Source organism: Aplidium turbinatum, chromosome 3 (assembly GCF_918807975.1).
Source record: "Aplidium turbinatum chromosome 3, kaAplTurb1.1, whole genome shotgun sequence".
In the NCBI taxonomy this organism is placed as follows: Eukaryota; Metazoa; Chordata; class Ascidiacea; order Aplousobranchia; family Polyclinidae; genus Aplidium; species Aplidium turbinatum.
Window position 1 is genome coordinate 5,652,174 of NC_137474.1, and position 144,179 is coordinate 5,796,352.

General features: G+C 36.9%; 5 protein-coding genes, 1 long non-coding RNA gene, 1 other non-coding gene and 1 pseudogene across 7 annotated transcripts; 7 read left to right on the forward strand and 1 right to left on the reverse strand.

Moving 5' to 3' along the window:
- The first annotated feature begins 22,784 nt into the window (after nucleotides 1-22,784).
- On the forward strand, nucleotides 22,785-22,896 carry LOC145767757 (U6 spliceosomal RNA). Its single transcript, XR_014288900.1, has one exon. It is a non-coding gene; the product is annotated as a U6 spliceosomal RNA (small nuclear RNA).
- Nucleotides 22,897-28,190: 5,294 nt separating this feature from the next.
- Nucleotides 28,191-62,424, forward strand: LOC145766928 (uncharacterized). The gene is made up of 2 exons (XR_014288729.1): nucleotides 28,191-28,492; nucleotides 58,945-62,424. It is a non-coding gene; the product is annotated as an uncharacterized LOC145766928 (long non-coding RNA).
- Nucleotides 62,425-63,464: 1,040 nt separating this feature from the next.
- LOC145766114 (interleukin-17 receptor A-like) lies at nucleotides 63,465-64,589 on the forward strand. Its single transcript, XM_082577772.1, has one exon. The coding sequence runs from the start codon at nucleotides 63,465-63,467 to the stop codon at nucleotides 64,587-64,589; it is 1,125 nt and encodes a 374-aa protein (XP_082433898.1).
- Nucleotides 64,590-79,595: 15,006 nt separating this feature from the next.
- Nucleotides 79,596-81,920, forward strand: LOC145766115 (interleukin-17 receptor A-like). Its single transcript, XM_082577773.1, has one exon. The coding sequence runs from the start codon at nucleotides 79,596-79,598 to the stop codon at nucleotides 81,918-81,920; it is 2,325 nt and encodes a 774-aa protein (XP_082433899.1).
- Nucleotides 81,921-88,571: 6,651 nt separating this feature from the next.
- On the forward strand, nucleotides 88,572-90,230 carry LOC145766117 (uncharacterized). Its single transcript, XM_082577775.1, has one exon. It carries the CDS (start codon nucleotides 88,572-88,574, stop codon nucleotides 90,228-90,230), a length of 1,659 nt encoding a protein of 552 aa, XP_082433901.1.
- An 11,572-nt stretch (nucleotides 90,231-101,802) lies between these two features.
- LOC145766118 (uncharacterized) lies at nucleotides 101,803-103,611 on the forward strand. Its single transcript, XM_082577776.1, has one exon. The coding sequence runs from the start codon at nucleotides 101,803-101,805 to the stop codon at nucleotides 103,609-103,611; it is 1,809 nt and encodes a 602-aa protein (XP_082433902.1).
- A 7,436-nt stretch (nucleotides 103,612-111,047) lies between these two features.
- LOC145766119 (interleukin-17 receptor A-like) lies at nucleotides 111,048-112,316 on the forward strand. The gene has a single exon (XM_082577777.1). It carries the CDS (start codon nucleotides 111,048-111,050, stop codon nucleotides 112,233-112,235), a length of 1,188 nt encoding a protein of 395 aa, XP_082433903.1. The 3' UTR covers nucleotides 112,236-112,316.
- Nucleotides 112,317-126,183: 13,867 nt separating this feature from the next.
- LOC145767737 (U6 spliceosomal RNA) lies at nucleotides 126,184-126,281 on the reverse strand (annotated as a pseudogene).
- Nucleotides 126,282-144,179: the final 17,898 nt, after the last annotated feature.

The following is a 144,179-nucleotide window of genomic DNA, read 5'->3' on the forward strand; positions in this document are numbered from 1 at the left end:
TAGCAAATATGTTGAAATTGAGCAAGAAATAAATAAATGGGAGACAATTAATTGTCGTGATCACGCAGGGCGTCAACTGGAAGACGATCGATTCGCCATTGAAATGCATTGGGCAAAAGCTTCGTTGGGGGGCTGTCTTCGAACAACGATTGCTCATATATTAAATAAGGTATAAAAATGAAAGTTAGCACTTCAATAAACAGTAACATGTTCTTTTAATTGGTTGTCGTTTAATGTGTTTATCACTGCAAATAAACTTTTGATAATGGTTTGAATTTGGTCAAGTTTAAGTGGCCACCAGATGGAGGTAGTAGTATTTTGCGACTTGGTAATAACTTTGTTGGTTAGATCTATGCTTGTGCTTTTTAACGATAGCAAATCTGTTGAAATTGAGCAAGAAATGAATAAATGGGAGACAATTAATTATCGTGATCTCAAACGCAAGAAGAAGAATCGTGATCAGGCAGGGCGTGAACTGGAAGACGATCGATTCGCCATTGAAATGCATTGGGCAAAAGCTTCGTTGGGGGCTGTCTTCGAACAACGATTGCGCGCATATTGAATAAGATATAAAAATGAAAGTTAGCACTTCAATAAACAGTAACATGTTCTTTTAATTGGTTGTCGTTTAATGTGTTTATCACTGCAAGTAAACTTTTGATAATGGTTTGAATTTGGTCAAGTTTAAGTGGCCACCAGATGGAGCTAGTAGTATTTTGGGACTTGGTATTAACTTAGTTAGTTAGATCTATGCTTGTGCTTTTCAACGATTGCAAATTTCTTTAAATTGAACCACAAATCAATAAATGGGAGACAATTTCCTTCTGGTGTGTTTCATTGCATTTCCACCCCGCACTTCCTTCTTCATATTAGTCCATTCCAATGTGTATGACGTCATCATTTTGTCTGGTTGACCAACAGGGCGTCTTGTGAAAGAGCACCCAGAAATGTTATTGTTATGTTATTTTACTTACTTTTTACCTTTACACTTTGAAAGAGAAACAAGATAAGTAACATAGTGCTTGTGGGTAATTTGTGGGATCGATACTGTCGCTTAACTAACCTACTGTTTTATTTTATGTGAAATTTGAAGACCACTAGTTAATGAGCAACAATTCACTTTTTTGGACTCTTCTCTTCAAATCAGTGATATAAATGGGTGCAACCTAATTTGTACCATGAACAATTCGTACCGTCAGTTCGTACCTTGAAAAGATCGAGAGAAAAAATTAAAAAAAGATGAAGTCGTTGATCGCAGTTTCCGCAGACATTTTAAAAGGGTTAGGGTATCGGAGTATCGGTTAGCGCCTAGCGGTATCCGCAAACAAACCTACTAAAAAGATCGAGAAAAAAAATAGAACATTGTTGATCGCAGTTTTCGTTTTTCAGCAGTTTCCGCAAACATTTTTAATTTTCGGTACCGGTAATGATCCTAGAGTTTGCCAAAGTCGCTGATCGCAGTTTCCGCAAACATTTTAAAAGGGTTAGGGTAGATCGGAGTTTCCGCAAACATTTTAAAAGGGTTAGGGTTTTTCCGCGAATAAACAAGCTAAAAAGATCGAGAGAAAAAATAGAACAAAGCCGAAGTCGCTGATCGCAGTTTCCGTTTTTCCGCAGTTTCCGCAAACATTTTAAAAGAGTTAGGAGTTAGGGTTGATCGGAGTTTTCGCAAACATTTAAAAAGGAGGGTTGATTGGAGTTTCCGCAAACATTTTTAAATTTCTGGTAATGATCTAAGAGTTTTTGTTTGTTTGCGGAAACTGCAATCAGCGACTTCGGCTTTTTAAAAAAAATGTTCTCAATCTTTTCAAGGTACGAACTGACGGTACGAATTGTTCATGGTACGAATTAGGTTGCATCCGATATAAACGAGCAAATGATAACATTACCCTTGCAATTGTCCCATTCAGCAAATCAGTTTTATTTTTCATTGATTCAATGCATCCAGACGGGGAATCAACATACCAGCAACAAAGTTAATAGGCTAACTGGTTGATTCATAATTTGTTAGATCAATGTAATAATGAACTGATTGGGTACCGTACCGGTATATATTAATTACCGTAGTATATAGGCCTACTTGATTTTGCTTATAGATTACAACTCTCAATTAGTCTTTCATTTGCTTACTAGTCTATGGCATCAAAGGTAAACCAGAGATTTCAATTAAGAAATATTTTATTGATTTTTTAAGTAACAGAATTTTTTTGTGAAGAATGTAGTTTTGATGTAAAAGCAAATATTTTGAATAGCCTGAGAAGTGAGAATTGTATATACAAATTTACTACCGTTACTTCAGCTTGAAGGATTCATTTGACATTTTGACATATCAATAAAATCAACAAGCAGCTTGAATGACATTTGTAGTTTTTGATCCTTATTTGACTTGTTATCACTTAGAATAATTTCAAGTTATATACAATTGCCTTTAATTTTTTATATGAATTGTAGTTTCAAGCAAAAATGTAGATACCCAACTCATGTTCAACAAAAAAAAAATGTAGCACCATTCATGAAAGCAGCTGACTTTTCAGGGCACCACTAAAAGGAGGAAATGCAGAAATTTTTCTAGATTAAATTAGTATATATAATACATTGTCCGGCGTCCGCAGAACTAATGCTAATATAGAAAAGGCAGAAATCTGATTTTGGCATCTAAGCTGTATTATACAACATATCACAATGAAACCAGGTTAAGTAACAACAGACAATTCAAGATAATTTATCAAGGCAAGAAAAATTCCCAACTATAGAAAAGTATATAGCCTAATTCTAAGTGAATCTATAAAGCCATAAAACAATGTTTAATTTTTTGCAACATGATTTCATTGACTGTGAATACATCTGTGCAATATAGACGCCAAGACCCAGTTTTCGCCTTTTCTACATCGGCGTCAATTCTTCACTTCTGCAGATAATGCGCCATTTTGCGCCTGGAAATTTTTCGTGTTTTTGCCTTTTAGTGGTGTCCCACTTTTCGAAGCGTTTGCTAAACATAAGTTATTTATATTTTGGCAGTTTATTTACTATTTTCTATTAAATTATAGGTTTCTTTGAAATATTCATGTCATCTTAAGTGTCCTGTACAATGTACACAGGCCACCTTGGTTTTTTTTTTCAATCATTTATCGGTCATTGACCGATTTTTTAGCAAAATGTCTAAAAAAAAATATACGGCAGTCAATTTGGTCAAAATGTCCGAAAAAATATACAGTAGAACTCGGTTAATCCGGATTCGATTAATCCGGATCTTCGCCTAATCCGGATGAAACTGGAAGTAAAAATGATTTGTAATCTTTTTCTTGAGAAACGGCTTCGGATTATCCGGATTATTTAATCCGGATCTTCGCCTATTCCGGACAAAAGTTGCGCTTTCTCTATCGCTTTATCCGGATTTTCCCGACAGTTTTGCCATTTTATGCTAAAACGTAACGTGGCTTATTGCGAGAGATTTCTTATCTATTGTTCCGTTAATGTGACGCAATAAATTATTGCGGATTTCTTCTTTTCATGAACAGTAATCCCTCCTAACGCAAAATTCGTGCGCAAATGCTCAAACTCGTTCTGTAACTTGAAAAGATGTCGGTGGAATTTTCGGCGGTATGTCGGTGATGTTTTTCCAATAGAAGACTTTGTTTGATTTTTATTTTTGTAAGTTTTCCAAAGAAACTCGTCTTCTGTAACTGTTTTCAAAAGTTTTGAGTTACTACAGATTATTCCGACACGCATGTCTGAAGATATTTTTGCCAGTGTGTTCTTGCGTTAGACGCAGAGTCTACAAATACATTCGTTTTACATGCATACTGCATTTCAAAAGAATTCTATCGCTAATATGGTGATCGCGCATCTCGGAATTGGCAGATGACCACACTAATGCGTTCAATTTCGGTGATTTTTACCGATACCCTTCTATCTAGGTAACGTCAGGCTTGATAGAACCGTCATCAATTAATCCGGATCTTCGCCTAATCCGGATGGAATCGCCGGTCAAATCGAATCCGGATTAACCGAGTTCTACTGTATAGTCAATTCAGTCAAAATGTCCGAAAAAAACAACGTTTCTCAGCGAAATTTAATGTTGTAGCTATTCAGGAAGTGCAAATTTTGGTTTGTATCAGCTACTTCAAAGGAAATATTTTCATCAGAAAAAATGACCAAAATAAATAAAAAAGGACCGAATTTTTTCAAGTCATTTCGCACAAATGACCGAAAAGTCTCAGCGAAAAAAAACCCAGCAGGCCACCAGATGTAATGCATGGTTTGCCTTGCATTGCCAAGTAATCCTAGTATCAACAGACTTTTCCTGAAATAAAAATAACAATAATGTTTGTTTTTATATATATAGTGAATAGTGATGTATCCGTTGCAGAATGCGTTGTTCCTCAGCACTTTACAAAGCAGACAGTGTCAATTAGAGCTCGACCGATATATCGGTCAGCCGATATGTATCGGCCGATATCAGGTGTAGGCGATATATTGTATCGGCTATTTTTCACCGATAAACATCGGCCAGCAAAAGTACACTCAAAACCAGCCATACATGTCTTTAGAAGAACACAAGTTGCTCAAACATGCTTGCATAGCACGAACAATTGTTGCGAGAATATAATTTCCCGCCCATTCTAGTGCGCGCATCTAGAAAATGTTAATACTGTATCCCTTAGCTTCCATTCAAGCAGGAAAACTTTCGAGTTTTACGTTGCTTCAACGATTGATGACATTGAATCAACGTAACAAAGGTGAATTCTTTGCTAAGAATCGATGGGAGCACGCGCTACTTAGTTCAAGTCTTACGTCACAATGTCTGGCTTTGATCTCGGAGTAATATTGATAAGGCAAGGTTGATTACAAAATTAGATTATACGAGTAGGCTATTACAGCAATTAAGATGAAGCAAAATTTGTTAAGTTTTGGTATTACAGTAAGAAAGAAAAGGCACATGGAAAATTTACTTTCGCTCACATAACACGCAAAAATATACCTAAAGAAAAAAGCCCAGTGAAACTTTGCACAGCAGAAAAGTGTAGAAGTTTTCCGACTCGTGCCCAGAGCATTGTGACGCAAAAATCCACTTGACCTCGTTCGGTGCTTTGACTCTCCAAGCGCACCTCGTTGGTCTGATGAAAGCCTTTGCTGAAATTTTAACAAGCCTTCCAAACCGTAGCCATAACTCTTAAATGGCGAAGAATTCAGACCAGACACGTTTGTCCGCCGTCAGCAAAAACAAATTTCGAGGCCTGGGTTGTTTCTTTTTTGTTTGGTGTTTTTTGTGATTAGTGTTAAGAATGATTTTTCCATTACAGCAACTAATGCATAAACTGTCTTGGACTGGTTTATTGCTTAATAACTTTGTTGGTAACAAATTTTTCGTAGCTGGTATAAATCGGCCGATATATATCGGTATCGGCCTAAAATTTTTATAAATATCGGTATCGGCCTGAAAATGTGATGTCGGTCGAGCTCTAGTGTCAATGCATCATTGTACCTGTATAGAGGCGCAACTGACTGAACTGAGTACATTATTACCCGAGTCCATTAATCAGTGCCAAGCAAGAATTAGATTCAGTACCATTTTTAAAAAGACTTTGGTCTGACACGATAGGGTATCAAACCAATGCCTACTGATTCAAAGGCGGACACACTAAGCCACCGAGCTGCTAAAAAATCGATAAAAAGATATCTATAGTACAAAAAATACATCTCATCTGAAATATAATCATTTGAAGCATTTTTTATCTTTCACTACTTAGATATCTCTAGTAGTATAATCCATTTTAAAATGATCTTATCACTGTTTTGGTTTCATGCTATATATTTTGCTTTGGTTGTTGCCTTTCATCTGCCACAAGATAACTTAAGCAAAAGAAATGTAAAAGATCGAGAGGATAATTCTTATGGTATTCATATTGAGAGAACATCATTTTGTAATGGATCTATAGAATTTTCATATTCTTATGACAAAGATTTGGCCAAAAATGTTGATGCTTGCATCGGGGATGCTAACAAAGTTTTCGGAAATTGTGAACGTCTTTCCGTGGACAATAATATCACTGTCATGTACATTGATGAATTACCTCCTCCAAAGGATAACTTAGATGTTTACTTTTTATTTGACAATTTTGAAAATAGAGACTATATTACCACATTTAAATTTTCTGTTACCAATTGTAGTAATGCTGAAGACCCTACCACAACAGACCACACCTACATTGAACACAATCCACAACTTGTGTCTGTTATTGCAAGCTTATCTGTGTTAGCAGTCATCATCAGCATTTCTGCACTGATTTGTGTTCATAAGAAATACAACATGATGCAAAGTTGCTGCAAGGATAAATTGTATACAGTGGCATTTGATGATCAGATTGGACAAAGCAGATTATCTAATAAAATTGCAAAAATGTCTGCTCTTGCATCAGATACAAAGAGGCAACTAGTTTATGTGGTATACGTTGATGAACATCCAAAGCATAAAGACATAGTAGTAAAGTTTGTCAATTTTCTTCACACTGACTTGGACTTTAATGTAATGATTGATGTCTTTGACAGTGAGACAGTTTCATATGATCCTGCTGGTTGGATGCATGAATGCTTGCAAAAAGCAGATAAGGTAATTGTGATTTGGTCTCCTGGGGCTTCTAAACGGTGGAATCAGTATAACAGCGAAGATTGTGTTTCCCTTGATTTGTTTACACCTATTTTAAAAGTAATTAGAAGAGATATTCATTTTGACAGAAATGTCAAAAAATATTTCTTCGCTTATTTTGAATATTGCACAAAAGATGTCATTCCTGAAGACTTTGTTGATTCTTCTATTCATCATTTCAAACTGATGCAACAGTTCAAAGAAATGTATTTTACTTTAAAAGGCATAGAAATGTTAATGCCCGGAGCTGAGATCAAGCAGGAGAAGGTTGATCATTATTTTGATCCTAGCATCAGTGTATATGGCTCGGCATTAAAAAGTTCCATATGCCAAATGAGTGCCTATGTTAAAGAAAATCCTAACTGGTATATGAAAAGTAATAGTAGACACGAAAGTAGTTTGCACAAATCCAACCTTTCTTCTCCCTTGAACTTGGAAAATACTATACTTACAAACCATATCAGCATTGTACCCCCTCCATCGTTGCTTCAAGAACCACCTGCAAGTTGTGAAATAGAAGGTGATGAATGTAAATGTAGTGCAACAATAAACAGTCACAAAGTAGATTCCTCACTTGCAACAAATAGTCAAAGCAGCATGGAGATTTCACAAATACAAAGTGCCATAAGTAATGCATGCGATTTTTCATCATACAATAACAATGAGTGCAGAGTTGCTGTTATTGCAAAGCTATCAGCTATTACTGAAGACAGTGGTTACTTTACTTTTTCCACTTAACATGGAGAGTTGAAACTATGATGTTGCCTTTAAAAGTTTAGTTGTATTGTAGGCTCTGTGCAGTATGTTTCACAAATATGTATGAAGTCTCACTTTTTAAGTCTATTAAGATTAGTCACTGGTTGTTGAGAAAGACCGTTCACCTCTACCCAGTGTGTAATAAATTGGGTTGAGTTGCTGAAAGAAAGGCGACCCAAAGAAAGGAACTGGCTATCCTGCTCTTGTTAGTGCCAAAGGCCTAGTATGATGTGAACCTTATCTTTTCATTTCCCAAAGCTCAGTAACTAATAAACCTTTACCTTACCTAGATTAGTCACAAGACATTAGCTCTGTAAATTATTATGCACATTTACCAAATAGTTGCATTGTACAAAAACTGATATAGAATCGAAACAGTAGCTCATGTCAATTTCAAGATATGTAAGTGTATGTGCAATGGTTGACTTGACCCATTGTATTTAGTTTGCAGTATTCTGTTCAATAGTTTTTTGAGTCTGATTGCATCCGTAGTAAAGTTTGTTTTGAGCGATGTTATTGCCTTTTTTAGTCTTTTTTATGTTGTGTGAACCATTTAAGTGTTTCTAGCCATGTTCTTTTAACCAAATCTGTAGTTACTAGTTGTCTATTATAACATGCACAGTAACAGTTTTGAGTTGCATAAGAATTTCACTGAATGTTAGCAATCATCAAAAAATAATTTATGATTTATTTTTGTGTTCATTATCGTTGTTCTTGGTACTGTCACATTCCTCCTGCAGTTTTGCATCATCAAAATTTAGCGCATTAGATATTTTTGCACGAAATGAATGAATAATTACGTCTAGTTTTCTCTTGCCATATATTACTTTACTAGCTGAAGGAATACTGTGTAATTTGATTGGTGATTCTCCAATTTGTTGCAAAGTTTCATTGATATTGTTAAATGATTCATTAGAATTTACGCTGCATTTGATTTCATCGATTTTGCTATCAGTGGAACTGGAAACTTCATTGAATGTGTTCTCGGAAGTTTGCTCTATGGCTTCTAGAATCTTTGCTTTGCAATTGATGCATATTTTATTTCCTTGAGCAACACTCAAATGGCTGAGTCGAGATTTGATGGCATGATAAAATTCCAAGGATATAGGACGCAAACTTTTATTCTTGATAGGTTTTCTGTGAATGTGAAATGGATCACAACATTTTGTTCTTAGAGCTGAATAACGGTCAAGATAGCTGTACTTGTGGAAAATACAAATACAACATAGAAAACATTCCGATCCTGTTTCTGCCGCAACACGAATATTCAGTAGCTCTCTCTCATCGATAGGCAAATCGTCCATAGCTAATACACCCTGCTTTTGTGTAGGGATGGGCAAAATAGAATAATTAGCTATTCTAGAATATTCTAGAATACTGAAACCGAATATAGAATACAGATATGTATTCTAGAATAATTGACAGTTTTTACCATCACACATTTTAATGATTTTTATGACTTTACAAAAACAATGAACATCAAAAAATTGCTTATCGCAGTGTAACTTTCACCAGTCAAACGAGATCTCAACTTGGTGGCAGTTAAACCTGCACTTGAAAAACATCTCTCTGAAGAAGCAGATGTAGCAGGTACACAAAAATATTTTGAAACTAACTGACAGAAACAAGAAAATTGGTTTTTGTTTTGCTTTCCATCAAACAAGGGCGTTTTGAAGAGATGTAGTGAATGCTTTCAACAACGTGAGATATGTATCTATTTCTGAAGCAGGGGAAGCCAAATTTGCTGATTCATCTTCACTACTGCAAGCAGCATCTTCAATCCCACAGCTCAACAAGTCGTCCATGTCACTGTACTAGCATGTACGGTATTACAGGCCCGTAGCCAGCCGGGGGGCCTCGCCCCCCACCTAAAAATTGTTGCCCCCCTGGCAAAATCCCAACATTCTCGAGCAACAGCTACAATTATAATGATTTTGTCCATTTAAATTTTTTCGGCCCCCCCCTAAAAAAAATTGCCCCCCCCCCTTTCTCTGCGGCAGTACAGTAAAAGCTAAGACAAAGCCCCCGTACGTACTTCAGCAGGGAGGGTCGCTAATTCGGACACCCTGTGGTCGACGTTGCCCTGCATACGAGAGTGGGAGGAATAAATGATGTTAGCGAAGGCAAGTCGACTGTTGTATTCTACCAGAAACAACTTAGGTTTGTGGTACCGAAATAGAGAAAAATCCTGAAAGCGGATTAAGCTGTTTCGTACCACACTACCGCAAGACTGTGAGGACTACAAAGCGCTTGACAAGAAAGATCTCTTTAATGCGAACAATGAAACTCGTGCGTTTTTCCGACGCCGCATCGCACTGATTCTGAATCGATAAACAATTCTACTTTCGCTGCAGCGAATTCGTTGCGATCAAACGGACTATTACGAAGTAGATCGTTAAAGCGGTTTCAATTATCCGATTTCATATGCATTTTGAAACCGGTTAGACTCTACAACCGGTTATTCTATATTCGGTATTCTATTTTGCCCATCCCTACTTTTGTGTAGCATATGACTTCTTGTGACATTCTGTGTTTATTAGGGCACCAACACTACAAGTCTCCATCTTCAGTGTGTAGTTTAAGTTATTGTACAGCTAGAGTACTCTTACAATCAATAGGTTACATACACTTTTTAAGAAAAATCTGCAAAAATAATTTTTTATTTCAATTCATCATAGCTTGAAAACAAAGAAATAAGTCATGGCAACATTTAAAACAAAGCAACTCCTCAACAAGACCTTTCATTTGAGCCATTACTCAACTTTCTAGCTGCTATGCACTGGATGCTATATGCTTTCGAAGTTTTTGTTACGCATGAATGCACACACCCTCACCCCTGGACTGAGACCCCCGTAATTAACCCATTTGAAGATTAAAAGTGTCAAAAAGGCTGAAAACCTCTTAAACATAACTTGGAGCATTATTATGCCAAGTTTCATGACAACACCACTTAATACAAGAAAGATATTCCATATTTTGCATTAATGTTCATAAAAAATAATGTACGTTCCGCTTCAGTAATTACAAAACCACTAAATTTTGAAAGGCTGTAACTTCGTCATTTATTGACTAATTTCAAAAAAAACATTGTGTTGGAATCAGCGTTGTTCACTCTACAAGCACACAAAATTTCAGGAACATCTGAGAGATTGGGTTAAATGGCCTGGATCACTTGACAGGGAATGACCCATTATAAAAAAACAAACTAGGAAACGTTTTCGACTATGCATAATATGTTAAATGTTGTGTTGTTACTCAGTTATGTGTGTTTGTTTATGGTTAAACAAAATAACCTCTCTACTCAATTATAGTTTGGTTCCATATGTATTTTCAGTAGTACGGTAATTGATAAACTTTCCAGTTTTACTACTCTTAAACCATACTACTGTATCCGACATGTCTGTACCATAATTTTCATGTTATAATTTCACGAAATACCGGTGATACGTAATTGTTTTTAAGTGATTAGGATTTTTAGTGTATATATATATATATAACTGCAATGTATCTGTATCTATGACTGCTATTACTTGACTGCTCGTTTACTACTGATAAGCTTTCTCATATGACATGACATGAATAAGTAGCAACTTGTTAAATTTTATTTCATGTTTGTATTGGCTTGCATAAATACTGTACAACATTTGTTCTCAGGTGGATTCATAAGTTTAAGATGTATGTAGCTTGAAAATGATGTTCAAAGCATATTTTATAGTTGTAGTTCTTTTTATGAAGACGTATGTCACTCACAGCCAAACTCACTGTATTCAAGATTGCTCCACAAGCAGTTTGCATGTTGAAGATTACTCAGTTACTCACCACGGTTTGCTTCGTGCTCTATAACACTGGAGACTGGAGAGGGTTGGTATTTGTATCCAGATAACACTCGATATAAAAAGATTGCTTTAAACTTTTCATGGGGTCTACAACATGATGGAACAGTTAAATCTTTACATGGCTATCAAATCACCATGATTAGAAGTGGTGAGATCCCACTGTCAGTATTTTTCTGTATCAATGACGGGTCCACATCTTTTAGGTGCAGACAGTTAAGCGCCAGTCAAATAGGCGCGCATACTCTGGGTGTGGCATCAGGATATTTAGGTGCGGAGCACTGTGGTGCCCTGCCTTTTAGGTGCTATTGCTAGTAAAGTCTGCAGATTATATCAGCTTAGCAGGTAGGGCAATGCTTTTCACACAAAAAGTTATATTGAACAAAAAAATTTGTTGTTTGGTTGATGACTCAGTGATGTTCGGAAACTTGAATATTTTATTGATAAAGCTTTCGCTGACCCAAACCTGGACTAACAACAAACAAATGCCAAACATGCGCATTAAAACAAAAAATAATATTTTTCTGTTTAGTGTAATATTTTGTGTGAAAAGCATTGCCGGTTTAAGCAGCTTCACCCACTGAAACCATGACATGTTTTTCTGCTCAATGTAATATTTTGTGTGAAAAGCATTGCCAGATAAAGCAGCTTCACTCACTGAAGCCATGACTAACAACAAATAAATGCATGCACATTAACAAAATAATATATTTTTCTCTTCAATATAACATTTTATGCGAAAAGCATTGCCCTACCTGCCAAGCTGATATAATCTGCAGACTTTACTAGGAATAGCATCTAAATGACTGGGCACCACAGTGCTCCACACCTAAATATTCTGAAGCCACAGTGTGTGCGCTAGGGTGTTTCATGATTGTATGCAAAAAAATAATTTTAGATTTGGATGATGCAAACCTCCTCATTTTGTGAGGTTGAGGAAGAAAATAAGAATTTTAAAGGTTTTAACTTGATTGGAGGTCGTTTACTGACCTCTCAAGGACTTGATAATTTTAGCATTATGGGGAAAGTGACGATTTATGTGAGGATGTGGGTAACTGCACCGGTGACCACATTAGCCCCAAGCAATGACCTATTGGTGTTGCAGCTGGCAATTTGAACACGTGGATTGTCAGGGTCTGCTACTATTTGGTGAGTCCGATTTGGTGAGTTCCTACTTCCTAACCTCTAACCTCTAACCCTAAAATGGCAATGATAATTAGGCTACGGTACCCGATAGTTTAAAAAAAATTGAAAAAATCCCCCGTTAAGGGATCGGACTCACCGAATCGGACCCACCGAAACCGGCCATTCCGGGATTGTCAGGTGGCAAAACAAGCCATGCACAAGATGCGTGGCCAACTGGCCATCTGTGGTATTTGAGTGAGGACCTCATCTGTCTTGCTCTATTTGATGATGCCCTGCCCACCGATCAGAAACGTGAGCTGGTAGCAGCACTATCAAAACAGCAAAATCTAAGGATGTTTGTTGAGTGTGTCCTGATGACGTGGCATTGTTACGCCGACTTCGCTACGCTGCATTCATTTCGTTTATTTGAAGCACTCCACCTGCCACAGCTGATCCAGAAACGTGGGAAAGTCGAGATGACTACAAACAGGGCAAGGAGCTTGTATGTGCACTCCGCGTAGTCAATGATTATGCCGAACGAGCTGTCAAGTTAGCCACAAATTTCAATCTTGCGCTCATTACCAACGAAGAACAACGACAATTGATGTGCCAGATTATTGAGTATGGTACTATCGTCAATTATTAGCAACAACGCCAGGAAAGAAAGACATTCTTGCCATGCTATGCAAAGGAATTTATTCTCACACGAGTCAGTTCAATCATAAATAGCCAAAAATCGATTTTGATCAGTTGACCAACTGATCGAAAACCCAATGCATAACCATAGGGTTATTCCATGCAATGTGGGTTAGGCCCTATTTCATGAAGTAATAAACAAACAAAACATACACACATACCGTACAGGGTTAGTTTGGATACCGTATCAATAAATGTGTACCCGGATAACAGATATATCCAGATATTTATACTTAAATTAACCGGGAAATATATGGTAATCGTCAGACAAACGCTCTTCCAAAATTTACGCAAACAATTGTTAACCGACACACAGTTTATTATGAATGTCCACACATGTCATAGAAATAAAAAAGTCACAGATTTTCAACATTTATTGTACGGTAACAGCTATGGATTTTTTATGAAGCGCAACACATCGATTGTTAAATCGTGTAAACAGGAGAGAAGTTTGTTCCTGTGGATCCAACTTTGCAAGAAGTTTTATTTTCTCATTTTCTCCTACTGCCATTTCTTGATCATAGAAAGTAGCCCAAAGATGCAGAGTTTTCATGTCTAAAATCCTTGAAATCCGTTTCAATATGTCTTAGCTTTAGTCAATTCAAAGTGTACATTCGAATTCAAAACTTATGCTTTTACTACAGTACTTTCCCTTCACTATTTTGTAACCCTAGCCTTCAGGGTTAGGTGAGGTTTTTGGTTGGAGTTAGATAAAGGTGAAGCCACAGGTAATCAGAAAAGACTTAAATTAGCTACTTCACCCTATAGTTTTGGTCGATTCCAATCTATGACTTCATGGCATTTTTGACCACAGAGGAGACTAGACTTGTACGCCAGCTCTGTTTTTTCATTGTTTTACTAGTTTATGTTATCAAAGATAAACCAGAGATTTCAAATACGAGGTATTCCATTGATTACACAAGCCAACACACTTTTTGTGTCAGCATAGTAAATGTCATTCTAGGGTATATTTTGGGTGCTGAATTCAAAAATCACATCAGATTTTTTGTATCACATCAGGATTTTATGATATCTGAATGCTGTTTTGGTAAAAATGGGTAAAATCGACTCCTGATCTGTATTGGTAGACTATGGCGTTTCATGGAATTTGAACTCTTTTTTGTCAACAAGGTCTGTGATAAAGTCTAAATTCATCATGGTAAAGTCTAAAGTCTACACAAGAGATACAAACATAATATTAATGAAAACATTGAGGTATTTCAAGACCTGTTTTATTTTTTTTAATTTTTAGTTTTATTGAAGTGTGGTAACTTGAACCCAATTCTTCAAAGTTTATCTGCTAACACTAAACGTTCAACGTCATTTTTTTTACAAGAGTAGGCTACATTGTTATATACTTTTTTCGTGTTAAGAAGTAGGTTTGATGGCTGTGCAAATCCCCAATCCATATTTTAAACCTTTTGGTTTTGCCATCTTTTCCTTTTGTTGGTGCTACAGTTGTGTGTTGGTAATGTCATTTGTTATTATGTTTGCGCCAGCAAAGAAAAATAAAATGAAAGAAATTGAATAGAATAGACACTTAAAAATAGGTTCAATTCTACAGAAAAAAGAAAATTCACATGCACATTTGGGAAACGTTACTCTGGACAAACTTTCGCTTGCATGATTTTTGTGAATGGTGTGTGTGGATTTAAGATTTCCATTGATCTATCATCTTAGGTTTTCCACACAAGCTTTACATGCAGCATGTGTGAAGCCCATGACTTGTCCTGATCACTCAGGCAAATTTTAAAGTATGTAAGATATGCTTGTTTCACAAAACTTGTTATGGTTTGCCTTTGATTAGGAACAGTAGCCTATAACTGCTACATATGTAACAAAGAACATCAGGGTCATTTTCACACTTTTTTGAAGATGTCATTCTGCTACTTATTCGCACCACAAACAGAATTAACACCTTGCTAATATGAAAAAATCTGAATACATGAAAATTCAAATAAGAATGAGTCATAGACAAGTTTCACATACGCTTAAATCTCCACGTTCAGCGAAAAAGATAAAACCGATGTTATATATCAAAAAGTAAAATTGTACTAAGCATTCAGGCGAAAGTGAATGTAACCCTGCCTGTAAGGGGTGGTTTATGGACAGTTCTCAAAAGGTATATATGTTGGATGGTCTACCATAGACAGATGGTCCACTAGCCAGATGGTCTAGGTGACTCGTTTGACCAGTGGATCATCTAGTTAGGGGGGCTTCTGACTAGTGTACCTTCTGAAGGTAGGTCGGTCACTCCAATGGTCATGGTGTCATCACACATCTCCAAATGTTACAAAATAAAATCATTTCCATAAATATGACAAATTTTCAAACACTATTGACTCATAAGGTCTTTATAAAACGATAACAGTACAAGAAAATTTGGCCAAAAAGCCAATATTATGAGAAAAAGTATCATGCAAAAATCTCAAAAACCTGATGTGATGGATAAAATCTGATGTGATTTTTGAAATCATCAGCCTCTAGTCAATATATCCCAAATCACATCTTACATTGCAGACACAAAATTTTTTATCTTTTTTGTTGGCCTGTGTTATTTCAGTTACAGATTTTTGTGTAAAGAATTTTATTTTGTTGTCACAACAATCATTTTGAATAGCCTGAGATTTGTATATAAAAAATAACTAACTGTAGGCTGAACGCACTTAAAAGGAAACATTGGGTCGGATTTATTTGACATAATCAATAGAATAGCTTAGCTTGCATAAAAATCAGAGCAGCTAGGCTTACATTTGCAGTTTTTGATCCTAATTTGACTAGTTATCACATAAAATAATTTCAAGTTATATAATTGCCTTTGGTTTTTTATATGGACAAACCTTTAATATGGACAACCTTTTTTCTGACACAAATAAATCATAAAGCTTTGGTAGAAAGTTTGCTTTGTTGAACCATAGAGAAATAAAACAAAGTAACTTCAGCGGGTTTAACATGATGTATTACATACACAAATATAACATACTTAAAAATAAACTCTAACGTTTTTGATACGTATGTGTGTCCTCATCAGGAATTACATATCTGTAATATATCGGTACATACAGGGCTGCAATTTTGTGTTTCTTGTCGAACGACCAAAAATTCTGTGTTTGTTTGTCGAATAGTAATATGACGTCACAAGAGTCAGATAAGCATTTGGCCGCGAATTACCGCACAAGTTGTGTGGATGTATGTCAGAGTCACTTAAGTTTTTAATCGCATGCTGATTGAGTGATTGCAAAGAAGTATCAAGCGCTAAGTTGTCTACCTACCAGACGTGTATATTATTTGTTTTGCTCCGAGAAGAGAATTGTTTTAAACCCGAAACTGAGGATTGCAAAAGAAAAAAGCCTTTAGACTTTACCGCTAGCGTAACCCACTGCGTGATAGAGATTTTTTCTTGGCATCTTTTTAGTCTCGCAGTCTCACTTAGTACGTTAATAGTTATGTACGTACCCGGTCCCGCACGCAAACATAGTTAGGAGCAAAATATGCAAGTTACCAAGAAACACAGCAAAGTTAAGCGAAAAATGAACTACAGATAAAAGAAAACAGAACAATACTACGATAATAAGAAACAACGGCGTAATGTTACAGCGTTTAAGGTGTGCCGAGATGGCAAACAAGCCTCTTCGTACAACATTGCAACAAACTAAATGCAATCATGTACGAATCATGAAACTAAATGCACACAAGAACGAATTAATTAATAGCAGTGAACCTAGGCGCTGACTTTTCAAAAAACCTTGGGGGGCGAGAAAGGTGATGACGTCATAACCATAACGCTATTTTACTCAATTAAAATAGTCTTTGATTAAGCTTACTGTTGACACCTAGGTTGCAAACCGAATTTATTACTATTTAGAACCGCTGCTTAAAACGATTAGTTTTACGCATGCAGTACGCCTAGTCGTAAATTTTTAATATTGCAAGCTCATAATTGGAACAGTTGGAAAACAAGCCGATTCGTTTCCTTTTCCTGGGAGTGAATAACAACAATCAAGACAGTGAAGTTATCGAAATAAAATGCAAAAAAATTATGATCTCAAGCAGAGTGGAAACCCGCTATCAGTTTTATTCACCTCGTTTTGCTAATTACGTTCAAAGCGTTAACAGCGGCGAAGTGTTTTCTCTTCTGCTTTTTATCGAAAGTCTTTATAGTCTTTTATCGAATATAATACCGTTATACTCGAGTATAGGAGGTGACGGTATAGGTTGAGATGTTCGCAAGTGATTTTTACCTCAAAAAGACAGGTTCAACTTATACACGGAACAAGCTGTTGTCTCCAGCTCAGCAGTTTTCAAAATGAACGCATTTTTGCTGCGGCAAAATCATTGCAGACGTAGATTACGGAGTATGAAATAGTGTGGTCCGAAGTAAACGTTTTAAATACGTTTTATGCAGTGATTCAAACTTAATTTTCAACATTAACGATTTCTTGCCAATTCTAAACTTGATGCACATGTTGAGCAATATGCAAAGCTCACGAGACAAACAGCAGAAAGAGCTGTTTTAAGATATCACTTTTTTTTATTTTTGCATGCAGGATATAATCGTTCTTATTACGTAACATTCCATGATCGTTGAAGTCGATGTCAAACCTTAGCGGCCGCATAAAACAATGATGTCTGGTTGGCTAGGTGATAATAGCAGTAAGAGACGTCGTTAATGCATGCAATATCTGCGACCTAGACCATTTAAACACCTTTTCTTTTATCGGTTTTCGATTTAATTCTCACACATTGCGAACAAAACAATGCGTTCTGTTGAATCATAATTGATGCAGGCTTCGAAATTCACCGTGGACACGGTGGACATGTCCGCCGTCACAGCATGTGATGTCTGCGGGAAGTACCGTCTAAATCGGTCATATTTGTCCGCCGAAAAATAACACAGGAACTAGCGATACAAATCGTCATTGCATAGCACCAACGTCGAACAATTGCTGCAAGAATATAATTTCCCGTGCATTCTAGCGAGCATCTAGAAAATGTGAATACTGTATCCCTTAGCTTCCATTCAAGCAGGAAAACTTTCGATTTTTACATTGCTTCAACGATTGATGACATTGAATCAGCGTAACAAAAGTAAATTCTTTGCTAAGAATCGATGGGAGAACAGGTACTTCTACACTAATCACACGCAATTTAGTTCAAGTTTTACCTCACAATGTCTGGCTTTGATCTCCGAGTAATATTGATAAGGCAAGGTTGGTTAAAATATTAGATTATACGAGTAGGGTATTACATCAAGATGCAGCAAAATTTGTTAAGTTTTGGTATTACGACAGTAAGAAAGAAAAGGCCCAAGGAAAATTCGCTTTCGCTCACAGGACACGCAAAAATAAACTTGAAGAAAAGTCTGTGAAACTTTGCACAGCAGAAAATAGTACTGTAGCGTTAGTGTAGAAGTTATCTGACTCGTGCCCTGAGCATTGTGATGCAATATGCCACACGACCTAGTTCTGTGGAAGTTAATCAGTTATGCGGCGTATTAATCAGCTACACGGCACTTTGACTTTTCAAGCTCACGTCGTTGGTCTGATGAAAGCTTTCAGAGTGATTTCACTGAAATTTTAAAAATCCTTTTAAAACCGTAGCTATAGTTCTTAAATGGCGAAGAATTATCAAGATAATGTGATTAAGCATGACGAATGACGGTCGACGCTAAAACTGGTGTGTCCGTCGTGAGACTTAATTTGTCCGCTGAGAAAGCTGCTCAGACCAGACACGTTTGTTCGCCAGCAACAAAAGCGAATTTCGAGGCCTGTTGATGTCACAGATGGTAAGACCTTCTTGAAAATAGCTTGTCTAATTTAGCTGATTTACTTAATATTGATCTCGCGTGAAGCGTGGCTTTTAGCAGGGGGGTATGTTAAAATTAAAAAAATCTCAGTACCCCCAAAATTGTGCCACTGGGTGTAAAAAAATATATTATAAAAACATTTTTGGGTTGTCTCTCCGGGAACTCCCCGCCACCGCGGAATGGCTCGTTTCAGTGAGTCCGATTCGATGAGTCCGATCCCTATTCGGTGATTTTTTCAATTTTTTTTTAATTATTGGGTACTGTAGCCTAATTAGCATTGCCATTTTAAGGTTAGAGGATAGGGTTAGAGGTTAGGAACTCACCGAATAGTAGCAGATCCCCGCTACCGGGGGGTCTAACGAGCGATTTCCAAAATGCATGAGATTTGACACCTAACTTTTGAACCGGTGGTCATAGAAATCTCAGACTAGTCTCAAAAGTTTTGTTGGGCGATATATCGAATTAAAATTTTCGATACGATATCTTTTCAATATTTATTTCAATTTTGTTCGATATTTTAACTATCACAGCCCTAACTCGTAACTGCAAACCCTTACAAAAACGTTGCCGAGACCAAATGGCAAAAGTTGAAATTGCCTCGGCAATTGCTTTGAATGTTTATTACGAAAAAAATTGTACCAAAACATGTAAAACGAAAAGCGAAAAATACACTAAAGTAGTCCATCACGACCGCACTGTTTGATTTGTTGTGATGTAATGTTGCCAAAAGTAGCGATAAAGCGAGCAACGCGATACGCACGCTGTTACGGTAATTCACGTTAAATAACTCACGGGTAGGAAAAGTAAGTTAATTTTGCGTTAATTCAACGTTCGAATCAGCACAAATCGATTTAATTTTCCCGGTGGGTTATATTGCGTAACATTCCGTAGCAACAATGCCCAAAAGGAAATTTACGTTTTACGTTAATTTGACATCTAGCGACGTTGAATTATCATAAAATAACATTAATTGCTCAACCAGGTACCGGTAACAAATTAATAGCTTCCTGCGAGAAGATTGCCTCGATTTACATATGCACTAACATAGTTTCGGCACAATTGGGATACTGCGAGCAACACAAAGTCTATTTGATAAAGAACTAGCTGTCAGAATCGGAATCATCAGATGCTGTATCAGAGGATGAGGTTGTCGCGTCATCACTGGAATCCGACACATCAAGAGGCTCATCGCTTGGCTGTAAATCTACACTGTCTTCGCCGTTCGCAATGAATCGTCCACGTTTTGCCGCTTTCGTGCTTTGATACCCATCCACACGCCTCTTTCGCAGAGCTCCATCAGGGTATTGACTAAGGAACAAATCTATGGCTGTGGCATAACGACTGGCTGGAATGTCTAACCCTAACCTTACAAGCGCTCGTGTGGCCTCGGCATTTTTATTGCCGATGCTAGTTTCAAAGACTGAGAAACACTTTTCTTAATTAGAACAAAAATATCGAAATATCAAGTATTTTTTCAAATATTGTATCGTTTTGTTTTTTTCAATATCGCCCAACACTAGTGGCAATTTAACCTGCACTTGAAAAACATCTCTCTGAAGAAGCAAATGTGGCAGTTACACAAAAATATTGCGCTTGACAAGAAAGATTTCTTTAATGTGAACACGTACGTTTTTCCTATGCCGGATTGCACTAAATCGATAAACAATTCTACTTTCGCTGCAGCGAATTCGTTCCGACCAGACGGAGCGGTACGGAGTCAATCGTTAAAGCGGTTTCGATTATCCACTACTTTTCCGGTAAACCATGCATCAATGGGGAATGGCCTCTTCCTCCTCCTGTGAATGTGGTGCCTAGGAACAGACCGCAGACCACTTCATCAATGACTGCTCCATCTTCAAGCCACCTAACGGAGTGGAAGGTCTGCGTGTCATGGATGATGAAACCAAAGACTGGCTGCTCTTTAGTAGCCTTTCAGTGTAGTCCGGGAACATCGTGAATCTGGGGTGGTAAAAGGATAGACCCTCGGCCCCAGACGCTCACACGACGGCGACAACGAATTATCCGATTTCATATGCATTTTGAAACTGGTTAGGCTTCACAACCGGTTATTCTATGTTCGGTATTTTATTTTGCCCATCCCTAAGTGTCAGGTGTATAGTTTGGCCCGTACAAGCCCATTTTGTCCCAAAATGACCCATTGAGCCTACCACGATGGTACAAAATCGAAAATTTGGCAATAAGTGGCCTTAATGAGTTGAAAATGGGCCTAAAATTTTTGATCAATAAGCTATGATAGGGTTGCAATATTTTTGCATGAATCAAATATGCCTGACTTGACTATGCTTCAAGCACACCATTTCCTGCAAACATCAGAGTGTGTTACTTCTTTTTCATCAATTGATATGTTCAAATTAACATTACCTAAACCAACAATGAAAGCCCTTGCATTTGCAATAATTGGCAGCAAAAAGTACCAAGGCCGAACCGGACGTCACCATACCAATTTATTACAACTGCTGAGATCTGACATCAGAAAAGCTGGCCTGGGATCCCTGCTCAGCACACCACATCTCCATCGATTGCAAAACATCGCAAAGGACAAAACAGAATGGAGATCCTATCAACCTTGTTGAAAGACTGATCGAAGCCAGCGGATGCCAAACGATTTGGCTACACTGGCGGCGGAGACAGTTACAATAATAATAAACCAACAATTCTCAACTCGATCGATGTTTGCATGCAAAAACACTGTAACAAAGTTAAGAGCTTGCTTGAATGCTTGCTCTATTCCTTCAATCTTTTGCAAAAGGCTTGGCAACTCAAAAAGGGTCTCTGTTTGGTTTCGGTCCTGCTGCAAATGAGGACACAGGATCGCTGTTGAAAATTGTATCGGCAAGTGATGAATGATGATGTCCTACAGAAACTGGATAATCTGCCAGTTCACAACCTGGGTGAAGAACGTAGTGTCGGATTAGTGAACTACAAGATAAATATTTATGGTAAAAGAAATCTTGATACAGTCTCCAGAAGTGTAGTTCTCAATAAAAGCACGGATTTACTTGAAAATATTCTGAAGATTGACAAAAAAAAATGGGAAAAACCAGTACAAGGCAGCAACGAAATTAGACTGCAATGGAATGAAAAGATGAAAGCTTATGAATAAAAAGGTTACTCTGAAAAAGAAGCTCTTAATAGCAGAGCAAAGTAAACTTGCTGATTTAGATTTCCTGAAAGCGCAACATCCACCAGGGCCTTTTACCACTTTTGAGGAAGTGAGTGCTTACCTTCAAAGTGATGCTGTAACACAGGGGTCACTAACCTTTTTTGCATGCGGGCCACTTTGACATTAAGGAGAGCTGTGGCGGGCCGCACTAATAAAATGTTAAGTAGGTTGACTCTTATGCTAGAAAAGAACGCATTTTGTACCCAGTATCCAGCGTTACATGTTGTTCATATTTATGTTAGAATAGCCTACCGCAGCAACAAAATTAATCGAACAACGCTACTGCCAGGCCAAGCTCCTTTTACAACACTTTTGACTTTTTTAACAATGCCTAATAAACGAGGCCACTTGTTTTGTGCACTTATAGCGAGGCGATCGGTTTCATCAGAATATTCATCGCCAAGCAAGAGTGGTGTTGTTACTTCGCTTCGCAAAAGATATCTTGCAATTAACAGTTTCAGTAAACAAGGAAATGTTTGACACATCGCAATACAGGCAACAATAGTGACCTGTAAACATATCAGATAAAAATAGGCTCCAATAACAGGGAAAAAGAAACCAGGTTGTAATCGTAATTCTATCGTAATTCATGAACAGTCTTCCCTCTAAAAAAGCAATGAGTTGGTTTTTCATCCTTTTTGTGAGAGTCTATAAAACCGTCTTTCTTATATTATAGACAACTGTCACTTGCGGTGCTTATCAGCGTGGCAAGAATTTGTTAATTAACAACGCTTTGCAGTACTTGCTTCGGCAGTACATATACTACTGTATAATTGGAACGATACGGAGAAGATTAGCATGGCTCCTGCGCAAGGATGACACGCAAAATCGTGAAACGTTCCATTTTTCTTAAAAAAAAAACGTTTTGCAGTACTAAGCTAAATTTTTTCATAATACAATCAGAAAAAGTCTCTAAATTTATATATAATATTTTGCCAATTTATTATAAATTGAGTTGGCACACCGACCTATTTTGCCCACAAAAACTTGCATAAAGAGAACACTGCTCGTGAAACACAATAACGGTGAAACTCGCACTAGTGTTTGCATGACATTTGCAAACTTAAAATAAGCAACTCTAATCTCACAGACAATTTCGAAATTGGAAGACAGACGTTTTAATCAACCACTGGGACAGTGACAGTGTGGCTGTACATCGCATTGGAATAACTTTAAGCAACCCCCACCTAGAACAACAATCTGATTGGTCGGTCGGTGGAATCGTATGCAATGCAAAAATATGCTTTCCGGAAGGTATTTTTTGCCTTCGTGCTCTTTAACTCCTCAAGAAAAGTATTTTTGGTTATACTTGTACGCTGATACATTCCGCGGACCGCAGCGATACAGCGTGGCGGGCCGCCATTTGTTGACCCCTGCTGTAACAGATCACATAAAGAACAAAAGACTTTGCACTGAAGTTCGCTATGCAAAGAAGACATGCCTCTCACTAAAATCAAGTGCTTCAATATTCCGACTGAAATGAGACTATAAAAATTCCAGATTTGAAGACTATGCCAACAACCTTATCAGCTAGTTAGATAATTCACGTTCATGTGCATTGTGCAACTATAACAATGTCAGACCTCCAAAGTGTGCTTTCTGCTATGCATTTGCTTACAGAGGCAAATTAAAGCTCCACATCAAATGACCAGGAATCTGATTCTGCAGCACCAGCCTATCAAGTTGGTGAGTTCGTAGCTGCCATCTGGATTGAAGGAAGCGAATAACACTAATGTATCTTGCTAACGTTGTTGAAGTTGTGAATGATGATGCCTTACTACTTACAATTACATGCTTCAAGAAGGTTGGCAACAGTAGAGATGGAGAAACATAGATTTTCCCTGAAAATCCTGAACTTCTTGTTACTGATACTTATCAGATCATTCATAATAGCTTGGATGTGTCGACTTGTGTCGTATGTCAGGTCTGGCCGAATCAAATGCCGTGTTTCAAATGAAACAGTTCAACTATTGAATGAAGCTCTTAATAAAAAGATAAAAAAACACTAACTAATTTGATATCTGGAACTACACAATACTTCCATAACATTGGACCTTTGAAACATAACTACTATTATTATTTATTTGCGTCAGACAAAGCTGTCCATATCCAAAACAACGAAATAATACACAAACTGCAAATGCATAAACAAACAAACTACCGGTATCATTTAATATTACATAGCATCCTGTTCTTATTATTTTATCAGTATATATATTGAATATATATATAATACGTCGCATTGGTAACTGACACATACATATATATTTATATTTCAAAAGAGCAAACATGGGCAAGAAAATTGAAAATGCTTTATAATGACTGGCTGTATGCCTATATTTCAATTTTTACAACATTACCCAAAACTTCTCTGATTTTAAACGTAATGACGTCATATAATCAATAAATTTTCTACAACTAGACATGCATATTATGTTTCATTTGAAAGTACTAATTCGAATCATAACGTTTTAAACAAAAAATTATCCCGATTTCAAACTTATTAAGGTAAAATTTTGAATTTCATACAATCACGATAGGCCAAATAGACGGTTTTGGGCCAAAATGGGCCTGTCCATACACCTGACACCTCTGAAACTGCTACATTCCTATCTTAACTTTTCAAAACGAAACTTTTGAGACTGGTCCCAGCCTTCTATGACAACCGGTTCAAATTTTAGCTATCAAATCTCATGTATTTTGACAATCGCTCATAAAAACCCCCGGTAGCGAGGAGTTCCCGGAGGGGAAATCTAAATTTTTTTTTATAATATGTTTTTTCACTCCCAGTGGCATAATTTTGGAGGGTACTCAGAGTTTGTACTCAAAATTCGTATTTTAACATACCCCCCTACTTTTAGGCTTTGCCTTGAAGTACCTGGCACAAGAAAGTTTACGTAAGTCGGCACTCTTATGATTGCATCACATGATGCTCCCCCGATTGTTCCTTGACCTAACGACATTTAGTCCTCTCTCAGTTTTTTTTCCATAAGGCACGGCGTTTGTCAAATAGTGACGGCGTAAGTCGAGCGTTGTTGTTGCCAAAAAAGGCAAAAATTGCAGCCCTGGGTACATAAAATAAAAATTGTAAGGTAAATTTGCCTTTGCACTGTAACTGTATACTAACGACACTCCAGACTGAAAAGCACAAACTGAACGAATGACACAGGAATGATTACAAGTAAATTATATGGTGGAAAACAGATCACATGAGGTGTAAACTACAGGCATTTGACAAACAATTACAACACACAAGAGGAACGATGAGTCACAGGTGAATAACTGCTGGTTGAGAGACGGATTATTACGCTTGATTCTTAAGGCTTCCATGATCTTAGTTTGAAAATCTGGAGTGTTGTTAGTATACAGTTACAGTGGAAAGGCAAATTTACCATACAATTTTCATTTTATGTATATATATTGCAGATATGTAACTCCTAATGAGGACACTTGTACGTGTCGAAAACGTTAGAGTTTATTTTTAATTATGTTATATTTGTGTATGTAATAAATCATATTAAACCCGCTGAAGTTACTTTGTTTTATTTCTTTATGGTTTAACAAATAAATAAATAAAAAATATGAATAGTTGTTTCAATATAAATTGTAGATACAACCTAACTAATGTCCAGCAAAGGAAAAGTATAACATTATCATTAGCACTGATGATAAAAACATCTCGCTTTTTGAAGTGTTTGCTAAACATGTTATCTACATTTTGGAAGTTTTTTACAAGTTTTTATTGTGGTTTTCTTTCAAATGTTCAATTGTCCATGTCATCCTTGAATGCTATATTCACAGGCCACCAAACATACTGCATAGTTTTGTCTTGCAGTGTCAGGTAATACTACTCTCAGAAAAATTTCTCATGATAATCAAAAATCCATCTCTTCTGAAATAAAGTCATTTGAAGTATTTCTTATCTTTCACCACTTAGATATCGTTAGTAGTATAATCCAGTTTAAAATGATATTATCACTGTTTTGGTTTCATGCTATACATTTTGCTTTGGTTGTTGCCTTTCATCTGCCACAAGATAACTTAAACAAAAGAAATGTAAAAGATCAAGAGGATAATTCTTATGGTATTCATATTGAGAGAACATCATTTTGCAATGGATCTGTAGAATTTTCATATTTTTATGACAAAGATTTGGCCAAAGATTTTGATGCTTGCATCGCCGGGAAGAATACTGGTAATGTTTACGGAAATTGTAAACGTCTTTCTGTAGAAAATGATACTATTGTCATGTACATTAATGTATCACCTCCTCCAAACGAAAACTTGGATGTTTACTTTTTACTTGACAATAGATATGAAGCTTATAACACCCCATTTAACTTTCCTGTTACCAATTGTAGTAATGCTAAAGATCCTACCACAACAGACCGTACCTACATTGAACCCAATCCACAAATTGAGTTTGTTATTGCAAGCTTATCTGTGTTAGCAATCATCATCAGCATTTCTGCACTGATTTGTGTTCATAAGAAATACAACATGATGCAAAGTTGCTGCAAAGATAAATTGTACACAGTTGGATTTGATGATCAGATTGGACAAAGCAGATTATCTGATAAAATTGCAAAAATGTCTGCTCTTGCATCAGATACAAAGAGGCAACTAGTTTATGTGGTATACATTGATGAACATCCAACGCATAAAGACATAGTAGTAAAGTTTGTCAATTTTCTTCGCACTGACTTGGACTTTAATGTAATGATTGATGTCTTTGACAGTGAGACAGTTTCATATGATCCTGCTGGTTGGATGCATGAATGCTTGCAAAAAGCAGATAAGGTAATTGTGATTTGGTCTCCTGGGGCTTCTAAACGGTGGAATCAGTATAACAGCGAAGATTGTGTTTCCCTTGATTTGTTTACACCTATTTTAAAAGTAATTAGAAGAGATATTCATTTTGACAGAAATGTCAAAAAATATTTCTTTGCTTATTTTGAATATTGCACAAAAGATGTCATTCCTGAAGACTTTGTTGATTCTTCTATTCATCATTTCAAACTGATGCAACAGTTCAAAGAAATGTATTTTACTTTAAAAGGCATAGAAATGTTAATGCCCGGAGCTGAGATCAAGCAGGAGAAGGTTGATCATTATTTTGATTCTAGCATCAGTGTATATGGCTCGGCATTAAAAAGTTCCATATGCCAAATGAGTGCCTATGTTAAAGAAAATCCTAACTGGTATATGAAAAGTAATAGTAGACACGAAAGTAGTTTGCACAAATCGAACCTTTCTTCTCCCCTGAACTTGGAAAATACTATACTTACAAACCATATCAGCATTGTACCCCCTCCATCGTTGCTTCAAGAACCACCTGCAAGTTGTGAAATGGAAGGTGATGAATGTAAATGTAGTGCAACAATAAACAGTCACAAAGTAGATTCCTCACTTGCAACAAATAGTCAAAGCAGCATGGAGATTTCACAAATAGAAAGTGCCATAAGTAATGCATGCGATCTTTCATCATACAATAACAATGAGTGCAGAGTTGATGTCATTGCAAAGCTATCAGCTATTACTGAAGACAGTGGTTACTTTACTTTTTCCACTTAACATGGAGAGTTGAAACTATGATGTTGCCTTTAAAAGTTAAGTTGTATTGTAGGCTCTGTGCAGTATGTTTCACAAATATGTATGAAGTCTCACTTTTTAAGTCTACTAAGATTAGTCACTGGTTGTTGAGAAAGACTGTTCACCTCTACCCAGTGTGTAATAAATTGGGTTGAGTTGCTGAAAGAAAGGCGACCCAAAGAAAGGAACTGGCTATCCTGCTCTTGTTAGTGCCAAAGGTCTAGTATGATGAGAACCTTATCTTTTCATTTCCCAAAGCTCAGTAACTAATAAACCTTTACCTTACCTAGATTAGTCACAAGACATTAGCTCTGTAAATTATTATACACATTTACCAAATAGTTGCATTGTACAAAAACTGATATTGAATCGAAACAGTAGCTCATGTCAATTTCAAGATATGTAAGTGTATGTGCAATGGTTGACTTGACCCATTGTATTTAGTTTGCAGTATTCTGCTCAATAGTTTTTTGAGTCTGATTGCATCCGTAGTAAAGTTTGTTTTGAGTGATGTTATTGCCTTTTTTAGTCTTTTTTATGTTGTGTGAACCATTTAAGTGTTTCTAGCCATGTTCTTTTAACCAAATCTGTAGTTACTAGTTGTCTATTATAACATGCACAGTAACAGTTTTGAGTTGCATAAGAATTGCACTGAATGTTAGCAATCATCAAAAACATGTTTTTATCAGTATTTTGCACTGCTTGAATACAGAGCATGTGGTTCTGGCGCAGTTTGAGTGACTTTCACCTGAATGATATGATCTGTATGCCACCGGTCAGAGATATTGTTGCAATGCTACAGGTAGTATAAAAAAAATTAAATCTTCAACTCTTAATAAGGTAAAATTGAATAGGTGATAGTAATGTTTTTTCTCTGATATACTGCAAACGAAGAAGGCGGCAAAGTCGGTCGACTGAGCACGTGACTACTTTTTTCTCGCATTTTTGCTAGACACGACGCGTGGTAGTAGTCAGCACAGAGTTGCCAATTTAGCTTTTTTGAAGCCAGATTTTGAGAATCTGGCTGTTTTTCAACTAGCTTGGCTTATTTTTTTTAAATAAAAAAAGCCAGAAAAATTAGGCTTTTTCTGGCTTTTTTTCATGTTTCATCGATTTTTTGTCAAATTAATAAAAAGCCAACATAATTTTGGCTTTTTTTGGCTTAATTTTATTTTTCGCGATTTTTTTTGGAAAAAATTCGGTCTGCGACAATTTGAGCAGTAATTTCTACCTTATATTTGGTTGTAGTGTTTGACCGAATTTCGTTTTGAGGCCGAAACTAGAAATTTTTCTAGTTGCTTGTCTTTTCATTAACTATGTTTCTGCGTTGTCGCTGAAGTCAAAGTTCGGTGGGACACTATTTGGTTGTGCACTTTTTATATGTGTATGTTTAATGAATACTAATTGGCTTTTTCAGCTGTTTTTTTTGCTGGCTTTTTTTGTGACTAGGTCTGGCTTTTTTTGGTGAAGACAGGTTGGCAACCCTGGTCAGCACGGAGAAGTCAGCATCCCAGCAAGCAGCAGTTAGCGAAATTAACGTTTTTTTGTTGATATATCGTGATCAAATGCTGATTCAACGTTTCTACAAAGTGTCTAACGCTTAGTGTTAGCTGGGTAGTTATCGCTATTGAGGCTTCTTTGGATTGCTACCTTGTCGTAGTTGAAGAGCTCGTGTGCCTCCGTGACCTAGAAGGTGTTTTTGCGCGTATTGTTGCTCTCACTGAAATCTGAAAGCCTTTAGTTAGTTTCAGTCTAAGCCAAAACACTTATCTTAATACGTCATCAGACAAGTGAAAAGTCAGTAAACTGGTCGGACTAGTGAAAAATCGTGCGAGCTAGTGAAAACGGGGAGCAACTAGTCCGGTGGGCTAGTGAAAAAAAAGTTAAGATCGACCCCTGTAGTTACTTTGCGGCATCACGGTTTATCGTGAAGCTTAAGAGAAACCCCTCAGAAAAGAGACGAATGAATGGCCAAAGAGTGGTTGAAGTTATCGAAGCTTGTCTATGAAGCATTGGAAGCAACATTTTCATTATATTTTGTAGTCTAGTGATAGCGCTTGCTGTTTAATGTTAATTTGCGTTGTGACATCATCTTGACACATTATTTTGCAACACACAATCCAGTCTCTGAATATTATAAACACTTGCGGTAGGTCATCATATTTCGTACCGAAGTATTTTTCTGACTTGTTTGTTAGAGTACCGGTAGCTGAGTATCGTTTGAAACTCGAAAGACGCTTTCGATTGTGATGACAACTACGACTTGCCTTGCATGTTTTGTACCAAGTATTTTTCAGGTCATTTCAATTTGTGAGCACGCTTCTCCAGAATGTCATGACCTACATATATACAGGGTCATCAGTATTTATCGTTACAACTTAAATTGGTTATATTTATGAAATGAAAGAAAATTTAGAATTTTTGGAAATGTATTATTGTGGAAAAAGCAATAGAGAGTTAATACACAAAATATTGTTCAATATGTCCTCCATCTGCGTCAATAACTAGTTGAAGACGTTTAGGAAAAGTCTTGCATGTGTCACGAATTACTTTGTGATGGACTTTGGCCCACTCCTTCTGCAGTTTCATCTTTAGAGCTTACAAACTTTGATGGTGAGTGGCTGAGACCTTGCTCTCAAGGTATGATCAAGGAGATTCAGATCGGGGGAAGATGGGGGCCATTCCTCTTTGGGAATGAAGTGCGGGACATTCTCGGAAAGCCACTCCCGAGTCTTTTTAGCCCCATGTGATGGTGTAGAGTCCTGCTGAAAAGACCAGGGACGTTTTTTGAAGTGCTTCTGGGCCCAGTGCAACAATGCGCCAATGAGGATGTCATCTCGATAGTTTTGCTGGTTCAATTTCACCCCCTGGTCAACAAAAAAGAGGGGTCTTTTACCGGACTCTGTCACGGCTGCCCAGACCATCACTGAGGCGGCACATTGTTTTCTTGTCACCACTCGAGATGCTTCATCCCCATCCCTCGACCAAACCCGATCGTTTTGGGTGTTAAAGTGATCTTCAACATCAAATTTCTTATCACTGAAAACGAGATTGGTAGCATGCCATCCTGAATGCAGGAAAGAAGAATCTAGGATCTTTGGAGTTGTTTATCAACAGCTTGAGCAGAAAGTTGTTGTTTCTTGGCATGCTTGAATGGAGACATCTTCAGGTCCTTTCGGAGTAAAGTTGACATGGTCCCATACGACACTCTCGACTCTTTGGCCAGAACCTCGATGGATGAAATAGATTGTAACGCTAAATATTGATGACCCTGTATAGGTCACCAATCGAATGAATGTCCGCAATGGGGAAATGAAGTAAAGTTGGGACAGACGCATGCGACCAAAGCAGAGACAAGTGTCTGTAATCCCAGACCATAATCTTATGTGCTAAACGTTGTACGGTATTGCAAACAAAGACGTTGAATCTATGTAAAATATTGCAATGATAAATCTAACAAAACTTTTGAAAAATCATTTGGTGATCTGCTTTGTTAAGTCACGATAAACCGTGTTGCCGCAAATTGCAAAATAATGTGTCAAGATGATGTCACAATGCAAATTAACATCAAACAGCAAGCGCTACTAGACTACAAAAAATAATGAAAATGTTGCTTCCAATCTCTCTCACACAAATTCCTCCCTTCCACAAATCTCATTGCCTCCCTTCCACAAATCAATCATTGTATTTTAAAGTAAAAATTAAAAGTAATATTTTATGATCTAAAACAGAAAATATGACTTTATAACGACTGACAAGCTTTGATGACTTCAACCACTCTTTGACCATTTGTTTGTCTCTTTTCTGAGGGGTTTCTCTGAAGTTTCACGATATACCATGACGCTGCAAAGCAACTAGATAAATTATATATGTTACCACCGTTCCGAACGGCTAAACTTTTGCTACCGTCGCCCACTTTGGCCGTCACTCACTTGGTCTGTCACCCACTTGACTCGTCGCCCACCTGGTCTCGCTCAAGTGGGTATCGCCCAGTTTGTCTTGCCTACTTGTCGTGTACCGAAAACTGCATGGGTATATTACTATATTTATAAGGGTATCATCCATAATTATACTGTATTAGCATTATAGTCAAGTGGGGCAAAAAATTGCAAAATTGACAAACTTTTGATTTTCTCGCTGAAAAATGGGCCAAAAAGTCCAATTTTACCCTCTATTGATCAATTTGATACTCCATTGATGTATCCAAAAAATTGGAGCACTATGTTTATTCTTTTTATTTTTATCGAATATTTTGTGTTGTTTTTTTTTTCCCCAGTGTTTGGGGCAATAAAAACCATGCACGGGGTAAAAAAAAAAACAATCAATTTTCACAGCAAATTTTGTTTGTTAAAAGCAACACAAAGCAGAAGAAATAGGTAGGCTATATAATATATATAATATACAGATGAAGATGAAATTGTAACATCTTGTTTAAACAAAGAAGTTTATGCATTATGAAGTTCATATTTACTTAGGAACACAAGTTTTTCTTTTACTTCCTCTTCTTTGGCAAAACCAAAATTTGATTTTGCACGTCTGGCAGCAGTTAACATTGCAGTTGAAAGGCCCCAAAGACAATTTTCAACGTTGAGGATATCTGTCCTCCTTTTTCGGCTAGTCCCAATGCACTGCATCTTCTGAAATTGATTTCTTGTGCAAAAACTAAAATTCAGCTTGCTCAACTTTTCCATCAACCCCGTCTCTAAAGACCTTCAGAAGTTTTCCCCAATAATATGTTCTTGGCTTCTCCCAAAACACTGCAAAGTACTTTCCAACATGCTTTTTGTTTATTTTCAATTTGTTCTCTTTTCTTTCCTCTGTTCATTTACACTTTCTTCAGTTACATCTTTTCTCTCTTCCTCTAAATCTTCCATTCCAACAACTATGTCTTCTCTTGTTTCGTCATTTATTTCTTCTGATTCATTGTCAGACTCTTCTACCATCCTTTGTATCTACTCTCCTCATGTCTTCATCCATTTGTCTGTAAATTTCTCGCTCTGTCCTTTTTTCTATTTCTTTCTCCTCCTCCAGGTTCAGTAAATTTATTTCTTATCTTCGTCTGCGTTCCTTTTCCTAGCTTTTCTCTTTTTTTGCGCTTGATCCATATGCTTCAAAGTTTTCAACTTGCTTTTTATATTCTTCATTTGTTAAAATGCCTCCATTCATCCTCACTTTTCTTTTTTTTCTTGTCATTAGTATGTCGTCCCCTTGATTTTAACACACTTTCTATCGAAATCGATTCATCTTTTGGCACGTCATGCGAGTACTTTAGGATCAATATCTAATCAGAAATTATCCTGAAACGACGCTACAGTGCTCAATGAGACGACCTCAAAGCTAATCATGTTGATGATGATGATTGAAGGACAAGTCAAGTTAAAGCATTTTATTTGCCTCAACATTCCTATTTGCCTATGGGTCATTCCATGTCAACTGATCCAGGCCCTGTCACCCAATATCTCAGATTTTTCTCAAATTAAACATACAGAAAGAACTTTTCCTTCTGATTCCAAAAAACTAAATTTTTTGAAAATCGGTTGAAGTTTCATGAAGTTATGGGCTATACAAAATGACCACTTTTTGTGTTCAACGAAGCGGAACAAACGCCATAAAAATGATCAACTCACTTCAAATTTTTTTTCCTATCATTATAATTGTCTTATTGTTATGAAAATTTGAAAATAGTTTGCCCAATGCATATTTTTTTTATTTATGAATAATAATTACAAAATATCCATGCATTTACCCCAGTTTAGGGGTTAAGAAAAAGGGTGGTCCTCAAAATCAATCATGCGTGACGCTAACTTAGAACGCTAATAACTCGACGTGTATAGGTGCTATTGACGTGTGTAATACATCACCTGAAAGCTCTTGTTGAGGAGATTTTACTCAAAAAATATCCACATGTTTTTTTGCTTCTTTTGAATAAAATGGCTATTTTAGTGTTTGCATGAAATATAAGTAGATTTCTATATTCAATACCGATTATTTGACTTTGCTTTAAAAATTAATATTCTTGATGCAGTGGAAATCGTGTTGGTAAGTACCTTTTTTGTGTTTAGGGTCTAGAACATATAAATATATTATTGTAATGGATAAATGTAGTGTTGGAGATTTGCTGAAAGTTGCTTGTCACAAGAAAATCTACCCTTCGCAGAAGCAAGATCTGGTAGCTGTTAACGCTCTTGATTCTGAAGAACAGGAGGTACTACACGTTCGTGTTCTTGAAGCCAACTCAAAGGAGGGCCAGCTTGAGACAGTGTGCATCTTCCATAAATATTACTACATTGACAACTATACCAAATTCGAAACTAAATGTTGTAACCCATTCAAAACCCACAAAAAAGCCATAAAAAACTCTAGTCTTCGAGCAATCACTTTGGACACTTACAGAAAAACAAAAAACAAGTCTTTAGCAGTCATCCCAGGAAAAAAATTATGTGCAAACTGCAGCATCAAAGTTATAGAATTGTGTGAAGAAAATAATTCAAATTATCCTCTAAGTTCAACAGACAGTGATATACAAGATGCACAAGTCCAGATGCATTCAGATCAATTGTTAGATGAAGCTAACACAACTTTAGAAAACCTTGAGCAATCACCACTGAAATTTCATGGAATTCCTTCTTCAAGAAAGGAAAACTATGCCAAAAGAAAACTAAACCAAGCTAACAAATCGATTAGAACAAAAGTTTCCAGAGTATTAAACCTTAATGAGGTAGATATGGAAGAAAAACAGGATATTGTAGATAAGAAAGATGATTGAAAAATTAAAGCCTTTGACGACATGATAGTTAGAATGGTAAATAAAATTCACGAATCTAACACAACAAGAGCAGAGAAAATTCAAATTCTAACAATGGCACCAAGGAATCAATCACGAGAACAAGTTTGCACAATGTTTAATGTAAGTGAAAGAATGGTCAGACAAGCACGTGACACAGAAAAATCAAGTGGAATCTGCTCAATGCCTGCACCAAGGAAAGGAAAGTCCCTCTCAGCTGATGTGTGTAAAATGATAACTGATTTTTACCAGAACAATGAATACAGCAGACTAATGCCAGGCATGAAAGATCGCGTCAGCATTAGGAAGAAACAGTATGAGCAAAAACGTTTAATACTCTGTACCCTTAAGGAACTCTATGCAGCTTTCAAAGAAGAAAATAAAGACATTAAACTTGGTTTTTCAAAATTTTGTACCCTCAGACCTAAATGGTGTGTCAGCGCAGGATCATCTGGCCCACATTCAGTTTGCGTTTGCACCATCCATCAAAACGTTGTTCTCTTGCTTCATGCTGCTGAAAGTGAGGAATGCTACAAAGATTTGATTCGTCTGGCAGTATGTGATTTGTCAAACAAAGAATGCATGCTGCAAAGGTGTGATCACTGCCCTGGAATGACAGTAATTCAAACAATGCTGGAAGAAAAATTTGAAGATATGGACGAAGAAATCAGATTCAAGCAATGGGTCAGTGTGGACAGAACTGATTTGGTTTCACAGCAGTTGCCAATAACAGAATTTATTCAACTTCTCATTTCAAAAATCTCTGCATTAATTCCACACCATTACATATCAAATGCACAATCTTCATATTTAAAACGAAGAAAAGAATCTTTGGCTAAGAATTCTTCATTGGTTTTGATGGATTTTGCAGAAAACTACTCATTTCATATTCAAGACGAAGTTCAAGGGTACCATTGGACCAATAAATGTTGTACTGTCCATCCAGTAGTTTGTTATTTCAAGAATGAAGAAAACCAGCTTATGCATGTCAGTATGTGTTTTCTGTCCGAAGAAATGCAGCATGATGTTGTAATGGTTTATTTTATTCAGAAAAATGTAATGAGTTTTCTGAAAACAAAAATTAAAGATTTCACAAATGCAGAGTATTTTACAGATGGATGCGCTGCACAATATAAAAACTGCAAGTCATTTTACAACTTATGTCAGCATAAAAATGACTTCAATGTAAGTGCCACTTGGTCTTTCTTTGCCACATCTCATGGCAAGTCGCCATGTGATGGAATCGGCGGCACTGTCAAACGATCAACAGCGATGGAGAGTCTCCGAAGGCCATTAAGCAATCAAATTACTGATGTTATGTCTATGATGGATCACTGTACTAAAATGCTACCTACAATCACATTTGTTTACATTTCTAAGGAAGACTTGGATAGCATAAAACCCATGCTACATAAACGGTTCAGCAAAGCATCTACAATCAAAGGAACCCGTGGATTTCACTATTTTGAACCAATCAGTTGTAGCCAACTTGGAATGAAGCGAATCAGTGATGATGCTGACTTTTCTTTAACTGTAAATTTACAAACAGACAAGCAGTCGTTTCTATCAGAGATTTGTCAAAATCAGTTTGTCTGTGCTGTATATGACCATAAATGGTATATTGGCTTGGTCAAAGAAACTGACAAAGACAACAACGACTTGCTAATGGAGTTCATGCATCCAAGTGGACCAGCACGTTCATTCTACTGGCCACAGCAGAGTGACTCATGTTGGGTTCCACTGCAACATGTTTTGTGTTTGATAGACATACCAAACTTGGCCACAGTACGAGGACAATATCATTTATCTAATCAAACAAAAGAAAAAGTCACAACAGCATGGGGAAAGTTTGAGAACAACTGAATGCTATGACTTTAATTGAAAATGAGTCATTACCAAGTTATATTTCATTGTTAAACACTACTGATTTGCAAGTATTTGAAATGTCGTGTGTATCAGTTAAATATTGCCGATACAAGGATACTGTAAAAACAAGACGATACCACCAATACCATCGATACATCCCTACTTCTAAGGCCTTGAAAATATCTAATTTGATGTTGTTGAAAGGGCGTCGGCAGAAAAATTTTTAAGGGGGGTGGGGCTTCAAGTAAAAGCGGAACGTCTCTAAATAAAAAGTCTTTTTAAACCTCCTTCAGCATGTGGCCGAATTTGGCCTCCTGCGCAACAAAATATGTAAAAATCAAAAATCCAGAGGGGGCAAGGCCCTCCTTGCCCCTTACTGCCGATGCCCATGTGTTGTTGTCTCTTTCTTTACAGCAGACTTACCCACTTTTCTTTTGTATTACCTACGGACTGCGTTGCATCAACACATTGTTTATCTGACCCTTGTGAAAATTTTGGAAGTCCCTGGGCTTTAAATATGCTTGTCATGACACATTCCACCTCCTTATTAGAAAGATAAGGTTTTCCACTACTTAAGTGTACAAATTTTTAAAGCAAAGCCTTTGAATCAGGACTGAATATAGAAATTTACTTATAATTCAATGCAAACACTAAAATAGCCATTTTATTCAAAAGAAGCAAAAAAACATGTGGATATTTTTTGAGTAAAATCTCCTCAACAAGAGCTTTCAGGTGATGAATTACACACGTCAATAGCACCTATACACGTCGAGTTATTAGCGTTCAAAGTTAGCGTCACGCATGATTGATTTTGAGGACCACCCTTTTTTTAACCCCTAAACTGGGGTAAATGCATGGATATTTTGTAATTTTTATTCATAAACAAAAAAAATATGCATTGGGCAAACTATTTTCAAATTTTCATAACAATAAGACAATTACAATGATAGGAAAAAAAAATTGAAGTGAGTTGATCATTTTTATGGCGTTTGTTCCGCTTCGTTGAACACAAAAAGTGGTCATTTTGTATAGCCCATAACTTCATGAAACTTCAACCGATTTTCAAAAAATTTAGTTTTTTGGAATCAGAAGGAAAAGTTCTTTCTGTATGTTTAATTTGAGAAAAATCTGAGACATTGGGTGACCAAATCCATTTTTTTTGGATCAGTTGACATGGAATGACCCCTATATAGTATAAACATAATGCTACCAGGACTGGTTAAACTAACACTGAACTGAGACTTCTGAAACTGGTAAATGCTTACAAGAAGGTTAAGCTTTTGAATGGCTACTTGGCAGGAGTTCAACAAGTGGAATGGTATATAAATCAATTAACTGAGGACAACACAAAATGATTGGAACGTGAAACTTCACTTGCCCTGTCATGAATCATCAGCACATTAGGATTAATGTATTTACTAGAGATCAGGAAACTGAAACAATGCAAGTAAAACATTAAAATGTGAGTTTAATTCCTTATATAGCAACCAAAATCGTTCTAAAATGAAAGTTATTAAAGGTGGGGTAAAAAAAACAAGCACAGGGAAAACAAAAACAACTGTTTTTTTTTGCCCCAACACATTGTATAGTTTTGGGGTAAAAAAAGACAACATAGAATAGAATGAAAGGTTAACAGCAATTAAAATTAAAGTACTCGAGTACAATCACACTAAAATATCATGTAATACACATAAAAAAATTGTGATTGTCAACAATCGTTTTCAATCCACAAAAAGTTTAGTAAAAAGCAAAAAACGTTTTTTTGGACAGTTTTTAGGTCAATTTAGTGATTTGCATAGTACTTAAAGATTACTTACCTCTAGACCTGTATTGTATGTTAAAAAACTATGCCAATAAATGATGTTTCTAATCATGCAAAACTTTTTTAAAAAAATCTTTCTTGGGGGGAGTTGGGGGTTGTCCTTTTTTACCCCAAGTACCCCTATGTTTTTTTTTTGCCCCAACTGACTATAATTATCGAATCCAACTTCTAATTTGCATTCACTGAATGTTAGCATTTGCACAACAATCTGATCTCATACCATAATGTTTGTCATCTCTGTGTCATTTACAGGTTTAATTTTGTTAGCACTGTAAGTGATATCTCTAAACAGCGCAACCTCAACAAAAAACACAAGAAATGACCAAGTCAAGTCACTATGTCCTGCCTACATGTTTGAGTTGAACTTGCGTCCCAATATTTATGGCAATATTTGCTTCTGTACCTACAAAGCTTTGCACCATGTGTACCTTAACACCCAAATGCCTTTGCTCTTGTTTTAATTTTTTTTTTGGTAAAGTTGTTGTGTCATTGCTTTACGTTTTGTTACCATAGTTATTATATATACCTACTATTCTGCTGCATTATCATGCAATTCTTGTCGGATTTGAAAATAAGGTTTTATAAGTAGTTACCAAGATGATCTTGTATTCTTGCCACATTTTGTATTTTCTCTGTATCATTCGAGAAAATTTGTCATCATCAAAATGCATGGTTAAATTTTTTCAAAGTTTTTTGTAGTGATATAACAATGTGGTAAATGTTTTTATTGGTCGAATATGTATTATGTATACAATTTACTACAATCTTGTATATGTATAATCAATGTAACTAATTATGCCACTTGTTTTCGCCTTGTTTGTTATGCCACTCAAAGGTCTTATAGTTTCATAGATGTTGGATATCCTTTTGGACTGTTTATTGGTGGAATTCTTGCAAGTATATGATATACAGTGAACACCACCTTTTTGTAATGCAAAGAAATTTATTTTCACACGAGGGTTTGATACTCTGTCAGAAGATACTTCATTTTCTTGATCACCTTTTTGTAATCATTTGTGCCATAGTAATAACAATAAGTGTTATGTGCTGGTTTTTACAGTGTAACTAAGATGTGCAAAAGTCAAAACTCTTCTAAACGGTTTCACAACTAGTTCGTAAACTACTTAGGGTAATAGGCTCTTATACAAGTTATACAGTATAGAGAGCATTTCAGATTTCAAAATAAACAGTCATAAAGCATTTTAGGATGGATTCAACGATTTATGGTTTTAAGCTTTATTGCTCAGTCCCTAATCTTAAGAATATGAGGGTTTACTGTACTGGAAATATTTGTGTTATCTGCACTTCTAAATGCACTTAATATGTACTATGTAGCTGTTGTTTAGTTTAGTCATAAACAAATATAACTAAGCAACAACACAACATTTCACATTATAAAAAAACAAACTAGGAAACGTTTTCGACTATGCATAATATGTTAAATGTTGTGTTGTTACTCAGTTATGTGTGTTTGTTTATGGTTAAACAAAATAACCTCTCTACTCAATTATAGTTTGGTTCCATATGTATTTTCAGTAGTATGGTAATTGATAAACTTTCCAGTTTTACTACTCTTAAACCATACTACTGTATCCAACATGTCTGTACCATAATTTTCATGTCATAATTTCATGAAATACCGGTGATACGTAATTGTTTTTAAGTGATTAGGATTTTTGTGTATATATATATTTATAACTGCAATGTATCTGTATCTATGACTGCTATTACTTGACTGCTCGTTTACTAGCCTACGGATAAGCTTTCTCATATGACATGACATGAATAAGTAGCAACTTGTTAAATTTTATTTCATGTTTGTATTGGCTTGCATAAATACTGTACAACATTTGTTCTCAGGTGGATTCATAAGTTTAAGATGTATGTAGCTTGAAAATGATGTTCAAAGCATATTTTATAGTTGTAGTTCTTTTTATTAAGACGTATGTCACTCACAGCCAAACTCACTGTATTCAAGATTGCTTCACAAGCAGTTTGCATGTTGAAGATTACTCAGTTACTCACCACGGTTTGCTTCGTGCTCTATTCAGGCTCAAAGCTACAAATCAAATTTGAGTGATTTATTTCCATCTCCATCTCAGAAAAAAAAAAATATTGGTATTTGTATCCAGATAACACTCGATATAAAAAGATTGCTTTAAACTTTTCATGGGGTCTACAACATGATGGAACAGTTAAATCTTTACATGGCTATCAAATCACCATGATTAGAAGTGGTGAGATCCCACTGTCAGTATTTTTCTGTATCAATGACGGGTCCACATCTTTTAGGTGCAGACAGTTAAGCGCCAGTCAAATAGGCGTGCATACTGTGGGTGTGGCGTCAGGATATTTAGGTGCGGAGCACTGTGGTGCCCTGCCTTTTAAGTGCTATTGCTAGTAAAGTCTGCAGATTATATCAGCTTAGCAGGTAGGGCAATGCTTTTCACACAAAAAGTTATATTGAACAGAAAAATATCTTGTTTGGTTGATGACTCAGTGATGTTCGGAAACTTGAATATTTTATTGATAAAGCTTTCGCTGACCCAAACCTGGACTAACAACAAACAAATGCCAAACATGCGCATTAAAACAACAAATAATATTTTTCTGTTTAGTGTAATATTTTGTGTGAAAAGCATTGCCGGTTTAAGCAGCTTCACCCACAGAAACCATGACATGTTTTTCTGCTCAATGTAATATTTTGTGTGAAAAGCATTGCCAGATAAAGCAGCTTCACTCACTGAAGCCATGACTAACAACAAATAAATGCATGCACATTAACAAAATAATATATTTTTCTCTTCAATATAACATTTTATGCGAAAAGCATTGCCCTACCTGCCAAGCTGATATAATCTGCAGACTTTACTAGGAATAGCACCTAAATGACTGGGCGCCACAGTGCTCCACACCTAAATATTCTGAAGCCACAGTGTGTGCGCTAGGGTGTTTCATGATTGTATGCAAAAAAATAATTTTAGATTTAGATGATGCATACCTCCTCATTTTGTGAGGTTGAAGGAGAAAATAAGAATTTTAAAGGTTTTAACTTGATTGGAGGTCGTTTACTGACCTCTCAAGGACTTGATAATTTTAGCATTATGGGGAAAGTGACGATTTATGTGAGGATGTGGGTAACTGCACCGGTGACCACATTAGCCCCAAGCAATGACCTATTGCTGTTGCAGCTGACAATTTGAACACGTGGATTGTCAGGGTCTGCTACTATTCGGTGAGTCCGATTCGGTGAGTTCCTAACCTCTAACCCCTAACCCTAAACGGCAATGATAATTAGGCTACGGTACCCGATAGTTAAAAAAAAAAATTGAAAAAATCCCTCGTTAAGGGATCGGACTCACCGAAACCGGCCATTCCGGGATTGTCAGGTGGCAAAACAAGCCATGTACAAGATGCGTGGCCATCTGTGGTATTTGAGTGAGGACCTCATCTGTCTTGCTCTATTTGATGATACCCTGCCCACCGATCAGAAACGTGAGCTGGTAGCAGCACTATCAAAACAGCAAAATCTAAGGATGTTTGTTGAGTGTGTCCTGATGACGTAGCATTGTTTAGTGCGATGAAGCTTGCTGACTTCGCTACGCTGCATTCATTGCGTTTATTTGAAGCACTCCACTTGCCACAGCTGATCCAGAAATGTGGGAAAGTCGAGATGTCTACAAACAGGGCAAGGAGCTTGTATGTGCACTCCGCGTAGTCAATGATTATGCCGAACGAGCAGTCAAGTTAGCCACAAATTTTAATCTTGCGCTCATTACCAACGAAGAACAACGACAATTGATGTGCCAGATTATTGAGTATGGTACCATCGTCAATTATTAGCAACAACGCCAGGAAAGAAAGACATTCTTGCCATGCTATGCAAAGGAATTTATTCTCACACGAGTCAGTTCAATCATAAATAGCTAAAAATCGATTTTGATCAGTTGACCAACTGATCGAAAACCCAATGCATAACCATAGGGTTACCGTATTCCATGCAATGTGGGTTAGGCCCTATTTCATGAAGTAATAAACAAACAAAACATACGTACCGTACAGGGTTAGTTTGGATACCGTATCAATAAATGTGTACCCGGATAACAGATATATCCAGATATTTATATTTAAATTAACCGGGAAATATATGGTAATCGTCAGACAAACGCTCTTCCAAAATTTAAGCAAACAGTTGTTAACCGACACACAGTTTATTATGAATGTCCACACATGTCATAGAAATAAAAAAGTCACAGATTTTCAACATTTATTGTACGGTAACAGCTATGGATTTTTTATGAAGCGCAACACATTGATTGTTAAATCGTGTAAACAGGAGAGAAGTTTGTTCCTGTAGTTCCAACTTTGCAAGAAGTTTTATTTTCTCATTTTCTCCTACTGCCATTTCTTGATCATAGAAAGTAGCCCAAAGATGCAGAGTTTTCATTTTTAAAATCCTTGAAATCCGTTTCAATATGTCTTAGCTTTAGTCAATTCAAAGTGTACATTCGAATTCAAAACTTATGCTTTTACTACAGTACTTTTCCTTCATTATTTTGTAACCCTAGCCTTCAGGGTTAGGTGAGGTTTTTGGTTGGAGTTAGATAAAGGTGAAGCCACAGGTAATCAGAAAAGACTTAAAATATCTACTTCACCCTATAGTTTTGGTCGATTCTAATCTATGACTTCATGGCATTTTTGACCACAGAGGAGACTAGACTTGTACGCCAGCTCTGTTTTTTCATTGTTTTACTAGTTTATGTTATCAAAGATAAACCAGAGATTTCAAATACGAGGTATTCCATTGATTACACAAGCCAACACACTTTTTGTGTCAGCATAGTAAATGTCATTCTAGGGTATATTTTGGGTGCTGAATTCAAAAATCACATCAGATTTTTTGTATCACATCAGGATTTTATGATATCTGAATGCTGTTTTGGTAAAAATGGGTAAAATCGACTCCTGATCTGTATTGGTAGACTATAGCGTTTCATGGAATTTGAACTCTTTTTTGTCAACAAGGTCTGTGATAAAGTCTAAATTCATCACGGTAAAGTCTAAAGTCTACACAAGAGATACAAACATAATATTAATGAAAACTAAAAATGAAAACAGTCTCTCTCTGTTTTTATTAATGAAAACATTGAGATATTTCAAGACCTGTTTTATTTTTTTTAATTTTTAATTTTATTGAAGTGTGGTAACTTGAACCCAATTCTTCAAAGTTTATCTGCTAACACTAAACTTTTAACGTCATTTTTTTTACAAGAGTAGGCTACATTGTTACTTTTTTCGTGTTAAGAAGTAGGTTTGATGGCTGTGCAAATCCCCAATACATATTTTAAACCTTTTGGTTTTGCCATCTTTTTCTTTTGTTGGTGCTACAGTTGTGTGTTGGTAATGTCATTTGTTATTATGTTTGCGCCAGCAAAGAAAAATAAAATTAAAGAAATTGAATAGAATAGACACTTAAAAATAGGTTCAATTCTACAGAAAAAAGAAAATTCACATGCGCATTTGGGAAACGTTACTCTGGACAAACTTTCGCTTGCATGATTTTTGTGACTGGTGTGAGTGGATTTAAGATTTCCATTGACCTATCGTCTTAGGTTTTCCACACAAGCTTTACATGCAGCATCTGTGAAGCCCATGATTTGTCCTGATCACCCAGGCAAATTTTAAAGTATGTAAGATATGCTTGTTTCACAAAACTTGTTATGGTTTGCCTTTGATTAGGAACAGTAGTAGCCTAAACTGCTACATATGTAACAAAGAACATCAGGGTCATTTTCACACTTTTTTGAAGATGTCATTCTGCTACTTATTCACACCACAAACAGAATTAACACCTTGCTAATATGAAAAAATCTGAATGCATGAAAGTTCAAATAAGAATGAGTCATAGACAAGTTTCACATACGCTTAAATCTCCATGTTCAGCGAAAAAGATAAAACCGATGTTATATATCAAAAAGTAGAATGGTATTAAGCATTCAGGCGAAAGTGAATGTAACCCTGCCGGTAAGGGGTGGTTTATGGACAATTCTCAGAAGGTACATAAGTTGGATGGTCTACCATAGACAGATGGTCCACTAGCCAGGTGGTCTAGGTGACTCGTTTGACCAGTGGATCATCTAGCTAGGGGGGCTTCTGACTAGTGTACCTTCTGAAGGTAGGTCGGTCACTCCAATGGTCATGGTGTCATCATACATCTCCAAATGTTACAAAATAAAATCATTTCCATGAATATGACAAATTTTCAAACACTATTGACTCATAAGGTCTTTATAAAACGGTAACAGTACAAGAAAATTTGGCCAAAAAGCCAATATTTTGAGAAAAAGTATCATGCAAAAATCTCAAAAACCTGATGTGATGGATAAAATCTGATGTGATTTTTGAAATCAGCAGCCTCTAGTCAATATATCCCAAATCACATCTTACATTGCAGACACAAAATTTTTTATCTTTTTTGTTGGCTTGTGTTATTTGAGTTACAGATTTTTGTGTAAAGAATTCTATTTTGTTGTCACAACAATCATTTTGAATAGCCTGAGATTTGTATATAAAAAATAACTAACTGTAGGCTGAACGCACTTAAAAGGAAACAGTGGGTCGGATTTATTTGACATAATCAATAGAATAGCTTAGCTTGCATAAAAATCAGAGCAGCTAGGCTTACATTTGCAGTTTTTGATCCTAATTTGACTAGTTATCACATAAAATAATTTCAAGTTATGTAATTGCCTTTGGTTTTTTATATGGACAAACCTTTAATATAGACAACCTTGTCTGATACAAATAAATCATAAAGCTTTGGTAGAAAGTTTGCTTTGTTGAACCATAGAGAAATAAAACAAAGTAACTTTAGCGGGTTTAACATGATGTATTACATACACAAATATAACATACTTAAAAATAAACTCTAACGTTTTTGATACGTATGTGTGTCCTCATCAGGAATTACATATCTGTAATATATCGGTACATACAGGGCTGCGATTTTTTGTTTCTTGTCGAACGACCAAAAATTCTGTGTTTGTTTGTCGAATAGTAATATGACATCACAAGAGTCAGATAAGCGTTTGGCCGCGAATTACCGCACAAGTTGTGTGGATGTACGTCAGAGTCACTTAAGTTTTTAATCGCATGCTGATTGAGTGATTGCAAAGAAGTATCAAGCGCTAAGTTGTCTACCTACCGGACGTGTATATTATTTGTTTTGCTCCGAGAAGAGAATTGTTTTAAACCCGAAACTGAGAATTGCAAAACAAAAAAGCCTTTAGACTTTATCGCTAGCGTAACCTACTGCGTGATAGAGATTTTTTCTTGGCATCTTTTTAGTCTCGCAGTCTCACTTAGTACGTTAATAGTTATGTACGTACCCGGTCCCGCACGCAAACATAGTTAGAAGCAAAATATGCAAGTTACCAAGAAACACAGCAAAGATAAAGCGAAAAATGAACTACAGATAAAAGAAAACAGAACAATACTGCGATAATAAGAAACAACGGCGTAATGTTACAGCGTTTAAGGTGTGCCGAGATGGCAAACAAGCCTCTTCGTACAACATTGCAACAAACTAAATGCAATCATGTACGAGTCATGAAACTAAATGCACTCAAGAACGAATTAATTAATAGCAGTGAACATAGGCGCTGACTTTTCAAAAAACCTTGGGGGGCGAGAAAGGTGATGACGTCATAACCATAACGCTATTTTACTCAATTAAAATAGTCTTTGATTAAGCTTACTGTTAACACTTAGGTTGCAAACCGAATTTATTACTATTTAGAACCGCTGCTTAAAACGATTAGTTTTACGCATGCAGTACGCCTCTAGTCGTAAATTTTTAATATTGTAAGCTCATAATTGGAACAGTTAGAAAACAAGCCGATTTATTTCCTTTTCCTGGGAGTGAATAACAACAATCAAGACAGTGAAGTTATCGAAATAAAATGCAAAAAAATCATGATCTCAAGCAGAGTGGAAACCCGCTATCAGTTTTATTCACCTCGTTTTGCTAATTACGTTCAAAGCGTTAACAGCGGCGAAGTGTTTTCTCTTCTGCTTTTTATCGAAAGTCTTTATAGTCTTTTATCGAATATAATACCGTTATACTCGAGTATAGGAGGTGACGGTATAGGTTGAGATGTTCGCAAGTGATTTTTACCTCAAAAAGACAGGTTCAACTTATACACGGAACAAGCTGTTGTCTTCAGCTCAGCAGTTTTCAAAATGAACGCATTTTTGCTGCTGCAAAATCATTGCAGATGTAGATTACGGAGTATAAAATAGTGTGGTCCGAAGTAAACGTTTTAAATACGTTTATATGCAGTGATTCAAACTTAATTTTCAACATTAACGATTTCTTGCCAATTCTAAACTTGATGCACTTGTTGAGCAATATGCAAAGCTCACGAGACAAACAGCAGAAAGAGCTGTTTTAAGATATCACTTTTTTAATTTTTGCGTGTTGGATATAATCGTTCTTATTACGTAACATTCCATGATCGTTGAAGTCGATGTCAAACCTTAGCGGCCGCATAAAACAATGATGTCAGGTTGGCTAGGTGATAATAGCAGTAAGAGACGTCGTTAATGCATGCAATATCTGCGACCTAGACCATTTAAACACCTTTTCTTTTATCGGTTTTCGATTTAATTCTCACACATTGCGAACAAAACAATGCGTTCTTTTGAATCATAATTGATGCAGGCTTCGAAATTCACCGCGGACACAGCGGACATGTCCGCCGTCACAGCATGTGATGTTTGCGGGAAGTACCGTCTAGATCGGTCATATTTGTCCGCCGAGAAATAACACAGGAACTAGCGATACAAATCGTCATTGCATAGCACCAACGTCGAACAATTGTTGCAAGAATATAATTTTCCGTGCATTCTAGCGAGCATCTAGAAAATGTGAATACTGTATCCTTTAGCTTCCATTCAAGCAGGAAAACTTTCGATTTTTACATTGCTTCAACGATTGATGACATTGAATCAGCGTAACAAAAGTAAATTCTTTGCTAAGAATCGATGGGAGAACAGGTACTTCTACACCAATCACGCGCAATTTAGTTCAAGTTTTACCTCACAATGTCTGGCTTTGATCTCCGAGTAATATTGATAAGGCAAGGTTGGTTACAATATTAGATTATACGAGTAGGGTATTACAGCAAGATGCAGCAAAGTTTGTTAAGTTTTGGTATTACGACAGTAAGAAAGAAAAGGCCCAAGGAAAATTTGCTTTCGCTCACACGACACGCAAAAGTAAACTTGAAAAAAAAAGTCTGTGAAACTTTGCACAGCAGAAAATAGTACTGTAGCGTTAGTGTAGATGTTATCTGACTCGTGCCCTGAGCATTGTGATGCAATAAGCCACACGACCTAGTTCTGTGGAAGTTAATCAGTTATGCGGCGTATTAATCAGCTACACGGCGCTTGACTTTTCAAGCGCACGTCGTTGGTCTGATGAAAGCTTTCAGAGTGACTTCACTGAAATTTTAAAAATTCTTTTAAAACCGTAGCTATAGTTCTTAAATGGCGAAGAATTATCAAGATAATGTGATTAAGCATGAGGAATGACAGTCGACGCTAAAACTGGTGTGTCCGTCGTGAGACTTAATTTGTTCGCCGAGAAAGCTGTTCAGACCAGACACGTTTGTCCGCCAGCAACAAAAGCGAATTTCGAGGCCTGTTGATGTCACAGATGGTTAGACCTTCTTGAAAATAGCTTGTCTAATTTAGCTGGTTTACTTAATATTGATCTCGCGTGAAGCGTGGCTTTTAGCAGGGGGGTATGTTAAAATTAAAAAAATCTCAGTACCCCCCAAAATTGTGCCACTGGGTGTAAAAAAATATATTATGAAAAAATTTTTGGGTTGCCCCTCCGGGAACTCCTCGCTACCGTGGAATGGCTGGTTTCGGTGAGTCCGATTCGATGAGTCCGATTCGATGAGTCCAATTCCTATTCGGTGATTTTTTCAATTTTTTTGTAATTATTGGGTACTGTAGCCTAATTAGCATTGCCGTTTTAAGGTTAGAGGATAGGGTTAGAGGTTAGGAATTCACCGAATAGTAGCAGATCCTCGCTACCGGGGAGTCTAACGAGCGATTTCCAAAATGCATGAGATTTGACACCTAACTTTTGAACCGGTGGTCATAGAAATCTCAGACTAGTCTCAAAAGTTTTGTCTTGAAAAGTTAAGATAGGAATGTAACAGTTTCAGAAGTGTCACTGTGTCAGGTGTATAGTTTGGCCCGTACAAGCCCATTTTGTCCCAAAATGACCCATTGAGCCTACCACGATGACCTACAAAATCGAAAATCTGGCATTAAGTGGCCTTAATGAGTTGGAAATGGGCCTAAAATTTTTGATTAATAAGCTATGATAGGGTTGCAATGTTTTTGCATGAGTCAAATATGCCCGACTTAACTATGCTTCAAGCACACCATTTCCTGCAAACATCAGAGTGTGTTACTTCTTTTTCATCAATTGATATGTTCAAATCAACATTACCTAAACCAACAATTCTCAGCTCGATCGATGTTTGCATGCAAAAACACTGTAACAAAGTTAAGAGCTTGCTTGAATGCTTGCTCTATTCCTTCAATCTTTTGCAAAAGGCTTGGCAACTCAAAAAGGGTCTCTGTTTGGTTTCGGTCCTGCTGCAAATGAGGACACAGGATCGCTGTTGAAAATTGGATCGGCAAGTGATGAATGACAATGTCCTACAGAAACTGGATAATCTGCCAGTTCACAACCTGGGTGAAGAACGTAGTGTCGGATTAGTCAGGGATATCTATAACTACGGGATTGGAAACTCTATCCAGTGCTATACATCAGTAGGGTCATCACATTACTACGATTACAGAGAGATTAACAAAACAAAATACCGACTAAAAGATACACAAAATTCGATTTTACAATAACAATACAAAATGTACACTCACATTAAAACTTAATTGATTATAAAAGTACATTTACGCTGCTAGAAAAAAAACGATGAATCCAAAAAATGAATGAATGTAACGAGTCCAAAAACCGCCTACTGTTGTTCTTTAGCATTTTGCGTGCTGCAAATTGGATCAGAAGTAAACGAGGAGTGTTCAGCAATCAGTGAAATATGCTGTTGTATCATCAACTTGTTCACAGACCAATCTAGTACGAAACTAATCCGTTTACGATGTCATCTGAACTAAAACCAATAGTCATTCTGGAAATTTTTTAAGCAGCAAACAAAATACAACATGACTGCACTAATGGAATACAAACAAATAAACAAACCAGGCAAGCGTAGACCTTACAATTTACAGCAGGTGAATTGATTGTTACACTTTTGGTTGTTCGTTTAGCCTAATACTTGCTGCCCTTTGAGGTCAATTTATGTGATTACTTATCACAGCAGCGCACAAAGAAAAGTGACCCTACTGGTGTATAAAATGGTTTTCAGTTCCACAGAGTTTCCAATCCCGTAGTTATAGATATCCCTGGATTAGTGAACTACAAGATAAATATTTATGGTAAAAGAAATCTTGATACAGTCTCCAGAAGTGTAGTTCTCAATAAAAGCACGGATTTACTTGAAAATATTCTGAAGATTGACAAAAAAAAATGGGAAAAACCAGTACAAGACAGCAACGAAATTAGACTGCAATGGAATGAAAAGATGAAAGCTTATGAATAAAAAGGTTACTCTGAAAAAGAAGCTCTTAATAGCAGAGCAATGTAAACTTGCTGATTTAGATTTCCTGAAAGCGCAACATCCACCAGGGCCTTTTACCACTTTTGAGGAAGTGAGTGCTTACCTTCAAAGTGATGCTGTAACAGATCACATGAAGAACAAAAGACTTTGCACTGAAGTTCGCTATGCAAAGAAGACATGCCTCTCACTAAAATCAAGTGCTTCAATATTCCAACTGAAATGAGACTATAAAAATTCCAGATTTGAAGACTATGCCAACAACCTTATCAGCTAGTTAGATAATTCACGTTCATGGGATTGGGCATTGTTCAACTATAACAATGTCAGACCTCCAAAGTGTGCTTTGTGCTATGCATTTGCTTACAGAGGCAAATTAAAGCTCCATATCAAATGACCAGGAATCTGATTCTGCAGCACCAGCCTATCAAGTTGGTGAGTTCGTAGCTGCCATCTGGATTGAAGGAAGCGAATAACACTATTGTATCTTGCTAACGTTGTTGAAGTTGTGAATGATGATGCCTTACTACTTACAATTACATGCTTCAAGAAGGTTGGCAACAGTAGAGATGGAGAAATATGGATTTCCCCTGAAAATCCTGAACTTCTTGTTACTGATCAGATCATTAGATCATTACTGTTAATGTTAATGATGTTAATGTTCTTGTTAATGTTAATGTTCTTCTTAATGTTCTTGTTAATGGTCAGATCATTACTGATCAGATCATTAATTATCAGATCATTCATAATAACTTGGATGTGTCGACTTGTGTCGACTTGTGTCGTATGTCAGGTCTGGCCGAATTAAATGTCGCGTTTCAAATGAAACAGTTCAACTATTGAATGAAGCTCTTAATAAAAAGATAAAAAAACACTAACTAATTTGATATCTGGAACTACACAATACTTCCATAACATTGGACCTTTGAAACATAACTACTATTATTATTTATTTGCGTCAGACAAAGCTGTCCATATCCAAAACAAAACAACGAAATAATACACAAACTGCAAATGCATAAACAAACAAACTACCGGTATCATTTAATATTACATAGCATCCTGTTCTTCTTATTTTATCAGTATATATACTGAATATATATATAATACGTCGCATTGGTAACTGACACATACATATATATTTATATTTCAAAAGAGCAAACATGGGCAAGAAAATTGAAAATGCTTTATAATGACTGGCTGTATGCTTATATTTCAATTTTTACAACATTACCCAAAACTTCTCTGATTTTAAACGTAATGACGTCTTATAATCAATAAATTTTCTACAACTAGACATGCATGTTATGTTTCATTTGAAAGTACTAATTCGAATCATAACGTTTTAAACAAAAAATTATCCCGATTTCAAACTTATTAAGGTAAAATTTTGAATTTCATACAATCACGATAGGCCAAATAGACCGTTCTGGGCCAAAATGGGCCTGTCCATACACCTGACACCTTTGAAACTGTTACATTCCTGTCTTAACTTTTCAAAACGAAACTTTTGAGACTGGTCCCAGCCTTTTATGACAACCGGTTCAAATTTTAGCTATCAAATCTCATGTATTTTGACAATCACTCATAAAAACCCCCGGTAGCGGGGAGTTCCCGGAGGGGAAATCTAAAATTTTTTTCATAATATGTTTTTTCACTCCCAGTGGCAAAATTTTGGAGGGTACTCAGAGTTTGTACTCAAAATTCGTATTTTAACATACCCCCTACTTTTAGGCTTTGCCTTGAAGTACCTGGCGCAAGAAAGTTTACGTAAGTCGGCACTCTTATGATTGCATCACGTGATGCTCCCCCGATTGTTCTTTGACCTAACGACATTTAGTCCTCTCTCAGTTTTTTTTTCCATAAGGCACGGCGTTTGTCAAATAGTGACGGCGCAAGTCGAGCGATGTCGTCGCCAAAAAAGGCAAAAATTGCAGCCCTGGGTACATAAAATAAAAATTGTAAGGTAAATTTGCCTTTCACTGTAACTGTATACTAACGACACTCCAGACTGAAAAGCACAAACTGAACGAATGACACAGGAATGATTACAAGTAAATTATATGGTGGAAAACAGATCACATGAGGTGTAAACTACAGGCATTTGACAAACAATTACAACACACAAGAGGAACGATGAGCCACAGGTGAATAACTGCTGGTTGAGAGACGGATTATTACGCTTGATTCTTAAGGCTTCCATGATCTTAGTTTGAAAATCTGGAGTGTTGTTAGTATACAGTTACAGTGGAAAGGCAAATTTACCATACAATTTTCATTTTATGTATATATATTGCAGATATGTAATTCTTGATGAGGACACATGTACGTGTCGAAAACGTTAGAGTTTACTTTTAATTATGTTATATTTGTGTATGTAATAAATCATATTAAACCCGCTGAAGTTACTTTGTTTTATTTCTTTATGGTTCAGCAAATAAATAAATAAAAAATATGAATAGTTGTTTCAATATAAATTGTAGATACAACCTAACTAATGTTCAGCAAAGGAAAAGTATAACTTTATCATTAGCACTGATGATAAAAACATCTCGCTTTTTGAAGTGTTTGCTAAACATGTTATCTACATTTTGGAAGTTTTTTACAAGTTTTTATTGTGGTTTTCTTTCAAATGTTCAATTGTCCATGTCATCCTTGAATGCTATATTCACAGGCCACCAAACATACTGCATAGTTTTGTCTTGCAGTGTCAGGTAATACTACTCTCAGAAAAATTTCTCATGATAATCAAAAATCCATCTCGTCTGAAATAAAGTCATTTGAAGTATTTCTTATCTTTCACCACTTAGATATCTCTAGTAGTATAATCCATTTTAAAATGATATTATCACTGTTTTGGTTTCATGCTATACATTTTGCTTTGGTTGTTGCCTTTCATCTGCCACAAGATAACTTAAGCAAAAGAAATGTAAAAGATCGAGAGGATAATTCTTATGGTATTCATATTGAGAGAACATCATTTTGCAATGGATCTGTAGAATTTTCATATTTTTATGACAAAGATTTGGCCAAAGATTTTGATGCTTGCATCGCCGGAAGTGCCAAACTTTACGTAAAATGTAAACGTCTTTCTCTAGAAAATGATACTATTGTCATGTACATTAATGTATCACCTCCTCCAAACGAAAACTTGGATGTTTACTTTTTACTTGACAATGGATATGAAGCTTATAACACCCCATTTAACTTTTCTGTAACCAATTGTAGTAATGCTAAAGATTCTACCACAACAGACCGTACCTACATTGAACCCAATCCACAAATTGAGTTTGTTATTCCAAGCTTATCTGTGTTAGCAATCATCATCGGCATTTCTGCACTGATTTGTGTTCATAAGAAATACAACATGATGCAAAGTTGCTGCAAAGATAAATTGTACACAGTTGGATTTGATGATCAGATTGGACAAAGCAGATTATCTGATAAAATTGCAAAAATGTCTGCTCTTGCATCAGATACAAAGAGGCAACTAGTTTATGTGGTATACATTGATGAACATCCAAAGCATAAAGACATAGTAGTAAAGTTTGTCAATTTTCTTCGCACTGACTTGGACTTTAATGTAATGATTGATGTCTTTGACAGTGAGACCGTTTCATATGATCCTGCTGGTTGGATGCATGAATGCTTGCAAAAAGCAGATAAGGTAATTGTGATTTGGTCTCCTGGGGCTTCTAAACGGTGGAATCAGTATAACAGCGAAGATTGTGTTTCCCTTGATTTGTTTACACCTGTTTTAAAAGTAATTAGAAGAGATATTCATTTTGACAAAAATGTCAAAAAATATTTCTTTGCTTATTTTGAATATTGCACAAAAGATGTCATCCCTGAAGACTTTGTTGATTCTTCTATTCATCATTTCAAACTGATGCAACAGTTCAAAGAAATGTATTTTACTTTAAAAGGCATAGAAATGTTAATGCCTGGAGCTGAGATCAAGCAGGAGAAGGTTGATCATTATTTTGATCCTAGCATCAGTGTATATGGCTCGGCATTAAAAAGTTCCATATGCCAAATGAGTGCCTATGTTAAGGAAAATCCTAACTGGTATATGAAAAGTAATAGTAGACACGAAAGTAGTTTGCACAAATCCAACCTTTCTTCTCCCCTAAACTTGGAAAATACTATACTTGCAAACCATATCAGCATTGTACCCCCTCCATCGTTGCTTCAAGAACCACCTGCAAGTTGTGAAATAGAAGGTGATGAATGTAAATGCAGTGCAACAATAAACAGTCAAACAGTGGATTCCTCACTTGCAACAAATAGTCAAAGCAGCATGGAGATTTCACAAATACAAAGTGCCATAAGTAATGCATGCGATCTTTCATCATACAATAACAATGAGTGCAGAGTTGATGTCATTGCAAAGCTATCAGCTATTACTGATGACAGTGGTTACTTTACGTTTTGCACTTAACATGTAGATTTGAAACTACGATGTTGCCTTTAAAAGTTTAGTTGTATTGTAGGCTCTGTGCAGTATGTTTCACAAATATGTATGAAGTCTCGCATTTTAAGTCTATTTAGATTAGTCCAGTGGTTCTCAACCTTTTTTCTTTCGTGGCCCATTTTTCATTGCATAAAAACTCTGTGGCCCATTAAGTTTTTATATGAGAAAAAAACTACAAAATAAGTTTATAAACAAAAAACAGCAGAACATATTTCAAAGCTGATTACTTATTTAACTGATCATTAGTGGGAGGCTTGCTCCTGAACATTGTCTACCAACATATGAATTTTGGGGGGAGGGGTTGAAGACAGCGCACAACGCGCACCACCTTCCACATCAAGATGGTTCCGAGCCTCTCACTTTAGCACTTCATCTGCACCAAAGTGGAAAACCCTGATTCACATAAATACATACTGCTGAAAGGCAGCAGGATTTTTATACATTTTTTACCGATACTTTAAGAAGCACACGCCCTTGCCCAAAACTCGCAAAGATAATGTCTCAAACATGTCTTTACAAGCAGAGTCGTAAATTCATGTTCTTTTTTCTCCGACTGACAAGATGTTGCAATATTTCAGACGATAAATTCGTGACCAAGTTATCTTCAATCACAGATGAAAGGGTTTCAAACATTGCAAAATTTCCCTTCTCAGCCTTTCGTTTCCAGCTTCAAAGCTTTTGCACAAACGCATTTAGAGTGTCGATATAGTCAAGTACAGTTGTATTCCTTCTTTGTAGCTTGAGATTTAAGCGGTTTAATTGGTCAAAAATATCAACTAAATAAGCAAGTTTAAACATGAAGGTACTATCCCTAAAGAAAGATTCCAATTCGTACTTTCCTTGCATGTTCACAAATTCTTTTAATTCTTTCTATAGTTCAAAAACTCTTGCTAAAACATTGCCCTTTGATATCCAACAGACCCGAGTGCAGTAAAGTAAATATAAGTGTTCAGCATTCATCTCCGAGAATAATTTTCTGAATATAGCGGTTACAAAGTTTATCGCCTTAATTACTGTGTGTTGCAATAATTAGAATAATGATTGCCACTTTGCAACTACAAACAGCAGCATCATTCAATGTTACTACTATTAAAACTACTAAACAAACATAAAGTGTAAAATTAACTAGATTGAGAAAAATGAAACAAATTTTATCAATAAATCTCTCAGTTTTTTGAATACGTCTGTGGCCCACCTCAAAATGCTTCTATGGCCCACCAGTGAGCCATAGCCCACTGGTTGAGAACCGCTGGATTAGTCACTGGTTGTTGAGAAACACTGTTCACTTCTACCCAGTGGGTAATAAATTGAATTGAGTTACTGAAGGAAAGGCGACCTAAAGAAAGGAACTGGCTATCCTGCTCTTGTTAGTGCCAAAGGCCTAGTATGATGAGAACCTTATCTTTTCATTTCCCAAAGCTCAGTAACTAATGGACCTTTACTAGGGTGCATCATCTGCCCCTCATTTTTTTGTTTGGTTTTCTGCAGTGGATTAAAATGTTCCTTTTTATGATTGTTGAAGATGTGCAACTTTTCAGAAGAATCCATTAACATCTAGGGGTACCACAATTGGATTAAATTATGTAATTTTTTGTTATTTTGGGGTAATTCCATGGCTACTGGTACAGTTGTTGAACCATATGCCGGAGATTTTTCATGAAATTTCATATGTAGAATCTCCGTAAAATTCTAAGAAAAGTAATACCAATTTTATCAAAATCGGCCCACTACCTTTTGAGATATCGGCGATTGAAAATTGGCCCTCTTCGTGATCGCTCATGCGTAAAATTTAACTGCAAATTTTGTTTGACCTATTATGAAGGTGTTTCAAATGGTAACTTGAAAATTCCAATGCATATGAGTTATCCAAAGTAAGAAGATTCCGAAAAGATATATTGTTTGTTTGTTTTTATATCACTATAGGCCACCAAGTGGCTAGTTTCACACATGCCTATTTGTGATCAGTCATGCATGACGAAACTTTGATCGCCTATAGCAAATAACACTCTGCTTGGATTTTTCTGCAACTTGGCTTAAATGAAAGGTAATTTTCTTGGCTTTCTAGCTTCCAAAGATGAAGTGGGATATTTAAGTAAAAATGAGGTAGTTTGCTGTAGTAAGTGTACCATGTATTTTTTAAAGTGAAGGAAGGATAGGTAGCATAGTTTAAACAACTGACTGAGGGGAGACGGTAAAACCAATTCCATGACCGGTTACAACGTCTTATACAACGGTTACAATGTTAATTGGAATTCTCATGAATTAGACAAACACAAACTGAATGGGTTCAGGAAGCTTCTCCCAAAACGCACCATTTTGGCTTTAATGTGCAAGATTTTGACAAACCAATCTTCATATCTGGTTGTCTTTTTTTAAACTCCTGATGCAACTCATTTAGTGTCACCAAAATCTCAACCACGTCAACAAAGAGCTTTCCCTCAAGAGATTATTGATTCTGTGTTGAAGTTCCATGAAGATGATGAATTTAGTAGGTTACTGCTAGGTCAAAAAGATAAAGTGTCTGTGGGCAAAAATGCTATCATGACATGACATGGATGATAGTTGATAGAGCAGAAATTGTTACGATGATCACGAGGGTTTCAGATTGCATAGAAAGCTTGATTGAGAAGCTGGTCTAACTTCTTCCACATAGTTATATGTCCAAAGCACAATCAAAATATTACAATCCAGAAAAGAAAATTTGCAAGAAGGTGAAGTTTTGATTGCAATAAACTTTTCATAGAATTATTCCTTTCATGTGCAAAATGAAATTCAGGGCTTTCACTGGACACACGCCCAAGCAACTAAGCATCTAGTGCTTTGCTATTACAAAAACACCGACTCCGACATGGTTGAACACTTATCCCTTTGCTTTCTATCAGACATAATGGTTCATGACGTACAAATGGTGTACTACCTTCAAATTGCAAAGTTTAAACGTCTTGTCAAATTTATCTTGTCGTGCTATGGCTGATACTGGTTTTTAGCACCGTGCCAAACTGCCAAGTCAATGCACCAACAAACGACTTGCGCTTTATTGAAGTCCTACACCAATACAAAGAAGAAGACAAGCTAGTAGCAGAAGTAGCGCTCAAGCATTTCATGCTACACACATGGTACTTGTCTGGGGAACTTGCTCCCTTTGCCCTTTTCAGCATCAAGACACTGCCAGCTGAGAAAGTAGCAATACTAGCAAGAGCAATACTAAAGAAAATGAAAAGTTTCAGACAGCCATTAAAAAGATTTGGAGAAGGTTTTGGAAAGCCAGGGTTGATTCCAGTGTTGCCAGCAACCAAGTTGGCTGATCTAATCAATGAAGATTCCTGGTTCCTTTTTGCAGCACTAAAGCTTGGCCATTGTACAAGTTTCATGGACGAAGATGTTCTTCAGTGAGACAGATGTCCTTCAGATGGAGCTTGCTGCACAGTTGTAAGGCAGCTAAGAGTAATGAATGATGCAGCTGAACGGGGTGTCAAGCTTGGATGCGACTATCTTTCATCGGCAAAGTCTGAACAGAGATTTCAAACTGTTCTGCAGACTGTTGAAGGCAACTATCAGCAGTGCCGAATTTACGGAAGAAGGAAATAAACAACAATGTTCAATGGATACTGCATATTTAGTTGAACAGGAAACTGTGCCTTTTCAAACTGTGTTAATTTAATTCGGAAAATACAGAATTTTGCAAATTCGGCAAAACAATGTGCATTTATTGGTGTTTTGTGACCAAAACAGTGAATGTTAAAGTTTAAATAAAGTTCAGCGAATATTTTTTTTGCAATAAAATGATCAAAAGGTGTGCAGTTTAGAGAGAAAAACCCTAAGAGTGATTTAACGCTTTTGGACTAACGGTACATATATGTGTACCACAGACATGCCATCTGAAACTAGGGTTTTCGCATTTTTCGCTCGACGTCTATATATCAAAAATTCATTCGCGATGTGGTACCCCTAGATCCAAATCATTTCGCATAAAACTTCACAGGTTTGTTTACTTTGACAAAAGGAACACTTCTGACAACTGCAGAACAAAATTTGAACGAAAAAGGGCAGATGATGCACCCTAACCTTTACCTTACCTAGATTAGTCACAACACATTAGCTCTGTAAATTATTATACACATTTAACAAATAGTCACATTGTACAAAAACTGATATAGAATCGAAACAGTAGCTCATGTCAATTTCAAGATATGTAAGTGGATGTATTGTACAGTGGTCGACTGGACCCATTGTATTTAGTTTGCAGTATTCTGTTCAATAGTTTTTTGAGTCTGATTGCATCCATAGTAAAGTTTGTTTTGAGCGATGTTATTGCCTTTTTTAGCTTTTTTTTATGTTGTGTCAACCATTTAAGTGTTTCTAGCCATGTTCTTTTAACCAAATCTGTAGTTACTAGTTGTCTATTATAACATGCATAGTAACAGTTTTGAGTTGCATGAGAATTGTACTGAATGTTAGCAATCATCAAAAACATGTTTTTATCAGTATTTTGCACTGCTTGAATACAGAGCATGTCGTTCTGGTGCAGTTTGAGTGACTTTTACCTGAATGATATGATCTGTATGCCACCGGTCAGAGATATTGTTGCAATGCTACAGGTAGCATAAAAAAATTAAATCTTTAACTCTTATCAAGGCAAAATTTAATAGGTGATAGTAATGTTTTTTCTCACCTTTATGAAGACATGTGTCTGAAAGAAAATTGTCATACTCCAGCAAAATGTGCGATAACAAAAACTGCATGGGCATAATTATAAGGGTATCATCCATATTGGTATCGGTGCTGTATTAGCATTATCTAATCCTACTGCTAATTTGCATTTACTGAATGTTAGTGTTTGCACAACAATCTGATCTCATACCATAATGTTTGTCATCATCTGTGTTATTTACAGGTGTGATTTTGTTAGCACTGCAAGAGATATCTCTAAACAGCGCAACCTTAACAACAGACACAAGAAAGGACCAAGTCAAGTCACTAAGTCCTGTCTACATGTTTGAGTTGAAGTTGCATCCCAATATTTATGGCAATATTTGCTTCTGTGTATGTCTATAAAGCTTTGCAGTTTGCACTGTGTGCACCTTAGGATCCAAATGTCTTGCTCTTGTTTTAATGTTTTTTGTATAAATTTTTTATGTCATTGCTTTGCGTTTTGTTACTGTAGTTATTATATATACCTACTATTCTGCTGCATTATCATTTGATTGAATCTTTATCCTCGGACTGGGAAAGCTTCTTGCAGAGCTTGATCCTGGCAGTTTCGCATACTTGTAGAAGCTTTGAATCACTGATGCAGGCCCGGTCACCGAGATTAACAGAGTAAAGTGTCCGATTGTTGAAGTGTTGTTGCCGGTTAATTATTCTATCCACTAGTTGCCGCTGAATGGAGAGCAGTCCTTAACGTATGTTGCTCAAGCGCACACCCCGAGAGTCAAACCAGCGCGCTTGATCTTGAAGCTTCTTCGTTCCAGAAGTCACGTGCTAACCAACTGAGCTGTCGGGGCCGCATTCAATCTTTGTCGGATTTGAAAAGAATGTTTTATACGGAGTTAACAAGACGATCTTGCGGTTTTTCCTAATTTTGCATTTTCTTTGTATCATTCAAGAAAAATTGTCATCAACAAAATGCATGGTTACATTTTTTCAATTTTTTTGTACTGATATAACAATGTAGTAAACATTTTGATTGGTCGAAAATGTACACTTTGTACTGCAATCTTGTAGATATAATCAATGTAACTACTTATGCCACTTGTTTTCACCACGTTGTTTTGCCACTCAAAGGAATCCCTTTCAGTTTAATGGATATAATATTCCTTTGAACAATTTATTGGTGGAATTTTTGCAAGTGCATATGGGATACAGTGAACAGTTAACACCACCTTTTGTAATGATTTGTGCCAATGTAATAACAATAAGTGTTGTGTGCTGATTTTTACAGTCTAACTAAGATGTGCAAAAATGTCAAAACTGTTCTAAACGGTTTCACAATTAGTTCGTAAACTACTTAGGGTGATAGTCTCTTGCTCAGTATAGAGAGCATTTCAGATGTGAAAATGAGCAGTTATAAAGTGTTTTAGGATGGCTTCATCTATTTATGGATTTAAGCTATAATGATCACTCCCTAATCCTATGAATATGAGGGTTTACTGTACTGGAAATGTTATTTACTGTGTTATCTGCACTTGTAAATGTACTTAACTGTATACGGTAGCTGTTGTTTAGTTTAGTTATAAACAAGCATAACTAAGCAACAACAAAACATTTAGCGTGATAAAAAAACAAAATAGGAAACGTTTTCGACTATGGTTGTTACTCAGTTATATGTGTTTATGGTTAAAAAAGTATCCTGAGTGTCTACTCAATTATAGTTTGGTTCCACTATTGTATTTTCACTGGTACTGTAATTGATGAAATTTCCAGTTGTACTACTCTGAAACATACTAGCCTACTATATATCCAACATATGTGTACCATAATTTTCATGTCATAATTTCATGAAATAATACGTAATTGCTTCTAGTGATTAGGATTTTTAACGTATATACTGGTATAATAAGTGCAATGCAGTTCTGTATCTATGACTGCTATTACTTGTAGTCTACTGTCACTGCTCGTTTACCACTGATAAGCTTTCTTATGTGATATGACATGCATAGGCGCTTACTTTTCAAAAAACCTTGGGGGGGCGAGAAAGGTGATGACGTCATAACCATAACGCTATTTTACTCAATTAAAATAGTCTTTGATTAAGTTTAGTGTCTTGCTTATATTGACACCTAGGTTGCAAACCGAATTTATTAGAATCGCTGCTTGAAAGGATTAGTTTTACGCATGCAGCACACCTAGTCGTAAACATTTTGATATTGTTAGCTCATAATTGGAACAGTTGGAAAACAAGCCGATTTATTTCCTTTTCATGCAGTGAATACCAACGATCAAGACAGTGAAGTTATCGAAACAAAACGCAAAAAATCATGATCTCAAGCAGAGTGGAAACCCGCTATCAGTTTTATTAGCTTCGTTTCACTCGTTTTGTTAATTACTTACCTACAAAGCGTTAACAACGGCGAAGTGTTTTCTCTTCTGGATTTTATCGAAAGTCTTTATAGTTTTTTATCGAATACCGTGTATACTCGAATATAGGTTGAGATGTTCGCAAGTGATTTTCACCTCAAAAAGACAGTTTCAACTTATACACTTGACAAGCTCGGCAGTTTTCAAAATGAACACATTTTTGCTGCGGCAAAAGGATTGCCGACATAGATTACGGAGTGTGTAATGGCGTCGGCCAAACTAAAAGTTTTGAATACATTGATTTGTAGTGATTCAAACTTAATTTTCAAATTTAATGATTTCTTGTCAATTTTAAACTTTATGCACTTGTTGAGCAACATGCAAAGCTCACAAGACAAAACAGCGGAAAGAGCTGTTTTAAGAGATCAGTTTTTTTTATTTTTGCGTGTAGGATATAATCGTTCTTATTTTGTAACATTCCATGATCGTTGAAGTTGATGTAAAACCTTAATGGCGCATAAAACAATGATGTCAGGTTAGCTAGATGATAATAGCGGAAGAGACGTTGTTAATGCAAGCAATATCTGCGACCAAGACCATTAAACACCTTTTCTTTTATCGGTTTTCGATTTAATTCTCACACATTGCGATCAAAACAATGCGTTCTGTTGAATCATGATTGATCTCACAGCGGGGGAAGTCCTCGTTAAAAATAGCTTGTCTAATTTAACTGGTTTACTTAATATTGCCATGAATAGTTACGTGCCTATTCCAGCAGCGTAAGTTATTCTACCATCTACTTTGAAATTTCTATACCGTACGAGAAAGCCATGCGATCAACTCCTGTTTTGCGGGCAAGAGCAACGTAGGCTATTTTTCGCTTTCGGCATTCTTTAAGTTCGTTTAAAATGAGCAAAATTTCTTTTGCAAAGTGTTTTATTTTTAAAACACCACCTGTAATAACCATTTTTGTTGCCCCTCAACCATAAATTTACGGGGAGTGCCACCCCTCAGCCCCCCCGAAAGTCGGCGCGTATGATGACATGAATAAGTAGCAATTTGTTTAATTTCATGTTTGCATTGGCTTGCATAAATACAGCATTTGTTATCAGGTGGATTCATAGGTTTAAGATGACTATGTAGCTTGAAAATGATGTTCAAAGCATATTTTATAGTTGTAATTCTTTTCATGAAGACGTATGTCACTCACAGCCAAACTCACTGTATTCAAGATTGCTCCACAAGCAGTTTGCATGTTGAAGATTACTCACCACATTTTGCTTCGTGCTCTATTCAGGCTCAAAGCTGTAAATCAAATTTGAGTGATTTATTTCCAACTGCACCTCAGGAAAAAACCACTGGAGAGGGTTGGTATTTGTATCCAGATCTAGATGACACTCAATATGAAAAGATTGCTTTAAACTTTTCATGGGGTCCACAACATGATGGAACAGTTAGATCTTTACATGGCTATCAAATCACCATGATTAGAAGTGGTGAGATTCCACTGTCAGTATTTTTCTGTATCAACGACTCACTGGATTTCTTCAAACATGTTTTTTTAACATATTATTATGATTGCTTCGGAACATCTTCAAATATTCAGTTTTTTCCTAACTTTTTACATGAAAGTTTTATCCAAGTGCAGATTCGGAGTCTCCCCACTCCTTTACATAATCTCGATGATCAATTTTTGTCAATAAGCATTTCAATTCCCTCATGTCTTGATCCAAGACTTGAAAATGTTTCAAAATGCCATCAATTGAAAGATTTTACATTGTCAGCAGGGAATGTTTCATGCACAAATCGTTCTGTTGAGATATTTTATAATGTACCATCGTTATTTGGAAACTTTGTAAACATCCTATTATTTGAAAACATCACAGCAGAAACAGTGCATGACGAAGAAATTTTGAACCAATCACCGACCAGTTATATTATTTATGTGCCTGAGACCTTCAATCTCAATGGGAAGTTTTTAGTAAGACTTTCAGGGTCTTCTTTCAGTGTTCTGCAGAAGTCGACAGTTGTTGATTTCAGTAGCTGTGTCGATACGTTTTTGTTGCCAGAAAACTTGTTGACAGCACTTATTGGAATACCTCTGATGATTGTACTTGCAATAATTATTGCAATAATATTTGTTCGTTGTGGTATGAAAAATGCTGACAAATCAGTGTCACCTTCATTGATTCATAAAGATCTTGGACAAACTCATAAAATTGAATCTGAAGAAATCCTTCAATCACAAAACATTGCTGTAAAGAAAAAGATGGAAAAATTAGTTAAGGTTTATCTAATATTTTTAGACGAACATGCCAAACACAAGCAAACCGTTTTGGATTTTGCTAATTATCTGATCGGTGATTTAAAGTTTGATGTTGTAACAGAGTTTTATCAAAGACAAGCTATTGCTGAGGATCCAACTACTTGGATGGAGAAAAGTTTTACCACATCGGACAAAATATTAGTTATTTGGTCACCTGGAGCATCTAATGCATGGGAAAGATATAGGAATGGTGAAAATGATGAGCAAGATTTATTTACACCTGTTTTGAATCATATATACAAAGACCTATTTCTAAACAAAAGTGTTGGAAAGTATTATTTTGGGTATTTTGAGTACTGCACACAAAATGATATTCCCAAGAAATTTAGAGAATTTCCTGCATTTCAGATAATGTCACAGTTTGAAAAGTTGTATTATCGCCTTAAAGAAGTTGAGATGTACATGCCAGGAGCTAGATTGACATCTCATAAAATCACGTGTGATCACTACCACGATGCTACTGACACATATGGTTCAAAGTTGTATACCTCCATAAAAAAAATGTGTGAATTTGTAAATAATAATCCTGATTGGTATTTGAAGGAATGCGGTACTGGTAGCATTGAAGAACTATCTGAAAATTTCCTTTCTCGTAGAGTAAGTGATGGTGATTTGGAAATAAATGAACTTGCTATTTCACCCCCAGAGGAAATCACAGAAAATTCTTTAGATTCGATTTTTTCATTACAAATTGTTCAAGGTAGACTGACAACTCCCACAGCAAGTGTCAATAAAAACAATCCATCACTTTGTATGGAATTGGAACAAACTGGTAACTCTCTTTCTGATAGTCAATTTTCTGGTAATGAAAATTTGGCTCACCCTATCGGTGAAGACTCGGGTTTTCACAGTACTGGTAGTTTCTCAAATGAGAATTCTGACTTGTTGCATTCCATTGATCAAGAACCATGTTCTGTGTTGTTGCCTTTAAAAGTACGATGTTGCCTTTAAAAGTTTAGTTGTATTGTAGGCTCTGTGCAGTATGTTTCACAAATATGTATGAAGTCTCGCATTTTAAGTCTATTTAGATTAGTCCAGTGGTTCTCAACCTTTTTTTCTTTCGTGGCCCATTTTTCATTGCATAAAAATTCTGTGGCCCATTAAGTTTTTATATGAGAAAAAAACTACAAAATAAGTTTATAAACAAAAAACAGCAGAACATATTTCAAAGCGGATTACTTATTTAACTGATCATTAGTGGGAGGCTTGCTCCTGAACATTGTCTACCAACATATGAATTTTGGGGGGAGGGGTTGAAGACGGCGCACAACGCGCACCACCTTCCACTTCAAGATGGTTCCGAGCCTCTCACTTTAGCACTTCATCTGCATCAAAGTGGAAAACCCTGATTCACATAAATACATACTGCTGAAAGGCAGCAGGATTTTTATACATTTTTTACCGATACTTTAAGAAGCACACGCCCTTGCCCAAAACTCGCAAAGATAATGTCTCAAACATGTCTTTACAAGCAGAGTCGTAAATTCATGTTCTTTTTTCTCCGACTGACAAGATGTTGCAATATTTCAGACGATAAATTCGTGACCAAGTTATCTTCAATCACAGATGAAAGGGTTTCAAACATTGCAAAATTTCCCTTCTCAGCCTTTCGTTTCCAGCTTCAAAGCTTTTGCACAAACGCATTTAGAGTGTCGATATAGTCAAGTACAGTTGTAGGCTATTCCTTCTTTGTAGCTTGAGATTTAAGCGGTTTAATTGGTCAAAAATATCAACTAAATAAGCAAGTTTAAACATGAAGGTACTATCCCTAAAGAAAGATTCCAATTCGTTCTTTCCTTGCATGTTCACAAATTCTTTTAATTCTTTCTATAGTTCAAAAACTCTTGCTAAAACATTGCCCTTTGATATCCAACAGACCCGAGTGCAGTAAAGTAAATATAAGTGTTCAGCATTCATCTCCGAGAATAATTTTCTGAATATAGCGGTTACAAAGTTTATCGCCTTAATTACTGTGTGTTGCAATAATTAGAATAATGATTGCCACTTTGCAACTAAAAACAGCAGCATCATTCATTGTTACTACTATTCATCATCATCATTTTGTTCCTTCTTTGTATGGAGGGTTGGATACAATGCGCCATTGTTCTCGACCATGAGCTGTGCGTACTGCACATTCATAAGTTAATTTTGTCCATTTTGTGATGTTTGTTGTCCAAATCATTCTTGGTCTGCCTTTACTTCTTTTACCGTTTATCTTCCCTTCTATTAATGATCTTTGTAATGAATTTTGCCTTATTGTTTGTCCGAAATACTTCAATTTTCTTCTTTTGACTGTTTGTAAGAGCATTTTGCTTGAATTGAATTTGGAGAGTACTTCATCGTTAGTGAACTTTTGTTTCCATGAAATTTTTAACATTTGCTTGTATGTCCAGAGCTTGAAGGCATCGATCCGTTTCTCCATTTTTTGTGACATTGTCCAAGTTTCGGAATTGTATAAAAGGGTCGACCAGATATAGCATTTTAATATCCTGAGACGAGTTGATAAATTTAAACGTTGATTGGTTAAAATATTTTTCATTTTTCCAAATGTAGTTCTTGCAATTTCTATCCGTCTAAGAATTTCATGGTCACACCTCCCATCTTCAGTTATTAAATGACCAAGATATGAAAAAGATTTTACTTTTTGTATAATTTCGTTGTCAATTATAATTTGGAGTACTGAAGTGTCTGGTGATTTTGAGATTATCATTGATTTGGTCTTTTTAGCGTTAATTTTCATATTAAATTCTTTACCAATTGAGTTAACATTGTCCAATATTTCTTGAAGATCTTCTTGTGATTCAGCCAACAGAACAGTATCATCAGCATAGCGTAAATTTGTTATATTCAAGCCACCAACTTTTACTCACTCTTATATCATCAATGGATCGAAAAATCATTTCTGTATATAAATTAAAAAGACATGGAGAAAGTACACATCCTTGGCGTACTCCACGCTTGATATCAATTCCTTTAGACAAATCTTTCTCCATGCGAATAAATGCTTTTTGATTCCAGTACAAATTGATAATAAAACGGAAAGAGCCGTTTTAAGAGATCAGTTTTTTTAATTTTTGCGTGTAGGATATAATCGTTCTTATTTCGTAACATTCCATGATCGTTGAAGTTGATGTAAAACCTTAATGGCGCATAACGCAATAATGTCAGGTTAGCTAGGTGATAATAGCGCAAGAGACGTCGTTAATGCAAGCAATATCTGCGACCAAGACCATTAAACACCTTTTCTTTTATCGGTTTTTGATTTAATTCTCACACATTGCGAACAAAACAATGCGTTCTGTTGAATCATAATTGATTTCACAGCGGGGGAAGTCCTCGTTAAAAATAGCTTGTCTAATTTAGCTGGTTTACTTAATATTGCCGTGAATAGTTACGTGCCTATTCCAGCAGCGTAAGTTACTCTACCATCTACTTTGAAATTTCTACACCGTACGAGAAAGCCATGCGATCAACTCCTGTTTTGCGGGCAAGAGCAACGTAGGCTATTTTTCGCTTTCGGCATTCTTTAAGTCCGTTTAAAATGATCAAAATTTCTTTTGCGAAGTGTTTTATTTTTGAAACACCACTTGTAATAACCATTTTTGGTGCCCCTCAACTATAAATTTACGGGGAGTGCCACCCCTCAGCCCCCCCCAAAAGTCGGCGCGTATGATGACATGAATAAGTAGCAATTTGTTTAATTTCATGTTTGCATTGGCTTGCATAAATACAGCATTTGTTCTCAGGTGGATTCATAGGTTTAAGATGACTATGTAGCTTGAAAATGATGTTCAAAGCATATTTTATAGTTGTAATTCTTTTCATGAAGACGTATGTCACTCACAGCCAAACTCACTGTATTCAAGATTGCTCCACAAGCAGTTTGCATGTTGAAGATTACTCACCACATTTTGCTTCGTGCTCTATTCAGGCTCAAAGCTGTAAGTCAAATTTGAGTGATTTATTTCCAACTGCACCTCAGGAAAAAACCACTGGAGAGGGTTGGTATTTGTATCCAGATCTAGATGACACTCAATATGAAAAGATTGCTTTAAACTTTTCATGGGGTCCACAACATGATGGAACAGTTAGATCTTTACATGGCTATCAAATCACCATGATTAGAAATGGTGAGATTCCACTGTCAGTATTTTTCTGTATCAACGACTCACTGGATTTCTTCAAACATGTTTTTTTAACATATTATTATGATTGCTTCGGAACATCTTCAAATATTCAGTTTTTTCCTAACTTTTTACATGAAAGTTTTATCCAAGTGCAGATTCGGAGTCTCCCCACTCCTTTACATAATCTCGATGATCAATTTTTGTCAATAAGCATTTCAATTCCCTCATGTCTTGATCCAAGACTTGAAAATGTTTCAAAATGCCATCAATTGAAAGATTTTACATTGTCAGCAGGGAATGTTTCATGCACAAATCGTTCTGTTGAGATATTTTATAATGTACCATCGTTATTTGGAAACTTTGTAAACATCCTATTATTTGAAAACATCACAGCAGAAACAGTGCATGACGAAGAAATTTTGAACCAATCACCGACCAGTTATATTATTTATGTGCCTGAGACCTTCAATCTCAATGGGAAGTTTTTAGTAAGACTTTCAGGGTCTTCTTTCAGTGTTCTGCAGAAGTCGACAGTTGTTGATTTCAGTAGCTGTGTCGATACGTTTTTGTTGCCAGAAAACTTGTTGACAGCACTTATTGGAATACCTCTGATGATTGTACTTGCAATAATTATTGCAATAATATTTGTTCGTTGTCGTATGAAAAATGCTGACAAATCAGTGTCACCTTCATTGATTCATAAAGATCTTGGACAAACTCATAAAATTGAATCTGAAGAAAGCCTTCAATCACAAAACATTGCTGTAAAGAAAAAGATGGAAAAATTAGTTAAGGTTTATCTAATATTTTTAGACGAACATGCCAAACACAAGCAAACCGTTTTGGATTTTGCTAATTATCTGATCGGTGATTTAAAGTTTGATGTTGTAACAGAGTTTTATCAAAGACAAGCTATTGCTGAGGATCCAACTACTTGGATGGAGAAAAGTTTTACCACATCGGACAAAATATTAGTTATTTGGTCACCTGGAGCATCTAATGCATGGGAAAGATATAGGAATGGTGAAAATGATGAGCAAGATTTATTTACACCTGTTTTGAATCATATATACAAAGACCTATTTCTAAACAAAAGTGTTGGAAAGTATTATTTTGGGTATTTTGAGTACTGCACACAAAATGATATTCCCAAGAAATTTAGAGAATTTCCTGCATTTCAGATAATGTCACAGTTTGAAAAGTTGTATTATCGCCTTAAAGAAGTTGAGATGTACATGCCAGGAGCTAGATTGACATCTGATAAAATCACGTATGATCACTACCACGATGCTACTGACACATATGGTTCAAAGTTGTATACCTCCATAAAAAAAATGTGTGAATTTGTAAATAATAATCCTGATTGGTATTTGAAGGAATGCGGTACTGGTAGCATTGAAGAACTATCTGCAAATTTCCTTTCTCGTAGAGTAAGTGATGGTGATTTGGAAATAAATGAACTTGCTATTTCACCCCCAGAGGAAATCACAGAAAATTCTTTAGATTCGATTTTTTCATTACAAATTGTTCAAGGTAGACTGACAACTCCCACAGCAAGTGTCAATAAAAACAATCCATCACTTTGTATGGAATTGGAACAAACTGGTAACTCTCTTTCTGATAGTCAATTTTCTGGTAATGAAAATATGGCTCACCCTATCGGTGAAGACTCGGGCTTTCACAGTACTGGTAGTTTCTCAAATGAGAATTCTGACCTGTTGCATTCCATTGATCAAGAACCATGTTCTGTGTTGAAGCCTTTTCCACCAGCTCCTGTATTCAATCAACAAGAAAGTAAAGCTGTGTCATTACCTTCTTGTGACAGTGGTATCGGAACGAGTTACCCTTTACAATTATCTGCTGCATATGATTCGCAACACAATCACGTTTCTGAAAATGCACCAAGAAAATACTTACTCAATGCAGCCACACACTTTGAAGCAGACAGCCATATGCCTGTACCACACAGAGAACAAAATTTGTGTGATGTTGTGTCCCCATTGTCTGTTTCTCAATTGGGAACATTAAAGCATTTGCTCAGAAACAATGTCAAACAAAGGCCAAACATTGTTCCTGTGGATATGGATGAGCCTGATCCTATGAAATCACTTGCAGCCATCAACAATTTTTAAATCATATAGTGTTGTAATTTTGTTGTATTAAATTGTGTTGACATGAGTTATGTTTTGAACTATTGTCACTTTTGTTCTACTGACACCTTATTTCAAAATGGAATAATCTTTTAATTTAATTCTGCTTATTTCATGTTGACTTTTAGTGATAGGCCACTTTATCATTCAGAATTTCGCATTTGTCTAAAAGCTAACCTGCATGTACTTGACAGAAATCGGAGCCCTACTATAAAATAGCCTAGTCGCTTAATTTGTGCTGTGATTGATAAATATATTAGGCTAATGTGAGCAAGCTTTTATTGACCTAACAACACTTGACTGCAGAATTGTAGATTTTTTACATTAACTCAAACACAATACAAAATTAGCATTGTTATGTGGATGCGTCTACTTTAAGCACTTAAACTTGTGTACCTCTTTGTTGCAACTAGGGATAGTGAATTTAAAAAAATTTCAAATGCTTTGTTTCATTTTGGCACAAAATCCTTTGTTTTCATTTTGAAAGTAACATGATTTTGTTTTGTTGTACGTTTGACAGAAAAAAGTATTCATGCTTATTGCTTATGAGTCCCAGGCCTCGAAATTCATTTTTGTTGACGGCAGACAAACGTGTCCGGTCAGAGCAGCTATCTCGGCGGACCAATTAAGTCTCACAGCGAACACCAGTTTTAGCGTCGATCGTCATGCTTAATCACTTTATCTTGATAATTCTTCGCCATTTGAGAACTACAGGTACGGTTTAGAAGGATTTTTAAAATTTCAGAAATCAATCTGAAAGGCGTTCATCAGACCAACGACGTGCGCTTGAAGAGTCAAAGCGCCGTGTAACTGCTAAATACGCCGCATACCTGGTTAACTTCCACCGAACGAGGTCATGTGGCTTCTTGCGCTACAATGCTCTGGCCACGAGTTGGAAAAATTCTACACTGACGCAGTGACGCTACTATTTTCTGCTGTGCAAAGTTTCACTAGGCTGTCTCACTGTAATACCCAAACTTAACAAATTTTGTTGCACCTTGCTGTAGTAGCCTACACCTATAATAATCTAATGTCGTAAGTAACCAACCTTGCCTTATCAATATTACTCAGAGATTAAAGCCAGACATTGTGACGTAAGACTTGAACTAAGTTGCGCTTGCTTAGTGTAGAAATACCAGTACTCCCATCGATTCTTAGCGAAGAATTCACCTTTGTTACACTGATTCAGCTTCTCCATCCAACAGCCATCTTTGTTACATTAAACATGCAAACTAAGAATCTAAAATTCTAAAACCTACCTGTTTTATCCAGAATTCTTACCAAAATCAGGTCATCTAAGCTTACAAACAAGGACTTGGCTTTATGGAAAAAATCCCTAGTAATCACATTTTAGCTGTTTTTTTTTGGCAATTGTCATTTTAAAGAGATGTAATGTACATTTAAGCCAAACGTTTGTAATGAAAACATCTTATAAGATCGCATCTTGGCAAAGCTTATCGATTGTGTTGTGGTTTATGCATATTGGTTCTAGCTGATGTTTTTAAATTGTATCGTAAACTATTAATGTATTTATTTGATTCTCGTTTAACACCTTTTTCGCTCAATTTACTGTGGTGCCTGAAATATGGAAATGTCTTCATTGGTGTTGGAAAAATTTGTGTTTCTGCTTAGACTGTCACTACGTGCTTGACTTTACAACAATTAAATCACTTCATGTTTGTTTTTCTTCATGTTTTTTGACATCCAGTTTTTTACACGTTTTGTTATCTAAATTGGCAATACTATTTGCATTTAAATTCACTCTTTTGTTATGTGAGACCACTAAAGTACCGGTAGCCCTCATGTGGTGAAAAGAAATGGCTATGTGGTGTCAAATTTTAACTCTTTGCTAATTAAGGCCACTACAATGGCTCATAAACACGCCTGACAAGTCACACTCAGTGGAAAGCAACTTCGTGAGCAAAATTACTGCTGTACAGCAATGTTGCATAATTCTGTAGCCAAATAGTTAAATATTATAAAAAATAATGTTGAATTGTTATCAAACTCTATACCGGTATGCTATTAGAGTTAAATGACAGTATGTAAATTTTATTCCATTCATTCGTATTCATGTTTGACAATGTGTGCGTACACAAAAATGAATATATATATAGTTTTTCTTTGTGATCTTTGAAATTTAAACTAGTGTGCAGATGTGTGCATACACAGAAATGATTAAGAATGCATTTTAAATTTTTTCTTTAGCCTATCTTATTTGGTTTTCTTTGCATTTTTGCCCCTAGTTGCGCCACTGCGCACTTTGGTGCTAATCTGGTGCTAATGGGCGCAAATCTACATTTCTGACTGAAATTATTTGAACAAAATTTCTAAATGTATGTTTTTGGTGCCAAGGATTTCAAAAATAAAGTCAAAAATATCATTATATAAAATATACACTTAATTTTCTGTGTAGTGTATGACTTTGTGGTCTTGGACATAACTCCGGGCACCCAACTTCAAATGCCCCCAATTTTCTCAAGATTCAACCACTTTTTTGTCTGGCAACTTGCAATAGGCTTATAAATGCCTGATCTCACTGGGAGTAGAATGACTTTTAAGGATGTTTTTTTACGTAATGAGGAATTTCACTTTTAAGATTGCTCATATTAATCATAATTTTTGAGTTCAACAAAGCATTTTTCATCTACAAAATATCTCGATAGCACTATTTTTGACTAAAAAAAGTTGTGAGAGCTTTTGAATAGTTAGTTAATCAATTGAAAAAGTTTGATGCAGTGTATTGCAAATAGAAACCGTTGCTAAAAAAAAAGTCAGCCAATGGGGCAAAAAGCTTACAAGCAGCATTTTTATGTAAAGGCATCACAAATTTATGATTTAGTTCTGCAGCAGCAAATTCTGGAAACTTGTGGAATAAATCAGACATGAATCAAATGATGATAAAACTAAAACAAAATTTTTAGAAGCAATTCCTATAAAAAAAAAACTCAATTGCTCACTTTGAAGCACCAATCTTGAACAATACAAAAACTATCAATTGTTTTGAAACAACAATGTACTTGGTTAAAACAACAATTCAACTGAAAAAGGATGAAGGAATTTTTAGTGTCCTCCAAAAACTACTAGACACGAAGTAGATGAAGAAACGTCAAACTTTTCCATTGGCGATAGGCTACTTCCTTTTGGGAAAGCCAATCCATTTGTTTCTGAACTAGTTAATGGCCTGCATCCTGTAACATAGTCATCACGACGGTTATCAGTAAAATCTCTATCTTACAGACTACAGAGTAATGAGCTAATCTCTTGCCAGTGCAAGTTTAAAATTTCAGGATGATGACATTTATGACTTTACCTTACCATCAAAAATAAATCTGAGGTCTCTTTCTGTAATAAGCAAATGATATAAACATAATAAGCAAAATTCCTTTTTACCACCAGTGGCACTGAGTGCTGGTTCTTAATCTTCTTATTCTCCCCACACTTCTCAAAATGATGCCTAATAACTAAAAATTTATTTTCAATTGTGAGCTATTAGTAAGGCAATGGACAAAAGTGTTTTCAGTTGAAATAAAGACTTTCACCATCAGCATCATGGTTTCACAGTTCAAAAATGGGTGCTTTTGGCAAAAATGGAAATGTGTAGGCCTCTGGGGGCAAGGCATCCCATCATCTGAGAGCAAAATGGTTGCCATTTTCGGTTTTCTCCTGGTCAGAAATCAAGGGAAACAATGCAAGAGGCTAAAAAATTAGAAAATTTTTGATTTTTAAACAGGCCATTAATTTTTTTTTAAGATTTAAAACAACATTTTAGATTCATTGAATTGTTACCATGAACTAGTAATAGATTTATAACTGCTGGGGATTGGGGAATCATAAGAAAATTGGGGGCATTTGATGTTGGGTGCCCCAAGTTATGTTTAAGACCACGTACAGTGTACACTAAGCATTTTGTGGTGTTTTGACCTCATTTTTGAAATCCTTGGCTCCAAAAACATACAATTAGACATTTTGTTTAGAAAATTTGAGTCAAAGATGTAAATTTGAGGCCAATTTTGTGGCAAAAATGCAAATTTTCAATATGCGATTACTCGAAAACCAAATGATAGCCTAGAGAAAAAAGTTAAAATGCATCCTTAATCATTTCTTTTTATTATCAAAATATCCAAAAATAAAAAAAAATCTGAGAGGTGAGGGTTTTCAGTTTTCTTGAAATTGGTTGAATTATAATGGAATGATCCTTTTGCAAACATCCTTCAGTCGATATGTAGTTGATCTATGACCAGTATTTTATTACCCTTATTCTTATTGCTCTCAATATTTTGTCGATATAGCCTATAAACCTAGTTAGTACTCTTGTTATCGTTTATTCTTTGTGTTGTCTATGATGATGAAAGAGTTCAGCTGAAGTTATCTTTTGTTTCTACAGTATATATAACATGCATTATCTCATTTTTTTAAACAAAGTACTAATTTTCTTACACGAAAAAGACTAATCAGAAACGCAACGTTAAGAGAGATGCAGCTGGCGATGCTGTTCGTTTTTTTGTGCCGCTAATTGAATTGTGTTGCCTGGCAGCCATAGCTTTTATTCCTATTGACAATCTATGGGGCATGCATCCAAATCAATGTTCTACTGGACCAAAAAATGACATTTTGACCTATTCTTCAAAATTCGTGGGTATCTTGCCCATGCCTGGTGTTTATAATGCAGGCTTTCCTACCAATGCCTATGCTTATGACCGTTTGTTACAAGTGATTGAGTAAAATGTAACCTTTAAAAAACGATAAATAATGTGAAGTGTATGTTGGAAAACTTGTCAAAAGTCGTGTTGACGAAATATTGGCAGAAATTATACAACATGTGTACATTCATTAATATAGATCAAGGTTACTGTTTTAATTACTGTAATTTAAGTGATGTGTATTGTGTATGTTTCATTGTTTTGTATCTATGTGCATTTTTCTTCATGACTTAAACATATCTTTCTTTAAATATTTCTGTGAAATCATTAAAATTGTATTTCAGATTACAATGTTTTTAATTAGTATTATTGCACTGCTTGATATACTTTTATTTTTCTGGATTCAAGGTCTGCAGTCAGGTTTGAAAGGTTTTATTTTTTCAGGTAAAGCAGTGACTAGCATCGCAAATGATAACTGGTTTCAACACAAAATTGTATCTGCATTTTATTTATTATCAATATTTTTCTATTAACCCTTTAATGGTTATTTAGTTCAAATCTGATCCCGATTGAGGGTATTTTAAAGATAACTTTTGGCATTTTTAAAAATTTAGAGCGGCAACCGTAGGAATTCTTCAATCATTGTGTTTTATACTTTTAAGGACAATAAGAATGAATATTTTTTGATATACATGTTTTTTGACATACTTGTTTTTTTACAAGTTTACAAAAATATACCCAAAACTGCATTTGGGGGTCAAACTTTCTAAAGGCTTGTAATGGAGCGTTTCTAGTTCTTTAATGTTATTGGTAAGGGGGTTCAGCTTTGTTCATTGTCATTTTCTGTTAAAGCAGTTAAAGTCCAGAATGTTAATTCACTTAGCAATTTTTTGGACAAATTTTATACATCAACATATACTTAAAGTTTTTGCAAAATAAAATTATTTTTATTGAAAATTCTTAAGTGTGATAATTTCAGTATCGTTGTGTGAGCCTCTGGGGCCGAGGGTCTATCCTTTTTCCACCCTAGATTCTCAATGGTCCTGGACTAAGCTGTAAGGCTACTAGAGAGCAGCCATTGTGTGGTTTTATCATCCAAGACATGCAGACCTTCCACTTCGTTTGGTGGCTTGAAGATGGTGCAATCATTGATGATGCGGTCTGTTCCTTAGCACCACATTCATAAGTAGAGGAAGCCATTCCCTATCAGGGCATGGTTGAGCTAAAAAACTTGACGCCCGTGCAGAGACGGTTGAGGCGCACCCATGCCTGTCTTTGTAGTGTCAAGCCAGTGGGACAGGTGTCGGCATCGGGGATGAATGGCCTTCCATTGAGAGTTCCATTTATGGTCCGTCCCAATTAGTCGAGAAGATAGTTTGTCCATCAGCTTTGTTGATCAAAAGTTGACAGACTTGCACGATTGGTTTCTTGAATTTCAGTCATCTGAGGTGCTCTGAGGAAGCAGAGATCTTGGAATGGAGTTGATGGTTGGGCTCCAATGCTTGTCGACCGAGAAATAGAGTGAGTTCTTCATGACGAAGCTCAGGCTTGGGTGCCAGCAAGAACAGGAAGATTGTCTAATGGTGTGAGATGCAGACACCCAGGCGCTGTGCGCAAAGCGATGTTGATGTTATGGCAGTAAGCACTGTGTCAACAACCAGGTGCACAGTGCTCTGTTGAGGAATAGACAAAGGCAAGGGCTGATATATGCTGTCATACGATTTTCAGTTTGAGAAACCAGAATACCCGTTGATCGATTTAACCCTTTACAGGCGGCGAAGACTATCTCTCGTTATTTGTTCGTGATTTTTTTGTATATTGTAGTTTTTAGTCTACCTAAGAATATTTTATGAAAAAAATTTAAAAATTTAATTTCTTTTTTTGTTTTTTATTATATTCCCAAAATGGGAACGTTGGCATGTAAAGGTACCAAAAAATATCGTATCGTGTTTTGTATTTGAATACGACGTAAACTTGGGTAGCCTGCTTTATTCGATACAATAGCATTGAAAAAGACAATAAACAAAAGTACACACGTTTAAGAGATCCACAAACAACAAATGTACTTTCTACCACTGTACTTTCTACCATGTAACTGTACTTTCTACTTTCTACAACTACCCTGTCACTAACTTTATTTGTGGTGGTATGGGACACTGCATAACTTATACGTCGGTTTTCGCATTTTGTGCATTGCAAACTTGTATTTTTCATGCTCACTACACATCTTCCTTGTTACGATGATACAAGAAAATGATTCAACGAGTCGAATCGCGCGGTTGCAGACAGATGTGCAGTAGGTTCCCCAAGTTGACGCTTAGGTTTCTCCACTTCCACCAATGACCGAGCAATCTCGCACCTGAACTGAAGGTTGTCTTCAGAACATTGATTTACGTGATTATAAAAACAGAAGGCAGCTACAATTGAAGGTCGATAATATGGGCGAAAAGATTCCATCACCATTTTTTCGTTTGAAGTTGTGGCTGGTAAGAAGAAAGCAACCTGTCACATACATCCACACCCCCCACTCCCTGATTGTAAGCAATCAGAAATGGTTGTGTTACTGATTTTTCCTTATGTTTCACTCTTCGTTGAACTGTTTTGAGTTGATGCTACACCGCATTAAGTGCTTGCAATAGTGACAGCACAATAAAAGCACAATCGTTCCATCTGGCACAAATTACAATGCCGTCTGATCAGTAATCATATTCTCCTCTAGGCTTTTTCTGGAAGGTTTCCTTACTGGAGAGAGGACAGGAACCGGTCCTGTTCTCTCTAATTGTACCACATGCTCTGATGTTTTCACTTTTCTCCAGCAAGATCAGTAAGTAGTTGATGGCTTGTGAAAAAATTGTCAAAGAGAATAATATGTTGGTCTTTGCCGGCAACACATGACAGCATTGTCTCAACTACGTGTGCTCCCAAAGGTTCAGCTCTTCTTTCATCTTTACCGCAGTAGATTTCGAAGTTGTAGGGATAACCATCGGAGCTACACAACATCTATAACTTGTAATCAAACTTTACTGGCTTTCCTTTTATACATTGTTTTGCACTGTGTAGTCCTCGATAAGGAACCATCGATTTGCCAATGCTTAGTAACTGGTGAAATGAATGTAGCCTACCAAATTGTTGACAATTTGACCTTAGCAGATCTAACAGCGGCAGTACCTTGGCCAGTTTAAACTGAGCTAGATTATGATTGTCAACCAGGTGCAAGTACGTTTTTATATAGCGAAAACGGTCTCTGCTCATGGTCTTAGAAAATAGCGCTGACGCCGTCAATTTCATTGAGAGTTTACGCAGTACTTTACGCCGTGAAGTATTTAGGCAATTCGCGCTAACGCCGTCAATTTATTCCATTGACGCGTACAACACTGATAGTATGCCAATAAGTTTTCTCATATCAACCTCATTAACTTTGAAGTTTATCCTATTCTTGTCTCTCCTTGTATATAAGCTTGTTTGCTCTACGAGTAAAGAGAACATGTCATCAGTAAAAAACAAGAGAAAATTTCTCAAACATGCTTTTCCCTCCATGAGCTTGAACCTTATCGAATGGCTGCAGTTCTTTTGGGTCGCTCAGTGATGCTTTGTCTTTTTTTCGCCATCTGCAAGCTCTTTCCGTTCCTTCGATAGAAGTCATAGAAGTGTTTTCTGCTTAAGATCAAGCTGTGAACATATCAAGCTGTGACAGCATCAAGCTGTGAAAATGTTCTCTTGATAAATATAGTGAGAAATTTTTTGAGATAAACTCCGTTATTCGTGTACCACATGTTGCCAACGTTCCCATTTTGGGAACAACGTACAAATTTAATTATGAGAAGAAAAACGTTAAATATAACGAAACAAATGGTAGGGGAAACTAGTTATTAGTATTAATCTCACATAAAAAACGCAAATATTTAAAAAAAAAATTTGATTTGTGTTTTCGAGAAGCACTTTTTTTCGAAAACTGAAAAATATGATTTTTGACTAAATCCATCGCTTTCATAAAGGAACAATTTTGCAAATAATAATTTCTCAACAAATGCATCTGAAACAATAATCATTCAACAACAATATCCAAAACAGAAAATTTTTATATGAAGTCTGTGTTAAGCTGTGCGCGACTTCAACCCCATGTTAACGTTGGCGTGTAAAGGGTTAACTTCACTTGGAACATGATGATGGTTAGCAAAGGAAAATAAAATGATCTTAGTTTTAAGGTCTATCAATTGAAATCATGAACTATCACTGCCATGCTTATAGATGTCAGATTAAGTTGTAGTATGTTGCTTATGTTGCTAATTGTCATTAGGGAAAGTTTTTGTTATAGTAAAAAGTGAGAAAATTAATTGTACATATTTTTAACGTGTTTCACTAAAAAGTTACATTTGCAATTACACACGAGCGTTTCAAACCACAGTAATTTATTCTTGTGCTTTGTTTACAATAATTTTACATACAACACCAAACATTCTTTGCAGAAAATTGATGATTTTTTGCCAACAGTGACATGCCTAGCATGCTGAAGCTTCACACAACACTGTAAGAAGTTTCTGGGCTATCAAACAATTTTGTGTGTGATGCTGGACTAACATTTGGCTGTCATCGTTTCTAAAAACACGTTAAGGGTAATACTGTTCAGTTCAAGCAAATAATCAAGATAAAAGATTGTATTCTAATCTTTTCGCTGTAAAATCAAAGTAAAACTTTTCTTTTTCACTTTCCTTTTTACACAATACTTGGAAATACACTATAACATTTCTGGAAACAGCTTAAAATAAATATCTTCCTGTGCAGGTTTTACATATTTTGAAGCTGTACGAACATGTTAAAAACTTTCAATAAGTTTCTCTAATCCCCATAACATCAGACAGCTAACTTAAAAAAACATCATTTTCTTTTTTAAGATGCCTCGCATATAGACCAATGTTGTTTGTTTCTATTTTAAGATGCCTCTCATATAGACCAATGTTGTTTGTTTCTATTTTAAAATGCCTCTCATATAGACCAATGTTATTTGTTTCTAATTTAAGATGCCTCTTATATAGACCAATGTTGTTTGTTTCTATTGTTCTGCTTTTGAACCTTGAGGGGATATGCTGCCAAAGCCAGTGCACTCAAGATTGTTCTACAACCAGTAAATATTCTTATAACAATACATACCATGATATTTCCTGTTCAATTCAAACTGCTCCATGCGCTACCACTGCCAATAGCACTCCTGAATCTCCTTTACTCAAATCTAATGGAAACCATTGGTACTTGTTTCCTGATCCTGAGAACAAAGGTTATAAAAAATTAGCTTTAAACTTTTCTTGGGGTCCTCAAAGTTCTGTGGAGTCTTTGCAAGGTTACAGAATCAGTTTGATTGAACGCTCTCAAGATACTCAACTACAATACCGGTATTTTTGCATTAATCAAATATTGGACAATTTAAAAGATGTTGAAGCTACGTACTATTATGATTGTTTTGGATCAGACAAACATTTTTCTATTATTCCAGAATTGGCTATGGATAAAGAGCTAAGTGTACAAATTCGAAGCCTTCCTAAGCCATTGTACAATGTGGAGGATCAACAGTTGTTATTTAACATTATAATCCCATCTTGTGAAAATCCAAGACTAAATAGTGTATTCAAATGCGCTCAATGGAAAAAGTTTACTGTTTCATTAGGAACTATATCATGTGATAATCGGTCGATTGAAGTGTTTTATAATATGCCTTCACTGTTTGGAACTCTTCGAACGGCTTTGTTTCAACCCGTTTATATGAAAGAACATGACAATTTACAACAATTCAAACCTTTTCATATCAACAGTTCAAATGGAAAATTTTACTTAAGGTTACCAGATAATCAAAGAGTGGATAATAATTACATGGTACAAATATGGAGTTACGGCACGAGGGGTGTTCGCACAACAGCATACTTCAACTTCAGCATATGCAGTGATTCCAAGTTACCAACTACATTGAACATTGTTTTGCCCTCAATGTTTGCATTTGTGATACTTGTTTTTACTGTGGCTGGAATATACTTCCACTGGAATAGAAAGTCTGCAACTCACAGGTGTTGGAAAGATGAACAGCCCCCTACTAATATTCAAAATGATAGAACAGAATGTCTGCAAAGACAGTTCACCAATGATCTTGTTAATAATGTTCAAACACTTGAAAGATCTGTCTCAGTTTACATCATTTTTTTGGATGATCACACAAAACATAGAAAAGTGGTTTTAGATTTTGCAAACTATCTTCATGGCGATTTGCATTTTGATGTAATTTGTGAACTCTATGAGACAGAGCTAATCTCGGCAGATCCTCTTACATGGATGGAAAAAAGTTTAGCTGAATGCGATAAGGTTATTGTAATTTGGTCTCCTGAAGCAGCCAAGAAATGGAACGTGTGTAATAACATTGAAGTTCAGCAGGATATGTTTACTCCCATATTAAAACGAATTAAAAAAGATATGTTTCGAGACAAAAATGTTGGAAAGTATTATTTTGCTTATTTTGACTATTGCACCAAAAATGACATTCCTGATATATTCAGAGAAACTTCCGTGTTTCATTTTAAGCTTATGAAACAATTTGAAGAACTTTATTTTAGATTACAAGGAATTGAGATGTATATGCCTGGAGCTGTGATCAGAAAAGAAGAAATTGCCTTTGATCGTTATTTTGACCCAAATGTTACCACATATGGCCCTTCTCTGGAAACGTCTATATGCGAAATGTGTGCTTATGTTAAAGAAAATCCTGATTGGCATCTACAGCAAAGTTGTATTGGTTTCACTGATTTAAATTTATTTGATTTCTCATTTGCTGACGATTTTATGATTTCTCAAGTGCGTATTGGTGTTAATTTAACACCACCAATGTTTGAAAAGTTACATGTGAAACACGACCAACACACTCACTTGGATGATGAAGATTCTGGTTTCCAAAGTGCTTTGAGTTGTAAAGAGAGTCATGAAAAGCTTAATAAAAAGCCGACATCATCACATACGTATGGCAAGCATGAAAGTTCTCAATCAACTGCATCAAGTTCATTTGTTGAACAGTTTCCTGTGTTGGATGGATTATTCCAGCAGAAAAGCTGCTTCAATCCAAGGGCAGACAGTGGGTTTTCTACTTCAGTTTCGGACTCAAACTATGACGACCAACTGCATGATGCTTGTTTATGCACAGACAAATGGTTTCAGCTGGGAAGCTATAATGGACGGGTGCACAGTGACCTTGAGCTTTTAATGCAGGATGAGTCTGATGAAGTTTTTTCTGAAAATCTACCTTCAATGAAGCTTGTTCCTCTGGACATGGAATCTAATGCCATGGACTCTCTTGCAGCAATAAATAAACTTACTTCAAATTTGTGTTAGTTATGTTTTCCTAGAGAGTTTAAAATTATACTCTTGAGGATGAATAAAGGTAAAGATCCCACAGAAAAGGTCGTTCAGAAATTGATGGAGATGATACTTGGTCTAAATGGTTTGTTTGATGTTAACATTTGCTCATTTGATGATGCTGAGGTTTACGTGGTGGTTATTTTTTTTCTAACAAACTTTCTGCTATTGTTGAAAGGGAAATGCTTGGGTTGTATGGTGATGATGGTCTGGCTATTTTATGTACCTGTACCAGTAATTTATCTTGCCCCAAAGTTGACCATTTGCAAATATTTAATCGTTCAAACAACGTGGCATAGGTATTACTGTTGAAACTGGTTTTATTGAAAGTGATTTTCTTGATGTGACTTTGAATCTGTTATGTGGTAAATTCTGGCCTTATCGAAAACCAACAGTGATCCAATTTATATCCATGCCCAGACTAATCATCCACCTAACATTAAGAAACAAATCCGTACCATGTTATCAAAGCGATTATTTTGCGTTGCCACATCCTTTGGCAAGGACATTTCATTCATTCATTTTATTTTTTGTCATTAACGCGTCCCGGACGAAAAAGATGCAGTACTACAGGCCTTAAAACTCGTATTTTTTTTCGGCAGCCATCATGACCTACCGCGAGCTCCTTCTCGGCAGCCAAATCTGCACGCTTTGGAGGCCAAAATACAAATAATGATAGCACAAGTCAAGTAAATAGACTTAAACTTGCTACAATGCTAAAATGATCACTTAGCGTTGTTGAAGTCTGGGCGACGTCATGCAACAGAAGCGTTTTATTATGCAATAACTGCTTTATCGGAATTGTAATCTAGTATAGCTGGTCTGCGAGGCTATCTAACGACACAAAATTGTTTCAGCTGCTCAGTAAATTGTTTCAACTGCATTGCAGAATACCGTCTTTCATAAAATCTAACCATTTACGCCGTTATGATGTCACCATTGGGGGTGTGAAGTCACTAACCCATAGCGGGAACATTTTTCAACCACGGATGTCAACTAACTCAATTCTCCTTTTTAACAACAATTCAATGTCCGACAACATTGCATCAACATAAAAATGACAATATTGCCAGCCAATGTAAATTAGCACTTCAGATTAACACTTTGTTAAAATAAACGTCGGGAATTACAAACAAGACTTACTCAAACATGCAAATGCGCAAAGCTTTTTAAAAACTTTTTTCTAGATCAGGGGTCACCAACCTTTTTTGCATGCGGGCCACTTTGGCACTAAGGAAAGCTGTGGCGGGTCGCACTAATAAAATTTTAGGTAAGTTGACTCTTATGCTAGAAAAGAATGCATTTTGTACCCAGTGTCCAGCGTTACATGTTCTTAATGGAAAATACCTTGTCAAGACACGTTTCTTGTACAATTTTTATCAGGCACTTTTTGACTCTGCCGCTCTCACATATAAACTGAGCCACACAAAATCTTGCTCTCACAGCTGACTCGCTGACATCTCGCAAATTCACAAACACGCTTTGCTGGTGAGAAAGATTTCTTTTCAAAGTAGCAATTTTTTGATTACATACTTCTTCGCTTAGCAACTTGAACTCATCATGGCAACTTTCGTAATGGCATTTTACGTTGTACTCTTTCTGTATGTTTACTTCATTGCATATTAGACAGGTTGCTTTACTTTTGTTAAAAACAAAAAAGTAATCATTCATCTAACTTTCATTGAAACTTCTGCCTTCTTCAGTTTATTTAAGCTTCCTATTGTTAGTCTGCGGACCATTGGTGGTTTGCTACGACTGCACAGGTGGTCCATGGCGATATGACAAGAAATTAAAAAGTCACACATATACGTTGTACAGTACTTACCCTGTCAAAGATAATTGCCGCAGTTCTTTACAACTTAAATGATTTTGAAAGCTTTTGCTATCCAGTATCATAAATCTTATTTGTTGCACCTTCGTTGCAGTTAAAAAGTTGTTTATGAAAAATCAGTGGTCCGTATCCCAAAAAATTTCTCAAATAGTGGTCCGTGGATGTTGGTAGCGCTATCATGAATGACATGACTTATAAGAAATTTTGTGGTAGGCTATGCACTGTACTGACAACTTGTTAACAATTTTTTTGTAGGTGTTTTTTTGCTTTTTTTTAACTGTTCAACTCAACAACACCCGCTCGACCTGTGCCCGAGCTTTCCAAAATATCAAAACGATTATGGCGCAACAAGGAGTTTTCGTCATTGTTTTTCAACTGCCCGGATGCATAATAATTCCACTTTGTACGCGTTTTAATCAACCACTGGGACAGTGTGGCTGGACATCGCATAACTTTAAGCGACCTCCACCTAGAACTACAATCTGATTGGTCGGTCGGTGGAATCCTATGCAAAGTAAAATTATGCTTCCCGGAAAGTATTTTTTGCCTTCATGCTCCTTAACTCCTCAATAAAAGCATTTTTGGTTATACTTGTACGCTGATACCTTCCGCGGGCTGCACATAACAGCGTGGCGGCCGCCAGTTGGTGACCCTTGTTCTAGATCATATAATAGGCGGAAAATTTGTCTTGTGTTTGTTCAGTTATGTTTGTCTAATACTGCTCTATAATCATCCAAAAATCGCAAACCTGCAACTTGTGGTTTCGCGGCACGGTAATTAACGCTGTTACTCGCGCATCCGCGCACAGTGGATGAATGCGCGCCGCGTGTTGGCCTAATGCGGTGATCACGGCTGGATATATTCCATATATACAATATCAAATGTTTCCGCACAATACAACAGTAGTGATTATAACGCGCTGACTTAATTCTGCGTCACTCTTTGATATTCTACATATTTTCGACAGTTAATCCACGCTCATTCTATTGCAAAATTAAATAATTGGCTAGAAGAAACCGGCGGCCAAACTTGGCCGACTGAAAAAGTAGCACTGGCGGTCATTCAAGCACTACTTAGCGGCCATGGCCGCTAGCTGCTTTAAGGCTTGTACTACTAACTACAATAGTCGATATAGGCCTACCAGCACATTAATGAACTGGAAAAGGTGGCAAAACCTTGGAATGTTTAAAACGTGCCTGAATAATAGATCATGTAGTAAGCTATATGTCTGTAGTTAGCACGGCCATAAAACCGAATTTGATAAGATCACCTCTGTTTATGATGATGTCCTTTTGAAAAGTGGTTTAATGGCAAAAGTTTGCTACAATCCTGCTAACACCTCACGGTGTTAAGCAGGATTGAAAAAGGAGTCAAAAATTTTTATGGTTTAATTCTCCTTTCAGCTTGCAGGTTGACATCAACATCGGTAGAGAATTGTTTAGACTTATTTCTATACATTTTCCACCCCATCACAGGTTGCGTAAGATTTTCAACCTCAATCCTATTTATCTAAGCCATTGCTGCGCTCCAAATATTCCAAACATAATTATCCCCCCACAATAAATCAATATTACAGGCTAACAATGAACCATCTCGGTTTGATTGCAATTGCAGAGTGAAATCTGATTGCCCTTTGAATTGACAATGTTTGTAAAAGGCCATTATTTATAAAGCTACCATTGACACGGCTCAAAGGTCCTCTAAAGCTCGTTTCAACAATCATAGATGTTCCTTCACAGATAGGTCTAAACGTAATTCTACTAAACTATCTAAGGTGGTTTGTTACCTCAAGGACAAGGGTGTTGATCCCAAAATGTCATGGTACATGCACATTGCACAGTTATGCTCGCCCACAGTGATTTTAAGAGTTAAGTAAAGCTTTCCGTGACACCACGGAGTATTAAACACGGGCCGGTGGAGTGAGGCACCATTCCACTCACTGAGTATACACTCAAATCGCGAAAGTAGTATAGTATCGTTCCTGTCGCCATTACTCTAACAAAAACGTAGCTCCATTATCGCGATTAAAAAGTATCGTGTTTGTAGTGGCACTACAAAAGTAGTGCTCTAGTAACTGTGTTCTAAAAGTAGTTTGCTACTGCCCACCTCTGCAGGTCTGCGACAATTTGATGTATTGATTCAATTCTGATTCAGAGACGGCGTTTTTTGAAGACGACCAAAATTCTAAAAGAATTCTTGAAAATCCCCCAATGGCTGCTGTTTTTTCTCACAGTAGTTGCATCGTTCATCTGATTAATGCCCAAGTAAAAGCAGAAACATCTGTGCCTTGTATTGTTATTGCTTTAATTGCGTTGCAAAATGCTAATTTATAAAGGTGCAAAATGCGACATTTTACATATTCTTGAAGCTGTTGTTTGACTTGATTTTAACTTGCAACTGAACTGTTAGAATGTAAATCACTCTAAATCATCAGATTCAATATAATTCTCTAAAACTGAAGCGACCTTGAGATTTTCGAGAATTCGGTTTTAACAAACAATTATATGTGAAGAAAGGCGTTCTTCCCGGCTATCAGCACAAGGCTGATTACTCACTAGCACAGCGAGCAGCAGTAACGCTTCGCTAACCAGAACGGTGTAGCTTCCACGCTAGCCATAAAGACCTCCAATTAAACGTTTAAGTTATTTTGGCAGCCGATTGTAGCATCGAATAGACAGCGATAGACACGTGTTTCGCCCATGAGGCTGGGCTCATCAGTATCGCACCGTATTCTTGCCACTTGAGTAATCGACCGCCGCTTTACCAGTCAGTTTAACTCTTATCTTTGTGGAAAGAAAGAGCCAACAAAACCAGCAGGTGCCTGGGGTGGGTTATGTGAAGAAAGGCGTTCTTCCCGGCTATCAGCACAAGGCTGATTACTCACTAGCACAGCGAGCAGCAGTAACGCTTCGCTAACCAGAACGGTGTAGCTTCCACGCTAGCCATAAAGACCTCCAATTAAACGTTTAAGTTATTTTGGCAGCCGATTGTAGCATCGAATAGACAGCGATAGACACGTGTTTCGCCCATGAGGCTGGGCTCATCAGTATCGCACCGTATTCTTGCCACTTGAGTAATCGACCGCCGCTTTACCAGTCAGTTTAACTCTTATCTTTGTGGAAAGAAAGAGCCAACAAAACCAGCAGGTGCCTGGGGTGGGTTATGTGAAGAAAGGCGTTCTTCCCGGCTATCAGCACAAGGCTGATTACTCACTAGCACAGCGAGCAGCAGTAACGCTTCGCTAACCAGAACGGTGTAGCTTCCACGCTAGCCATAAAGACCTCCAATTAAACGTTTAAGTTATTTTGGCAGCCGATTGTAGCATCGAATAGACAGCGATAGACACGTGTTTCGCCCATGAGGCTGGGCTCATCAGTATCGCACCGTATTCTTGCCACTTGAGTAATCGACCGCCGCTTTACCAGTCAGTTTAACTCTTATCTTTGTGGAAAGAAAGAGCCAACAAAACCAGCAGGTGCCTGGGGTGGGTTATGTGAAGAAAGGCGTTCTTCCCGGCTATCAGCACAAGGCTGATTACTCACTAGCACAGCGAGCAGCAGTAACGCTTCGCTAACCAGAACGGTGTAGCTTCCACGCTAGCCATAAAGACCTCCAATAAGACCTCCTATTCGATGCTACAATCGGCTGCCAAAATAACTTAAACGTTTAATTGGAGGTCTTTATGGCTAGCGTGGAAGCTACACCGTTCTGGTTAGCGAAGCGTTACTGCTGCTCGCTGTGCTAGTGAGTAATCAGCCTTGTGCTGATAGCCGGGAAGAACGCCTTTCTTCACATAACCCACCCCAGGCACCTGCTGGTTTTGTTGGCTCTTTCTTTCCACAAAGATAAGAGTTAAACTGACTGGTAAAGCGGCGGTCGATTACTCAAGTGGCAAGAATACGGTGCGATACTGATGAGCCCAGCCTCATGGGCGAAACACGTGTCTATCGCTGTCTATTCGATGCTACAATCGGCTGCCAAAATAACTAAAACAATTATATATTAATCATGAAACGCTGTTTCATCATCATTCAACTTCGGTTTTGTCCGTACTAGTGGGGGATGGCCGATTCTTTCCTTGCAGCAATTGCCTTCACTCCTATTCTCCATCTAGTTCTGTCCATCGCATCAGTCCGAGCTTGTCTGCCTCATTCTTCACCTGTTCTTTTTTGATGTCCCCACTTCCTCTTCCCATCTAACTTCAAAATCAATGCCTTTAAAGAAAACTTTCTCCCTCCTTAGTACATAGTACATGCCCATACCATCTTACTCTATTTTTCCTTGCAAGTTGTTCAATACGGTAGTCTCCTTCAGCTCTTCGGTTTTTTTTCTCTGCACGTTTTTACCCCACACATTGCTCTCACCATTGCCCTTTCTGTTCTTCACAGAATTGCAAGTTCACTTTCTCTTAGCACTCATGTCTCACTGCCGTACAATATTGCAGGCCGTACACAACTCTGATAGACTTCCCCTATTATTTTTAACAAAACTGTTTTCCGTATAGTATTTTCTCCACCCTGTTTGACAGTGATATAATGGAACTAGGTTTTTACTTAATTGATCTCTCCCCTAAGTAATCTCTATTATTATTCTTTTAAATATAAAGAGGGCGCCGTGAGATTTAGTTATTTTAATCATGAAATGTGGAGGATCAACAGTTGTTATTTAACATTATAATCCCATCTTGTGAAAATCCAAGACTAAATAGTGTATTCAAATGCGCTCAATGGAAAAAGTTTACTGTTTCATTAGGAACTATATCATGTGATAATCGGTCGATTGAAGTGTTTTATAATATGCCTTCACTGTTTGGAACTCTTCGAACGGCTTTGTTTCAACCCGTTTATATGAAAGAACATGACAATTTACAACAATTCAAACCTTTTCATATCAACAGTTCAAATGGAAAATTTTACTTAAGGTTACCAGATAATCAAAGAGTGGATAATAATTACATGGTACAAATATGGAGTTACGGCACGAGGGGTGTTCGCACAACAGCATACTTCAACTTCAGCATATGCAGTGATTCCAAGTTACCAACTACATTGAACATTGTTTTGCCCTCAATGTTTGCATTTGTGATACTTGTTTTTACTGTGGCTGGAATATACTTCCACTGGAATAGAAAGTCTGCAACTCACAGGTGTTGGAAAGATGAACAGCCCCCTACTAATATTCAAAATGATAGAACAGAATGTCTGCAAAGACAGTTCACCAATGATCTTGTTAATAATGTTCAAACACTTGAAAGATCTGTCTCAGTTTACATCATTTTTTTGGATGATCACACAAAACATAGAAAAGTGGTTTTAGATTTTGCAAACTATCTTCATGGCGATTTGCATTTTGATGTAATTTGTGAACTCTATGAGACAGAGCTAATCTCGGCAGATCCTCTTACATGGATGGAAAAAAGTTTAGCTGAATGCGATAAGGTTATTGTAATTTGGTCTCCTGAAGCAGCCAAGAAATGGAACGTGTGTAATAACATTGAAGTTCAGCAGGATATGTTTACTCCCATATTAAAACGAATTAAAAAAGATATGTTTCGAGACAAAAATGTTGGAAAGTATTATTTTGCTTATTTTGACTATTGCACCAAAAATGACATTCCTGATATATTCAGAGAAACTTCCGTGTTTCATTTTAAGCTTATGAAACAATTTGAAGAACTTTATTTTAGATTACAAGGAATTGAGATGTATATGCCTGGAGCTGTGATCAGAAAAGAAGAAATTGCCTTTGATCGTTATTTTGACCCAAATGTTACCACATATGGCCCTTCTCTGGAAACGTCTATATGCGAAATGTGTGCTTATGTTAAAGAAAATCCTGATTGGCATCTACAGCAAAGTTGTATTGGTTTCACTGATTTAAATTTATTTGATTTCTCATTTGCTGACGATTTTATGATTTCTCAAGTGCGTATTGGTGTTAATTTAACACCACCAATGTTTGAAAAGTTACATGTGAAACACGACCAACACACTCACTTGGATGATGAAGATTCTGGTTTCCAAAGTGCTTTGAGTTGTAAAGAGAGTCATGAAAAGCTTAATAAAAAGCCGACATCATCACATACGTATGGCAAGCATGAAAGTTCTCAATCAACTGCATCAAGTTCATTTGTTGAACAGTTTCCTGTGTTGGATGGATTATTCCAGCAGAAAAGCTGCTTCAATCCAAGGGCAGACAGTGGGTTTTCTACTTCAGTTTCGGACTCAAACTATGACGACCAACTGCATGATGCTTGTTTATGCACAGACAAATGGTTTCAGCTGGGAAGCTATAATGGACGGGTGCACAGTGACCTTGAGCTTTTAATGCAGGATGAGTCTGATGAAGTTTTTTCTGAAAATCTACCTTCAATGAAGCTTGTTCCTCTGGACATGGAATCTAATGCCATGGACTCTCTTGCAGCAATAAATAAACTTACTTCAAATTTGTGTTAGTTATGTTTTCCTAGAGAGTTTAAAATTATACTCTTGAGGATGAATAAAGGTAAAGATCCCACAGAAAAGGTCGTTCAGAAATTGATGGAGATGATACTTGGTCTAAATGGTTTGTTTGATGTTAACATTTGCTCATTTGATGATGCTGAGGTTTACGTGGTGGTTATTTTTTTTCTAACAAACTTTCTGCTATTGTTGAAAGGGAAATGCTTGGGTTGTATGGTGATGATGGTCTGGCTATTTTATGTACCTGTACCAGTAATTTATCTTGCCCCAAAGTTGACCATTTGCAAATATTTAATCGTTCAAACAACGTGGCATAGGTATTACTGTTGAAACTGGTTTTATTGAAAGTGATTTTCTTGATGTGACTTTGAATCTGTTATGTGGTAAATTCTGGCCTTATCGAAAACCAACAGTGATCCAATTTATATCCATGCCCAGACTAATCATCCACCTAACATTAAGAAACAAATCCGTACCATGTTATCAAAGCGATTATTTTGCGTTGCCACATCCTTTGGCAAGGACATTTCATTCATTCATTTTATTTTTTGTCATTAACGCGTCCCGGACGAAAAAGATGCAGTACTACAGGCCTTAAAACTCGTATTTTTTTTCGGCAGCCATCATGACCTACCGCGAGCTCCTTCTCGGCAGCCAAATCTGCACGCTTTGGAGGCCAAAATACAAATAATGATAGCACAAGTCAAGTAAATAGACTTAAACTTGCTACAATGCTAAAATGATCACTTAGCGTTGTTGAAGTCTGGGCGACGTCATGCAACAGAAGCGTTTTATTATGCAATAACTGCTTTATCGGAATTGTAATCTAGTATAGCTGGTCTGCGAGGCTATCTAACGACACAAAATTGTTTCAGCTGCTCAGTAAATTGTTTCAACTGCATTGCAGAATACCGTCTTTCATAAAATCTAACCATTTACGCCGTTATGATGTCACCATTGGGGGTGTGAAGTCACTAACCCATAGCGGGAACATTTTTCAACCACGGATGTCAACTAACTCAATTCTCCTTTTTAACAACAATTCAATGTCCGACAACATTGCATCAACATAAAAATGACAATATTGCCAGCCAATGTAAATTAGCACTTCAGATTAACACTTTGTTAAAATAAACGTCGGGAATTACAAACAAGACTTACTCAAACATGCAAATGCGCAAAGCTTTTTAAAAACTTTTTTCTAGATCAGGGGTCACCAACCTTTTTTGCATGCGGGCCACTTTGGCACTAAGGAAAGCTGTGGCGGGTCGCACTAATAAAATTTTAGGTAAGTTGACTCTTATGCTAGAAAAGAATGCATTTTGTACCCAGTGTCCAGCGTTACATGTTCTTAATGGAAAATACCTTGTCAAGACACGTTTCTTGTACAATTTTTATCAGGCACTTTTTGACTCTGCCGCTCTCACATATAAACTGAGCCACACAAAATCTTGCTCTCACAGCTGACTCGCTGACATCTCGCAAATTCACAAACACGCTTTGCTGGTGAGAAAGATTTCTTTTCAAAGTAGCAATTTTTTGATTACATACTTCTTCGCTTAGCAACTTGAACTCATCATGGCAACTTTCGTAATGGCATTTTACGTTGTACTCTTTCTGTATGTTTACTTCATTGCATATTAGACAGGTTGCTTTACTTTTGTTAAAAACAAAAAAGTAATCATTCATCTAACTTTCATTGAAACTTCTGCCTTCTTCAGTTTATTTAAGCTTCCTATTGTTAGTCTGCGGACCATTGGTGGTTTGCTACGACTGCACAGGTGGTCCATGGCGATATGACAAGAAATTAAAAAGTCACACATATACGTTGTACAGTACTTACCCTGTCAAAGATAATTGCCGCAGTTCTTTACAACTTAAATGATTTTGAAAGCTTTTGCTATCCAGTATCATAAATCTTATTTGTTGCACCTTCGTTGCAGTTAAAAAGTTGTTTATGAAAAATCAGTGGTCCGTATCCCAAAAAATTTCTCAAATAGTGGTCCGTGGATGTTGGTAGCGCTATCATGAATGACATGACTTATAAGAAATTTTGTGGTAGGCTATGCACTGTACTGACAACTTGTTAACAATTTTTTTGTAGGTGTTTTTTTGCTTTTTTTTAACTGTTCAACTCAACAACACCCGCTCGACCTGTGCCCGAGCTTTCCAAAATATCAAAACGATTATGGCGCAACAAGGAGTTTTCGTCATTGTTTTTCAACTGCCCGGATGCATAATAATTCCACTTTGTACGCGTTTTAATCAACCACTGGGACAGTGTGGCTGGACATCGCATAACTTTAAGCGACCTCCACCTAGAACTACAATCTGATTGGTCGGTCGGTGGAATCCTATGCAAAGTAAAATTATGCTTCCCGGAAAGTATTTTTTGCCTTCATGCTCCTTAACTCCTCAATAAAAGCATTTTTGGTTATACTTGTACGCTGATACCTTCCGCGGGCTGCACATAACAGCGTGGCGGCCGCCAGTTGGTGACCCTTGTTCTAGATCATATAATAGGCGGAAAATTTGTCTTGTGTTTGTTCAGTTATGTTTGTCTAATACTGCTCTATAATCATCCAAAAATCGCAAACCTGCAACTTGTGGTTTCGCGGCACGGTAATTAACGCTGTTACTCGCGCATCCGCGCACAGTGGATGAATGCGCGCCGCGTGTTGGCCTAATGCGGTGATCACGGCTGGATATATTCCATATATACAATATCAAATGTTTCCGCACAATACAACAGTAGTGATTATAACGCGCTGACTTAATTCTGCGTCACTCTTTGATATTCTACATATTTTCGACAGTTAATCCACGCTCATTCTATTGCAAAATTAAATAATTGGCTAGAAGAAACCGGCGGCCAAACTTGGCCGACTGAAAAAGTAGCACTGGCGGTCATTCAAGCACTACTTAGCGGCCATGGCCGCTAGCTGCTTTAAGGCTTGTACTACTAACTACAATAGTCGATATAGGCCTACCAGCACATTAATGAACTGGAAAAGGTGGCAAAACCTTGGAATGTTTAAAACGTGCCTGAATAATAGATCATGTAGTAAGCTATATGTCTGTAGTTAGCACGGCCATAAAACCGAATTTGATAAGATCACCTCTGTTTATGATGATGCCCTTTTGAAAAGTGGTTTAATGGCAAAAGTTTGCTACAATCCTGCTAACACCTCACGGTGTTAAGCAGGATTGAAAAAGGAGTCAAAAATTTTTATGGTTTAATTCTCCTTTCAGCTTGCAGGTTGACATCAACATCGGTAGAGAATTGTTTAGACTTATTTCTATACATTTTCCACCCCATCACAGGTTGCGTAAGATTTTCAACCTCAATCCTATTTATCTAAGCCATTGCTGCGCTCCAAATATTCCAAACATAATTATCCCCCCACAATAAATCAATATTACAGGCTAACAATGAACCATCTCGGTTTGATTGCAATTGCAGAGTGAAATCTGATTGCCCTTTGAATTGACAATGTTTGTAAAAGGCCATTATTTATAAAGCTACCATTGACACGGCTCAAAGGTCCTCTAAAGCTCGTTTCAACAATCATAGATGTTCCTTCACAGATAGGTCTAAACGTAATTCTACTAAACTATCTAAGGTGGTTTGTTACCTCAAGGACAAGGGTGTTGATCCCAAAATGTCATGGTACATGCACATTGCACAGTTATGCTCGCCCACAGTGATTTTAAGAGTTAAGTAAAGCTTTCCGTGACACCACGGAGTATTAAACACGGGCCGGTGGAGTGAGGCACCATTCCACTCACTGAGTATACACTCAAATCGCGAAAGTAGTATAGTATCGTTCCTGTCGCCATTACTCTAACAAAAACGTAGCTCCATTATCGCGATTAAAAAGTATCGTGTTTGTAGTGGCACTACAAAAGTAGTGCTCTAGTAACTGTGTTCTAAAAGTAGTTTGCTACTGCCCACCTCTGCAGGTCTGCGACAATTTGATGTATTGATTCAATTCTGATTCAGAGACGGCGTTTTTTGAAGACGACCAAAATTCTAAAAGAATTCTTGAAAATCCCCCAATGGCTGCTGTTTTTTCTCACAGTAGTTGCATCGTTCATCTGATTAATGCCCAAGTAAAAGCAGAAACATCTGTGCCTTGTATTGTTATTGCTTTAATTGCGTTGCAAAATGCTAATTTATAAAGGTGCAAAATGCGACATTTTACATATTCTTGAAGCTGTTGTTTGACTTGATTTTAACTTGCAACTGAACTGTTAGAATGTAAATCACTCTAAATCATCAGATTCAATATAATTCTCTAAAACTGAAGCGACCTTGAGATTTTCGAGAATTCGGTTTTAACAAACAATTATATATTAATCATGAAACGCTGTTTCATCATCATTCAACTTCGGTTTTGTCCGTACTAGTGGGGGATGGCCGATTCTTTCCTTGCAGCAATTGCCTTCACTCCTATTCTCCATCTAGTTCTGTCCATCGCATCAGTCCGAGCTTGTCTGCCTCATTCTTCACCTGTTCTTTTTTGATGTCCCCACTTCCTCTTCCCATCTAACTTCAAAATCAATGCCTTTAAAGAAAACTTTCTCCCTCCTTAGTACATAGTACATGCCCATACCATCTTACTCTATTTTTCCTTGCAAGTTGTTCAATACGGTAGTCTCCTTCAGCTCTTCGGTTTTTTTTCTCTGCACGTTTTTACCCCACACATTGCTCTCACCATTGCCCTTTCTGTTCTTCACAGAATTGCAAGTTCACTTTCTCTTAGCACTCATGTCTCACTGCCGTACAATATTGCAGGCCGTACACAACTCTGATAGACTTCCCCTTTTATTTTTAACAAAACTGTTTTCCGTATAGTATTTTCTCCACCCTGTTTGACAGTGATATAATGGAACTAGGTTTTTACTTAATTGATCTCTCCCCTAAGTAATCTCTATTATTATTCTTTTAAATATAAAGAGGGCGCCGTGAGATTTAGTTATTTTAATCATGAAATGCGTTTGTACCAAGTTGGTCGTTTCCAAAAAAGCTGTTTATGAATTGGAGTGTCTCCAAATTGGGCCATTCTGTACCTCTGCTTAGCCGAAAGATTGTTTATAAACCATATTTGTCTACTTTGGTTTCAAATCAGTGTTTCAAAATTAGAGTTTCGAAAACTCACTTTTTATACTTTTACCTAGTCCACTTCAGCATTTTTTACAGTTTTTGTTGCTCATTATCTCTAACCACTTATTTGCTACAGATTTTATATTGTTAAAGAATAAGCCTATCACAATCAGAGCAGAAGCATCTTCATTCAATTCACTCATAGCCTGTCATTCATTCATAGCTTTCATCCAATTTATTATTCACAATGCAGTTTTAAATTATGACTTGCTTAAATTAAGTGCAGTTTTAACAATGGTCACATTTAAGATAATAGCCAGGCTTTGTTGGTTTGATCTGCACTTACTATTTAGTTTTGCACCTAAGGATGTTCTTTTTTGCACCGTTTTGATAACTTCCTATTTTTATGCATGCTAAAAATTTGACAACATTGATAAATGTAAGCATTATTTTAGTTCTTTATAGCTGTCCAGAGATTTAAAAAATTGTAGTGAAATAATTTTATATCAACTCAGTTTCTTAATCGTATATTTTGTATTGGTTTGTGTGCAGTATTGTTTTGGCATTACCGCTTACCAGGTCCTTTATAGTATTGATTTTTGTATGCAATTGACTTTTCTATGACCGAATAAAAATGTATGATATATATTTTTTTACCAACCTTGAATTGATATCTCTTTGGCTCTTTTTGCATTCATTTCCTCATACTTGTTTACATCATTATGGTAACTGTTAGTCTTTGAGACAATCTGGGTTAGATGAATATAACTTGCTTGAATATTCACTATTCCAATGCAATTGATGCATGTTAACCATTTTATAGAAGTTGGATAGGCCTATTTTTTAAATTTTAAGCTCAATTTAACAGTGACAATTTGTGAAACGATTTTGCAAAGTTTGCAGTTTTTTTAACAGTATTTTGTTGCACCATTATGTGATGGTAAATCTAATAGTGTGCTTTTTGCTGCCAAAATATCTAGCTACTGTATTATGTCCTACGCTGCTACATAATCGAAATCAGGTTGAGAGCTATACAAGCTATTGTTACAATATTACATAAATGTGTATCTTAAAGGTGTAAAGATTTGTACTTTTTTCTGCTTTGCTAGCTGGGTTTTTTTTCGGTCGTTTATCGGTCATTGACCGATTTTTTAGAAAAATGTCTGAAAAAAATATTGTCAATTCGGTCAAAATGTCCGAAAAAATATAATATAGTCCAGGCCTCGAAATATCCGGCGGTCATGGCGAACATGACCTCCGGAATGACCTCGAATGTCTGCCGAAGCCGACTCATTGGTCGGTCATAAATGACCGCCGCAAAATTCTTGACAAAAATAGAGCTAATGCAGCAAAATATATTTTAAATTTGAATTGTTACAATTGTTTGTTTAACGCGAACAAATACGGAGCTGAAACAATAATAGTATAGGCAATTGCTTTAAACATCACATTAGAGTGGCGTGGTTAACGAGCTGATGGCAAAAGTAGCCATTTTTACATCATTTCAACGCCTTGCAATGTTACCTTGAAATAAAGTTGTCTGAACTTTTCGGCAGAATATGTATTCTAATTTTAACGATGAGGATTATTGCGTTACATTGATCGTTTGTTAAAAAAAAAACGTCACAGAGAAGCAAGTCTCAGCTGGGTTCCGCACGTGCTTAGGCGAATGTGGCGACCTTATTCACGCTGATACTGATAGAAATAGAATTTCTGCACTGCGCCAGCAGTGATCGCTTGGCACAACGATTCTATAACGCGAAAACCACGGAATAAGTGATCGTAGTTGCTTTTATAATAAGGAAATTTGGATTGTTGTTTTCAATTGTGTCTATTGCGTCATTACACGACTGTCATTAACGCACTGATTTATTTGCAAGCAATCTGCTCCAGTACACTTCAGGGTCGGTTACTTAAACCATCAACCATTACAGAGTTATTCTGTTGCAGAAAATCTTCTTCTACAAACACGACTACACAATACTGATAGTGTGATTTTGTGCAAAACCTACATGCAAAAAATATGTCCGGTTGAGATATTAAATGTCCGCTGAAAGGGCTAGTCCGGTAGGACATGCTTGACCGCCGGAAAAAAGTACAAATTTCGAGGCCTGTAGTCAATTTGGTCTAAATGTCCGAAAAAAAAACGTTTCTCAGCAAAACTTAATGTTGTAGTTAGTCAGGAAGTGCAAATTTTGGTTTGTATCAGCTACTTGAAAGGAAACATTTTCATCAGAAAAAATAACCGAAATAAATAAAAAATGACCAAATTTTTTCAAGTCATTTCGGACAAATGACCGAAAAGCCTCAGCGAAAAAAAAACTCAGTTTGCTAGTGAGCTATAAAATGCACAGTATGATGTTGTTTGATCAATTGTGAATTCTTACTGTAATTTTGTGCAAAGAGACTACACTACAGTTAAAGTAGTGGTTTTCACTGGTTTTGTACAAAATTTTCCAACAACCATGATACTTGCAATCAATGAACTTTAAGCGATTTGGGCATTTATATTCAAGCGTTCCATGTTTTATGCAAATTACGCATCATAATTTTACAGCTGTATCCTTTTCCAATAAGAAAAGCTTTTATTTTTACATAATAAACATGTGCAAATGTGTTAAAAGTTGCCAAGTTATCAACTTATTGGTGTATGTAAAACTATAATCTTCTGCAAAAAAGTATGTAATACTGCTACTCAAACATATGTGCAGTTGATTAATTGGTACACAGTGATTGGATGATTTTACTAATGTGATAGCACTCAGTCACAGATATATGATACAAAAAAACTAAAGTTAAGTAGCCTATTCTGATAGAGAGGAGGATAATTTGCTGAACATTAATATTTTTTATCATCTTTAAAAGTTAAAATTGTTGTGTAGAATCTGTAGATGAGTGATTAACTTGCTTGCATTGGTAGAATGCTTGTACAGGCTGCTTTCTTTGTTCATACTAATTGCCAGTGTTTTTGCAGGTACGATAGGTCAATTGATTACAGTTGAAATAAGTATTAAAATATATCTTGTCTGAGTCTTAAAACGTATCATCAACGACTCAACGTATCGTCTGTGGAGGGTGAGATTTGTCTGGTTTTGTAATGTCTGCTTTTTAAGGGTGTCTGTCTATGAAGAGGATGATGAGGGTTCTAGATACAGCATCTCCCATAGGTAGATCGTTAACTTGGCTATAGAACTTCTTCTTGAATGTGAAGATGTTGTTCTGAAGGTTAATCTAGAGAAGGGAGCCAATCTCTTCTGGGTGGAATGGGCTGCAAATCTGTGTTTTTCCAGTTCTCATAAACGAAGTACAACAAAATAACAAAAATCTGAACCTTACCACCCCAGGGTTCGATCTTAGCGCTGGTCCTCTGGCCAATGTCTAGTGCGAGTTCCCCGCGGACCAGTACGAATCGTTTCGCACTGGTCCGACTGTCCAGTGCGAAAATATCATCGCATTATGTCGTTTGAACGTTTAGTGCGTGGTTCTCGTTTGCGCTTCTATTCAAACAAGAAAACACGTGATCTGTGCGTGTTAAACTGTAAGAAAAAGGCAACAACATCACGTGTTAAATCATAAGAAAAAAGCAATCGCAACATCACGTGACGATATTAAATCGAAAGAAAAGCGGAATCGCAACAACACGTGAGCTCTGGTAGCCCAGTAGATTGAATGTCTTGCCTTAGAGATAAACTGTTGTTACTGTTATTGCCATTGTATATTTCCATGTTATTGCCACCATTCATCAGGCCGCAAAATATCCGGCGGTCATGACCGCCGGAATGAACTCGAATGTCTGCCGAAGCCGACTCATTGGTCGGTCATAAATGACCGCCGCAAAATTCTTGACAAAAAGAAAGCTAATGCTGCAAAAATATATTTTAAATTTAAATTGTTACAATTGTTTGTTTAACGCAAAAAAATACGAAGCTGAAACAATAATAGTACAGGCAATTGCTTTAAAGATCACATTAGAGTGGCGTGGTTAACGAGCTGATGGCAAAAGTAGCCATTTTTACATCATTTCAACCCTGTTTTTTTTTTTCGCTGACGCTTTTCGGTCATTTGTCCAAAATGACTTGAAAAAATTCGGTCATTTTGTCTGATGAAAATATTTCCTTTCAAGTAGCTGATACAAACCAAAATTTGCACTTCCTGACTTGACTAGCTGCAACATAGGCGCCAACTTTTTATGCTGTATTGATGCATAAAACAATAGATGAACTAGCGATCGGCAGCAGGACAACATTTTTTGAATGCAAACCGCAACAGCTTCGCGATAAATAATCACTAGAACGAGTAGGATGCTACAATTCCACACCAAACAAAATCTGTCATTTTTACATTGATTCAACGTCTGACGTTAAATCAATGTAAAAGTGACTGATTTTGCTGCCTGCGACATAGCAAAAATTTACCATTTTGTGTCGATTCAATGTCATCAGATGTTGAATGCACCCAAAAACAACATAATTTGCTACGTAGACGGAGCGTGCGTTTAGCTTTATGCGCTTGCAAACAGACTCGATGTTGCTTTCGAAAGTCGAAACGTCTGCAGTGAATTGTCGCGGCAGTGAATCGCTCGCTGTGAAAATGAACTTGAAGTCTCGGCACGACGTAACCACCAACCAACGGGCTGGTTCAAACCGCATTGCGCACACACGACATAATCAACGCAGTAACGGACTCACACAAACTGCATGGCGCACACACGACCGTTGCCATAGAAACCTGATCAAAGGCGGGGAATATGCGCATCTTTTGTTTCATCTGCAACGCTAAAACAGGTCAGTCATAAAGTTGAAAGCAGGTCAGTCATAAGTTGCGATATTGTAGTCAAAAGGGAGCTATGTCAAGTCGAAAACTTAATCAAACGTCTCTCCGTGCTTCCCACAACAATCTTGTTTTTATCAGTAAACGGGACGGACCAGTGCAAATGGTGAGCCACTGGTCCGGTTGGCCAGTGCGAAAAAAAGTTAAGGTCGACCCCTGCGCCCATTATGAAACGACATGTGTTCTACCAAGATCTGTGTCTACAAGATCACATTCAAGAAATGCAGGGAAAGCTAAATATGCAGCACGATCTGCCCAATCTACTCTCACCTGAAAGAACACTTTAGCTCTGATAAAAGTTCTGTCTTTAATTATTAACAACAGTGCCTTACCGACTTTGAATTTGCAATCATTGCCAGAGAGAATGACGTGGTGCAATTGCGCTTCCAAGAGGCAATTTTCATTAGGAGTCCAAAGATCAACAACCCTGCCAAAAGGGAAGAATTACATCACCTAATCTATTAATCAACTGATTCGACAAAATTTTACATTGACATCGCCTGACAACACATAAACTCAACAGACAGCAATTCAGACAGCAGTTTCAAGCCAAAGAAAAGAAACGCATACACCAACAACACACTGACTCTAACACCATTCATCATGTCACATCACTAGGGAACTATGTTGCGAAAGCTAGTGCAAACCACTATTACCACAGCAAACTTGCAGCATCAGGCTAAAACAGGTCGTTAGTATTGTGAAGTAAGCAACAATCATGCTGCTGAAAGCAAAATTCAATCTATATTGTATTACCTGCAAAACCTGTATGTTAAAAAACTCGATGATGATGATGATATAGTATTTATGAATAGCCCTACTTGGTGTTTGCAAAAACTCTATTTTCAACAAAAAGGTTTAAAACAAAATTGTTTTATCTATTTAAGATAAAAAAGTATATGGATTGATAGTTTTTAAAACAAAACTGTGTTGTTGTTGTGCAGATTGATAACAAGTTTTGAAATAGCAAAAGAACAAAAATATTATAGAAATTAGAGCTTAAGAGTTGAGTTAGGTACAATCTCTAACTGTCATAGTTTTGATGCATTTCAACAAAAAATTAAAAGGGTATGATTTGCCTGTTTCTGCATGTTCGTGTATATAAGCTTGTAAATAATTTTGTTGCCACTGGTGATTGCTGACTAAATTACTTCTGAATACTGAAAAGTTTGGGTGTTCATCGGGACAATTATCGTTTCTAGCACTAGTTGCAACGTTCATCTGATGAAATTGAAAGTAAAAGTAACAACAAACAAGATGGTTTATTGCTTCACACGTTGCAACTAGTGCTAGAAACGATAAATTACTTCTTTTGGACTCATATCTGCCATCTTGGTTGATAGTTCCACTTTTCAAGTTGTATGAAGATATCAAAACCAATAGAACTGACTTGGCTTTCAATTGACTTCTTCAGATGCAATTAAATTATGATTTTCTCTGAAGAAGACAAAGTGCTGTCAAAAACGTTTTGTTTAATTTTTAATTTTTTGTGTGTTGTAAAGTTGTTAAATCTGGTTGTGTTGCTTGGTCTTGCAGGTTTGTGTTTAAGACTAAGTGAACTCTACAGTCTACATCATAGCTCTAAAAATGAAGTAAATATATTTAAATCTTGGAATAGTGCAGGCAAAAATGTTACTTGTTTCAATTGTTCTGCTTTTGAGCCTTCAAGGAATATGCTGCCAAAACCAGTGCACTCAAGATTGTTCTACAACCAGTGAATATTCTAACAATACATACCATGATATTTCCTGTTCAATTCAAACTACTTCATGCTCTAGCAATGCTGATAGTGATCCTCCCGCAGCCCCTTTACTCAGATCTAATGGAAACCACTGGTACTTGTTACCTGATCCTTATAGGTCAGGTTATCAAAGAATAGGGTTCAACTTTTCTTGGGGTCAAGACGACAGTTCTGTGGAGTCTTTGCAAGGTTACAGAATCAGTTTGCGTAAACACAATTGGTTTCCTCAGCCAATATATTTTTGCATCAATCAAAATTTGGACGCATCAAAAGATATTGAAGCTACTTATTATTATGATTGTTTTGGAACCAAGAAACCTGTATTAATGGCTCCAGATTTGCATGGCAAAAAAGAAATAATTGCACAAATTCGAAGCCTTCCTCGTGCTCCAGATTCTTTGAATGATCAAAAGTTGTCATTTAACATTATAATTCCATCATGCAAAGACCCAAGATTACGTCATGTGTTTGAATGCGCTCAGCTCAACAAATTTTCCATTTTATTAGGGAATATATCATGTTATAATCGGTCTATTGAAGTGTTTTATAATATGCCGCCAATATTTGGAAATCGTATGAAAGCTTTGTTTCACTCTGTTGATAAAACAACAAAACGAGAAAAATTACTGCGATTCAATCCATCTCGTATCAAGGGTCCAATGGGAAGATTCAATTTTACGTTATCAGAAAAAGAAAATATTCAAGATACTTACATTCTTCTGATACGGAGTATCAAAAACCCTGATGTTTCAAAGTTAATACCTTTCAACTTTAGTGAATGCATTAATGTTTCAAAATCAATACCTTCAAATTTGAATGCGTGCTGTCATTCCAAGTCACCAGATGCATTAAACTGTATTTTGCCCTCAATATTTGCATTTGTGATAGTTGTTTTTACTGTAGCTGGAATATACTTCCACTGGGGTGGAAAATTTGTAACTCACAGGTGTTTAAAAGACAAACAGCCCCCTACTATTATACGAAATGATAGAACAGAATGTCTGCAAAGACAGCTCACTAATGACCAAGGTAAAAACGTTCAAACACTTGAAAAATCTGTCTCAGTTTGCATTATTTTTTTGGATGATTATGTAAAACATAGAAAAGTAGTTTTAGATTTTGCCAACTATCTTCATGGAGATTTGCATTTTAATGTAATCTGTGAACTCTATGAGACAGAGCTAATCTCGGCAGACCCTCTTACATGGATGGAAAAAGGATTAAATGAGTGTGATAAGGTTATTGTAATTTGGTCTCCTGGAGCTGTCAAGAAATGGAATATGTATAATAACGTAGGAACTGCTCAACAGGATATTATGTTTACCCCCATGTTAAAACGAATTAAAAAGGACATATTTCGAGATCAAAATGTTGGAAAGTATTATTTTGCTTATTTTGACTATTGCACCAAAGATGACATTCCTGATATATTCAGAGAAACTTCCGTGTTTCATTTTAAGCTTATGGAACAATTTGAAGAACTATATTTTAGATTACAAGGAATTGAGATGTATATGCCTGGAGCTGTGATCAGAAAAGAAGAAATTGCCTTTGATCGTTATTTTGACCCAAATGTTACCACATATGGCCCTTCTCTGGAAACGTCTATATGTGAAATGTGTGCTTATGTTAAAAGAAAATCCTGTTTGGCATCTACAGCAAGGTTATTTCAGTTCTCCCACTTTGAATTTACTTAACTTTTCATTGTCTGATGATCCAATGCCTGTTGAGGTATGTGCAATGCCACCAGTGCATGAAATGTCACACCATGCTCCTTCTTGTGCAACTTTAAACTCTATGCAAGGAATACTCCTGACAGAAGTACCACAATCTACTTTAGCTTCAGCAAGAGATTCTGAAAAAGGACCATCTAATTCTCATATTACCTGTTCACAACTTACTGAACTTGAAAACCTACATGTAAAAAGCAACCAAAACACTCCCTTTTGTGATCAAGACTTTTATTTTGAATGTGCTTTGAGTGGTATAGAAAGTTGCAAAAACCTTGATGATAAAGTTGCTACACCATCACATATTTATTGCAAACATCATGATAGTTCTCAATCAACTGCATCAAGTTCATTTGTTGAACAGTTTCCTGTGTTGAATGGATTATTCCAGCAGAAAACCTGCTTCAATCCAAGGGTAGACAGTGGATTTTCTACTTCAGTTTCGGACTCAAACTATGATGATCAACTACAAGATACGTGTTGATACACAGACCATGCTTTCAGCTTGGAAGTTATGATATATCATATTTTAAACTGTGGAGATTATCACCTCTGTAGAAATGAGCAAAATGCTTATTGAGATGGGTCGATCATTTTTCAAACTGTTTATAAGCTTTAATTGCCTTTTTTCTTGTAGAAACTCACCAATGTATGCACGTCTTTGGTATCTCCAGCAAGAACAGTGTTATTTTCATACACGCCTTTTTGTTTAGTTCATGCTTTCTTGAAAGATAACACTGATGTTATTACTAATATTGTTATGTTTGAAAGTGGCTGCTTGACTTGAAGACTTTACTGGTTACTTTGCAGTTTTCTCTTGTTGTAACGCTGCTATAATTAGTGTATGGCAGTTTTTTATATCATGCCGAATTTTTTTTTGCAATCATGTTCTGTTTGCATTCAATGGTATATGTTTGTTTACAACAATCCATAAATTCTACCAATAGCCTACTGCATTACTACAACTAACACGCAGTGTTAATAATTACAGTAGAATCATTTACCCAACAAATGGAGCAGAAAGTCCTACATGTCTTGCATGATAAGAAAAAGGTTGACTACTTCCCTGTAGTCTTTCAGGAGTAGTCTGATTCAACATTGACAGCTTGGCGTGATATTAATGTAAACTTTCTACTTTCTACAATCGACATTTGAGATTCAAACGAGGAAGAAATAATAGTTTTATAATTTTAAAGCTTTTGATGTTTTACATTTTTTCTAGTTGTCTGGCCTATTTTGAAAACTTTATTAAGATAATTTCATATTTTTGTTTTATATTACTTTTCCATGTAGTTGTTGTTTCTGTTTAATTAGTTTATTCTGCATATGACTTAGCTGTGTTAAGTAACATGGACTAAACCGAATATAACTCACTCATTGTCCACAACGTTTGTTGTTAGATTTTTTTGAAACAGTTGTATTGGTACTGATATATTGTAGCTTTACTTTTATATACAACACTTGTATACATTTCCCCGCAATCTTTGATGGTCTTCTCTCAATGCAGGCAAAACCAAATAATTGCATAACATAGGTAGTCAATTTGCCAAAGGTTTATCCATTATACCAGTATGCCATTATTTGAAGCAGATTACCTGATTATGTATCGTACATGTCATTTAGGAATCTTGACGATAACTTAATTTATGTGTATAATAGGGTGATTCAAAATCGATGAAAAAAATTTTTTTTTTGAAATATTTAACTCTCACCCCCTAAAAGTGTGATGAGTAAAGCAATAATATGATACATAAAAAAAAATTTGTCCTACCTAAAGGATTAGTGGTGGCACATCCAGTTTCAATTTTTGCAAATTGGATGAAATTTATTAAAAAACAACATAATCATTATTATGTCATTGAAATGGTAGATTTACTGATTCACATTATTCCACAAAGGAAGAACAACACCTAAAACACAAATACATGCTAAAAAAAGCTATCAAAGCTAGAATACAACCTGACAAATTAACACACACAAAACAAACAACAAAAAATTCGCGTTTTTGTTGGATCAATAATACTTAATAAATATCAAAAACACTGTCTTAAAAAGTCATCAAATATTTACAAAGATTCAATGAATGCAGAAAGGTTATTTTGTAATGTAGATATGTGTTCAGCGTTATCACAAAGTTAATGCACATTATTGTTTTTCAATCTGGCTCACAACGGTATTCTTACACTGTCTGGAAATTTTTTTGTTGCTCAGTCACCTCTTGAAGAAGAAACTGAAATTGCTCTTCAGTCTCCGAAAGCAGCTTGTTAAATCGCTGTACCAGGGCCACACCTCGTTCGACATGATCGTTAGCCACTTTTAGAGCCAACACCTGTGTTTTTAGCTTTGGCATAATCATCTCTGTCATCCCAAGTAATCGGATCTAATGAAAGGAGCTCATGTGAAATGTCTGGCTTATGGAAAAATTCCATAGTGTCTTTTGACATAAAGTCCTGCAGCTCTTTTTCAGCAATTCTGGACGGAGGTTGTTTTTGCCCTCCAGGTTTTGTTGCATTCTGAAAGAGCTCATCATTTTCCTCTTGGTTTCCAAGCTCACCGAGGTATTAAAAAAAGCCAGAGCTACTAATTTTTCTGACACGTACCGTACCATATGTGGTGTGAAAGTTTGTTTGAAGTAGCTTTTGAAAGACCTGAGCAGATATGTTTATACCCTAAGACTAAGAGCTATTTCATTAAATTAAGATCTTGTCGTGGAGCTTCACTTGGCAAAATGCAAGTAATCCATGCTTTCACATATACTAATGAAGCAAAGAGTCAGCTTAAATTGGCTGCGAAAAAGCCAAATCTTTTAACAGTACAATACCTTGGGCTTGGACATCCATCGAGTGTGGTGAAATGCACCTGGACAACGGAAGGCAACCCCATTGTGAGGTTGTTCTCCTAAAAAAGTTATAAGCAATTCCAGCAGGTCTCGGTAATAATCTCGTGGGTGTCTTACAGACAATTGTTCATTTGCAAATGTCAACAGATCTGCACAAACTGGCTAGATGAAGTTATTGACATGTGCATCAGTTGGGCCTGGCTGGTAATTGGATTGATCAATAAAGTTCCATTTTTCGTGAAACCGCTTGAAGAGGCTGATGCCTGGAGCAGAGGACATATCAAATTTTGTTTCAAATGTGCTTTTCAAAATAAGTTCCATAATGTGATATCTGCAAGCAAAGTGAAGCAACTTTTCCTAAGTTTTTGCTCCAAGAGTGCATGCACCAGCGTGTTGGCCGGTGTTTGAGGCAGTGGTGTCAAAGCACATGGCCCTCACTTTCGCACTAACTTCCCATTCTTCAAGTGCATTAAAAACAGCAGTTGCCATTATGTCTCCAGTTCCTGAAGCAAGTTTCGGTACCCAGAGAAGCTTGGAAATGATGTGACCGGAAACTGGTATTGGGAAATGGTCCACATGCTGCTTGCCTACCAGATCTTCGAGGAGCTTGCCATCCCAATGCACTTTTAATGGCTCATTAGGATTTTAGAATGGAACTGATCTTTTATTTCATTCATAATTAATGTTTAGTTGATACTTTTGTCAATGGTGTCTTATGGTAGAAGAACTTAGCCTGAATTGAGCAGGGTCTCCACCCACCCCCGCCACTGTTTCTGCTGATATATTACACAGCTCTCATGACAGTGACCCCTGTGCGATCTAACGCAGCTGCAAGACCAGGTGATGACTTTTTCAGGCACTCTTTTTTCTGGTTTACGAAATTACTGCCATGTGCTTGTAATATTTACCCAGTTTTTGATATATTCTACAGTAGCATCTTGACCAAGAATTTCTGTGGTTCTGGTCAAAACGATGGTAGATTGGTAGTGTAACGCATATAGGAAAACTATGAAAATTTTGCATGGGCTGTGCCACCTCTAAATGGTGTCTGATTTCAAAAATCTTTTGGAATACATGTTTTTGCATGATGCATCACATATCTAAGGGGTGAGAATGATGAAAAAAAAAATTTGTTTTTTTTGAATCACCCTAGTGCAGGGGTGGGCGAACTACGGCCCGCGGGCCGCATGCGGCCCGTGAGACCATTTTATGCGGCCCGCCGGCACTTGCAGAAACTACTAATCAAACACACACACGTCAGTCGCGCATGTATTGCAACATGCTCTCACGCATTGTTTGATTCACTTGTTTGATCATAAAATAAGTTACAAATACGGTAGCAGCTACCGTAGGCCTACCAGTAGGCTACTTCTACTTTCTTCCAAATAGCTTTTCATTGTTATTTTAGACGCACAGTTTAATGTTTTCTACTTCGACAGGATTTTTGTTAAAAAACAAAAGATTTATATTTTTACTCTGTTAAAATAATGAGTGCTGAGAAGCGAAAGATTGAAGACGAAAGTCGTGTTTTTAATAAGGAATGGACTGTTAAATACTATTTTATCGAAATTGGGAATAAAGCAGTTTGCTTGTTGTGCCGTGAGTCCGTGGCTGTTTTTAAGGAGTACAATTTAAAAAGACACAACCAAACCAAAAGATTGTGAAAAACTGTGAACACTTGCACAAGTCTCATTAACTTTTGTGATGATGATTGCATAGCTTTAAACGTAACTGAGTGTGAAATACAAAAGTTGTGTTTAATATGAATATGCGTTTATTTACCAGGGTAAATTTTCCTACTTTGTAATGAGAGTGTGCGGCCCCCCGACTGCAACATTTTTTCAAATGTGGCCCTCAGTACAAAAAGTTTGCCCACCCCTGCCCTAGTGTATAACTGGTATTGTCTGCAGCTTAACTGATTCTGTCTGCATTTTTAGGAGACTAATTGCAATTTATTTTAAACTGTACTTTGTAGTTTCAGCATTCATATATTTTCTTACTTGAAATGTTACCTAGATAAAATGCAATGATTTTTGCTTCCTGTACATATCTATTCACTGCATATAAATGGCCTACTAAAATTGTATTGATCACTAGTTTCATGTTGGTCTATTTTGCTCTTTCTGATAAATGAATCGATCATCCACACTGCAATGGATATGGCTCAAAGATAAAGTGCTCTATTTATACAATTAATTTTTAAGTGTTGTATTTGTAGTCATTAAAAATTGTCCTTTAAAATTCAATAAAATATCATATACATTTTTTAAACAGTTTTAGCTTTTTATTGTCATCAACTGGCTTGGTAATTTAGTGATTAAAGTGTCTGTTTCTGAACCGGTAGACATGGCATCGATACCCGGTCAGGTAATTCTGATGACCTTTTCAAAACGCTCATGAAACTTGTTTCTGTTTTGCATGCAAGCGATGAGTACTCAGGATAATAATGAGATAGGCTCCCTCTGTGTGACGCATTGAAAATATCTGCTTTGTAAATTGCTGAGGGCAACAGATGCATGTGACAGGCATAGAATTATATAAAACACATATTATTATTGGTAGTATCACATGCAGTGTTGTGGAATTACAATACCAATGAATTTAAATTTCTTTCATGGTTGATTGTGCATAATATTGTATCAGACTTTCACTCCATTTTTTTATTTTTTGCCATTATGAATTTTACCATACTTTGGGAACTAGCATTCATTTGATAATATGGTGCAATTTCTATGAATCTGTCAGAGTTACGGTACTTGTTTTATGTTCTATTGCTCATTGTTTATTTTTCAGATACATTAGGTTTTTGTAGTTTAATGAAATTATTAAATGTATCACATTGCAAATTGTGACTATGAATATATTGGAAAAATGGAGAGTTTTGTGGTTCACGACATTTATTAAACAAATCAAGGTTGCTACTATACACATTTGTTTACCATGTCAATTGTCAGTAATAGGAACAGTAATCTTTTTTTGCATATTTTAAGGCAAAAATTACATAGTCCAAGCCAAGAAAAAAGGTTTGCTCGTTGAGTAATTGGAACTTGTGAAGATTACTGGCACAGTGCATATTGCCAGACTGATTTACCCTGGATGTTCACACCAAAGTATATCATAGGTTTTTTCAAGATTTGGAGTTTGTAGAGTGTGGTGGTTTATCAGCTGATTTCGACACAAATGTGCTGTGCAATTGTGCATTATAACTGCAGTTGAAAATCACCACCGTGATAACCCAGTTGATGTAGCATTTTTTGGAGCTAAGGTTCCACGATTGGGTAAACGTCACACGGAGGTGTATATCTCCGTGGCCATATCCATTACCCAGTGTACTACTGTACCTACTGCACTGAGGAGGCCGGAAGGCCGAAACGGTGTGCCACTGTCTGCAGTTATATTACTGTGTTGTGAGACTAGTATTCTGATGTAGATATACACTTTGTATACTTATTTACATAGCAGTAGGTTTTGTTTATTTGTTACAGTTTTGTTTTTTGCAGATGGATCCATGTAACTCAGAGACTTGAAAAAACCTGTGATGTCCTTCAGCTTCTTCAAAAGACCTGCCACTATGCTGTTGCTTTGTATGTGGATTTACATTAACTTATTTCCAGCTTTAATTGTTAGCTACTCAGAAGCAACATCACATTGCAGAAACAAATGCAGCACAATCGCCCAAGGATTTGGACCTGAAAAAGAACGTAACTACACCATTCTGTGTTCGTTTGCTAGGGAACGTTGTCACAATAACCAACCCCATGTTATTTCTAATGTGCCAAAAGTGGTGTCAAAAAAGTGGTATTTGTATGAAAATGCTGTTGGACGTACACATATTGCATTGAATATATCATTTAGATTTAGTAGTGATAAAACTTTGAAAACAACACGTGGACTTCATGTTTCAATTTGGAAAGACTTGCCATCTGAACGTAAATCAGAAGATATATATTTATGTTTGAATACAAGTTTGGAATTCTACAAACATGCGACCGCTGAATACTACTATGCTTGCTATGGCACAACTAATTTAACACGTGTTTTACCAGGTGATAAACTTATTATCGATCTCAAAGCCGTACCTAACGTAAAACCGCTAGCTCCAATAACACAGGGTGTCAGTTTTAGAGTTCCTGACTGTGCACACAAAGACTTGAGCTCTGTTTACGAATGCGTTCTGATGAAGCAAATGCAAGCAAAGATACTTGCTGTTGACTGTTACAACAATTCTATTTCTTATAAATATGATATTCCAAAAAATTTAGGCTCAGTTATATCTCTGAAGGTTTGCCAAGGAAAAAGTGAAGATGTTTTAACCTGCCACAGGCTTGTGCAAATTTGGAATGCACGTGATTTCACAGCCACGGAATGGTATACTCTTCCAAGCAATTTTTACGATGAACACCTCACTTATACCTTAATTGTTTCAATGTTTGGTGCTGAAACGTATGGAATTGAAAATACATTTACTTTCAGACACTGCTCTGATGAGCGTGCCCATCGTGCAAGACTTCGTATTGTCATCATATCAGTAACTTCTTTAACTGCCGTACTTTTTCTAGCTTTAATGGTGGTATGTTTGCGTAAAAGGTACTTTTGCATTTTGAGTAATCGCTTTAACCTAAAATTTCTCTCTTTTGGAGATAAATCTTTAGCTTCTTTGAACCTGTATTCTACCAATGAGAGTGAAAACCTCACCAAAGAACCCGTCAGTGTATTTGTTGTTTTTGTCGATGATCATCCCAAACATAGAGAGGTAGTTATTAAATTTGTCACTTACCTTCAACAAGACCTTGGTTTTAATGTAAAATTTGAATTGTGGGAGCAACTAGCAATATCTGAAGACTATACTTTTTGGGTGGAAAAGACCTTAAAAGAAGTTGATAAAGTAATTGTAGTGTGGTCGCCAGGAGCAACCAAGCGTTGGAATAATGCAGAGTGCCCTGATGCTTCATCAGATACTTTCAATCATGTCATCAAACAGATTCACAGAGATCAATTTCAAAATTTAAATCAGGGAAGGTATTTTTTTGCCTATTTAGAGTACTGCGGGAGAGAAGGAAAACCTGTTGAGGAAATCTTAAGCCGCACAGTTTGCAGTTTTTGTTTGATGAGACAATTTAATAAATTATACTTTCACCTCGTTAGTCAAGAAGAAAACGAACCTGGTGGTGTGGCGATAGTTAAAAAAGTGAATGAAGACACCTACTACAATCCGAGTATCAATGAAATTGGTCCATATTTGAAAGAAGCTATTGATGATATGATCTTGTTCGTGAAACGCTTTCCAAATTGGTCGGAAATAGGAGACAGTTATAACTGTGAAGTAAATGATGTATACTCGGCACGCCTTTTATCGGTAAACAGTAAAGTTGCTCAACAAAATCAATTGCAAATTGTTCCTCCTGAAGAATTTTCTTCCTGTGAGGATGAAATGCAACATCTTGTTTCACCAAATCCCTTGCCTTCGTCTTGTTTTACAAAATGCGATCAAGAACACACGGATACTAATAGTGATAATTTGCCTTTTGCGTCTAGTAGTGGGAACTTAAACGATCTTGGGACTGTAGGACAAGCCAGCATTGATCAGCCTGCTGACCATGGTCGGCAGGAAGATGTTATCTCAGCAACTGACAGTAATTCTTTTCGCCTTCCATTTCCTGAACGGCCTCATTCCCCGGTTCATCTCATGGAAATTGACTTTGTAAATGATCCCATTGAAGTAATACACGAGATCAATAAGAACAAAATGTAATTTCACAATTTTGTGCTGCTAAAATTTCATATTTGAGGCAAAACTAAAATTTCACTGTTTATAATATAGAAGAAAAACCATCTAAAAAAGAAACTTATTTGTTTTTTTTGTTTTTTTCCTTTCGTATTTTGGTAAACAAACGAATGGCTAGTCAAAACATATTGGCTCAATTAATAAGACTAAAACCTACAGTAGTAGCCTTTTCACTCTGTTATGGTGTTATTGAAGTCGTACGTCTTGCGTAATGCGTATAAAGAATTTAATCAGGTGTATGGGAACGAAGCCAATCTTGCTTCATCAATGAAGCGTGTCCAATGTCTGTTTTAAGGCAACTGTCCTGTCAAAACCACAGCGTTTGAGCGAATTGACTTCCGTTCGAGCGCAACCAACGTAACAGAGATTTCAACTGCGTTTTGTTGATGATGCATGATAGCTTCATCCTTGATTTTTGTTGAATATTCTGAAAGCAGGTTATGTGTATTTTTACTGTTCACCCCAATTCACGTCATTATTATATTTTGTGGTTTTGCGTTTAACATTTCGCTCACCTAACTTTGTGTGTTATATTTGTACTGTTTTATTACATATTACACCATAGTTCTTGACAAACACTTTTTGTGCATGCATCGGTGTTATACTCTTAAATGTTATTGAAGAACAAGTTATTTTGAACTTGCACCTTGGGGAAGCTCACACTGGAAGCTCACCACCATGGGGAAGCTCACATTCTTTAGTAGGTTCTTATATGGCTCTGACCTTCAGGAAGCTAAGCATGACAGCCACATCTGCTTTCAGTTGTTACGCTTTTAAAAAGATATAAAAATCTCAAATAAGATTTTGCTTCTCTTAATTTTACACCCGGTTTATGTTTATTTTTCGAATTCGTTATCTCCAAGTAAGAACATATGTGGAGTATGTGCGATGCTTCTCTTTCGAATATTTTTGTGTCATTTTCTTGCACGATTTGTTGTTGCTTAGTGTAATGTATTTTTTCATCATGTACAATTTCGTCACTTTAGCGACATTACTGCGCTGTCTTAGAAATTGGAATTTCCTGGCAACAGTTATGATGTGCAATGGATAGTTGAGTATTTTCAATATTACTGGCATTGGTTGTTAAACATTTTTCTCATTTGCTGTTTTGCCTAAATTTGGTTACAGTGCCGTCTATCTAATACGTATGTAGTACGTGCTTGCTGCACAAACATTGATCACCGAAACTGTGAAATCATCTCAATATTTGCATATAATTTTTTGAATTTTCAATATCGTACACGCTGATTTCGTGAATGGAAGAAACGTGTGAAAGTTATCCCCCAACACAACTTTTCTAAGCCAAGTATGTAGCCTCAAAGTTAGTGCTGGTCATGTTGTAAGTCTACTTGACAAACATGATAAATCACCGAATGCTTTGTATCGGGATCATCAACTTGGACTGCACTTTATCTCTGTACCCAGGCGCGGATCTAGGAGTTTTTTTCGGGGGGGCCAGAAAATTTGAAAATCAATTAAAAAGAAAGAAAAAGATAGAACACATATGAACAATGATACTACGACATATAGCCTAGATATGATATAAAATAGACATTAAAACAGCCATTTTCATCAATTGTGAATGTTTAAAAAATAAATTTTGCTTCAATAAAAATTGCTAAGCATGCAAAGTAAACTTGAAATCTGGTTTAAAACCCTGCATGCCTATCCATGACCAATTGGATATAAGTTATTTTATGTTTGCAGGCATATACGGTAATTGATTGAAATTATAATGAAGACTAAAAACTAGAAAACAGCCATTCCAGTGGCGTAGCCAGAAATTTTGAAAGGGTTTTTTTTTTGACGTCAGGCTGGCGAAGCCACCGGAGTGTTCGCCTAAGACGACACCCAGCAGCGGGGGGTCTGGGGGCTTCCCCCAGAAAATTTTGAAAATTTACTTTGAATTTGGTGCATTCTGAGAGCATATTCAACAAAAATGTGGGTATGAAAATTCCTATAAAATGGTGCTGTCAGGTGGCATAGCAAAAAGATGAGATCATGTTTTCTTCAGCATTTTTCGGAAATAAAGCTAAGTCTCTATGTTTTCTTGTTGCTAATTCCTGGCTGAGATATTTGAATATTTGGTATTGGCAAAACTCGCTCTTTTAATGCAGTTTCGTTTAAAGTTAAGTAAACTTTGTTTTAGAGACATAAAGAGACTGAAAGCATCATTCTCAATATCCTGACGTCACATGCGTGCCAAGGGGGAGGGTTGTAACCCCCAAACCCCCCTGGCTACGCCACTGAGCCATTCAATGTTTCAGATTGTTTCAACTGACGCCATTTGGTTCAGCGTTGGTTTCAGCCCCAACAAATGTTGCTATTAAAGTGTATTTGAAGTTGTATGAAAGAAAATAACGGAGTCTGATCGATGGGTAATTTCAACCAGCTGTATAGAAGCATATCAAACCATTTGATGCGGAAACATACAATTTCAACAATTCCTCACAAAATTTCGGGGGGGGCCCGGGCCCCCTGGGCCCCCCCCAATAAATCCGCGCCTGTCTGTACCCTAGACTGCAAATGAGTCGTTTTTTACATTGGTTCAACGTCTGCAGACTTTGTACCAAGCAGTTTGCAGACGTTGTACAAAGTCTGCAGTTGTTACAAAGTCTACAAAGTCAAGCAGAGTCTGCAGACGTTGAACCAATGTAAAAACCACATTTGCTGTCTGGGGCCTGTGTCACAAAAGTGGACGCAATACAATGTTTCTTCTGTGTAAAGTAGATCATCTACAAACGAGTTACCTAAGTTTGCACTTATTCATCAGCACATCTACAATATGGTTGTTATTGCAGTGTAGTTGATATTTCATCTACGAATCAATTTTCAATTGTTCTGAGCGTATTGGAATCGAAAAGCATGTAAACAGATTTCACACGCGCTATTGTGGATTCATTTACGCAAGTCTTTATGTTGCCTTGGGCTAAAATTTAAAATTTACTTTTTTAACGCAACACAAGCAAACGTCATAGAATTTTTTCTCGCATTCTTCTGGTGACTGCAAGGTAAGCTACCGCAAGATGTTGAAAGTGATACTAATAAACGTCAGTTGAACTGCAAACAATGACTTCTCAACTCTTGTTTTCGATTGAGGTGTAACGAGAGGAAAAATATTTTCACCGAACCTTTTGTTTACTTACGCAGTTTCGTATATGCGTTTTTAGTTTTCAGTTCCTCGTTTTTAATCCTGCTTTATTGCCCAGGCGTTTGGACTTTTGCTACACTAACAAGCCAACTAATCAGCTCTGTTTTTATTGATTCAACGTTTGTAGATGATCAATTGGTATGAAAAGAAATGGTTCGATGGCAGGGTAGCAGCATGCCTCCTGTGCGTTCCATTTCTTTGATTGTTTCATTCAATAATCATATGGTAAACATCTGGGGCGGGGTTTTCGCTGAGACTTTTCGGACATTTGTTCGAAATGCTTGAAAAAAATCGGTCAATTTTATTTATTTCGGTCATTTTTGGTATTTTTCGGACATTTTGCTAAAAAATCGGTCAATGACCGAAAAGAAAAAAACCAGGACTAAACATTATGATTGTAGCGTGCGCAGCACTACATCAGTGATGAAACTTCGCGTAAGAGTTTGTATGCATCTGTGGTTATAGTCGCCATTACTTGGTTTGTGGTTTGAAAAATATCAGCCGTTTTCAAGGGGAATTTCACTGCACTACAGCAGATCTATTGCCCAATTCGCTTGATGATTTTCACCTTCATACCACGTAAACTTATAAATAGTAGTTGGAATGTTTTCTCCTCGCTGAGTTTTACCACGGTGCGTGGCATCGTTTGTTTTTGCTTCTAAAGGAGTTTGTCAAGCTTTCCGTGAATCAGAAAGCCAAAAATAATTATTCGTGTGCAGTTTCATGGGATATGACGTCATAATGCGCGCTTTTCGCTTTCTGCCTGTGGTAGATCGATCACGCCATTTGGCTAGACTCATGCTGACGTTTATGCTTGGTGTTCAATCAGATACGGACATGAGATACCTGGGTGTTTTGGCTTTGAAACTTCGGGTTTTTCTTTATAGAAATGTGGTCCTCAATGGAAGGGCGATATTTGTAGTTGAATCTCGAACGACCCTTGTAATTTCGATCACAAGCTACGATTCCCTTATGTCTCAGCTAGCAAATCTTGAATGTTACGCCTTTTCAACGTCCAACGATGTCAGAATGATGTAAAAACGAAACTTTTTCGAGCTGATCGGTTGTTCCCACAATCAGTTTGCTAAATCTCAAACAATTTACATTTGATTCAATGCAACGGCCGTGTAGTGAAAAAAAGTCACTGGAGCATGAATTATTGAATTCTGCATTTGATCATCAATTGTTAGGCTACGTAGGCTACGTAACAATGGAATCATCTTATTTTAAATCTTTGCGGTTGTTAAACCGTTACTGCATCTCCCTGTGTGTATTTTGTGTCAACGATTTAATACTTGATTTTAACTTTTACTAATTTATCAACTATAATTTTATGACATAAACATGGTTTTCTCTCGAGAACGATACTAAAATAGCAATGTTGCTTTTTGTGAGAACTCTTTTGGTCTTGGGTCACGCTTGCCTAACTATTGCCACCGATTTGAATAAGGTCGTGATGAAGTGTGATTATTGTATTGGGCAACACGACGTTTTTGATATTAGCTGCCAAATCATGCAAATGAACAAAAATGTCGATTAAGCTTCGTGATTTGTTTCAAAATGGTCATTAATTACCCTTTTGTCTTTGCGTTTTTGTAACAATGTAGTCATATCCCACACTAAAAATGTGTCATTTTTACATTAATTCAACGTCTTCAAATGTAAAAAGGACAGATTTTGCTGTCTGCGATATTGAGGTGCTGCTCCCCTAACTTGCTAAAATTTGGGCTTCATCACTACTCGTACGTTTTGTTAACAACACTGCCTGTGCATCAAGACTGTCCCACTAGACCCATTTTGCTTTCCCGTTGATTTATTTATTTTTTCACTGACTAAAGTGCTGTTTGTGTTACTTCTTTTGCGGTGTTATTTTTTTTGTGATATCTTTTGGTGATTGGAGGCAAAACTTTTGCTGAGTCAGCAGTTTTTGTGGAATCGTTTTAAATTTATGTAAGCAATCATGCTGTGGGACGTCGTATTCTTGCTGGCTTAGGCTGTTTAAAAAAATAGCTGATTTGTTGTGAAAATGCTGTTAAGTACGTTTGAAGTTATGTTGTTGATTAAATACAGAGGATACCTCAGAAAAATTAAGCAATGGTTTTGTTGATTGTTTTTAAGCATAAAATAGAAGTCTGAGCTAGCATGTAGTTGAAATTCAGTTGACTATTTTAGTAATTTACTTCGTATGAAGCACATCAGTCGGTCAAATTTAGAAACAACTTTAAAAGCTTAGGCTACACAAATTTGAATGTAAGCTCCATAATTATCTAACTTGCAGAATTAGATTGCTGGATATAGCAGACATCATAGACATGATATAGTAATAAAAGAGTTTATAAATTGTAGCCAGAATTATGTAATGTGCTAAATGACATCCAATCATACATACATGATGTTGCATGGTTCGAAAATGTTGTGTGACTGGATGCAATGGAAACTATGACAAAGAAACTGTGGTCAGACTTCCAAAAAATGAAGAAGAAAGAGATCAGTAGATCAAGAGCATTCCCCGTGAAAACATACACGTTCACCCAGGGATACCACACACTTCAGTATGTGAAAGGCATTGGCCGAAAGACTATAAAACTGTTTTTGTTAATGGGCGAAAACAACCTCCAACAGTTTTTCATGGTGTTCCTCAAAGCCAAGTAGCCTACCGACACCCCCAAGCAAATCTCGAACAACGACAAAGTCAATGCCAAGCAGCAGAAATACTATTGGTAATGAAATGGAGACGTTTTTGCAAAATAACCGTATTTTATCATGTGAAGATCTTGTCAATAAACTTGAAAAGAATGAGGTTGATTTTGCAAAGTATTTGTTAAGCACTTTCACAGTCAGCCGCATAGCCAAGTGGTGAGAACACTGGAACGGCAATCGAAAGAGCGCCGGTTCGACACCGCTCAAGAGCATGCGGCTGTGTCTTTGGCAGGACACTTAAAGGCATACCTGAAGGTGGACATGAAGATTGGCTTCCTTGCCTTCCCGTCTTACTGAATCTAAATCTTCAACCACCAGGTGTAAGCCTGGATACAACAAACAAAAAAAAACAAATGGCTATGTCGCTTTTGGGAATTTTAACAGTGACCCCATTGAAAAAGCTTTTTCAAAATTACGCCAAGGTTCTGGTTCTACGTATTTTATTAATGTGCAACAAGTGTCAAGCCATTGTGTTTAAACGTTGGACGGAAATCATTTGCAGTAAAGTGGAATGCAAACGTTGGCGACTTAGTCCATCACGATTTTAGTTAATCAGGTTAAAAAAAAGCTGAACGTACATTGGCTTTAACAGAAACGAATTTGTTTTCATACAAATCAGTTCAATCATAATCAGGTAAAAATCGATTTCGATCAGCTAGCAGCTAGACCATCTTCAGTTAAGCTTATTCAAATAGAACTATTTGTAGTTGTTGTTGATCGTTAATTCTATTTGAATAAGCTTAACTGAAAATGGTTTAGCTACTGGCTGATCGAAATCGATTTTTAGCTGTTTATGATTGAACTGACTTGTGTGAAAATAAATTCGTTTGTACTACAAGACATGCAGCGGAGTCGTCCATATCAAGCATTGTTGTGGGTATGACACCTGTCAGAGGAAATTTCATTTTCTTGATCATCATCAAGTTCCTTCCTCTCGTCGAGGGTTGGAGGCAATGAGGCGCCAAGTTTCTCTGTTGTGAGATTTTTCTACTGCAGTTTTGTAATTAAGTCCTGACCAGTCTTCAATATCATTAGTCCAAATTCTTGGTGGTTTGCCCCTATTTTGTTTGCCGTTCATTTTTCCTTCTAGTACTTGCCTTTGAATAGAATTATTGCGAATCATGTGGCCAAAATATTTTAATTTTCTTGATTTAATTGTTTGTAGAATTTCCATGTTGGTTTGTATTTCTTGATACATAGGTTTTAAAAACCAAAGCGTATTAAAAATCAAGGCATTTGTTGTCTGCTAAAAACATTCCATCGACCCTCAGAAAATCTTGATTACTTTATACTTGAGTAGCTACGCAAGCTTGTGTGGCTGTTTTTGCCGCTTCATACATAACATTCATAATCACGGTGGCCTCACAGTGCGTAGGCTTATGTGTAGTTTCTACTCGACCATATACAGAAATATGCTACCTAGCACTTCAGGTCATTTTATGAGTTTTTCCATCATCTGGTGTGGTGATTTTTGGATACACACAGTACGTTTGCTTCAGTGGATTAAATTGTTTAGTGTATGACTGACGCATAGCCGTAGGAGATGGGGGGGCAGGGGGGGCGGTCGCTCCCCCGCTGAAAAAAAAACGCCGCGAATTTGGGCAAAAATCTGCACTTATTTGGGCAAATCAATCTTATCATGATATTTCGACATTTTACCAGTTTAGAAACTTTACGTAATTGTTATAATTTATGAGATATATACATTAATATTTTCCAATCAATGTAAAATGCATTTTCATCGATTTTGAAAATTGTTGCATGTGGTATTGCAATTTGGGCACAATGATAAGTTTCGATTCAACACCACCTGCAAAAAGTAAAGTGTAAAAGAACGTAATTGGCAAGCAAAGTTAAGCTTATTAGTACCGATATTCACCAGCATGTACATAGGCTGCATTTCTTCACAGGTGAGATTTCTAAGCTTGCTGGGTAGCCTGCTAATAACCTTATGAGGTTTTTGCTTATTACTTTATGTGCATTTTGTATGTAATATATACATTAACATTTTTCTTTAAATGTTAAATGTAGTGTCATCAATTTTGGAACTTTTGTATTTTTTATATTGCAATTTGGGCAGAATGTTAAGCTTCGATTCACGATTCAGTATATATCTGCAGAGTGTCAATGTAAAAAAATGCAATTAGCAAGCAGAGGTACCGGTAAGCTTATCACTGAAGTTCATTTGGAATTAGGATATACACTACGGTACATTTTTTGCTGGTGGAATTTTGAAACCCTGCTTTGTACTGGTAATCTTATGAGGTTTTTTGCTTCTTTCTCTATATTCTACTAATGTATGATAGCCTATTTATTTGTAAAAATATTTGGGCAAAAATGTTCAGTTATTGGGCAAATCAATCTTACCATGAGTTTTCAAAATCTTTCTAGTTTAGGAATTTGTTTATAGTGTTGCATTTTGTATGAAATACATTAACATTTTTTTTAAATGTTAAATGTAGTGTCATCAATTTTAAAACTTTTGTATTTGGTATATTGCAATTTGGGCAGAATATTAAGCTTCGATTTAGTATATATATGATATATCATATCTGCAAAATGTAAAATGATGCAATAAGAAGGCAGAGGTAAGCTATTACTAATAATCATTAGGATATACACATTTCTTCATTGGTGGAATTTTGAAACCCTGCTTTGTACTGGTAATCTTATGAGGTTTTTTGCTTCTTTATCTATATTCTACTAATAAATTTATTTGTAAAAATGTCCAGTTATTGAGAGAATCAATCTTACCATGAGTTTTGAACATCTTACCAGTTTAAAAACTTTGTATATTGTTATAGTGTAATATTTTGTATGACATACATTAAAATTTTCCCATGAATGTAAACAGTGCCATCTTCAATTTTGGAAAATATTGTATTTGGTATGTTGCAATTTGTGGAGAATGTTAAGCTTCGTTTTAGTACCTGTGAATTTTCCAGTGTTTGATTTCATGTTTTTGTGGACTACAGTTGAATTGTTTTCTATAAAAAGAATTTTTTGTATTAACTGCTGTTTGTGTTTACTGGTCCTAGGGTTGATATGCTCAGCTATTTACCATGAATGACACAGTATTATAGCAATCAATGATCAAATATACAGGCAAGTGTTATGTTGTTTTGGCATCCAATTCATGCAGTTAATATATCGGGCAATGTAGATAGTATGATATTGATGATGTTGTCTGTATTTTCTGGCAAGGATTGAGTTTGAAACTATTACCTATAGGATAGGCCTATGAGTTGTTTTAGTTCAGTGCCTACGATTTCAGTAGTTGCTTCATCATGAACTTAAAATATCTTGGTAATGATGTTAATGAAAAAACATTGGCTACAACTTCACTGTAATGAGATCAATATTCATACTAATTAATAGCAACTTAGCTTTCTTCAAAGGTGCAAATTTGATGCTTATAGTATGATAAATTGTCGAATTCTTTTCAGGTTGCAAGGTTTTAAGTAGCATGGAGTAAGTAATGTTACTTTAGTTTGATGAGTAAATAGGTTGTCATTTTAGATTTTTTCAATGCAAATTTACGAACCTTGAGTCTTGAGATTTTGAAATGATCTGAGGGCATGGATATTTAGCCACTGCTGTCCAGTTATTGTTGAATTCTCAGTTTAATTTGTTGTTGAATCCAGTTAGGCCTGTATATATATATATATACATATTTTTGTGCCACAAGAAAATTATTTCAATTTGATGGTTTATTAAGTGTAAAGTTAATTCAGCCTTGTTTTGCTGCCTGTGTTTTTATAGTACACTGCCAAGTTGATGAAAACGTTTTTTGAATTTGATGACTTATTTCAATTTGATGGTTTATTTAGTTTAAAGTTAATTTAGTCTTGTTTTGCTGCCTGTGTTTTTGTACACTGCCAAGTTGATGATTGTGGAGTTCTTAGACTACACTATCTCAGAGGTTGTGAGTAATATTGTGTTTTTCACAATATGTTTGCAAAGGCAAAATTTGGGCAAAGTTTGGAAAATTTGGGCAAATTTTGTTCGCCCCCCCAAAATTTTTTACTCTCCTACGGCTATGGACTGACGTCATGGCTTCACGCTTTGAAGCAACTTGTGCAATGCGTCATTCTTAAGTCAGGTGGAAAACGAGTAAACAATTGCTCGCTTATTTTCAGAAGCATTTTTGACTCAAAGAAAAGCAATAATGATCACAAAACCGTAATTTCATCTTCCGTAGTTGTAAGCAAAGTTAATTGATCCACTAATTTTTGAATTCCATTGATTAAACCATGGCTACCTAGAGGTGTTGCTCCCCGATGTCATTGATTGTGATTCGCATGTTAACTAGAACTAGCAAAAAAATAAGCTTTGCTTTACTACTTTTTAGCCATTCGATATTCTAGTATTTTTTTAAGAATGTAATAAAATTTTTGTGTAGCCTTACCTATGCTTTCATTTCTTTACAAAACTGTGTCCTATGTTTATAAGTTTTGAAAATGGTGGGATTTCCTTTCCAACTGTTTTTTGAAGGCCGTTAACTTTGCTTGACCCAACGTGTCAAATGAATTACTACGCAAACAGAAATACATTTGTTTAAAAAGAAATGAGTTTTTAACTATGAACTGAGATTCTTTGCCACACTAACACGTGGCCTACAATATAAAATTGAAATTTTCAATAACTTGTGGCCCAATAATAACAATTGCTAAAGTCTCACCTTTGTCTGGAGACGTTACATCAGACGTAAAGCTTTCCAATGTTGTTTGTTGGGACATTTTGTCAACCATTAATGTAAATGTTATATTGAGAAGTGTCCCCAGAGCGTTAACCCTTAAGGTATTGCATTTTTTCCAATTTTGATTTACCGGGAGCACTTGGACCAGTTGCCTTCCCTCGATCAGCTAAAGTAGCCTACTGATGTGGGCTCCACACTCTCAATTTCATTAATTGTAATTCGCAGAAGAGTTTGTTGTGGGAAAATGTCTCGTTTTCATTTCAATTCCCAGATAACGGTTTCGAAAGCAAGTAAGGCTATACCATTACCATTCAGTTTGTATAATTTCCGCTTTGAAGGATGCGAGTTACAAGGTCGTAACTGTTTTTTTGCGACGTTGCATAAAGATCCATTTACCGTGTAAACCCATAGGCTATTGCTTCCTTGACCTTGGATTTTTCAATGTGGCGCCACCGTTCAGCCTCTTGAACGACGATTAATTGAGATGTTGTTTCGTGTTTGGCTGTTTCCCGAAACTAAGTTTTATCGCATCGACAATGTTGGGATGGAATCCTTACCAAATGTTTTCCTAACCTGCAAATCAGTCCATTTTAACATTTATTCAACGTCTGCAGACGTTGATCAATGTAAAAATGACTGATTTTCTAGCTGGGCCATTAGCGTCGCTTCGGATCTCGCACGAACTGCTGTTTCTGTTAATGTCGTTTCGATTCATGTTGCATTTTAGTGGGCCTACCATTTTTGTAAAGGCTATTTACCTAACGAATATGCTGTCGAGAGATTATGTTTGGATGCTTTTACTTTTTGTTGAGCAACGCCTTGATCATGGAGGAAAGGGTAAACAGAATGCTCTCATATGACATTTGAAAGCTTTTTTTTCTCATTTGTTTCTTTATTTTTCATTTGAAGTGGTGCACGATACTGTTATTAATACGAGTAATAAGTTGTATCGGTGAGTTGTGGGTAACCGTAAACCAATCATTTCGTCTTTATCATGGCTCTTTTGTAATAAATGTTCAGATTGTAATGTTGGATGCTTTATCAAGGTGGCCAGCAGCGGGAATTGTCATCAGCCTCAGTTCATTTTCTGCTTGATTTATCACATTTGGGATTAGGTATGCAGCAACACTGTAGGGACCTCCGTCGCTGTAAAGTTTAACAAACAAATTGCTGCTCCAAATTATGGTTTCAGTAAACGCTGACATGGACAAGAGATATCCCTACTCCCTCTACTATGTCTGATAATACAATAATTTACTTTCTGCTTGATAAAAAGGGTAAGCTAATGCTTGCAAGTAAAATCAGCATTAACTAAATAAGCGATTAGCCTACTATGCTGGTCTTTATTAATAAAATATGTGGAGGGAATTAAAGGACAGCACTTATCACCACTAGTGGTGAAATGCATCTTGCTTACTTCGGGCAACCTGCTGTATACACATCTTTTGAAATTTCTCAATGGGTGTGGTCTAACAGAAAAAAGAATGAAATAAAACTCGTGGTCTTTGACGTATACAAATTCTATGCTTTTATTTTTGCTGAAAAAAATTTTGGGGGCCCACTTTTCGTATTTTGTCCCGACCAGTCCTGATTTGTTTCGGAGGCTCTGATTGAAGGAACTCCTCCTTGCTAACCGGGTTAGTGCGTCCGCCTCTGAAACCGTAGGCATGGGTTCGATACCTTGTCGGGTCATAACAAAGACTTTTTAAAAATGGTATTGAATCTAATTCCTGCTTGGCACTGAGCAATGGAATGGGTTCGGGTAATAATGTGCTCAGTTGCGCCTTTATACGGCTGCATTGACACTGTCTGCTTTGTAAAGCGCTGAGCAGCAACGCATTCTGCGATGATTACAGTGCCATATAAAAACAAGCATTATAATGTCATATCCAAGAGAAATCGAGAAATGATACAAAACATGGGTAAAAAATGTTTTTCAGCAGAAATGAAAGCAACAAATTTTGTCATGCACTATGTGTTCGTCTTAAGACAAACTTGGCCTATTTTTCTTACGCAAATTACTTTAAACTTTCAATTGTAACAACGTATCGATATGAAAAAACTTTGTTTCGAAATGAAAATCAACAAAAATTCCTCGACTACACTTAGCTGAAGAGCCTAGAAACCGAAACTATGAACAGGAAAGCGTTAATTTACTAGAAATGCACGTGGACATTTACATACAAAGGTGTAGTCAACGCAAATCAACAGTATACATTTTGACAAGGTGGAGTGTCTTTATCCCTCAACGTGCAACAAATCCATTCTAAATAACGTGCAACGGTGGCAAACACTCCTGGGGCTGTAATACACGTTTTAGGACCAAAACTGGTAGCACCATACAGAACCCATCTGTCATTTCGGTCTTTGCACACGAGTGGTCCACTACTATCTCCCTGGCACGTACCCATATTCTGTTCTTGCACGCATAAATGTTGATTGTACGATATCAGGTTTGCATAAAACTTATTACAGGTCTCCTCAGATACAACTGGTTGTGGAAGCTGTTTCAACATTTTTTCGTATCCAGTACCCAATGTTCTCCCCCATCCTGAAGCCCAGCACCTGAAAATTATGATCAGACCATTATTTAACGGTTTGTAAAAGCAGACTGGTTAAAACGAACAATGTCGCTATACATCCTATTCTGAGCCAGTGACGTAGTTAGCAGGTAAAGTAGCCAGACCATTTAAAAGAGTGCGAATATATTTTGTAATAACAGGCGTAAAGAAAAAGATAAATAATAGAAAGTGTTGTTCAGGGATTGTTACATGGCCTATATTATTTTTGTGGGTGACAAATATGTCCCTGCTCTGGACATATGGTAGGGACTTAATATCTAGCCTTTAAGCTTACCATCTATATCAGTGGTTTTCAACCTTGTTGGTGGAACGGAACCCAATGAAACATTCCACAAGCTCGAGGAACCCCTGTTCCATAATTTAATTGCCTTAAGCCAGGGGCCACGCTGTATCGCTGCGGCCCGCGGAACGTATCAGCGTACAAGTATAACCAAAAATACTTTTCTTGAGGAGTTAAAGAGCACGAAGGCAAAAAATACTTTCTGGGAAGCGTATTTTCGCTTTGCATACGATTCCACCGACCGACCAATCAGGTTATAGTTCTAGGTGGGGGTTGCTTAAAGTTATTCCAATGCGATATCCAGCCACAGTGACCCAGTGGTTGATTAAAACGTCTGTTTTCGATTTTCTGTGAGCATAGGGTTGCTTATTTTAAGTTTGCAAATATCATGTAAACACTAGTGTGCATTTCACCGTTATTGTGTTTCACGAGCAGTATTCTCTTTATGCAAGTTTTTGTAGGCAAAATAGGTCGGTGTGCCAACTCAATTTATAATAAATTGGCAAAATATGGAACGCTTCACGATTTTGCGTGTCATCCTTGCGCAGAGACCATGCTAATCTTTTCTGTATCGTTCCAATTTTAGTATATGTAGGCCTACTGCCGAAGCAAGTACTGAAAAATGTTGTTAATCAACAAATTCTTGCCACGCTAATAAGCACCACATGTGACAGTTGTCTATAATAAAAGAAAGACGGTTTTATAGACTCTCACAAAAAGGATGAAAAACCAACTCATTGCTTTGTTTGAGGGAAGACTGTTCATGAATTAGGCTACGATAGAATTACAATTTTTCGCTGATTTCTACAAACGTTTGTTTCATGGTGCCTGGTGTCTTTTTCCCTGTTATTGGAGGCTATTTTTCGCTGATATGTTTGCAGGTCACTATTGTTGCCTGTATTGCGATGTGTCAAACATTTCCTTGTTTGCTGAAATTGTTAATTGCAAGATATCATTTGTGAAGCGAAGTGACAACAGCACTCTTGCTTGGCGATGAATATTCTGATGAAACCACTCGCCTCGCTATAAGTGTGCAAAACAAGTGGCCTCGTTTATTAAACATTGTTAAAGAAGTCAAAAGTGTTGTTAAAGGAGCTTGGCCTGGTTGTTCGACTAATTGTGTTGCTGCGGTATTCTAAGACAAATATTAACAACATGTAACGCTGGATAGGCCTACTGGGTACGAAATCCGTTCTTTTCTAGCATAAGAGTCAACCTACCTAAAATTTTATTAGTGCGCCCCGCCACAGCTCTCCTCGGCAGCCGTGGCCGAGTGGTTAGCGCGTTGGGCTCGCAGTCGAGAGCCTGCATGTTCGACTCCAGCCACCCGCACTTGCTGTTGTTTCTCTGGGCAAGAAACTTTACGATAATTGCCTCTACCCAGTGATCGATTTCGAGTAATGGGTAGTACCAAATTTAAGTCATAAGTAGAGTAGACAACCGGAAACAGACATTGCCGTCGGCTGCAGCGTGGGTCAGGTGTATGTCGGAAGGCGTACACCGATGCATAGCGCTCAAGTCCGCTTTCCCGCAATGCAGGATAAAGATAAACAAACAAACAAACAAAGTGGCCCGCATGCAAAAAAGGTTGGTGACCCCTGCCTTAAGCAAAAAACATCGTTTCATTAATAAAATAAAATACTCATGTTCAGATTTATTTATGTACCGTACAATAAAAATAGAAACTGTAAAAAATTACATTTATTCTCATAAAAAATTCAATGAGAAACTTAAGCCTGGTGTTTCTTGCACAAGTCTTTAATATTGGGTCGTGTGTTTGTTCTTAAGATTTCAGTCTGTTAATTTGTTTTAGTTTTATAGCCTAATTGAATCCCAATAAATGTAGGCTAGATGTAACAATTTGACTTTCATAAGAGAACAAAAACGTAATATTGGCCACAAAGCCTTTCACAGTAAATGTACCGTAGCCTCATAAATGCTTTTCATCTACAAACTATTGATTCGTTACGAAGAACGCTTAATCTGATAGACCAGTGGCGTAGCTAGGGAATGCGCCGTCCGGGGCGGATTCAGATTTTGCCGCCCCTTCAAGAAAAAGCATGTGAAAATGAAATGCGTTTTTTTATCAGCACTGCAATACGCAACGTGCTATTTTCAATTTGCGGTGTAAAGTCAGACAAACGTACCATTATCAGTAGCGTAGCCAGGATTTGTGAAAGGGAGAGGTTTTGACGGCCGGCGGGTGAAGTATTTGAATGTTTGGTATTGGCAAAACTAGCTCTTTTAATGCAGTTTCGTTTAAAATTAGGCAAACTTTTTTTTTAGAGACATAGGTTGATTGCTTTTTTTTGCGAGATTATTGCAGTTTTATTATTTATCAATTTTCTCCTTGGTTGATCCAAAAAGCGATCTTATTCCGGTAAGTCACTAACTTTTATATTTTAAAGCTAACCCGAAGTTTAAAAAATGTAACGTCATAGACGTCAATACGTCATACATCTTAATGAGTGTCAGACAAAAAGCTTTGAGACAAAAAAGTTACTTTATTTCTGATATATTCAAGTTTTGTATAAAGAATCACTGGAATCGGGTATAGGCTATAAAAGGTTAGTGCAATTTTTCACAGCTGTAAATATTGCGGTGTTTCCATCGACTGCACGAGTTAGCTGGATACCATGGATACTGAACAGTTGTAGAGCGGTCACACCCTGCTATATGAATTATGAAAGGTCATTCGAATTATGAAGCATAATATGACACACAAGTTCTTACTCATTTTAAAAGATAAAGCACCAGAATTGCTTTAACATGTCGAATTAGTAGAATCATGCTTACAGCTAACAGCTATGAAAAATTCATCAACACAAGCAATAAGAATGCAAAAAATCATTGATAGGCTACTGATGAAACTGAAGGGAAAAAGGAAGTCGACGAACCTTTTCACACATCTTGTTAATGACATCCTCAACAGTTGGGACCAATTTTCTATACAGATTAACCAAAGCCAAACCATTTAATCGGTTTTCAGAGGTTTGTTTGTTTGTTTGTTTATTGGCCGCTGCGAAAAAATATGTGCAATAAATCAAAACACAATGTACAGTAAAACTGTTGAAAAGTTTACAATAAAAAAAAAACGAGTAAAAAATGATGGTAGCATCACAGCAGCGGGAGGCTGCGAAGTGACCGTTCAAGGTCTTCAAGTCAAGCAGCCACCCTTAACTCATCAATGATAATTATAATTGAATAATTGAGACAAAGAGATCATCATTTTGTTCCTTCCTCGTCTGGAGGGTTGGATACAATGCGCCATTGTTCTCGATCATGAGCTGTGCGTACTGCACATTCATAAGTTAATTTTGTCCATTTTGTGATGTTTGTTGTCCAAATCATTCTTGGTCTGCCTTTACTTCTTTAACCGTTTATCTTCCCTTCTATTAATGATCTTTGTAATGAATTTTGCCTTATTGTGTGTCCGAAATACTTCAATTTTCTTCTTTTGACTGTTTGTAAGAGCATTTTGCTTGAATTGAATTTGGAGAGTACTTCATCGTTAGTGATTTTTTGTTTCCATGAAATTTTTAACATTTGCCTGTATGTCCAGAGCTGTTTGTTTGTTTGTTTGTTTGTTTATCTTTATCCTGCATTGCGGGAAAGCGGACTTGAGCGCTATGCATCGGTGTGCGCCTTCCGACGTACACCTGACCCACGCTGCAGCCGACGGCAATGTCTGTTTCCGGTTGTCTACTCTATTTATGACTTAAATTTGGTACTACCCATTACTCGAAATCGATCACTGGGTAGAGGCAATTATCGTTAAGTTTCTTGCCCAGAGAAACAACAGCAAGTGCGGGTGGCTGGAGTCGAACATGCAGGCTCTCGACTGCGAGCCCAACGCGCTAACCACTCGGCCACGGCTGCCGACAGGCATCGATCGAAGGCATCGATCCGTTTCTCCATTTTTTGTGATATTGTCCAAGTTTCAGAACTGTATAATAGGGTCGAAGAGATAATAGTACATAAATAACGGTGAAGCTGTCCAAGATGATAAGAAGTCAAAAAACTGATTAGTAGGTTAATTTAGCATTTGTTTAATATGAGTCAATAATTTTCTTTTTGTACATTCTTGTAAAAGTTGTGAATGAGGATTTGCGAATTTCATCTGATATATATTATTCCAAATTTTTGCGCCAGAGTATTTTATTGAGCGTTGTAGTTTTGTGGTTGTGTATCGATAATAATAGTAATCTAGGTTGGTCGAGTTTCGAGTAGAAAAGTTGTGAATTTGGTTACATTTTTTAAAGTAGTTTTTAAAAGTGTCGGGTAATAAATTAAAACTAAACTGATACATAAACTTAGCAATTTCAAAGTTGTACAGATCTTTTAACTTTAGGATATTTAGTTGTTTATAAAAGGGTGTGACATGGTCAGCCCATTTGCCTTTCACAACAGCTTTGACTGCCTTATTTTGCAAAACACCAAGCTTTCCAATATGTGTTTTGTATGACGAGTGACGACCCCCAAATTGTCAGTCCGTATATGAGGTTGGTCACAGCGGTAAACCATAATTTCTTCGTGGGAAAATTGTAACTTAAAGTTCCCGGATCCTTTCGTCTGCATATAATGACCGAAGAAACACACACTTGAACTTCTTTTCAAACAGTGTATTTCTGTAAAAATTAGCCCACGGCTACCAAAAACGAGGGGGTGCAACGCGTACACCACTTAAACTGTCACTACACAACAGATTACTTGGATAAAAGACGGAACCTTTGTCCAGCTAGCAAGCACTAAGCCAACAGTTAAATGTGCGGCCAACTTTCAAACAATCATTTTACGAATGACCAGAATAGATATCAATATCTCAAATTCACGTAGAAAGTAACTGTGACGCAATAAATGAAAGACAATTATGAAGTCATTCCAACAGGTGTTTAAGCTGATGTAATATTTCCTGTTTAAACAGGCCCAAACAGGTCCAAACAGGTCTTATGAACGATGGTGCAATTTTGGCACATGCTTTAGGAATTTCCATGACGTAATATTCAGTAGACTTGAACGGTTTTTATATGACGTTTGATTTGGTGAAAATTGTCGGGAACATAGCGGCCCCTAGTTATGACAGTCTGACATGGCATAACTAAAAAGAAATGACGACAATTGTGAGCCAATGAATAAAAACACATGATACACAAATTGTTTGAATCACTCACGTTTAAGTTAATATGCAAATACAAAGGGCATGCAAAGAATGAACAGCAATAAGAATAAACACGACGATACATGAAATTGGTACCATAGGTACACGCTAAATGACGCTATATACAATAGTTGCGATAATAACCGACTGTTCCGGGCTCAGACAAGTATCGGCCACCGCAGACAAAACCAGGCTCAAACCCTAACACTTAGGTGTTCTTTACGGGGGCGAGGCACGAAATATCCCTCAACACGTAGTCTACTTTCACTTTCCCCGTACTCTCATCATAGTTGCAGACGGCAACTTTGGCTCTACGAACCACAGGCTTCCCTTTCCTAATTTGTGGAACTACCTCATGCACCCTCCCAAGTTGATACTTCCCACGTTTACCAATGTCTTGGAGAGAACCTACCACTACAAGTTGACCAGGCTCCAAATTCTCGGCCATTTTTAGCCATTTTTTCCGGCCCTGAAGACCTGGCAAGTAAAAATCGATCCATTTACTCCAAAACTGCTGAGAAAGTGACAAATTAAACCGATAATCCCTTCTTAATTAGTCACGATCATGTGGTTGCCCAACAGCACAGTATGGGTCTAAGTATGGGGTCAAAAGTGAGGCAGGGGTGATGACAGTAAAATCCCTAGGGTCGTCACTCAAAGGTACCAAAGGGCGTTCGTTCACGATCCGAACGGCACTACCTGTGTACGTAAGCAGTTCAATAAAACTGGGCTTACGTATTGAAGAGTCCAAAATGTGAAAAAATGCAATTTTAAATTGTTTAACCATTGCCTCCCAGGCGCCACCTTGCGCCGGAGCATACGGAGGTATAAATTCCCAGTTTATCTCTCTCTGTCTCAGGGCGTTGTGAAATTCAGCTGATTCTATCAACTCGGGTAACTTCTTAGATGCTGCCTGAAAGGTACTTCCATTATCGGAATAGATAGCATTAACCTGCCCACGTAAATCTGTAAACCTTGTAAAGGCAAGTAAAAAATCACTCAGCGACAATGACGTAACCAGCTCAACATGAATAGCGCGAGATGCCATACATGTGAATAAGAGTCCCCAAGCTTTTTTGTGACTCCTACCTTCAACAAAGGTCAATGGTCCAAGATAGTCCAAGCCGCAATCAAAAAAGGGTTTCCTATGGGCAGTTGTGCGAGACAAAGGTAAATCAGACATGAGCTGCCTTATAGGCCGAGCTTTCTCAATCGCACATACACCACAATCATTAAGATACCTCTTCACGGAAGCATTACCATTAGCGATCCAAAACTTCTGTCGCGTAGACAACAAAGTGTGCTGTACTCCACAGTGCGCATTTCGATTATGATGCGACAGTACAACAAGCCTAGTGAAGGGGTGCTTCGAAGGCAAAACAATCGGATGCTTTGCTTCTAGAGAAATCTCGGGAGAATTACTTAAGCGCCCTTCAATGCGGATTACACCAGCATCATCTACACAAGGTCTGTACTTTTTAAGTGAACGCAATCCTTTCAAGCGTTCCTTCTCACGTTGCGAAGCGCCAACACTACCCCGCTTTATCACTTCCTCAAGTGCATCCGGCGATCGTTTGGTCATTAAATGTAACACATCGCCATACACGCTTTTCTGAACAAACTTCACAGTTAAGTCTAAGGCTCTATCAAGATAAGAGGCGTCCAGTTTTGGCTTCATAAAGCTACGCTTTTTCGTTTTACAGCACAAAAATTCAACAAAAGCAACCAAATAAGCAATTCTCTTTTTCATAACATACAAAGAAGGTGCGGCCTCGATCAATCTGTGAAGGCCACCCTGTCCAACGTCAAGCGACCCCTCTTCGTCACGAAGATATAGGCTATGGACAGGTACTGGAGTGGGGTTTTCTACAGATGGAATTTCTTCACACTGATAGAGAAGACTAGAACCATTTAACCACAACTCTCGAAACTCTTTCTTTGTAATAAGATTTGGCCTTGTGCCAACATCAGCTGGGTTCATATCGGTAGGGCAAAAACGCCAATCCTGGGCTCCAGACAACAATAAAATATGCTCAACTCGACGCGTAATAAACTTATTCAAACGTAAATCAGGGTTCTTAACCCACTGCAACACAGTCCGAGAATCACACCAAAAATACTTACTGCAGTCGGGCATCTTCAATGCCTCGTAGGCCTGCTTCACGAGTCTTGCTGTATTTAAAGAGGCAACAAGCTCTTTCCTAGCTATCGGCCAAGAAAACTGATTTTTTACAACAATGGTAGATTTACCCAGAACGAAAGACACACTCGGAACTCCGTTAACCAGTCTACGTAAGTAAACAACAGAAGAGAAAGCTTGATTCGAAGCATCACTAAACCCATGCAATTGATATGAAACAATATCATCAGGACTGCACACACCAGAGTTTGCAAAATACCATCTCGGTAACGAAAAATCCTTAAGCAGGTCCAAAGAGCGAAGCCACGACTCCCACTCTTTAACAAAGCTATCAGGGACCTCGGTGTCCCAATCAAACTTGTCTATCGCCAATTGCTGAAGTATAAGGCGTGCTTTTAGAAAAAATGGCGCTCCAAAGCCTAGCGGATCAAAATTTTGTCCAAGCTGACTGAGCATACTTCGGCGCGTGTGTTTAGCTAAGGGCTTTAAGGAACATGCGATACGCATCTCGTCAGACTCGGTTTGCCACACACAACCCAATGTCTTCGCTGATGGCAAAGTCATATTTTCAGTCTGAAAGTCAATGTCACGAATCAAAGGTGAAAGCATCTCATTATCCAAATTTGACAAGACAATCATAGCCTCCTTGTTAGCACTCCACTTAACAAGTTTAAACCCACGGCTATCAAACAAAGCAATTGATTCATGAGTGATTTGCTGAGCTTCCTCTAAGCTATCAGCCGAAAATATAAAATCATCCATGTACATATTATTTGCAATATTGCAGAGAGTCAATTCACCAGCACTGCTGGGATTCTGCTCGATCATTTTCTTTATAGCCAAGCAAGCGATATACGGGCTACTCTTTATTCCCCAAGGGTGTACACAAAAACGAAATGGTACCATCCTACCATTTTCAAGGTCATCATCTTCAAACCACAATATACGAAACAAATCCCTTTGCGACTCCGGTAACTTTATTTGAAAGAAGCATTTAGTCACATCAGCCATGAGACCAAATCTACCAAGCCGAAATCTAGCCAAGACATCTACCAGAGGGTTTAACAAGTCAGGACCCGAAAACATTACATCATTAACACAAGTTCCTCGAAATTCAGACTTGCCATCGTAAACAATGCGCTTTTTTAATTGTGACGTCACAAAGTATGGTAAATACCATTCAAATCCCTTGACATTTCCTGCTTCACCCGCGCGCTCAATATAGCCATTAGATTTAAGATCTTTCATGGTGTCAGTAAGGAAATCACGAAGTTCAGGTTGTTTTAAAGCTTTCTTTCTTAAAGCAGCAGCTCTATCTGACGCCAACACAAAATTGTTAGGTAGATCAATATCTTCCTTCAACGGAACAGGTATCTCAAATCGACCATCTTTCAACTCAATATTCGGTTCGACAAGTTCTCTAGCCAAAATATCATTGCGAGACAATTCACAGGTTTCATTTTGCAAAGTCAAATCCTGAATGACTTTATTCAGGTCTGCTATTTCCATATCGCGAGACTCAATTTTACGCTGAAAGCCAGAGATGACATCCGACTCTGAAGACGTCTGCACTCTGCACACTTTAGCAACGCTTTCAACTAAGGGTGACTTACCACCACAAGCCAACCAACCGAGAGGAGTGAGTAAAGCATGCGGTTCACTACGATTGTCACCAACACGCTCTTCTTTTGCACACATCAAATAAGCGTTGTCGTTGCCAATCAGTACATCTACAGTACTACAATCATTCAAATGAAACATATTCACGTCATGAAAATGACGGAAACCACTTAAATCTTGTTTATGGGGTAAAGTTTTAACATCGTCAGCCCAAGCTGGGTTAACCACCGAGGTTATATCACAAAACAGTTCATCAGTCTCTAACGACTGGATGTTGAGTTTAACAAGGTCAGCACAAGTAGGTTTCTGACCAGCCAGAGTATCCATTTTAAACGACGCTTTATCATACGGTTTAAGACCAAGTTCGCACACCAAGTCACTCGAAACAAAGGTCAACTGCGAACCAGGATCATGCTGACAATACACCAACTTCGATTTGCCAGTCATTGGATTCAAAACACGAGCAGCAGTAACGCGGTTAAAGGCTGCTTTAACATTTCCAATCTTAACATTACGCACAGGAACTCTGGCACCAGCCTCATCTTTACCGACCAAATCCAGAGAATCACGTGACGTCACATAAAAATCATGCAGAAGAAAATAGTGTTTCCTATCGTTGGTAGGTCCACACTTACGACAGTTATTTGCATGATTACAGTCTCTAACCATATGCTGGCGCAAACAATTCAAGCATTTGCCAGCTTTCACAATGACATCTCTCCGATCTTTAGGTGTCAAGCGCAAAAATTCTTTACAATTAGACAAAAAATGATATTTAACTTGACCACGTGACGAACAACAAAAACACGCCGGTATGTCACTATGTCTGGCCACACCGCCGCGCGGTGCGCCAACAGCAGTCGAGTACTGCGAACTCCCTGAAATCACATTATCATGGGGTTTTACCGACGTCTGCCTAACCGGACATGAAGGCAATTTTCCTTTGCCAAACTTTTTAAAATGCTGCGACTCACCAGAATCGCCCATTAGCATAATGCTAAAATCAGTCGACTTGCGCGTTTCCTCCCGTACTACAAAATCAAACAAACTCTGAAAAGTAGGTTCCTCAGTGCTACCATACTGATCACCTAAAAAGTCAAGATAACGCTGCTTAGCGTCAAACGGGAGTCGCTTAGCCAAATCCAAAACAAAACGTCCTTCTAATTTATCACGCTGACCATAAGCTTTCGCGTAAAGCAAACACTGCGACAATTCATCTTTAAACTCTTTCAAATCACTGGAAGAGATAGAAGTCAATTTGCTACCATAGCGATACTTTCTAATTTCTGGTTCTGCGAAAAGACCTCCACGAACTCCAAAACGTTGGGACAAGCGAGCTAACGACATTTCTATCCTGTCTTCCTCTGACAAGCCAGGAGTGTCGGAAACCAAATTAGCAATCGTTTGTGCAGCTGTTCTAACACAAGCTGCTTGCAACAAAGTCAAACGAGTTCCCTTAAAGGGCGAAGCTGCCATCAAGGCCATAACACGATTTTTAAAGAAGACAAATGGCATATTATTACCATCGTAACCAATCAAGGCCGCCTTATCGAAGAACGTCCTACTATTTTGGTATTCAAAAAAGCAATCCTGCTGTTGAGAACTCGATTTAGCGGGAGAAGACAAGCTATATCCCTTAATGGGCTGAGTGGGCTCAGTCACATGCACAGCCCGATCACGATCCTCACATACGTTAAAATCAGGAGACACGATACGCCTCTCACAACTACCCAAATTACGTGTAGCTGGGCGATCAAAAACTAGCGGCGCTGAAAACTGTGAAGGGGGCAAAGCATTACTGCTAATGGCGGCCCCGTGACCTGTACGCTCTGGGGGAGGAGTTCGGTTGTAATTTGCAGACCTTGGCTCTACAGCCTTCGGAAGATCCTTAGCCGCGGCCCCGAGACCTCCTGAAACAGCTGAAAAACATGTGGATTGTACAGGTCCACTTACGGATTGAACAGGCGTGTGGAAAAGGTTAGGTAAATTAAACTGTGATTGATGTTCACTTCTGGAATGCCTAGAAGAGCCCTTCCTAGAGCTACGCCGGGAGCCCAACTCAGAACGATATTCAGCTAAAACTACCTCTTTACGTTGTTCGGCCCTCAACTGAGCGTCTTTGAGTGCGAACTCAGCAGCTCTAGCTTCGGCTCTCGCGGCGGCCTCAGCAGCTCTCGCTTCGGCCTCAGCAGCTCTCGCGTCGGCCTCAGCTCTCGCGGCAGCCTCAGCTCGTATGGCCTCAGCTCGTATGGCCTCAGCTCTTGCGGCAGCCTCTGCTCGTGCGGCAGCCTCAGCTCGTATGGCTTCAGCTCTTGCGATGGCCTCAGCAGCTCTTGCTTCGGCCTCAGCTTGGATCTGGAGCTCCTCTCGTCTTAACTGTAGGTTAATTTGTGCAACTATCCGTGACGAGCTCTCAGACATCCTAGTGCTTACATTTGAGGCGCTATCCTCAGGATGTATGTCAGCATCCAACCTATCTGACAACTCACTTTCTTTTTGTTCGAAGTTATTTTTTAACGAGTTAAATTCGGGATCTACCCTATCACGAAGTTCTGCCAAGATTGCAGAGTTAACAATTTTACTCAAAAGAGCATGGAAATGCCGTAATTCCTCTTCTAAAGTAGATAACTTAGATCTAAAAATTAACAGTTCCTGCTTATCACTCAAAGAACCTAGGGCTACAGAAAGTTTCCCAATTTGAGTCAAAATATCCCGTCTAAGATGCCGGGCCTCTCGAACTGACTTAGCCTCATCGTTAATGGGTCCCTCACCAGAATGGCCTGCCCGACCGCAAAGAACATCATCAGGCTTAAACTCAGTCGAGTCGACGGCGGTCGAGTCCCTGTCGCCACCGAGTGTAGACATATTAAATGTTAGGGCTAAATTTAACAATTAAAAAATTAAGTTACACAAACACACAAAATTACAGTAGTTATAAAAAACTTAACTGCAAAGACCGTAAAAATACAAAAAAGAATTTAAATGCACGATACCGTAGCTGTACGAGTATGTGAAGTCCAAACGTCCACAAAACTTGCTTGGATTCTTCCACTTGAATCTTCAAGCACAGATGGATTGCCTTTAATCTTCTTTCTTGCCAATAAATGTCAAAGTTATTTTTCTTCTGTACCAAACTGAGAAGAAATGTCTTTACTTTTTAGCTTAAAGTTCTTCAGTTGCCTACCGAGAAGAAATGTCTTTAATTTTCTTTGCTTCTTTAGATTACCAACCAATAAGATCTTCTTTTATTATTTCTTTGCTTCTAAGTGCTTCTGTGCCAAACACTAGACAGAGAATCGTCTTTTATTTTTTTATGGTCACAGCGGTAAACCATAATTTCTTCGTGGGAAAATTGTAACTTAAAGTTCCCGGATCCTTTCGTCTGCATATAATGACCGAAGAAACACACACTTGAACTTCTTTTCAAACAGTGTATTTCTGTAAAAATTAGCCCACGGCTACCAAAAACGAGGGGGTGCAACGCGTACACCACTTAAACTGTCACTACACAACAGATTACTTGGATAAAAGACGGAACCTTTGTCCAGCTAGCAAGCACTAAGCCAACAGTTAAATGTGCGGCCAACTTTCAAACAATCATTTTACGAATGACCAGAATAGATATCAATATCTCAAATTTACGTAGAAAGTAACTGTGATGCAATAAATGAAAGACAATTATGAAGTCATTCCAACAGGTGTTTAAGCTGATGTAATATTTCCTGTTTAAACAGGCCCAAACAGGTCCAAACAGGTCTTATGAACGATGGTGCAATTTTGGCACATGCTTTAGGAATTTCCATGACGTAATATTCAGTAGACTTGAACGGTTTTTATATGACGTTTGATTTGGTGAAAATTGTCGGGAACAGAGGTAAGGATGCACAAGAGAATAGTAAAGCTGAAGCATAGCTTTGGTAGATAAACAATGTTTTAATTTAGAGAGTATGCCAACAGATTTGGAGAGTTTGGAAGATATAGCATCAATATGAGGAAGAAAAGATAGATTTTTGTCAATTAAGATACCAAGGTATTTAGCAGTGTGAACATTTTTTAGTTGGGTATTGCCGTAAAATACTTCAACATTAGTTGATTTTTGGTTGGTCTTGGGTGCAATTATTAAAAAGTTAGACTTAGAAGCATTTATCGTAAGTGAATTGGCTGTGATCCAACGTTTGATTCCTTTCAGTTCAAGATTAATTAAATTTTGAAGACTTAATAAATTATCGGCTTTAATAACCAGACAAGTGTCATCAGCAAATAATCTAGGAACAGAAGAAACACAGTTAGATATATCATTTATATAAAGTAAAAAGAGAAGCGGTCCTAATATGGACCCTTGAGGGACACCAAATTTTATTTCTTTTAATGTAGAATTTTCTTGACCAATAGACACAAATTGTTTACGATTTTTCAAGTAGGAAGTAAGTAAGGCATTGGCAACTCCTCGAATTCCATAATGATCAAGTTTATGCAAAAGTTTTTTATGATGAACTGTGTCAAAGGCTTTTTTAAGATCTAGTAAAACAAGTCCAGTCAATTCATTGTTCTGCATTTGCTCGTATGAGGAGGTAATAATGTCTAAAGCAGCATGACTTGTTGAATGGTTGGCACGAAAGCCATACTGAGTAGGCGTTAAGATCGAATGCTTATTTATAAACGACGTCAAACGTTTGAACATTAACTTTTCTAGAATCTTTGAAAAGCATGAGAGTAGAGAAATTGGTCTATAATTATTTGTTTCGAGTTTGCTTCCAGATTTATAAATTGGAATGACTTTAGCAATTTTGAGAACATCTGGAAATATGCCATTCGAAAATGCGTGGTCGAAAAGGTTGGATAGAGGCAAGGCTATGATAGTCGAAGAGATTCGAAGGAAATAAGGCGAGATACCATCACTCCCTGCTGATTTATTTAACTTTAGCTGATGTATTTCTTCTATTATTTCGTACACATCTGGTGGTTCAAGGAAAATAGAAGAGGAAACACGGTTGCTTAAAAAGTCTTTAAAATTATTTGTTTTATCAGTTTCGACTTGTTCTGCGAGGTGGCTTCCGATATTGGCAAAAAAGGAATTAAAACTCTCAGCTATTATTTTTGGATCGCTTTCCAGTTTATCATCAACGCGAACACAATCAACATTTTGGATTGTTTTCTTTTTATTGGGCAAAAGAGAATTTATAATACTCCAGATTTGTTTTGGTTCATTACTGTTAATGTTCAGTTGGTTTTGAAAGTACTGCTTTTTTGCTATACTTTTAATCTTTGTTAGTTTATTTGAGTATTTTTTGTAAATGTATTTTCCTGTTTCGCCTCCTGTTAGAAAGTGAGTCTTGTACATTTTTTGTTTGTTTCGTATGGAAACAAGCAATCCTCGAGTCAGCCAGGGTTTACTTTTTAATTTAGTTTGTCTACGAGAGAGTTGTTTAAGTGGAGCATGTTTATCAATTACGCTAGTGATTATTTTCACAAATCGAGCAAACTTCAAGTTTAAATTATCAGATGTCAATTCAGACAATACTGGTAGTAATTCAAACATATGATTACTAAGGTCATTACAATATAGCTCAGGGTTAAAGTGCCGTTTGTCTCTGACAAAGTAGGCATTTGAACGAGAGCAGTTCTTTAAACCAGAAATAATACAGAATATAGGATAATGGTCCGAGAGGTCACTAGTGATTATACCAGGCAGGATAGCGTTTGAAGTGTCATTTGTTAAAATGTTATCAATAGTTGATGAAGAGGTATCAGTCACTCTGGTTGGTTTAACTATCAGAGGGTACACTCCATTGCTTTCTAGCATGTTTAAATATTCGGTCACACCAGGGAGATTGCAATTAGTGATGTTTATATTAAAGTCCCCAAGAAGATAGTACTTTTCATTCTTTTCGTTCAGAGTGGTTAGGGAATTATTTAGATCTTGAACAAAAGAAGATAAATTAGTTCCTGGGTGTCTATAGAGTGCACCAACTATTAGTTTAGATTGAGTGGTCAAGTTTTTGATACTAATCCATAAGTTTTCACAGTAATCGGAATCGACTTTACAATGATTTAAAACAGAAAAAGAATAACGGTTGGAAACATATATCATGACCCCACCAGCAGAGGTTAACGAGTTTTCATATACAAAGTCGTAGCCAGGAATAGCAATGTTTACCAATGGTGCTGTTTTAATGCGAGTTTCAGTGATACATATGACGTCAGGAAGGGTTTGTAGTGTCGTAAGAAAATCGTACAAAGAATCATAGTTTTTTTGAATGGACCTAATATTAATATGAAGAAATGCTATAGTTTTATTTTGGTTTCTATAAAGTGCTGGAGAATTTTGTTCGTAATAGTTACTTGGGCTAATATTCTGTACAAGTGACTTGTTTAGAGTTTCACACAAATCAAAGTTGTCATTAAGATTGCAAATGAACGTGGCTGGTTGACTTGAACGCAAAAATTCAAAAGGATTATAATCAATCGAGCTAGACATGAGCAAGCAATTTAAGGCGCATTCTTAGAACAACACATTAGTTCAGGGCTAGTCGCTTTCTATTTCGGTGTCAGAGGCAGTTTCCAATGAAGTATTTACGTTTAGTAGCAAAGGTTGATAATTTAGCTTATTGAAATCAATGTCAATTCCAACCTTAAACAAATCATCATAACTATTAATATGCAGCCATTGTCCAGTACCTTCATCTTTTCCATCTTTTACCAGTCCTGCTTTTTTAGCCGATCTTTTCATACAAATTCTTCCATTGATGGTGTGCGCTAGAACAAATTTACCGTCGCAATGATTTTTTACATATGAAAGCAGTTTGAATTTCTTAAATAAGTTTAAGTCTTCGAAGAGCAGAAAAAGATCTTTCATTGGTGCAAGTGGTAGGCTAACTGGAAGAGTAGCCAGAATGCGGAGTAAAATATTAATATTCAAAGAAAATGAAGGGGTGTACCAGCAAACATCTATAGGATTGGCCCATGATACAAGAGAAGGATCCCCAGAGGATACAAACTGATATGAATAAATCAACAAGTGAATAAAAAAATAACAGTTAACCTCTCAAGTACATGTAGCTCCACACAGAGTGAAATTTACATGCCTTTTGACTCTTTTTTATTTCTTTAAAAGTATTATTGACTCAAAAAGAATGTCTAAAAAGACATTACGAAAAGTAACTACGGACAAAGGCCAGTGTTTCGATCTTCCGATCTCTTCAGCGTAGTAAAGTGAAAGTTGTCTTGAACTTGAAGCGTTGGTTGAGATGATGATTTGAAACTTGAGTGATTGTTGTGAGACAATGAGCCTGGATTTAAGTTTTAAAGTTGGACCTCAGCGAAACGTAGTTTTACAGCCTATTAGAAAGTGTGATTTTTTTAAAAGAATTTGTGCTAAGAAATGGCAGGAAACTGTTAAAAATAAAAACTAGAAAAAAAGACAAGAATTTGCAACTGAGCTAGGACAAAACAATCATCTGAGATGGATCTAAAATACAAGAAATTAGATTCTAGCGGCACATAGAACTGCCTACAGGGCCTCTATCTTCTGACTCACCACCTAATATGAAAAAGACTATGCCCAATATCAATCCAACCACAGCGACAGCAGATACAAAAGCTACAATGAGACTGATTTTTGAATTAAAAGGACCATACATCCTTGGAATTGGCTGATCCTTGCTGTAGTCTGAAAAAGCTTTATTGTGGTCCGAATACGCTTCTTTGTGATCTGATACTGTATTATGGTCCGGTTTAGGATTCAAACGACGCTGGTATCGATGATCGCCGGCGTAACGGTGACGGAAATCAAATTTAGACGAAAAAGACGACATTTTTCTTTTATCTTAACTCTTTAGGCTACACAGACCATTTTTACAACTGTAACACACAAAAAAATTAACTGTGAATAAGAATTTGATTGCTTGATCAGTGATCCTCCAGTTGAACTGAAATCGCTTGAAACTGCGCTGCAAAGATTCACTTTTCATGATTCACAAGTTTATTTTAACTAATTTTGTTTTGGCCAGACTTGAATGTGATTCTAAGAATCTTTATCTTCGATCAAAGAAAATCCTTGAAAAGTTGATCTTTGAAGCACTAACGCAAGCAGGATTTGCAGACTGCAGAGATGGCAGAGAGAATATATAATCGTAGTGTTGTTAATGCTTGTAAATTATTCCACACTCTAGCCAAAGGCCGCTATGTGCAAAGCAGGTGTTAAAATACGGTACGGTACAGAGTTGAATTCCGGTTGTTTGGATTTAAAGCTCTTTTGTTTCCAGAACGGGGTGTTATAGCCTACACACAGACGAGCTACCATGACAGATCCTAGATGTAGGCCTAAAGCTCAATGGTAAAGGGTTCAACTCCAGAGTTAGCAAATAATTTAGACTATTTATTAATTTCTGCGAAAGAAAAACTATCACAGTTTTACATAAATAGCGGATACACCGAGCTGCCATGACGGACCCAAAATGCAGCCTACAGTCCAGTAATAAAGAACTTTAACCTGTTAAGTGCGTATAACGACTATAGTCGTTTGAGCCAGTTGCTCTCACTGGGCGCAACGCAACTAAGTTTGTTTTAACTATCCCAGCCTTTCATGAAGTATTTCATTTTGTTTCATGCTCGTCGCCTTTGCTTGAGCGGCGCTATAAAGAAACCAGAGAACTTTGTTTACAATAACAATTGCATTTTGACAGAAATAATGTAATATTAATGCGATTACATTAAGAGGCAATGGCCCAACTTTGATTTCTGCAGAGTAGTAAAGGCGACATGATACAGAATTACGAAACAAAAGCTTATTGTGCTACGGGATGGGAACTCCCCAACTCTTAGGAACCTACACTCCTACAACTTAGATTGAGAGGAAATTATCGGGTAGGCTACCGTAGCGTAGTTATCCCGACCAGCAAAAATTTGTTCCAAGAACCCAGTTAGCCTAACAGTTCATTTTTACATTGTAGTAACAGAATGAAAAGGCTAACCAAGTGTGTGGCCTATCGTTTTAACGTCGCTAAACGTTGAAATCGTATAGAAAAGGGTGCTTTTGCTGACTAGGATACGTTGAAACTGAGAAACATCCAAGCACGTTTTAACGTTTGCGTTTTGTCGCTTCTACCTTTGCTATGTTGACGTGTATTGTTTTTCATATGATGGTCAGAAATAAAAACAACTGAACTGACATGACGAATTTTAATTTAATAGTTCAAACATTTTCTTTTTATTCCTTTCTGCACGATTTCAACATTTAGCGACGTTAAAACGATGTAAAAACGGCAATTATAATTAGGCTACGGTACCCGATAATTTCCTTTCAAAAATTTCAAAAACTTGCCGAATAGGGCACTCGCCGAATCGGACTAGTCTAATCGGACTCGCCGAATAGTAACAGACCCGACTCTAACATCATTCATCATGTCACATGACTAGGAAACTTATGTCCCGAAAGCTAGTGCAAACCACTATTACCACAGAAAACTTGCAACATCAGGCTAAAACAGGTCGTTAGTATCTACATTGTGAAGTAAGCCACAATCATGCTGCTGAAAGCAAAATTCAATCTATATTGTATTATCTGCAAAACCTGTACGTTA

Bases quoted from the DNA above. Each gene is read 5' to 3' on its own strand.
- LOC145766118 (XM_082577776.1), top strand. From the start codon at position 101,803: ATGTTACTTGTTTCAATTGTTCTGCTTTTGAGCCTTCAAGGAATATGC.
- LOC145766115 (XM_082577773.1), top strand. From the start codon at position 79,596: ATGTTGTTTGTTTCTATTGTTCTGCTTTTGAACCTTGAGGGGATATGC.
- LOC145766114 (XM_082577772.1), top strand. From the start codon at position 63,465: ATGAAAAATGCTGACAAATCAGTGTCACCTTCATTGATTCATAAAGAT.
- LOC145766117 (XM_082577775.1), top strand. From the start codon at position 88,572: ATGCCTTCACTGTTTGGAACTCTTCGAACGGCTTTGTTTCAACCCGTT.
- LOC145766119 (XM_082577777.1), top strand. From the start codon at position 111,048: ATGGTGGTATGTTTGCGTAAAAGGTACTTTTGCATTTTGAGTAATCGC.